Genomic DNA, 108,581 nt, shown 5'->3' with positions numbered 1-108,581 from the left:
TAAAGCTATACTCCAAACAAAAAGTGCGGGAGGCCATGACCATCTGCCCTTATAGGGTGTTTTTTTTTAAATCATTCAGTAATAATCCACTTTGCCTGTGAAATAAGGTCTGCCTTTTATAAAAATTATTCATCCACCTGTTTCTCAAGTTTGCCAGAATACTGCATGGATATTCTAATTGAGAGGATGTAGGAAATAGCATGCTGGCTTGCAAAATAGTTTAACTATATTAGAATACTGACTTTATTATTTTTATAAAGATGGGGAGCATATTTAATACTCTGTCCCAGTGGTGGATTCCTACCAGTTCGAACCAGTTCGGCTGAACCGGTAGTGGTTTGGCGGGCCTGGGTTGCTGGAACTGGCAGCGACCCAGGCCTGCCACGCCCCCGAAATGGTTCTCTGGGCGGCGCCATCTTGTTTTTTGCTTCTGCGCATGGGCAGAACAATTTTTATTGTACTGTGCATGGGAGTGCAGCATGCATCAAGCGTGCATGCGTGCGGCACGCCACAAGCGAACCGACAATAGTGACTGCCGCAACCCACCCCTACTCTGCCCGCCTCCTGTTTTGCTCACAACAACCAGGTGAGTTGGGCTCAAAGTGACTGGCTCACGGTCATCTATCTGGCTTTCATGGCTAAGGCGGAACTAGAACTCATAGTCTCCCAGTTTCTAGCCTTAACCCTTAGACCAAACTAGTATTAGATTCAAGATTCTACTTGTCTAGAATGGCAAAAGTATATTAGGGGTAAAACTGGGCATTGAGCTTGTGTCGTACTGACCAGTAATGTGTCCTTAACATAGCAAGGATGGTCACCTAGCTTCTGTTCCCCTGAGTGTTACATTGAGCCAAGCTACAACAGCTAGTGAAATTCAATATTAATGATTGTTGATAACCAATGGCATATTGAAGACTCTGAATATTAAGAAATACGTAATAAAAACAAGAATGAATGAATGAAAGGGAAGTAAGCACGCTGTGTGCTTGTGAAATTAAAATAAACAGAAGCAGCATTAGAGAGTGTTAATGCTTTTGAAGTTTGGCATTGGAGAAAACTGCTGAGACTTCTATGGGGGAAAAAACAAATTGATCATGAAATAATTTAACCCAGTTTTCACTCAAGGCACAAATGATCCTGTTTTACACACAGTATACAAATACCTAGCTTTCCGGAAAAGGCTGTAATGCTCAGAAAGGTGGAAAGAAGGCGAAGAGGATGATCAGCAACAAGGTGGAGTAACTCAAATACAGGGGTGATGGGTACGATGTTAGAAGATCTGAAGGACTCGATCATCATGCAGAAAATCTACAGTATATGGTCATTAAGAATTTTTTTCCCTCTCTTGTGAAAGGACTACTCCCCCCCCCTTCAAATCAACCAAGTGTTGATTCATTAGTTGCAATAGGAATTGACTGGCTTATCGCCCAAGCCTAACGTCATGTGGCTACCCGAAGTCATTAAGCTAGCTTTCATGCCTAATGCAGGACTAGAAAACAGTCTCATTTCTAGCTTTGTGCCTTAACCACTAGACAAAACTGGCCGCCCATGTTGACATCAGCTTAATGGTATACAATTAAATCGGGAAGAAAATTAGTTAAAAGACTAAGGGAAGGCTTTCAAGGCCCTAGCCAGCCTCACAACTCTGTGATCCTCTGGGCTCCCCACACGCAGCCATGCAGCCATGTTTTGACTTCTTTTCAGAAGGCCAGAGGAGTCGGAGTCTGCCTCACCTCTGGGATAAGAATATTTCACAGGGCAGTGGCAATGGCAGAAAAGGCTCTCTTCCTAAATTCCACCAGTTGAAGTTATTTAACTGATAGGGTCTGCAACATATTTTCCTTGCCTGACCCAGTGGGATGGGGCAATGCAATGTTATGATGAAAGCTTGAAAGTCATGGATATAATGGTGATGGGAGATTCTCAATGTGGTTCAAAACGGCTTCTACCGTACTGCCTTAAAATGGCTTATACTGTACAGAGCTGTGGAGTTGCCATGCTAACGACTTCACAGTACTCCACAAGGGGGCTCCCTCTGGTAAGAGGAAAAATCCAACATTAGAAATTGCGGCAATGTTCATGGAAGGAGGGTTGAGATAAATAAATACCCGGACAGTGTGTTGTTATCCGCTAGTAGGGAATAAGAACAAAACAGCTTAAGAACTGCATGAAGAGGTCGTACAAATCCTATATGCAAAAGTGGAAAACTACTGAAACAGATTCTCTCACAGAATAAGTAGAAAGCGCACATAAGGAAAGATGATATGGAAGTAATCAAGAACCCAGCAGAATAAGAGTTGGAAGGGACCTTGGAGGTCTTCTAGTCCAACCATCTACTTAAGCAGTAGATACCATTTCAAACAAATGGTTGTCCAATCTCCTTAAAAGCCTCCACTGATGAAGCCACCAACAACCTCTGAAGCAAAAACAGGATATAAAGGGACATATAAAGTTGTGGTTACTAGTGAAAAAGGATGTTTGGTGGCGAAATGATTAAGTGAAGAGGATATAAAAATATAAGTGCTGAAAAAAATTAGGATAAGAGAAAGAAGTAGTGTAGGTTACATAAAGAAAAAAAGGATAGTTGTAATGAAGGTGGTATGGGGAAAAGAACAGCAAAGATTAAAAGAAGCAAAGAAAATGCAGAATGTCAATGAATGCAGAACGGCTTTAACCAAAATAAAAATATTGTTTTGGAAGTGGATCTATAAAGATCTATAAAAGTAGCTACCTGCAGAGTTAATGAAAGAATAAAAATGATGAGTAGTATTTTATTAACATATACATTGCTGGTCAGACATTTCACAGTGAAAGGTGCCAAGAAAAGCATTAAGTAAAAACAATGTACTTAAATGTAAATGTAAATTAAAAGTAACCAGCCATAAAAATATTAACAATATTCTATAGATAGTCCTTGACAACAACCAAAATAGAGTCTGCAATTTATGATAATAAATTATTGTGGTCATTAAGTTGGTCACCATGTAACCTAACTCAATTTTACAAATGTTTTTACAATGGCTTTTAAACAAGTCACTATGGTTGTTAGCAAACGATATGATCACTAAGCAAGCCACATTCTCATTAGTCCAATTCAGCATATCCAGTGGGCATTGTTTTGTTGTCTTCTTGTGACCATGGGACAATCAATCACAAATGTGACTGTTGCCAAGCCCCCCCAAATGTGGTTACATGATCATGGTGGAATGTAGTAATTGCAATTCTGAGGACAGGTCATAACTTTGGTGATTGAGCAACTGATCATTAAGCAAGGACTTGCTCTATCTATAGATTTATAGATCTATGTAAGTATAAATATCTTTATTGTCATTGTACTTAAATACAACGAAATTGGTTTTAACCTCACTGGTGCAAAACTATAACAGAAACGAAAAAAGAAAGAAAAAGAAAAAGAAACTAGCATGTGCATGGAGTGATTGTGGTTGTATTTAAAAGTCTCACAGCCCAAAGATAGAAACTATCTTTAAACCTGTTTGTTCGGCTGGCTATACTTTGATGTCTTCTGCCCGATGGTAGAAGTGCAAAGAGACACTGACCAGGGTGTGAATCATCTCTGCGTATCTTCCTTACTCTGCTAAAGCAGCGAGATCTGGCGATGTCATCCACTGGTGTCAGAGGGCAACCAATAGTTTCTTGTGCCAAATTGATCACTCTCTGTAGTGCCTTCCTGTCCGCAGCTGTTAAACCAGCATACCATACTGTAATACAATATGTGAGGACACTTTCTATGGTGGACCGATAGAAAGAGGTAATCAGCTGTTGTTCCATCTGATTTTTTCGCAGGACTCTTAAGGAAATGAAATCTCTTTTGGGCCTTTCCAATCACCAGAGACGTGTTGTTTTTCCATGAGATCTTGACTAATAAGCACTCCCAAGAATTTAAGAGAGGAAACCCTCTCCACACACACACACCCTCGATATACAGTGGGGCAGGTTCCTCTCTGTGTTTCCGGAAATGTAGCACCATCTCCTTTGTCTTACTAGTATTTAGATGCAAGTTATTTGAGCACCATGCGGATACCTTCTGGATTTCTTCTCTGTATGCTGATTCGTCCCCTCCAGTTATGAGACCCAGCACTGTTGTGTCGTTTGCAAACTTTATTATGATGTTGGATGGATCAGAGGATATGCAGTCATATGTATATAGTGAGTACAGGTATGGGCTGAGCACACAGCCCTGAGGGGAGCCTGTGCTGAGCTTCAGCGTGGAAGATGTAAAGGACCCAATCCTTATTGTTTGTGGATGATCCGTCAGGAAGTCTTTGATCCATTCACAAGTGAGGGGAGGGAAATTCAGGTCAGTCAACTTTTCAATGAGAATGCCTGGTAAGATGGTGTTAAAGGCCGAGCTATAGTCTATAAAAAGCATTCTGACATAATTCCCAGATTTCTCAAGGTGGCTCAGTGCAATATGTAGAGCAGTAATGATGGCGTCCCCTGTCAACCTGTTGCTTCTATAAGTATATAAGGTATACCATATACCGTATACTTCTATACCATATAAGGTAGTTCTGAAATGATTTGCCATTGTCTCATTCCTAAGATTGAGTGGGTGGGCATCAGGAAGTGCAGGCCAGCTGATGAGAGGTATGGGTAGATGTAGTGCTATGGAATACAGGTGGGTGGGGATGTTTTGGACAGGTGCACACTATACAGGGTAGGCGGGAGTGCTATGGGACAGGCACGTACTAGAGTACTAGTGAACAAGGGGTACTGCAGAGTAGGAGACCTCGGGGATCTCATACTCAATTTAATGGATCAATTTACAACCTTTCCTGCTCTCTTCCTGACTTTGCTTGTGGAAAACCAACAAGGGAGGTTGTGAACTTTGAACAACAGTGGAATGAGTGGATGTACCTTGAGGATTACCTGTAATAATGTGGGGTGAAAGTAAGAGAGGAAATGCTAGAAGGACTATTCTAGTGACATGTATGGAATCATATTGATATGTCCAAGAGCAGGGCTGAAATAAATATAAATATGATGAAATATATTTCATCAAGACATTGATGAAAAAGACAATACTGTGATTGTATATATAGAGGGAAAAATAAGAGTGAGCACACAAACTTCAGAGAGGGTTAATTTATTAAATTTGCCCAAGAAAGTGTTTGCAGAAGTCGAATATGAAAAATGAAAATGAATAAAACTTAGGGCCTGCTTTACTGCTTTCTGCAGGCATGAAAAGTGAATTTTTTGCTCTCCCTGAGAAATGTATTAATATGAGAACATTTACTGCATGTCAGTTGATTTAGAGAGCATATGATAAAATCAGATGCATTGATTCTATAACGCTTTGTGCAAATTTGCAGCTCAAGACTAGTTGTTGAACCTGGTGATTTGTATACAATGAAATAAAGTACATTTGAAGATTAATGACAAGGGTGTCACTCACGTGGCCGTTTCATGACATCTCCCCCTTTGTGGAGCTTGACACCCCTGGTTAATGGAATGCTTAGGAAATGTTAACATTAAAGCAGAACGATATATGATATCTCCTTGGTTTTTCAGGTACTTATGTACACATATGTAAGAAATGGGGATCTTAGAGAGCTGTGTTGATGAAAGACATAAATGTGGATGTACCTTAATATGCAATCATTTCATCGGTGAAGAGCCTGTATGATTTGCAGTGGACTGTATCACAATGAGGACACTGAAAATAAAGCTACTTGTATCGGACTTACCCAAGTTGATATAGAAAATAGTGTGAACAATTGTATGTTATATGTAAATAAAAGAAAAATTAGAACATGTAGATGAATTTATGTATCTCCGTCGACTGCTTGGTAAACATTTGAATAAATTAAACACTCTCCCAGAAACTATTATTATTTAATTTATTGGAAACCAGCACAGTACAATGGTTAAGGTGCTGCACCAAGGCCAGAGGAAATTCAATGTAAGGATTAATCTAAATTATCATTCTGGTTAATTGACACTCCTCTTAAAAAAGGAAAATCATTTACTTCCTGGTTAGGAAATAAATCTTCCAATTGTTCATATAATGCTATACCAAGACTTATTTCTAGAAAACTGCCTGAATTGGTGCAATCTGGAGGAAGAATGGAATTCTCTGCAGTGTTCCGTGTCTGGAGAGGGAATGTTTTTCACATGCTTAGTAGGCCGGTTTGCCAACCCACAAGCGGCAAGTACGTGCTATCTTTAAATAATATTAAATAATGGGTGAAAAATATGCAGGGATCATACTCAACAATGTCCTAGAAAGGGGCAAAAAGGGACTGCTACTAAGTTTAACTTGTTGCAGCTAGCCAAGTCTGATGATAGAGCAAAAAAGAGGCCACATAACCAAGTTTAACTTAAAGAGAGCAATTTACATCCTAAACATGGCTATTTCTAGATGGCATCAACACCAAAACTATATTTAGGATGTATGTGTTTTATGTTGTGCAGACTCAGAATTAGATAGCTTTTATTTAACTTCATTAGAAGTTATGCGCTTGCCTTAAAATTTAGGGACTGCCTGAATCCGCCCACAGAATCAGGGTTGAATCCTACACAGATTGTTGTAGTTAAATGCAGTTTGAGACTAAATTAATTTTGTCAAACCTAATGCTTTCCAGAATATAAAAGGTAAAGCCAGTATTTCAATTTGGCTAAACTTTGTAAACCACTTTTAATATCTGCACACAGATGATGCTGTGTAGGAGTTGAAAATGTGTAATTGGCTTATTTTATTATATTAAAGCTGGTGCCTCTGCTTTTATAAAGAAATAATGAGGAAAATGTCTTTCAAATACATCTGACTCCAGATGTGACTTTGAGCATTATGCAACCATCCCCATTAAGGGAACGTGATGTTCCCAAGGGGAAAGTTCAATTGAGGACAGGCAAATGTGTTTTAACAGATTTGTTTCCCCCACTCAATGGGGGAAACTCAATTCCATTAATCTTTATTTTTTAGGTTATAGCCAGACTAGAATCATCTGGTATGTAGTTACTGTCTCTCTCTCTCTCTCTCCCCCACCCCACCCCCTTTATTTTTTACTTCTAAGCAAAACTGCTTCTAAATGAAAATATGGCTCTCGTTAATACAAAATGAATACTGGAAGGGACCCAAGTTTGAAGAATGTTTTCCCCTTAACTAAGTAGTTTTTGCCAAACTGCCCATCCTCCTAGATTTAATGGATTAAAATTTGGCCACACTGGCTGGTAATTTTGGAAGTTACAAACCAAGCACGTCTAGAGGTATCAATTATCATTGGTGCTAATCAACACAACTGATTACTAATGCATCCACACTCTCATCAATACCTACTCCAGAGATTATAAACCTCCTTGGAATATTACTCTTTTTGACACTTCTAAATTCATGGACCAACCGCAGAGTCACCCATCAGCCTCTATGCTTTAATTCTTACTCATCATGCACTGAATGCCACAAACTGTGCATCAAGACAAGGTGTTATTTTAAAGTGACAAGTATACAACTACACTCTCTTAGGAGAGCGGCACACAATTTCAAAACATCTTAACATTGAAATATCAAAAACATTTCAGAGGTAATTGTATACTGTCAGAGCTCTTAGCAGCTGTGGATGTCAGGAAGATTATACACTTTTGCTGTCTCTCCAAGGACTTGTCATATAGTCCAGTTAATTATAATTCTGAGAGAATACCTTTTCTTGAAGAGATACAGTAGTAAATGGTTAGCCTTCATTCAACTGGCTTTCTTCCCTCTGTTTTCAGCAACTGCAGTTGTGGTCATCTTCTTTTCATAGCCATTACACTCTGGTCATAGTGAGCCACCCTCAGGTTGGCTATTGGTTTTCTAAACGGCCGTAAAAACTGACATTTTAATCCTTCTGTCTGTTCCTTTGCCAGTTTTATATATATTCCTTCCTTCCTCTAGAAGACATTAGAGCCAGTATGGTTTTCTTGATTTCTTCTCTGGTTGGGTGTAAGTAAGCAAGCAGATTCTGGGTCCCCCCTCCCCATACAATTAGTTTCCTCAGCAAAAATGCAAACTGTTTTTGTCCAGTCAAAAAGTGAGAATGATGTATCTTTCGAACTGGGACAGACTCAGGCCAACTTTTTAGATGAAACATTGAAAAGATGGTGTGAAAATTAAAATGTAATTTCTCCAACCTCCAGATGTGCTTCCAGCTTCCAGAACTCTCTATGAAAGTTCAGCTTCCAGCTAGACAGAATCCACAGCAAATGCTAATTCAGCAAATTGCAGCTAACCAAACTGCATTCTAATGGCATACATCAAATCAATAAATGTTATGATCTAATGAAATTTTAAAATTGCATTGATTTACTATGATAATATGTGCTGGATTGGATAACTTGATAATTCTATTGCAGAAAATAACTGTGATATTAATGGAATTCCAGGCTACAAATTATATGCAGAGGAGAATATAGTATTTTAGAGTAACATGAGATAACTGTTTTGCTTTAAAAGTTTACCAGAACAATATAATGATAGTAAAGAATAGGTAATATTCAGAACTGGTCTGCTTTGTTATTAACATTTTCTGAGCTAAATTTATGGGTTGCAAATATTTCATTACCATATTAGGTATTTTCATCAGAGCAGGACATTTGGCATGTGAGATTCATTGGTTAAGAAGATTTATATAATATAATCTCAAAACCATGCAGAAAATAAAACATCTTTTTTCTGTGCATCAACATCTCCAAAATTATACTCACTGTTACAAATATCAAACATATTTTAAAACACTATCATCCATCATTTACATCTTAAAAGTTTTAATATACATTCCATGAGATTTTCCTTATAATTCCATATTATTTTCTTTTAATGTTCACATACATTTTTATAGATGAAATATCATAGATTATATTCTTGTTAAAAAAAAGTAATAGAACATGACAGCACCAACCTGTCCACTGGTTCTACCAATGTAATTGTTTGATTAACCTAGTTCAACAGTTTACAATGTGTATTTACATGCAACTTCACATATTGTCATTCCTTTAGCATTTCAATTTTCATGTATAATTTTTCATTGAATTACATATTATTTGTTTAGAGTAAAAACAATGACATGCTATTAGAGACTATCTAGCTCCCTTCTGTTGGAATTCATTCATCTTTGACATTTCTCTCTTGTTCTTAAAATTAAAAAAACAATCCGGGGGGGGGGGGGTGTCTATGACAATTCGCCCTGGCCAATTGCCCACAGGACAACTCGCTACAGGACAAGAGTTACTCTAATATCAAAGAAATGGTGCAATAGAATAGAATAGAATTCTCTATTCTAGAGAAAGGAGGCAAAAGGAGGGACAAAATGAAATGTGAATAGCATAAACTATTTTTTTATTTATTTTAAATAATTAAATGGTATTATTACATTGTCCTGCGGTGAGTTGGCCATGGTGAGATGGCTGTGGCAAGTTGCCCCATTTCCCAATCCCAGGACCCTTTTAACTTAAGAAAACAAAGCTAGCATTTACTAATTTTCTGGTTGAAGCTCTATGTATCACAGCACCAGGCCTATTCTTTAGGCTTACCTTACCTAAATTCACTCTGAAGGAGGGTCTAAAATTACTAGTTGCATTTCTTCATTAACAGAAATTGAACTTTTACAACCTTTATAACGATTTAGCTTTCTCCTCCCCCAAATGTTTCAAGACCAAATATTTTAGTTCAATGCTGAATAATCTGTTTACTAATGAGCAGAGGGGGATGAGATCCTACCACATACAGTTGGTAACTTTTTCTGGTACGCATCCATTCATTTTTCATGGATATTTACATGATACTATAAACACATCAGATTATCTACCTTGAAGTTAATTTAATGACGTACATACCAAAGTGCTCAAAACAAATGAATATACCATCCTAGTAGCAACATGTACATTTTCAATATTTTTACGACACTGAATAAACTTTTTTATTTGCTATTATCAGAGTAGAAATATCATCAAAGTAAGAGTCTCTGGTTGGATCAGGTTTCCTATGGTGAGCTGTCTTCATATAATGTTATTGGACAAGGGATAAAGTCATGATGCAAGAATTTAGCAAATACAGTATGCATCATAGTTTTTGGTCTGGAGGTAAGGGCTACTGTTAGGAAAGTATGTGCATAGTACATTTAGTAGCATAGCATATAATTCTCTCCCTGTCTGCGATCTACATATTTCTAAGGGTGTGTTAAAGTAGCTACTTTATTTTTGATCAATATTAAAATAGACCTAATAGAAGATCAATCTCCCCCCCCCCAAAAAAAACCCATGCCTTTTCTCAAACGATAAACTACTTCCTCTGAGGCATGAATGATTGAAAGAATGAGTGGCACAGCTGCAATGTACACTTTCAAATGAGTCTAGTGATAAAATGTTGAATTTATGGACATACTGTATCTCAGGACAGCTATTTGTGGTGACAGTTTGCAGCCATCTGTGCCTCTGTGGAAATGATTAGAAATCATAGTGAATTGAAACCAGAAATCAACAAATACGATAACTTGACATGAGTTCATCTTTTTCATGAAATTATAAACAGTTGTAAACAGTATTTTCTTCCAATTATAATATTAAATTGATCGATGACACTTCGGTCAGAGAAGACAAGTACAGTGCAGATGTTTAAGAATGATTTGCAGGTTGTTGAGCAAGGACTTTAAAGAATGCCTATATCATCTCCTGGTACAATTCAAATAGCTCATTTGCTAGACTTTTTTTTTTAAGGGATTGTCTTATAGCCATTACACCCAAGTAAGTATCGAAAGAAACCTGAACAATTGTCAAAAAAAGGTCTAACCATATTTACAACATACAGTATAAGAAAATATGTACCATTCATAGATTCTGGCTGCATAAAATCATTTAAAAGGCCACTTGTAACACCACTTACATTACATGTAAATTTAATTGCACACATGCATACCCATTTACTTTAACTTTGGAATTTAAAGAACAGAAGAAAGCTAGAATTGGGTTCCTCTACATCACCACTTTAACACATTTTGCATTGTCCAGTAATAGTTTATTTCTATATTATTCTCTCAAAATATATTTAAACCAAAGAATAGTACTAACTCTTTCAATAAATGTTGTTCTTCTATACATCCCAATATGCAGTTATACACAAAGTAAAGACTTCATGACTGTACGTTATCTTTACAGAGCCTTTCATAATACATAAACACTTTAAGCTATGTAACATTTAAGCCAAAATAAGTACCACAGCTGAACAACTGAACATAAAAAGTCTGGCTGTAACTCTGTCCTAGACCGTTTCACTGGAATCAATCCCTCTTTGCTAGAAAGAAATTATTACATCCCATTGGAAAAATCAGGGTATGCTTAAGCAATCATAGGACCATCCTGAGACTATCAAATAGTATTGAGTACATTCTGACATTTGTTTATTTCAATATAACATTTGTGATCAGCATTCCTTCTGGCAATTTCAGGATGTTGTTGTTGTTGTCTTACAGACTGATCAAGTAACTCATAAAATCTTTTCTAAACGTTAAAATATTTCACGCGAGAACCGAATTTCTTTTCTCTTGGGAGATGTGTTCCCGTATACATTCAAACAAAATTTTAGAATCTAAAGCTACAGCAGCACTTGTTTCAAGTTAGGGTGCATGTGGTTGCAATAAAAGTATATAAAATAATAGAAATCTCTCTTAAAACACAAAGGATCTTATTATACAAATAGCATTTGTGCTGACCCATTACATAGTGGTTCAGTTCACTGGGCTTTCCAGTCGACAAACTCCTCCTTCAATTGCTACCGACTGTCCTGCCACAGCTCCATGTGGAAGCCTTGAAATGTGAGTCTGTAAAGAAATGTGAGAGTTTGAGAGCTTAAGAAGTAAAGGTGGACCCAAAAAACCACTGATTAACAAGAATCAAAGAATAAGCCTACATTCTTAAATACGCTACCAATAATTTCCACTATTCAACTCCAAGTGGCTGAGATGAGGCTGCCTTACAATTCTAGATGCACCTGCAGGGCAATTGATTATTTGGAGGAATAGGGGACTGGGTCACCTTATGAGTAACTTCTAAATGAATGAACCGACAAGACCATCACTGCCTGTTGTAGTAAACACAAACCAGCTTCTGATATCATGGTGATGGAATGCCTAAAAGGAGATACATAGGAGGCACCCTGATAGTTAAAGGAGAACAGGGTCATTATGGAAGTGCCTCTTGAGTCCAGGGGACGGTGGAAGCATAAAATAAAGAGTCAGCATAACCCCACCTTAATTACACTAGATATAAGTTGTGGAGAATTATTCTGCTATATCTCCCTACCAGCAAAAAAAAAAAAAAAGTCCTGTCCAGAAATCCAAATGGTACTATTTTCTGAGTTTGCCAATCTTTCAGGACTTGACAATTCTTCTGAATTGTGTTTCTTTAAGAATTTTCCAATGGTTTCAGTCCTGATATCAGAAATAGTGTCAAGAAATTGATGCTGGGTGACTATTCTTTAGCAACTAGGTCACTGGCTTACAAAGTCCTATAAAATTCCAAATTGACCCTCCAAGTTTTGATGTCGGTGCCATCCAATTCCCAAGAAATATTGAATACCTTTTAACATTGCCTAAATTCAGTGGTGCATTAGATGAGGGAAAATAAAATGAAATTTAATCCAAACAGAATGAAGATTCCTTTGGTCAATAAGAAGAAACTAGGTTAAGGTATTGGAGTTCAGCTTGTTCTGGATAGGTTGGCATTTTCCCCTGCAAAAAGAGGACCACAGCCAAGGATGCAATTTGATCCTCAGCCCTAACTTGATAGATAGCGAAGGAATTATGACAATTATGCCTCTGGCATAGAAACTATAACTATCCCTGAGCTGGTCTGATTGCATAGCAGTTACCCATGGCCAAGCTTCTTTATGTCTTGAGTGCTGCAATGCATTCTCTATGGGCTATTCCTGAAAAGTATTCAGAACTTGGAATTGGTGAAAAATATAGGAACAAGACTGTGAGAGTGCAGGGTGACCAAAATAGCTGCACCAAAATATCAGCACTGGTTGTGAGATGCTTTCAAGTGCAATTTAAAATGTTAAACTTTACAGCCCTAAATGATCTATAGAATATAGAGGGAATGGCTATGAGGGACAGAAGGAAGAGCCATTTCCTAGGCCTTATGATCAGATAAAAGCAGGCTGAGTCTTGAGCAAGAATGTCATACGATTAAACATTTTGGACAGGTCTCTTCCTAGTTCACATGAAGATGAAGAAAGAAGGGATGGAAGCCCATTCAGACTTAGATTATTTTGTTACTATAGCTTTGCAATATAAGTTGTATTAGCCTACATAGCAATTGGTTTTCTAGTTTGATCTACCTTGAAGGGATGACATAACTTTTCATGTTACAAATCTGTGTAGACATTAAAATCTCTAGAGAGTCCTTCTACCCTAGAGAGCAGAAGTTTCTCCTGCTTTCAGATGTCATGTACTATGTATAAAAACAGGTCCCCCTCCATCCCATTGGTTGCAGGCTCTGGAATAAATTCTCCCTAGAACCAACTTTCTCTGCTTCCTAAAAATCTGTAAAAAATTTTCACAAGATTTCTTTAAATGTTAATGCTTTCATTGTCTTCATTTTGCTCATTTCATTACATTTGCTTATTGTGTTTTTTGTAAATTTGTGTGCAATTATGAATTGCAATGCTTTTAAGGGTTCATTTTAAACATAAAGTTAGCAAATAAGTAAGAAATATACATGATTTGAAATCAAAAGGATACATTTAAGGTTCTGAACTGTATTTCCTATTCATTAATACGGAATCTTAAGATTTTAGAATTGAACAATGTTTCTTAAAAAACTGTAATATTATAGCTGAATTGAAAAAAAAGCTGAACACAGACACAACACAATTTGTTGCAAGCAATATTAAAAAGCAATATTGGTATAGAATTAAAAGTGCAGGTATGAGTTGGATGGAATTTTACACAAAACTTTACTTTAAATGTCTATTTTTCTAAGCTAAAAGAATGCAAGCATTATCAAAGTAAACACTGGACAAAAAGGTTACACAATACAGTGCAACTTGACAGTTCTGGCGCTATATGGTAGAAATGTAAACCACGTATTCCGCACATTAAAAAATATGTTTACTACTTCATGACAGACAAGTGTTTTGACTGACTTTAGCAGAAGTACAACCCATATCCATGTACACCAGTACCAATGCGTTGCTGAGAGATGAGGCCCTATGTTACCTGAAAACTGGCAGAAAAACAAAGACTTTTGGTGGTTAGCTTTTTAATTGTTGTGTAGTCACAATGGGACATTACCCATAAACATCAGGAAATGAAAGTACTTTAGAACATCTTGCACTTGAGACATTCAAAGAACACTGAGAAAAATATTGTGGATGTTTGGATAACACAAATGTCCAGTAATAAACTACCAATAATAAATTGTTAACATTAGAGAGTACTCATAAAGCCAATCTCGGGTATAAAACCTCCAGAATTAATGATCTGTGCATTGATGTCATTGAAACATTTCCATTTTCACAAAGTTCTAGAGTAGGAAGAGACTTTACAAATCATTTATGCCAGCACCCTACTCACTATATGATCCACAATAGCAAGTTAGATGGATCACCATCCAGAGTCCGTCTGAAGCCCTATAGTGAAGGGGAACTTAGCACATCATGTGGAATCCTGCTACAATAGCTGACAGTTTATGTGATCAGGACATTTAAGTACAATGACAATAAAGATTATACTTATACTTATTTCTCTGGCTATCTAATTTGAACCTCCTCCTCCATATATTTAACTTTTTCTGATCCTGCTCTCTGAGGCAAAAGAGAAATCAATCCACTCCTATGTGATAGTTCTTCTGATATTTGAAGACTGCTATTGTATTTCAATTATCCTTTCTCTTGGCTAACTATAACCAAACCCTTTAACCTTCCTCATAGAGTTTAGTTTCCAAACTTTTTGTTGATTCTAATCAGCCAAAGGTTGATGAATAAATATTACTGGGACTCTAGGTCATAGGGCCCTTAGTGGCGGTGGACATTTTGTCCACCTCTATCTTTGGCACTTACATTATAGTTCTTCTTTTCATGGACATGCCCATGTTCTCACATATTTGGGTGATATTCAATCTTCAGTTCTTTGTAGGGATACACAGCTCTCCACTGCAAACAGTGGCATACAAAGTTGTCCTTCATTTGAATTTTTTCAACAGTCTAATATTAAAATTGTTTTGAAGAATGGAAAAATATATACATTTCATGACATAAATCAAGCAAAAACTAGGGACAGATTCAGGATTCATGGCATTAACTCAAAGAATAAGGAGTACGTTTAAAATTGGTAATTATATTTAAAAACCCACCAGTTATAGTAACTAAGCACTCAAAAATTGATTAGTTTAGAACTTGAAATTCTAGTGAGTATGAATTTTGAAAAACCAAATATAAAAATCCAAGGGGAATATGATGCTCTTAACATGGATTTTAGAAATTTATCTCATCTTTGACTAAACAAGGTTTACAGTTGAAGCACAAATTATGTTATAAACAATACACATTTAGAAATAACCAACATTAGAATTAGTAAAGTCATTACTGAATAAATACAGTTAAGACTGAAACTCAAAGAAAGTATTAAATCAGAAATAAAACTGAGTTAGCTCCATTATAATGAGCGATTCTCCTTCTGGCAACCATGTACAGCATTTGAGACACAAAAGAGTGTGTATCCCATAATAATAAGCACTTCCATTCCTACCACCCATACATAAACCCACAATGAAATTATACCACAAATTCTTCCCTCAAGTGCTCACTTAAGTCTCTCTATAATCTCCAAGATCTGAATACAGATTTTTCTACATTACTTTTTCAAAGAAACACACTACTAATTTTAGGAGGCATCACATCGAAAGACAGAAATGATACAAATGAGTTAAACTGAACTGTGGCCCAAAATAACATTTCTACAAGCAAATGAATTCTTTCCTTCCAACCAGCCATTTCCCATCTTCCTCCTCAAAAGTGTATTTTAAGACTGCCTAAATATGGTTGATGGAAAAGATACAATAGATACACTTATAAACTCTGTGAATTATTATTTTAAATGAAACCATGATTGTGAACCATTTATAAATTAAGCAACTCTTGATGTTGTCTTCTCTTACACTTTCCTGGAAAACAATTATTGTCAAGGGATAAACTGCCAACTATGGTGGTTAGTCAAAGATAAAGAAAGCAGGTACTTGAAAATAAAGTGACATTATAGTAAGCATTCAAGAAAAAGAAAAATCAATAAACATGTGAAGTGCAGTTTGTTAATTGACACATGCAAAAATTACTAGATTTTTCTCCTAAAATTCCCCAGTCAGATCTAGAACGAAATATACATTCTTCTAAAATATACAGAATTTGGCTAACAACTCCCAAGACATTTTAAATATCACTTTAAAAATAAAAAATTCCATCTGTTGAATTTTCAGATGTCCAACAAGTGCTTGTCTAAGAAACTTGAGAGATGTTAAAAAATACAACAGATGTACCATGTATATGGATGGTAGAATCAAATAGGTACCTATTTAAATAGGAAAGTTCATTCAAACATAAATCATGCACACTCAATACGAAACAGTGAGAAATACAGGTTTGTCATCTCTTTCGCAGTTGTGTGTTAGTTGCAATGGGAATTAGTGTTCTAAAAACAATGATTGAGCATTATTAGGGCAATCGGCATAGCACTTCTGTTTTATCTTGATGTACTCACTTCGTGTTTTTGTTCAGGGTTTTTAAAATAGTACAATGTAAGTTGAACTTTCCTTGTTATTACTAAGTTTTCACATCTTCCAAGATCACAGAATTCTACCTTTTCCAAGAGCATTTTATTTGTTGATCTTCGTAGGGACCAAACATAGCATTTGTGGTTCAAGAAAACATTTGCAACCATAGGTTCAAAGAAAGAGAAGAGAGAGAGGGATTAACACTGCTGCGGGAAGGTCACTAACATAATTTAAAAGTGAACCAAGAAGAGCAGCTGCATCTTTCAGCCCAATCAACTTGGCCAGCTGGAGAATTTGCCAGCAGTATGAAAACAATGCACACCAGATGTCCAATGAAAGATCTACAAGTAAGAAAATAAAAGATCTCTGGGCATAACCCTGAGCTATTAGTCTTTTTAGCATCTAGGTCACAGTGAGCATCATCAAAACAGATACAAGTATAACACAGACTTTAGGGGGATCGCATTACTTCTAATATTTCATTTAGTTCTGTGCCAGAAAAATAATGATTTTCTCTCACAGCATACAAAATCCCTAAGATCCTCTGAAATTAATGGGTTTTTAAAGATATAGATGTTATACCATTAAATACTGAAAGAAATCATAAAGGGGGAGAATGTGAAATGCAAACTTTGTTTTCTGAAAAACAAAGAGAATGAGAAATTATTTTTAAAACCCAGCTAAGAATAGAAGTGGTATGAGCCTACATGAGAAGCTCTATACAGGTAGTCCTTGGTTTATAACAGTTCATTTAGTGACCATTTAAATTTACAACAGCACCGAAAAAAGTGACTTATGACTGTTTTTCACACTTAGCATCCCCATAATCATGTGATCAAAATTCAGACCCTTGACAACTAACTTGATTTATGACATCGGCAGTATCCAGAGTCATGTGATCACCTTTTGTGACCTTCTGACAAGCAAAGTCAATGGGGAAGCCAGATTCACCTTAACAACTGCAGGAATTCACTTAACAACTGTGGCAAGAAAGGTTGTAACATGGGGCCAAACTCACTTAACAATTATCTTGCCTACCAACAGAAATTTTCGACTCAATTGCGGTCATAGGTTGAGGACTACCTGTATTGTAGTGTAATAGTACAAACAAACAAGACAATTACAAATGACCAAATTGAACAATTGGAAACTGAAATGATCCTAGTTTGCAGCTTTAGTAATTTAAATAACAGCTTGCAAATATAAAATTGGGCTTTAGGCATGCCCACAGTATTAGTTTTGCTGGGAGTTGTGGTTGGCAACATCTGGAAGCCACATAGTATGCACCCATGCTGTAAGGAAGCTGGCCACAATGGCCTAATTAATGGGCCATTCAGTGGACAAGTTTATTTTTCTTAGCCATTCTGAAAGTAAGTCTACTTTTTTTTCTCCACCAATCCACTCTTTCGTCCAGCTCATTAAAACTTCATGACCTCAATTTCACCTCAGTTATGCATCTAACTTTTGATAGCATTTCCTCCCTCTCATGCAAAGCATAGTTTGTGGTCAAAGTTCTGGAGCAGCTTGAACTTGAGCAAGTAGTAACGGCAAAAAAAAAAAGTTTTCTGCAGAATCCTTTTAGTGTAACCTTTTTAGCTATTCATTTTCCATTTGTTTATTATAGCTATTTCAATTATGCTATCAAAAACAGGCCAGTTCAAACATCATGGTTTGGCAACTTGGAGCATTCTGTGGGCACAACCATGAAAGAGAGGAGAAACAGCATGAGCCACTTGGCATCTCACAGATATAAACCATAGTTTGGCCATGCTACCTGAGTTGCACAAGAGTTTCTGTGGCCATGGGAAGCCACATGACAAATTAAACAATGGAATTAACTTTTCTTCAGCTACTTTATTTTTACTTCGGTATAGGAACAACTTAAAACCAGCCTGCTGAATAAAGTAAGGCATTCATTTTTAAGCGGCAACTAGTTTTCACAAGTTACTCTTCGTGGCTTACCTTAGCTTTGCCATCCTGTGCTGACATATATCCCACACACATGCTTTCTGTTGTATGACTCCACAGAAACTCTACTATGAAGAGAGAGAAAAAGTGTTTATTTACTAACTGAAGTATCCTATCTATTTTCCCAACAAAGTGCTGAAAAATAAGAAGCAAGAGCTTTGAAATAAAACTGGATGGTTGTTTGAAAAGTGTTTGAAAGGCATCAAATTTATTAGAGAGAGAAATACGTAGACTGGCCTATTGGCTAAAGAAAACCACCTTGAGTTCCATGTTCCAGTGCTTGAATGCTAGAAACACCGAAGCTATTTTTGATTCTCTGTGCCATCCAAGGCAATTTTTAGACAGCAAGGAAATGTTTCTGCTGTCTACATTAGCAGCTTTTTTTGGGGGGGGGGCGCAGCAAGTCCTTATTTGCTGGAAGGAAAAAATCTCATGGCTCCTTTTTTTTAAAAAAATGAGAAGTTGCTCAAAATCATCATGTTGCCCCTCCTTCTATTTTTACCCTATAAAGAAAGAGGAATGATTTCTATCCTAGAAAACTGACTCACAATTAGTCTGCCCCAGACAATTTCATAATTTTAGGTGCACCTCTTCTTTTATACCTATTTCAGAAACCGAGATGTAATTAAAATGTAGTAAAATTTCTTCAGAAAACAAATTAATAGGCCATGGGTTGGTAAGTATTTAAATTCTGCACTGTTTTCTATTTTGGTTTTTCAAGTCATAGAGGTATAATCTGATTATTAGATTTAATGATAACTGGATAACTTATTTGAAGCTCATTTCTCATACTTACCTAATAGAGATTGTTTATCTTGTGAAGTGTTGGGCTCTACAGAACACCTACAAGAGCGGAGAACTATCACTCCTCCCAGAACACCATCTTCATTGGCTAAAAAAGGTGAACCTGTGGAGAAATGGGAGGCAAGGAGAGAATTACAGAAAATTAATCTTTTTTTAAAATGAATGTTGGCTGTCTCCCAATAATGCATAAAACGTAAGAAATATAACCCACTGCCTTACTCCACCTGCAATGGATCAGACTGAACGATTCCCTTCCACTCACTGAATATTTTTTGAATATATCAGATAACTGCAAAAATGAAATTATTGCTAACTAACCATACATTTTTATTATGCAGTAGTTCTAAGGCAGGCAAGACAGTTCAATATGGCATAAAATTCATCTTGTCATAACAATGTTATGATAAAAATATCATCACAATATTTTGTCTTTTGTTTTCCTTCATGCGTTTAATTTGCCTATTTCAAAGATACAAATCAAATACTGTCAGGATACTATCAGTATAATTTGACAGTATCAGAAAAAGCAAGCTTCTCCTGTCAAGCTGTACTAAAGGATGATGGATCACACAAACACTTAAAGTGAAGAATTTCAACTATTTTCAAACATTATGGTCTTCAGGGGAAGACAATAGCTACTATACCCACAAAAAGGACAATTCATCTAAAATTAAACAATATGTCATAATATATTGGGCCTATAATGCGAACTTTAAAGAAAGCTGTCCAAAGCCACTGCTATTTGTAATACCCTGCCCATTACGCTGAGAAATTCCTTTGAAACACTGGAAAAATGAGGAAAACACAACTGCTTCGCAAATGTTCCTTTCAAATTCGAAACATACTTTTAAAAGGTGCTACATCAGAAGTTGTAATTAATTTTAAATTAGCCAACTAAAACTTATGCATACCACTTTTTATTTTCAGTTTCAAATAAATGTCATATATTTTAAAATGTGGAAAGAATTTTATGGTTACGCCACAAGATTAAATGCAAATGTAACAAGTCAGTTAAGGGCAGAGAGTCTTTGATCACACATTTGTTAAATATTCATTGCCCGCATATCAAGCAACAATAGTGGAAGACCCTATATATTCCTCTGAAGACTATATATATTCCACTGATTCGTATGTATGTATGTATGTATGTATGTATGTATGTATGTATGTATGTATGTATGTATGTATGTATGTCCAAATATGGGAGGGAGCATACTGCTTCCCTTTTGCCCTTCAGCTCCACCTTAGGAGCCTTCCAGGCCAAAACCATTTTGTATTGAATTTTTTTTGCTGATAAATAAATGAAGGGAGACTAGTATAGATCTATTTCGAGCTATTATAAAATAGATCTAGTCTCCCTTCATATATTTATCAGCAAAAATATATATATAATATGCATATATAAAATCCCACTTTTAAATCACAACCAACTTCAGCTGCATCAACTAATTTTACCTGCAGTGGTTAGATTGAAAGATGTCCTTTCACTCACAGAATGCTTTCTTTCGGGACCTAGTTATTTGCAGGATCGCATTCTACCCCATACATCCCTGCGACCAATCCGCTCTCACAGAGAGGGCCTCCTCTGGGTACCATCCGCTAAACAGTGCGGGCGGGCGGTGCCTAGGAGTAGGGCCTTCTCTGTGATGGGCCCAACCCTCTGGAACGACCTCCCCCCCCCCCGATATTAGAACCACCTCTGATCTCCGCTCCTTCCGCAAGAAACTCAAGACCCACCTGTTTCGAGTAGCTGGTCTGGCCTAATTATAATTATAATCGTAACTGTATTTAACATCTATTACAAACCTTCCTGGATGGCTTTTTAAATTTTATATTGGGGTTTTAAACGGGTTTTAAAATTGTTTTTTAAGTATTTAAATTGGTTTTGGGATTTTATATACAGACAGTGTGTGTGTGTTGTTTCTGCTCTATGTCTTATGTTATTTTCTGTTGTTTTGATTATGAATGGTCTGTACACCGCCCCGAGTCCCTACGGGGAGAGGGGGCGGTCTATAAATTAAATAAACTATAAACTATAACTATAACATCAGATAACTGCAACAATGAAATGATTGCTAACAAAGATACATTTTTGTCAGGTTGTACTCATAGTTTTAAGATAGGCAATATATTTCAATATGGTCTAGAATTAATCTTGTGTTGAAATTATTTTTTTTTCTTGTGTTTGTTTTTCTCCATATGTTTAATTTACTTTAATCACTGTAATTAAGTACTTTTTTTAATACTGGAGTATCAGTGATGTATTTTTTTCTTTGCTACACAAACAAAACAGTCTGTTATACATTCTTTACTTAAAACAATAGTAGAAGGATGTGCTAAACATTTGACTTTCATCTTGTGCTGCTGAGCAAGAAAATATTTCATCATTTTACAACCATAAAATGTGCATTAGGAGATAGGGAAAAGAGGCTACCAGAAGGCCCTGGCGGAACATGAGAAAATGAGGACCAAAACAACACTGATGTTCTATGGAGCTTAGTGAAACCCAGCAGCTATTCAAAAGTATTCTGTTAACCTAGTTTTTCAAATATACTCAGTTTCTAGTAAAAGAAACATTTAAACATTTCAAAAGTTGTAAGGTAATTACTTCATCTACATTTGCAAAAAGTTCCATAAGTTTTAGAACAACTAGATTTCCGCAAAGGCTTACTAGGCAATTCTTTCTCTACTATCTGTACTTAACTAGCTTATGAACTGAGTAGAGTAAGCTATAACTATTACCCCATATTTTTTTTCTGCTCCTTTACAGAAATACATATACAGGTAGTCTTCAATTTACAAAGGTAATTGGGACTGGAATTTTCATTGTTAAACTATGGGGTTGAAAAGTGCAACACCACATGATTGCACTGCTTAGAGACAGAAATCCAGAAATCCCCATTGTCGTCATTAACCAATTCCCACTAGTCATTAGGCAAGTCCTATCCCAATCCAAGTCATTCCTGGCTTGGTGCCCCCTAGTCCCGAGCCTCAAAATGTAACAGGCTACCTCCTTTTGAACTCCCACTTGCCTATCTCCCCCGCTCCATTTGTGCTCTTTTGGCCATCCTGTGATCAGTAGGCCATAGTGGTAATGGTAGCACCAATGATGCTGGAGCTGAAATGGGGTTTGGGGCCTTTAGCAGTCTCAGCCAGCGGTCGCTGCCATCCCCCAGACCTCTACTTGATGGACGGGGTGCCAAGAACCTGAATTTTCATCACATGATTCCTGGGGTGCTGCAATGGTCGTAATTTAGAGGCAATTTGTTCAGTGTTGCCATAACTTCAAACAGTCATCAAACAAACTGTTGTTAAGGAATGACGACCTATCATCAATTTTAAAAATAACCAATGAACTGTTTTTTGGAAATAATCTCCCTCTCCTCTCCCTCCCAAACAACAGATGTAGACTTTGATCTAAAGAGGTTATAAAACACTATTTTGGAAGTTTAGCTATTAAACATTTCTGGATTGCACTATAAACTATCATACGCATGAAAAAAGGCACTCAGATTGCCATAGTAATGTTGTAAGGATATTTAGTATTTACATAAATAAATATAAAATCTTTGACAGCCAGTTTGGCATAGTGATTAAGGCATCAAGCTAAAAACCAGAAGATGACAAAGTTTAGTCCTGCATGGCAATCTGCAAGGACTAGTCTAGTAGCCATCAAGAGTCAACACTCACCTGAAAGATGAATATATATATAAATATATACTGACCTCTATAGTACTTCACCTTTTCAAAGCTTCTAGGCATATGGAAATGTATTAACAAGGAACCTGAAGCATGAATATTTTTTTCATCATGCGAACATTCCACACTGTAATTCATACGCATGAGATTATCAAAAATGTATTTTTGCAAAACAGTGCATGCATTATTAAAGAAAAATAGCTGAGGTTTTTAAGAGTTTGAAAATACTTTACACGCAGTTCTAAAGAACTACGCATATTTCAATTGTTAGGCTCCCAAACCAGCCTGCAAATAGAATAAACATTTACTGAGAAGCTTGCATTCCACAAACTTGGCTGAATTTGAAAGGAATAGATGAGGTATAAAATCCTCTGTTCTGTCTGAAAGATACTTATGTTTACAGAACACTATTTTCATTCTACATCAGAGTTGTGTATTCCATCTTTTATCTTTATTAAACCAAAGGTAACCTACACAAAAACAGTGTAATTCATGTATTCCGCTTCTAATCCAACCAAGTCAAATGTCCTGTTAGCTATAAAAATAAGATGAAGAAAACACAGCTGCTACTAGGGTGGTCTTTCATGCACTTTTTAATAAAATTCTGAATATTCACCCAGGTACTCTCAAGTAAGAAGGAATATTTATATCCCTCTCTGGGAAGTTTTATTTTGTGATAATAAGTAGATAAGAAAAAGATAAAACTCTGATGATAAAGAGAACAAAAGTCATGATGCTATGAGCAGGCTACTAGCCTACTTCATTCATGGTTATTTGTCAGAGATGTTAAATTTACACTATAAATTGCAGTTCAAGCAACTACTCTTATCAGTAAAAAAATAGAATATGCCCAGTATTTTTGCATTACCAGTTAGGTGTACTTTTGCAAAATGTGGTATTGATTTTGAGATCTGACAGCTTTTAACAAAACCCATGCAGTAGATATAGGCTTTTTTTTGGGATCAGATGGCATGTCTTTAAAAACATTGATACTGAATGATGTTATACATAAAACAATCCTTTTTTAGCATTTCAGTAGCTTTAACTGTTTACCATTTCTATAATCCAGCATACTAAAAAGGCACTGTTGTATCCATATATTTTGAATTATGTCTCTTCAATTACTTTTAAAGATAGTTCTCGACTATCCAAATTCTGATCACATGACCATGGGGACACTGCAGTGATTCTACGTCCCGAGGAGGATTTTTCAGTGTCATCATAACTGAGTAGTAGTTATACAAATGGTGATAAGTTGAAGACTACCTGTATTAAAAACATGTTAATACTTTGCAATTAGGATAGAGAACAGCTATTTTATCTATAAACCAATGTAATTACTATTGATAGTAGATAAAATAGAGATTACAGATAAGAATTGATATTTCATATATTTTAGATTATTAGAACAAAAAAGGGGAACCAAAACAACATTTAAAAAGCATATTTAGATAAAATAATACACACATTCATATTATATCTTTTGATTTTTTCTTAGTTCTTCTGCCTAGAAAATCATTACCTCTTTTTATAGATTATTTTCTTTTTGCAAACTTTTTACAGAAAATGGAAGCATTTGACAGTAGTAAATTACTGTTACTGTATAAATCTGTATATGAAAATATGAGAAATGTTAAGGCATTTCGCTGTAAGAAAAATATTATATGTTGTGTAGGCTATCGTGCAGAATAAATGTTGGGTGAAAAGTATGAGTAGTATGTAGACCACTTTGTTGTATGGAAATGAGAATTGGTATATTAGGAGAAATGTTAAAGTAAGCTGAATGCAATGGGAGTAGGGGATTTAGATATACTTCATAACAAGAATGAATAGATGTTGTGAACCGAAAACAAAAGTGCATTCACTTCACAACAATACAAAAAAAATACTGATTCTGATTTTGTTTATATCAAGAGAATGTAAAATAATCAAACTGCAAAACATACAAGGGAGAGGAAGACTGAGAAAGTCATGGTTATGGTTATAGAGGTAATGAGATTTTCAAAATGAGACAGATTTTTTTAAAAAAAACAATGTATGAATTGATATGTCAACTGTGGTAAAAGCAGGGGTAATTGGCAAGGATAGAAAATTATGGAGCAATATATGAATAGTGTTGATGTAAACAAGATTTAATTCCATTTCCTTTTATCTATTGCCTTTTGTTTGTTTACTACTTTTTCTGCACTTTGCATAACCCCATTTATTCTGAAACTGAATAGGATAATGGATGCCTATGTAGGAATGTATATTGTATTAAAAACTCATTTGAATGTTTAGATTTTTCATCACTCCTATACTAATTTGAATAATTTTCTAAAACTTTGATATAAACAATGTGATACATACAGTTCGATCTGCCAGTCTTCCATTTTCTTCCAACACTGCCCTTAGAATTTCATCCTTTGGTAACATTTATTTAGATTTTATAGTGAATTTTTCATTCATTTAAACACATCTGGCTGCTACTTGTGTACCAGCCCTGTGATTCTGAGGATGACTGACTTATCTTCAACAAATGTAAGTTGAGGAATCTGAAGCTTCAATTCTTTTTCAATTCCAGGTAATCTATAGCTATAAGTGCCTTACTGAGGAAAGAATTTGTAGGCAGAGACCCTCCTAGGAATGATGCCTGCTAGGTTTTCATACAAAAGGGGGAATGAATATTATCTTGGATCATGGGTAAGCAACAGAGAAACAATGTGGTAGCCACACATTGTAATGAACAAGGATATGCATTCAATTTCGCAGCTACTATTGTTGGACGAGCAGAGACAAAAATAGCCAGAGAAATGATTGAAGCCTGGGAAATGGGTCCCTTATCAATCAATAGGAGTGCTGATTTACCACCAGCCTATTGGGTTCTTAGGAGCTAAGAGTGTGGTGATACAAGGAAACAACAACTAACAACTTAACAGCCAGCCATGAATATCCTAATTAACAACAACAACAACAAAAAAGCTACACACAACCAGCAACCATATACGTAGAACAGACCAGTGTCCATATTCTGGAAGGAAAGAAGTTCCTTGATGATGGGCTCCAGCACGAGGTGAAAGCTTGGAAGAATAAACCACTGAATGTTTTTAAAAATTGAATGAAAATAATTTACCTCAGGGAGGGCCTACCTCTGTCATGCCCACACTTACATTGCTACAAAAGGTATGACTTAATTTGATATTACCATTTATATTGTCTATCAAGCATATGAACATGAGTATTATAGTCAATGAGTATAATAATAAAACTGAACTGTTTTGGGTGTATAAAGGGAATTGTAAGGAATTTTCTTCATACAAAGCAAGCCATCTTGTGATGTATAGAAATCAATAGCCTATATTTAATTTTGCATGACACTATCAGAGGCAGCAGCAGCCATAGTCCAAAAATGAAAAAAAATGTAAGTTGACTTCTAAATGAAGGAATGATTTGTAAAGCAGTGGATTACAGTAGGATTTAGGGAAAGGATTTTGAATGTTAAAATAAGGATCAGAAGAAAGGTTTGTCTGAAGCAGTACCGGAATCAGAAAGGATTAAAACATAGGCTCCCTCTTCAAAGGCTTGGAAAACATTCCTGCTCAGTTGAGTCAGAACTAACATAGAACAGACTGGCAAAGACACAACATCCATTCATTTTGTGACTGGAGAGCTCCAGCAAACTGTTTCACTTCATTAAAAAGCAAGTTTATCAATCACCACATTCCCTTCTCTCTTTTTGCATTATCTGTATATATAGAAGAGCAAAATTAAAAGCCCTTTAAAATGGTGCACATGGAAGAGACTAGATACATGTAATACCAGCTGCATTGGAAAAAATCCTCCTCTGCTTTACGAATTAAATACTTCCGAAGTGACCTATATGGAATAAGATTCATTTTAATCTAGTGCATAAAGCTTAAATTTACTTATTAAATTTCTATAACAAAAGAACCAGTTTAGAAAACAAAAGGACAGAAATAACTGTCCTCCCACATACATCCCTGCGGCCAATCCGCTCTCACAGGGAGGGGCTTCTCCAGGTGCCGTCCACTAGGCAATGCCAGCGGGCGGCGCCAAGGAGTAGGGCCTTCTCTGTGATGGGCCCAACCCTCTGGAATGACCTCCCCCCCGATATCAGAACCACCACAGACTTCCGCTCCTTCCGACAAAAATTGAAGACTCACCTGTTTCGATTAGCTGGCCTGGCATAATTATAATTGTGACAACTGTTACCTCCTGGAAACATATTCTTACCTGGTTATTTATAGGGTACGGTTTTAAATTTAACTGATTTTAGGGTTTTTAGAACCATATTTTTATTCTTCCGTACAGTTCCTTTTAAATTTTTAACCTCCTCCTTATGTGTATTTATATCTGTATTTATATTTGTATTTGATACTTGTTGTTTGTTGTGTGGACTGTACACCGCCCCGAGTCCTTTTCGGGAGAGGGGGCGGTCTAGAAATTCGAAGAAAATAAATAAAATAAAATAAATAACTGTATGAAAAATAATGGGTGCTTCAATTCTACAGGTTTCTCCTTCAACAACCTGTACTTTAAAAAAAAAAATCTCATCAGAAAACACATTCTACCAATATTTAAGAAAATGGAGGGAAAACCCTCTTCTCAAGTTTTTAATTGTTATAATTATATTACTGTTGTTTTATGCTTTATTTTATTTTCTAAGCTATCTCAAGTAAAACAACAAAATAAGCAGAGCAACAAAGTATTAATTCAGTAACAGAGCAAAGCTTACATTATCAAAAACAGGGGAAGAAACAGTACATTGATGAAATCTCATACAAGTTTTATCAAGTCATTTGTCTCTTAGTACCAAAGCATTTCATATATATGATTATTATTCAGGTTGAAGATGGTGCCACATGACTCTTAAAATCTACAAAGTAGTATTCTGCAACAGAATTATCTTTTGTGTTAAAAGAAACTGAGTGCGCTCTAAAGACCAGCAAAAATATTAGGGAACAATCCTTTCTAGATTAAAAAAAAATCATGTCCTATCCTACAAAGTAGCACAGAACATTTGTTTTCACTGCATTAACATGGCTAGAAACAATTAGAAGCCAGCTCTCAATTAAAGTTTGCACTTACTAATAAACTTGTTTTGCATAGTTTCTAGCAGAGCTTGATGAGCATCTTCATTCTGCAAAGCACATGAACATTCTCTGGCCAGTAATGTTCGTACAAGATGCTCTCCACAACCTACATAAAGGACATATACGTATGAGGATGGTTAATATACATGTGCAAAACAGAAAAATATCTTTATCTTAACTAATAGTTTTTTATAGAACTGCTATAGTACTTTTCTCCAAGTACAAATCTCAAAAGATTCCAATGAATTAGAAAGAACTTGGAAAAAAAAATCAGAATCCATAATTTCAGAGAGTATTAATTCACCATTTGGTCTCCCAAGATGATTTTCAATATAATAAAGATTATTATTTCAAGCATGATCCGTTGGTTTTACATTTTAAAAAAAGAGTATGTGTATTTAAGATTCAGTTAGCAGCACATAGGGGCCTTCACAATGTTTTCTCACTCATGCTTATTTAAATGTCAAGCCACTTATATTATAAATCAATATAAAGAACAATGTTATGGCATATAAATACCAAAGCCAAACTCATAAACATAGTATATCTTTTTTTAACCTTGACAACTTTAACATGTTCGGTAATTAACAAAACTAAACAGCTTACTCCTGCACTGCATATCTACATAAAAATAGTATTTAAGTTAATACTTTTTTTTTCATTTCTTCCTCTTAACAGAAACTTAATTAAAGAGTCAGGACAAACTATAGGTCTAATACTCTGTCCTGTCTCTTCAGTGAAGTTTGTTTTGGTGAATATTCTTGAATTTCCAAAGAGTCCTGTCATTTTTTCCCATCACACTTGGGTAAAACTGTGTGATCAACCATAGCTTACTTCTTTACGTTCTCTGAAAGAAAGCACCAATGTTAACTACTACAGACATCATGTCAAGATATAGAGATTTACACAAAGAACCTACTTTATTATAAACAGATGCTAACCCAATGGTGTAGTACTTAACAAAGGATCACACTTGCCCCAGCCATCTTTTCAAAGTACTAAAAGGTCACTCCAGAATATATCTTGTTGAAAACAGAATAGCACCTTTATAGTGACAGTCCCCAACTCCTACACACCAGTTTAAATTTTTCATTCTGAAATAGTTTACAGTACTACTTCTACATGCTGCTGACTAAGATCCATAGATACTTCCACTATTTTTGTTCCAATGCTTTTTTAAAACAGGGCAAGGAGACAGATACCTTCCATATTAATAGACACGTGGGGAGCTATATAATTCTGACTCCTACTGTTTATTAAAGCCCACCCTCAAAGAAAAATGTTTCTCAAACTATATATACAAACAAGGAAAAATCGCAGAAATTTAACCAATTCTAAACTTCAAGGTGTCAGGTGAATGTTCTTTGCCTACATGTTTGTTGGGATGGTTTAGGAGACAGCTTGTCAAAAAAAGCTACACTGATTTCACTGGCAGCTCACTGGCTGATGGAAGCATCTTTATGCTGCTAGTTTTCCCTTTTGTCAACCTGTAAAGGGTAAAGGAGCCCCCGTGAATTTTACTTTGCAGTCGTTGCCGACTATAGAGGACGGTGCTCATCTCCATTTCAAGGGTTGTTGAGCCAGCACTGTCTGAAGACACTACCATGGTCATTTGACCAGCATGACATCAGTGAGTGCTGATATATTTTCACTGAAGTGGGACCTATTTATTTACTCGCATTTGCATGCTTCCAAACATCTAGATTGGCAGGACAGGATAGGGCGAGGATAGGAGCTCACCCCGTCTCATTTCTCTGAGGTCAAACCTCCTGGGCTGTTGGCTTTGCAGCCAACATCTGTACCGTTTTATGTAGAAGCTCAGATGTCTGTACATTTTCCCATACAAAAAAATCTCCATGCACAAACCTAGTATTTTATCCTCATCCATCTCTACCACCATAGTTTATTACACATGCAGAACTTTTTCAGTTAAGATAATCAAATGGTTTCCTATTTCCCCCACTGGGTTAACCCTCTACCCATGGGCTCCTGAACAATTTTCCTATCAAACTACCTGCCCTGACTGGGAGGAAAGGAAAGGAGGAGGGAGGGAGGGAGGAAAGTTTCAGCTGTGGATCATCTATATCACATGTCACTGGGGCTCTCCTATTTTCATTGTACTATTATTTCTAAAGTTAAGAAACATTTTTTAAAAGCACCTATGCGCATTATAGTACTACTCCAAGGTAAGGAAGTCTTTTAGGAGGTGCATGATTTTGTGCTGCCATTCTTCCTGGAATGTTAGAATTAAACATGAAAAGCCTGAAAACTTCCAAGGGCTCCGAGTGTTAACGTTCTTATCAGTTTACATGACCTTTGGTTAATACTACATGCAATGTTTTTCATTTCGGCTTATCACAAAGCCAAGCACCTACCTAAATCCCCTTTAAGCAGATTTCTTAAAAAGTTTAAAATAACCACAAAAAAGGTCTTTTTTTCTTAAAAAAACAACAACCACCACAGTATTGGGCAAAGTAAAACATGACTTATTATTCAAGCCCAGCATCTTAGAGTCATCTACAATGGAACCAAGATGTCATTGCAAAGAACTTCTGTAAAGCGAGACAGTGTGTCAAAGAAATTGTTTCTGCTTCTTTTGATGAGCTTTCCTTTCAAGTCAGGAAATTAGAAGCAGGTGTGACAGAGGGCATCTGCATTCATACACCACACTGAAAAACACACGTTTTCAATTTTCAGACATGAAAGCAATTCCTATTGAGTGGAGGAGAAATGAAAAGCCAGGCTTCTTTCTTCAAGCCACATGCAAAAAAGAAGGAAGCTAGGTGGCAAGTTACAGCGCATGAACTATTGTTAAATGATCAGCCACAGCAGCAAAGTTGCTGGAGGATGCAGAGAAATTCATCCCTCCATGTTAGAACCATTATCTACCATACAGCAGTATTTTGAGCTTTTACTCGCAAGTGGCACCCATCGATATTTGGTAGTATTGGTAGTAACTATTTTGAAAAATCAATTCATTCACATACGAGGAAATGACAATTGAGATTGGGAAGAACTGGATTCAAACAGACAAATGCAGAGGTTTTTGAACAGAAATATTTAGACATTTCAAGATATGCAGCATCAATATATTTCAAGAATTAGCATTCAGAAAAATATTTATAAGAATAGTAAATACCTGAGGTACTCACAGCTGTAGAGTAAGGATTCTGAAATCCCATATTTTCAGCCCAGCAACCACATCCATAAAGGGCTGCCTGATAGAACGGTAAGAGGATTTTACATAAAAACAAAGTTTAATCAAAGGTTAGAAAATAGGTTTCAATGCAAACTCTAGGCTTGTGCATATTATCCGAGAAGGTCCCTTATTTCTAAGCAAACTCTTTGTATTCCCCTAAGCCACGAACCCATGAACGCTAGAGCTTCCCTGCAGAAGACAAGCTGAATCTTTTTTTTAAATAGAAAAATCCACAATAAAATAGCTCATAAAAAATACTCAACAAATAAAATAATGATACAAAATATTATGAGGTACAATATTGGATAAGAATACCTTATAGTCTTGAGAAATTTAACTTTAGGATCTTTACTAATAAAATTCATAAAAGGATGCTACATATCATAAAAACCTCTTGGTCCTGCATAACTTTTAATATGCTTTTGTATTAAATTTTCCATTGACACCATACACTTTTATTTTATAATGACACATTTTCAATACAATTTACATCATTTGTATATTATCAGCAGGTAATTAACATCTAACATTATTAAACTGTTCTTAGAAAAGATTGTCCGCAAGCATAATTTTACTTCCACAAATTGTTTGGAATTAATATTGGTACAGTATTTTTTGAAGTATAAGACGCACCTTTTTTCCTCAAAAAAGAGGCTGAAAATCTGGGTGCTTCTTATACATCGAATATAGTATTTTTTTTGCCTCCCGAAGCCCCGCCCCTTCACCAAAATGGCCTTGCATACCCTTATGGAGGCTTTCAGAGAGCTCCTCGGGGCTGGGGAGGACAGAAATGAGCAAAGAACGGGCCGTTTATTGTCCCCTCAGCCCCAGCAGCACTCTATAAGCCTACATAAGGCTATGCATGCAATATTTGTGACGAAAAACGGCCCATTTTTTGCTCGTTTTTGCCCCCCAGGAGCACTCTGCAAGCCCCCCCCCCAAGGCTATTCAGGCCTTTTTAAAAAAAACAGGCCCGTTTTCGCAAAAACCCGCCTGGTTTTGGGAGGTTTGCAGAGTGCAAAAACTGTTGGTTTTTTTCCTTTTGGAAAGCTCTTTAACTGATTGATGAGAATTACATTGATCAAGTGGTGTGCCAGCAGAAACAAAGTCTTAGGTGCTGCAGATTGTCAGCGATTTCCTTCTCCAGCACATGGATAAATACACCTGGAAACATCTCCCTCCCTACCTACTCTCTCTCCCTACCTGCCTACTATATTTCTCTCTCTCTCTCTCCCCTTCTATCTACCTACCTACCTACTCTCTCTCTCCCTATCTACTGTATTTCTCTCTCCCCCCTATCTTCCTACGTATCTACCTACTCTCTCTCGCTCCCTACCTATCTACTGTATTTCTCTCTCTCTATTTCTCTCTATCTCTATCCCTCTACCTACCAACTCTCTCTCTCCCTATCTACCTACTCTCTCTCCCTATCTATCTACTGTATTTCTCTCCCTCTCTCTCTATTTCTCTCTATCCCTCTACCTACCAACCTAACTACTCTCTCTCCCTACCTATCTGCTGTATTTCTTTCTCTCTCTCTATCACCTACCTATCTACACACACTCTCCCCCCCACCTACCTACTGTATTTCTCTATCCCCACCCCCACCCCTCTCTCTCACTCTCCCTCCCTTTATCTACCTACCTATCTACCTACTTTTTTTTTTAATCTGCCTCTTCAAAACCTTGATGCGTCTTATACTCTGGTGCTTCTTATACTTCAAAAAATATGATAATTACCCCTCTCTCAATACTCCAAAATATGTTTATCTAAGGCATCTCCACCAAAGATCTAAAAGACCTCTTTTTCATTGCCTTTCAAACCATTTTGGGAATATATTCTGTAAATCTATTATGTATATAGCAGTTCAATAACATTTATAAATTAACTTCAAAGAAATATCTCTAACAAATGTAGGAATGATTCAGAAGGATTATTTCTGCCAAATTCTTTCCCTCATTGGTAGATCCATGTTATTTTTTTAAGTCTGCCTCCAAAAGTTATTTAAGAAATTATTTAGGATGGTTACACAATTATTTTAAAAATGGTATACATTTTAGAGCAAATTTGTTGAAACACTGGCAAGAAAATGGGAGAGCATCCCATTCATTGATTTTTATAGTGACTCTCAATTCAAGATATATGCAGGAAGAGGGCAAATGGCAAAATAATATTATAGTCATGTATAAAAGGGGCAGAGATTAGGTTGCTGCTCCAGGGCTCGCTTCATCATTTTGCAAAATTATCAGTTTTCCCCAAGATTTCTTTTAGTTGTTCAGACTGTATCCCAAAACCTTTTCCATAAATCATGAAAATTCAGAAAATTAACATTATCAGTCTGTAGGTTTATTTATTGTATACTTGTAAGTGTAATTGTGTATTGTTTCGTATATTGCCATATTGTCCAGAGCACAAAGTAGCTTACATGGAGATTTTATCTCATTTTATCTCCACAACATTCACCATGTAATCTATGTTGGACTGAGAGAGTGACCATTCCAACATCATCCAGTGAGTTTTCATGGTTGAGATGAAATTGAACCTGAGGTCCCTGGTCCTGCAACTTAGTTATTATGCAACACTGATAGGGGGAAGCCATGAGATTTCCCTTGGCAGGAATCTGATAAAAAAAAATCCCTGCCTTGCATAACCTCAAGAGTATTTCAGAAAGTAATGGATTAGTTGTGGATAAAACATCAGGCTAGAAACCAGGAAATCAGGAACCTTAGGGCAGGCAGTCTCTCTCACGCCACCTTATGGCAATATAGGGTGCCCTAGGCAATGGCAGATCACTTTCATAATCTTAGCTAACAAAACTGAAGAAACCCATCTAGACAATTGCCAAAAGTCAACACTGACTAGAAGGTATTTGAAAAACACAGAATAGTTTCCAAGTCAAATTTTAAGAAGCAAGCAGGACCACACAATAACAGATCTTGACATATCCAAGGCCCAAATCTAAAATGTATTTTATTAAGTGCTTGGTAGCTCCTACTGAGAATGGATTATCGGATAAATGTCTAACCCAAACCAGCATAATTTTCATTAAGTTGAAGAATGTGCTCTCTATTTGACAACAAATTTGGTTCAAAAAAGTGAAGATGCACCATCAAATTAAACCTACCTGACCAACTCTCCCAGGATGTTTCAAAGCTAAGCCTCCACTGGACACGGCAGCAGCAACATTTCCTTCTTGATCAATAACAACTGCTCCAACAGTGTCCAATGTTTCTGACTCATTTTCCTATACAACAGGAAAACAAAGACATTGAAAAGATATTCTTAAGCAGTGAGATATTTTTGCAGTTGAAGACATATGGGAGCTTAGAACCAAATAACTATCAGGTCAGGACTGTTGACTTTACTTGACCAAATTGTACATGCTCTATATGCAATTGTTGAGATCACTCGCTAGTTTTTTCATCTGAGATATGAAGTTTATCTACAAGACAGAAGGCTGCCTCACCAACCATAGCTCTACTCGGGAAATTCTTTTTACCAACTTGTTTTGAATAAAAGTTCATTAATAATGAAACACTTCTAATGATTTTCTTCCTTTGTATAAGCAAAATAAGACAGTGCTTTATTCAAAATGTATGTAAGTCCCCAGGTTAAAAATGTCCCAATTTAAGGATATTTTATAGTACAATTGTATGTAGCAAAATTCCAGATAAATGCACGATTCAAATTAAATTCACAATACGGTAGTTTAATACTCTTCCGGCCTACATACAAATTCAATCGAAGGGTTTGGGAATGGAACTTGTTCTTAAACTGGGGGTTACCTGTAGTGTGAAGATAACTTATTCAATTCCATTTACAACATTAACTACATTACAGTGGCATTTCAAGAGTAATGTTTTAAAAACCACAAAAATGCAAAAAAATATCTGCTAGTAGTGAGTAGGACTGAAATAATCAAAATTGTTATTCTCTTTCTAATGCCCCTTTTTCTTTTTCTCTTTTGGATACTGTTTGCTGTCTCTTATTTTTTACATACCAGGGTACCAGGGATGAGATAGGTAAAAGTGGTTTGGATGAACCATTACCAAAATGCTTTCAGAATGAGGCTCAAGAGCAAATGAAATTAAATCATGGGCTACAAATTACCCAGTCCTGAAATGTTTTTTTCATGAAATGAAAGCTCTATTGGACTCAAATGGAACTTAAGGCTCGATGCAGATGCAGATAGGACAACAATGAAAGAGGTGTTTTTTACAATTCATCCCTAAGTATCCTTACTTAAGAGTAAGTTTTTTTGAATATACATTCACTGATAACGGAACAAAATTTAATATATTCCTAGGGTTGTATCTTATTTTATCCTTGTTTTAAAACTACTCCGAAATCTGATATAATCAAATACATTTGTTTTTAAAGTAATTATTTTTGGAGGCTACAGCTTTTGGCAAAAACAAACACTAGAGTTCCAACCATCATTTTACTAATTATTTATCAGCTGGACTTTCAAGGGATCTTCTGCCAGAACTTCCCATTACAAGCGAGCACTGCACATGAGTTTCCTATCCAAATTAATATAGTGGATAGAGTTGTATATATGTTTTCTTCTAATGAAGATTAAAGCTCTTAGAACAAAGGCACTCCAAGAAGCAACCGAAGGCCATCATAAATCCTCTTTCATTTGAATTACTTTGGTTCCAAGAAAGAACAAAAGCTGTAAACCTAGTTCACCCCATTTTGCCACGAAGAAGTTCAAATAAGTTATGGAAAACAAAGTGTTTATTATGAAAGCATATGAGAAGCAATGATAGACCATTTTGGACAACCGAAGCCCCTATGGCTCTTGTCGCCTTCAAACTCTTGCTTTGCAAGTCTTCTAGCTTTCTCATGAAAATGCCAAATATCAAAATGCCAAATTTCCACTCCTAAACTAGCATTATAACCATTCTACCATGATGGCTTTCAATTCCAAGTGATTTTTTTCAAAAACATTTTCATCATTGAATTCTAAAAAAAATAAAATTTCCCTATCCAGATATTTAAAATCACCCTATGGACACCAAGTTTATTGTACACAAGTGGAAATTAAAAATAAATAGATCTAATACTAAAGAACTAAGAAAAAATAGAGGAGGAGAGGCTTGTATTTCTAATAATCGAACATATCAAAAGGAACCATAGTCTATACATTCCTAAGATTCCCAAACTTCAGGAGCTGAAGCAAGGAGGGCAATAAGAATACTTTAATCCACACACACAAAAAATGTTCACAGCTGTTAAACTGCAACCCTTCAGTAGAACCTCAGCATCCTGAAGACAACGAGTATCTAATGGCACTGTTTTTAAAGCTCCTGCAGCCATTCAATATTGTGCCAAACCTTGGGCTATTATGATTTTTAAAATCATACTAATTTAATGGCCTAATACAATTATTAAATATTTTAATTTAGATCATTACAGACTTAAACTCAACCCCTCCAAGACTGAGTGGCTGTGGCTACCGGCACCTCGGTTCAGCCAGCTGATTCCATCGCTGGCCATAGGGGGCGAACAATTGCCCCGTGGAACGGGCGCGCAATTTGGGCGTCCTCCTTGATGCCCGGCTGTCAATGGATGACCATGTGGCAGCCGTGGCAAGGGGGGCGTTCCACCAGGTTCGCCTGGTGCGCCAATTGCGCCCCCTACTGGACCGGGATGCCCTACGCACGGTCACTCATGCGCTGGTGACGTCCCGCCTGGATTACTGCAACGCTCTCTACATGGGGCTGCCCTTGGGACGTGCCCGGAGACTGCAGTTAGTTCAGAACGCAGCCGCGCGGGCTGTGATGGGGAGTACGAGGCACTCCCACGTAACACCTCTCCTGCGCGAGCTGCACTGGCTACCTATGGTTTTTCGGGTGCGTTTCAAGGTGCTGATTACCATCTTTAAAGCGCTCCATGGCATGGGACCTAGTTACTTGCGGGATCGCATCCTCCCACATACATCCCTGCGGCCAATTCGCTCACACAGGGAGGGACTTCTCCTGGTGCCGTCCACTAGGCAATGCCAACGGGCGACACCAAGGAGTAGGGCCTTCTCTGTGATGGGCCCAACCCTCTGGAATGACCTCCCCCCCGACATTAGAACCACTACTGACCTCCGCTCCTTCCAGCAAAAATTGAAGACTCACCTGTTCCGATTAGCAGGCCTGGCATAATTACAACTGTCCCTCCTGGCAAATGTACTATTAACTGGTTATTTTAGGGGTATTGTTTTTAATTTATTGTGTGTGTTTTAGGGGTTTAAAAACCTATATTTATATATACTGCTTTGTACAGTTCTTTTAATTCCATTTTTAACCTCCTCCATTCCAACTGTACATATTCAATTTTTATTGTATTTTGATATATTTTGCATGGACTGTACACCGCCCCGAGTCCCTTTTGGGAGAGGGGGCGGTCTAGAAGCATAACAAATAAATAAATAAATAAATAATACTTAAACTTTCCAATTTGTGAATATAGATGTATCAATCCATCAACAGCTCTTACATTCAAAATTCCTGTAAAATTGTCCCCTAATCCTCCAAAGTGTTCTTCATTTATTTCCTATCCATTCCAATGACATCACTAACCATGCCTCTTGCCATTCTCACACCTTGTTCTAACTTTTTTTTTAAATGAACACGAACAGACAAAAACAAAAAACACAAAATCATCTTCCATTACAAATTGTAGAAAGTGTGATGGTTGGTTACAAAAACTTCCGTGTGTCCCTTCCACAGTCATCACCTATAATTCATATCGAGTCACATATTTTTAAATCAAGTATGCAGTATTTATATACATTGCTTTCATCATACCTCAGACTGTAATTGTTTTTACATCCTTTTATATGAAATCTTCCAATTTAAAGCAAAACCACATAATGGCATTCCATTAACTCCTTCCAACATCCTACAATAAAATTGCATCTTTATAACATGTTCTAAATAAAAAATTGATTGTTTAATTTCTAAGTTTCCTTTCATAGTCTCCATTTGCAATTTATACAGAATTTCCTCTTAACAAACCAATACATATATATGCATTATTATTATCAATCATTTATTTAACTATAACCATTATCACTTCATTTTATACATAATACTCTAAATTTAACTAAATTTTACTTAATTTTTATTATCAGCTTTCATTACATCAACCTATGTATTTCCAGTAATGGTGCAGTCTTATGTCTCTTGCCATTTGTAGCATTAGCATTCTGATTAATTTCTTGGTAAGTCTTATACAGACTTCTCTTCGCAAGTTATTATTCATTTCATTTCTTATGTAAACTCAAAACCCTCCATTTGCTTCTTCAATCAGCTTATCTTTAGTTATCACTCGTGCTTCTGATAAAGTTTCTCTCCTTACTTACATCAATTTTTGTCTTTTCTTCTTCTGTACTTTGAAGTCTGGGATAGAGTTCCAGTCCATCTATCTCCCCTTTCCATATTCCACTCTTTTCATTTCCAGCCAGGCTCAGTTTACTATCAATATCAACAGTTTTCTTGTTTCTTTGATTATTTTTCCTTCAATTTTTAGAACTCTGTCCTCCACTTTTTCCATTTGATAAACATCCTCAATTTTTCCATCAAATTTTACTGTGCTGCATTCTATATTCTCTAATCTCTTCTCAATTTTTTCTGTTACTGCTAAGATATTTTGAATTCCAAACATAATCATTTGCAATGTTAAGGTTTCTTTTTCTTGTTGCACCATTTTCCAATTTGTAAACACTGCCACTATAACATTTGAAGCTTTTTGTTAGATTTGAAGCGAGTTCATTTATAATCTTTCAAAGTCAAGGTCTCTCCTCTCTCCACTCCAGCTATTGAAAGAGCTCCCGAAGAGCACCTGTATAAACAACCCGTGCTCTTCCCACTATCACTCACAGTAAACAAGCTGAGAGAACTTGAAGTGTAAAACAAATGATCAAAGGGAAGGGAAAAAAAACAATATTTCCAACCTCCAGTCTCCAAGTGGCAGTGTTACTTCCTTTCCTTCTATTGTTACAGACCTCTTTGTATTCCTTTTAATATCTTCTTTATAATCCAAACTTACAGAGAAAAGAAAAAAAAAACTTCTTAAATGAAGAAAAAAAACTATCCTGTCCAGCATTGTAAAAATAAAGGAAAAAATTCTTAATCCATTGGTATGTACAAAGAAATAAAAAGTAGAAGAGGAAAAACTAATCCATTCAGTTTAAAAAATAGGAAATATTTGCAAAAGTTCCATCCATGAAAAAAGATTTTAAAAAACAACGATAACACACTGTCTAACGTAGCTTAATTTCGCCGCTTACTTTCTTCTGTTTTCAAATTTAATTTAACTTTGATTTTTTGGGGTAATCTCTTGTCTAATAATAAAATTTCCTCACCAAACGGCACACTTTCTCTTTCCGTTTTCCTCCCATTCCGGAGCTGTCCCAACCTCGGCAGATTCAGTGGCTGTGCTTCTATCGCCGGCAAAAAGAGTTTCTCCTGGATCAATCAGGGACTTTGTGATGTCCCTGAGATCAGCAGGACGTACTCTTCCCTGTCACTGTCTCTGCGGGACGGTTTAGGTCCAAAAGGACCATCCAGCGACAAAAGTATCGACTGCGATCCTGGAGCTCCAAGATCGCATGTCATGTCGTCACGACACTAGCTCCTCCTTTTCACCTTGTTCTAACTCTTTATACAAAAATACAATGGATCTCAAGAATATAAAGTAGAAAGGCACAATAAACCATTCTAAAATTAGCAGTCAGAAATACACTGTCTGCAAAATAACATTTAAAAGATATGTATATTTATACACATGCCCATCATGTATTTTCCATGTCAACATCTAAATAAGGGAGGCCAAACTGATGGTTTAGATCCAGAATCCCCATGATTGGAACTCATTCAATAGCAAAAAGTAAATTTTGTTCATTCCTTTCTCGCAGAGCAGCCCTGCAATGACTAAAAAAAATGTTCTGGAGGTATTAAAGATTCTAAAATTGGGGGGAAATTAAGGAACAGAGGCAAAAGGCATCTTTGGGAGCCACTGATTCCAGTGCCTGAACTAGTCCCTTTGGTTTTTGGAAATGGTTTCCCATTGCTTGCTTCCTAGGGCTGAGAGAAAGTGACTGGTCCAAGGTCACACAGCTATTTTGGTGCACAAGGAAGGACCTAAAGTTATGGTCTCCTGATTTCTAGTCTGGTGTTCCAACCACTATACCAAACCGTCTCTCTCTCGAATCTCATTTCTTTCAACAGTGCAATGCAATTTCCTCAACAGTAGCGGGAACTAAACTACATTTTCGCAAAGGGAAGCAATTATTCCTTTTACAGAGGAATAATTCTGTTCCTTCCTCATACAAATTAAAGGGGATGAATGGGGAAAAGGTTTTTTTAGCTAAAAAACCACTTGTATTTCAGCAGCCATAAAACTTAACCCACTCACTATAAAACTCACTATACATTACTTGTTATGAACTACTCAAGTAAAACAATCCAGATTTTCATTTAGTTATGCAGCATAAAGATATGACTAGAGTGTTGTTCTCTATCAATTTCAACATCTGGCATCAAACCACAAAAGAGGTGAAAATGCTATCAAGAACATTTTCTTGGCACAGTTACAGAAGGGGCTTGCATCACTTTCTGGGATGGCTTCTCAACTCTCCATCTATGACTCCAGAAATAATGATATTATTATAAAACAAAGAGGTGACATATACAAAGCATAGTTGGAACTAATTTATAAAGCAGGTGTCTCAAACATCTGACCCTATGTGGGTCACATCTGGACCACTGAAGTCTTTTAGTCTTTTAAGACCAAAACCCACACAGAATCCATCCTGTCTTGTCACATGTTCAGGTGCCATGCGAGCCCATTATGACTATGCTGGTGAGCAGAACGCTGCCTGTGATATCACCATTGGTCTGTGCTAGCTGTCTATAGCTTTGAAAGTAAAGCAACATAGCAATGAGATATGGGAAAACAAACAACTGGGAGATTGCAACGAGGGCAATGCAGCATTTTACTGTATTATTGTAAGCAACGTAGTTTTGCTTTTAGCAACAATTACTGTCCTTTAGTTTTTCTACTGTTTGTAAAAATACATGTTAATTATTAATAAAAATAGTATTTATTGTATTTTGCATATGTTCAAATACTGCCCACTAATTAGCTCATTTTATGCAATATGATCCTCAGATTCGTTTGAATTTCAAACTCTTGATATAAGGTATCAGACCAGAATCTTGAGACATGTCAAATATATTGGTATTGCAGCCCTACATAGAACTCAAATTTTATAGCATTTCTCAATTCAGTTGTGAAGGTGGCATTCTCCCATTCAATGTTATAACACTTGAAATCTTAAATAACAGGTTGATAAGCTCATGTTCTGGCATATTGGAAGCATTGACTTGCCCTTTATAATATGAAATGATACCATTATCAACCTTCCTGTAAATACTTTTAAGGATCTTAGTTTTCTTTAAGATATTTTTTTTAAACCCAAAACAAATACCTGAATAATATGTAAACTTTTTCTCTGAATCAACTTCCCCACAAAAGGAGATAATAAAGCAATATGTTTCGCAGATGTTCTCTGCACATCTTTAATTCTTCCCTGGCAAAATACGTTCAATATATATTCAAAAGCTATGTTCAGCAACAAGAAAACCAGGCTGCTGAAATTAATCTTAGGAAACAAATGTCAACCTGCCTTTTGACTAGAGGACTATTCTGGATCAGTCAATGCTAATTAAATGCCCAGACATGTTTACCTACCTGATATTTAAGGTTTCAGCCCTTTCCAGATCCACAGAATATGCTTTAAACTGAGAAATTTTCATCAAAATCTTAAACTGGAGAAAATGTCTCAACAGATATTTATCTTTTCATTTTGCATTTGTCATGCACATTCTGAAAAAGTGAAAATAATAAAATATATCATCAAGCTATAATGGTGCAGTAGACTTGCTCTCAGATAAAATAGTGGCTTGGATTCAAATGTGTGTGTAATGATAGCTCAGTAAAATCAATGATACTTAAAATTAATCACAATGGCTTTTAAATCAGTTATGATTAAAGTGCATGTTTTTTTTTAATGGATCTAATCACATACACGATTGTTTTCACTTCTCTATCTCTTACTCAAATTTAGGTGTGTGCACACAAGCAGGCAAGCGCACACACATACATCACAATATTCACTTTCAAGATTAATAGCATTATGCAGAGTGCAAAGGGTTGATAAGAGAAAATATAGTGAAATTTAAATACTGATCTAGACTGCCACAGCTGGTAACTTTTGGGCAGCGTTGGACTTCAGAATTTAGTGACCGAGGACTAGTCAATAGATTTCATGATGTTTCCTACTGAGTAAAAAGAGTACTGGTCAGTACTGACCTATTTTGGTTAATACGTTACAAGCATAACTAAAGTTCAATGTAATCCCAAATTAGATATCTAAGTTAGGAACTATTTTGGAAACCAACATATTGTTATCTGTATTTTACCAGTTGTAAACAGGGAACATACTAACACAAGTATAAGAATATAAGGAAGTTTATTCCACATATTACAGTATCTAGACCTGTGTCCAGGTATGCAAGGACTTTTCATAAATACAATCTGGCCGATTGTTCCTCAAATAAACACTCCAAAGAAACATTAATCAGAAGACTCAAGTATATGAAAAAGCCAATACTTAAGTACACACATGTAAACATCACATTGGTTTCAGTTAATTGAGCTGTTAACGTTTGAACTTTGCTAAAGTATTAAGAATGACTAACATCTTTTTCCACAGATACTGACCTTTTCACTTGTTTGTCGTCTTTTCTTCAGCTGAAAAAGATTTGTTTCTACTTTTTCAGCCAGCTCTAGTTTCCTCTTGTTCCTTTTAAAAGCTGCTAAGCTAAGCCCTGTAAAATATTTAATAGCTTTTACATTTCTGAAGAACCAAAGCTATTAACGTTAATACATTCTTCTGTCTTTTACCCAACAAACTCAAGCATATATTCAGCATCTGCCTATTGATCTAAATATTACTTAACTAGCAATACAATCTTAGACAATTTTAACCGAAAGAGACATCACCTTCAGACAATCAGAAAAGAGGAAGAAAATGTGATCCTGATATATGTAATTTCATAAAATTAGGACATGAACAGTGCCATAGTTGATACACTTAAGAAAATAGAAGTTAATTAAGCAGGTAATAACCACAATCTCAAATGCAATGAAAAAAAGTGTTTAGCAAGACTCTGAATTCTTCTTCTCCAGCCTTCATAGTTTGAAATAGTAAATGGATGCTCTCAAAGACAATCTCTAATAACCCTTTCAGATCTAATTATGGACATTTATCTGCATGTTGCAATTTCAATGGGGCACTTAAGAAATTGTTACTTCCACTAGACACAAGGTTGCCTGTCAATTTTTAAGGATCTGAATTGCTACCTTGCCCTCTTTAGAGAAACCTTTCCCAGTCTAAAATTATTATGTGTACATGCCATTGCAATTTTTTCTCAAGTATTTCTCTCCTATCAAAAACCAAAGAAATTCAGCTTAGGAACCATAAGCAGTCTACCACTTAGACACTGAAGACATGCATCAAGTGCTGCCTTGAGATCAGTGGAGACTTTTCAAAGCCTTCTTTATTATTGAATAAGTGTGTTTGATCTTTTCTCTCAACACTTTGTTTTTTCTCACAAATATCTAGGTCAGGGGTATCAAATTCGATTTCATTGAGGGCTGCATCAGGGTTGTTTTTTCACCTGGGGGTTTGGTGAATGGGTGTGGCCAGCTTGATGTCACTCATTGAGGCTCCATTTTCAGCCAGGGCGGCCTCCTACCACCCTCTGCCAGTGTAAAAGGAATCCAGGGAGCTCCGTTTCACTGGTAGAGACACCACAGGCTGATCCTTCGCTGTTTCCAGAGTGACCCCGTGGGCCAGGCCTAAGCACCCCGTGAGCCAGATCCAGCTTGCAGGCCTTGAGTTTGACACCCCTAATCTAGGTGAACAATCCTGTGTAGTCTTTTTGAGTCAGCATCTTGTGGTGTTAATAAAATCCTTAAAATGCAATTTCCTTGAATTGTGACAAACTTAATATTTTTAATTTACATGAATAGCTGCTCCCTTTAAGTTACCTATTTTCCCAAGCAATCAAACCACACTGCAGTTTTATGCAACTTTCAGTAACAGTCATCAATCTGTAATATCTATAAATCATGAAACTTAAATTACTTTAAGAACATTCCCTTCCCCATGTCATTCCATTATCAAAGAATGATTCTCTGGATAAGAGATTTGCTGTTTAAACTCAGGTATTCACTGACAGTTTCATTGATATAAACAAGTCAAACATTTTATTCTATAATGAATAGAACAATTTGGAAAATTGCTTTTTCCTTTGGTGAAAAATAAACACCATCACACAAAATCTTTGTAGTGAGATAAAACCCTACTATTTCACTACAGAATATAGAACTTTATGTCTTGATTAATTCACCAGAATCATACTGCAATTTTTTCCCAAGATCCTCAAGTCCAATTACCGTCAGCTTGAGTATGTCCTTAGATGATATGTTTTCTTTTAGTTTTTGATTGCTGAAATTTCTGGTGCCAATTCATACTAATCTACCCTTTTGCACACTATCTGTGCTATATAAAGGAAGAGGTGCATTGCTAGCAAATTCTAGTTCTTATATCAGTACCGTAATTGATGAGAAAGGGAATAAGCTCCTGATGTTCTCAACAGAGTTACTAAGTGGTCCTTTAAGACTATTGCCTAGGTACATACCGTATATAGATTTGACATCCAGGCCAATTGCAACTTTGAATCTTATGTCTTTTTCCTTGTCATGGAGCTTGCTATACCTAGTGGGAACACGTTTTAGCTTGAGGAGTTGTGTAAATAATTACTTTGCCTCAGGAAATGGGTCAAGAAATTCTCTGAACAGATTTCCATCTTGTTTCAGTTGCTTTTCTACCAAGGCTGGCTGTCTTGCAATATTGCTCCCAGCCTAATATGCCAAATGCAGAGCTTAACTCATTTGAAGAGGAGGTGTCATCTTCTCTGCACTCTCCTCAACAGAAAATTGGCTATCTGCTAGAGTGCCATTTCTATTTTTCTATATGCCACTATATTGGGATTTCTCATTATTTACCCACCCAGCTGCCAGACGGACTTTAATACATTGTAGAAAAAAGGTGAGGTGAATCACATCCTCTGTCTTAGCTTTCCTATATAGATCATCACAATCTACATGGAGAGGGGGGGGAAATGAAAGGTTGGCACAAGCTTTGAGAGGACTAGAATTCAGCACTTTCCTATTTTGGGTTAAAGCAGGTGTGTCAAAACTGGCAGCCCACAGACCAGATGCATCACACGCAGGCCAGGCCCACCCCAGCTCCGTGAAGGGGGAAAACATCATGATAAGGCACATGATGGCAACATGGCACTGCGAGTTTGACACCCATGGCTTAAAGAAAGACAATGACCTCTACTTTTGTCCCAGATTGAGCTTAAAGGTTCTGCCAATGCAGCCTGCAACTGCTATTTCTTCTATATACTTGATCTTTCTTACAGTGCTATTTTCCAAAATTCTACTTGAAACAATATATACTTTTCTGTGTTCCTCTACCTTCAAAGGAACACAGAACTGAATAAATGTTAAGAAATGCAATTCAGGTTTATTTTATCCGCAGTATACTGAAATCTTTGATAACAGAAGAAATTTAATTATAAATTTAACAATGTTAGAAATTGTGAATGATCATCCTGTCTATTTTATTAACAGCATTAAAACATTTATACTTCTAGAGTTGTGTAATATAACCATTTAAAGTATCTTAGAAAATTAAGTGCAACCACAAAAAAGGGGGGCATATCTAATCCTCAGTACAGCAGTCCAATTCTGATCAATCATAGAGCACCCCCTGGCAGTCATTTTTGGTGTATGCTGAAAAGGCTCTGAAGATGAAATAATATGAAATTCTCTTTAAAAGGAAATGGGGAAAATAGAACTACATAGAAAACACTATATATGACAATTACTTTACAATTAATGCAATAAAAATATTTCTATCACAACCATAAACTCATAATGTGTCTGTACCAATGAGAGATTTAAATACTTTAAGGTAATATAATGGTACTTTCTTGTTGCTAACATTTCAGTAGGCTGGCTCCAAAATGACAGGATTCCAATCTCAAAACTGTTTTGCTGCAGCAAACCAGAAAATGCTTCTTGAGTAACTATTCAAGAAATATCACATTCAATTTAAAGTGGAAAGACAGGGAAGATGCAATCTAATGAAAGAAACACTTTAAAACAAGACCTTATTTTTCTCTGCTCTTATACAATTACCATGATGTAAGGAGATAAAGTGAAAAGACCACATAATGATATAAAGTTATGAATAAAGTTATAAGAGAAAATTAACAGCTAATATTCATTTATGCAGAATGCTGTGGTTATAGTTAAATACTTTTGAGATGGGACATTCTACAATGAAAATATTTTTAAATACTCAGAAAAGATGCAGTCATAAATTAGAAATATATTCTATATCAACTTAAAAATAGTTATATATATGATTTAAATAAATTATACAAATTATATACCAATAAATCATCATTATTGTTGTTGAAAGTTAAAATTTCCCAAACATAAATAGCAATTTCACTTTCAATAATATCAAACAAAATATTTATTTTGCAGTAGTTGCAACCTGTCTCATCCCAAAAGGCTCTAAATGGTATGTAAGATCAAACAAATTTAATGAAGACAAGTTATTTAATCTTCATACCTGCAACATTTTAAAGATCTATAACATACAACCTGTAAAGTTTACATGGTTTTTTTCCTTTCTATTCTTGCAAGTTCGTTATTTTCAAACACTTTCTTGACAGTAATTGAAAAGTATGTTCTATATTATCCATAATTTAACTTCAAGCTGAATAAATCACTACTTCTACTCAAATGCCACCAGTGATCATTGAAATAAATAATTACTCATTAAATGTATATATCGCCAAAACTCTCAAAGACTCTGGGCAGTTAACCATCATTAAACACACTAAAAACAATAAAACAAAAAACAACAAAATGGCGGGATAACAAATCCAAATGGGAACAAAGAGAAAGAAGAAAAGGAGGTTTTGCTCATGCTCATCAAAGCCCGGTGTGAAAAGCCAGAGCTTCAGGACTCTTCAAATTACCAGTTCTGTGGGGCTTTTTGGATCTCAGAGGAATTTCACTCCAGGACACAGGTGCTACTACAAAAGTGGCTTCCAGAGTGCAGAAAAATGGCATTGTTTAATTGAAAGAACCTGGAGCACAAATCAACTCTGCCAGATCAAATTGGCCATACTATCAGGTAGATACTATGGCAGACAAGCAGTCCATCAAGTACAGGTCTATGTTATGTAGGCCTTTATAGGTAGCAACCAGCAGCTTGAATTTTAATATTCAAAAACTTCCTTATGAATATCACTATAATGGCTTTGAAATAATAGTTATGATGCAATTTCCCTAAAAAAAAGGCTGGTGTGACTATGGTCCATTGGTATGAATAGTACCTAAACAAATCCATTTCACTTGTTTCCAAATGTCCCTTTAATACTTTCAATAGTTATTTCTAATTAAAAAAAAAGTACTCACTTGTTGCCATAACGCCTGGAGGACAGGCCGATATCCCATGATCCACTGCCCATCTGAAGGCTCCATCAGCAACTAAGAAACTACAAAATAGGAGAAAACAAACAAGTGGCTGGGAGAAGACAATCTGACAGGAAATATTTTCATAACTTTCACTATAATGGCAAACTATTTAGTAAAATTATTCTAATTAAGTCAAAGCAGGAAACGACAGGAAGCACGATATTCTTTACGTGTTAAATGATGCACAACCTCATCCTAAACAGGATTATTTCAGAAGTAATCTGATTATCACTGGCATCTACTCTTTTTAATATTTCCACAATCTAAGCCGCATTTTTGAATCTGTGAAGAAATACTAAGGTCCAAAATACTTAACTGATATGCAAATTTAATTTTATTAATTAATTAAATTAATTAATGAGCAGCTTTCACATGCCTTGGCTTCCTGGCTTTCCAAAAACCTTTAAATAAGATCTTTACTGAGGTTCCCAGAAAACTCAATGCTTACAGTGATTCCCTGTTACTACCAAGAAATTTCAAGGCGTTGATAAAGCAGATGGATTTCAGGTATTTCACACGCTATAGTAAAATAGCTGGCATTTTAAAAGATTTTCTATAATGCAGTATCATTAGATTTGGATATTCAGAAAAAAAATCTTCATACTTAGAATACCTCTGTAGAAAATAGACATAGTTATAGTTTGTGTTCAATTGTTTATGAACATTAAATCAGTTTCAAAATATTATTTCCAAAATAAAAATTATCATGACCATATCCACTTCAATCTCAAAACCAGCCAATTCTTGAAACATTTGTTTTGCTTTGAACTTGGAACATTCAAAGAGCCTTTTCAAGTGTTCCAAGCTCAAAACAACATATGCATTCCAAGAGTTTTGTTTCAAGATAAAACATGCTAATTTAAAATGTTTAAATCTGCCAAATTTGTTGCTTGTAAAGGAGTCTATGCTGACTTTCTGCACTAAAGTTACAGAGAGAAATGACCAATGAATTGAGTATTTTTAAAAATGTTACGGGAAAGAATACAGAAAATATAATTTCTGTCTGCCCGGATGGCTCTGTTTATCTCCAAGCCAAAATTTGTTATCTAAACAGAAAATGACTGAAATTGTAGCTATTTCACCTTGTTAAAATGTTGAGTAAACACCACAAGTTCTGAAAAGATTCTGGAGTATGGATTGATTTTTTTTCCTGAAAGGAATTGTTAATGTTTATTCAATCTCAATTTAAATAGGTTACTTTCATCATGTTTGGGTAACTGTCATCCATTTGGTTTTGGGCCGTAGGGTGTGAAAGGTATAAGTTTGTTCTGGTACCCATTATTTTTGATGCGAATATATGGTGATGTTCAAATTTGGTTCTGTTGGAATACTTGAACCTTCTCGTTACTGTGTCAAAACACAGCCAATAGAGAATGTTCTGTTGAAATGTTTAGCAGGGCTATTTTGTTCTGCATTCAAAATGAAATATGTTTTCCATTTTGTCTATACCCTTAAATGGAAGCATATGTTAAAATTTTATAAATCTGGAAGTGAGAGGAGATGAAGAAATCTGTTTTTAAATCAATATTTAGTTTTGACATATACTGGACTCATAGCTTAAACATCAGAATAGAAGCTTTGCAAGTGTGTGTGTGTGTGTGTGTATGTGTGTGTATATACACACACACACACATATATACACATATACAACCACAATGAAATAAATTATAAGTAGAAATATTATCCTTAATTGTCAATCCTATTTACAGCCATAGTGAAAACATAAGATATTCCAAGACCAATAAACTAATCCGGCCCTCATCTAAATAGCATGTTATTGCTATTTTTTTAAAACAAGCTTCTGTCAATAAGAATAACTTTCAAAAATTGCATTACAATGAAGGAGGAGGAAGAAACAATAACAATAAGAAAAAGCAGAATAAAGTAATTACCAAGGTGGAATTCTGCCAGCAGATAGTTTTCCCTTCTGCCCTTCACATAATAATTTATTTGCCACGGAGACAGGATTTTTGATTCCTGAAAAACAGAGTACATCTGGGAAAACTGCAACATTGCATTACAGACAAATTTGCAGTACATTAAACATATTCCTTAATTACTTCCCCCCCGCCCCCGCCAGATTTTGATGTTTGAAAGAAACTGATACTAATAAGGAAAAAGTCAGATGAGTTTTTGAGTGAATCCTATGTGTAAATGATGATCCAAATCATGTCACCCACACTAGGGGCACTTTTCTCAATGCTCAGAAACAAATGTTAAAGGATGGGTTCATTCGTCAATACTGAACATCAGAACATACCGTAGTTTTCTTTTGTAAAACAAATTGAACACACAATAACATACATATAAACAAATATCATTTTCTCCAATACTGCAATTTAGAATGTTTCCCATATTAACTTACACTATAAGAGAAAGTTTTATATATACAGCATACACTATTAAAGTGATTCATATTCAAGAATTCTATTTTTGCTGTATTTGTTTTCAAAGATATACAAAAATAAATGTAATATGTTCTTTTACAGTATAATATGCTCCAAAAACAGGTGTATTGAGCCAAAACAAAGAAAAACCAATTGCCATCCTGATTATCTAAAGCCACACTTATTTCAATTGGAATCTTTCCACCAACTTAATATTTCTTCTATGTTCTAGATTCAGATTACTATCGTTTTCTGCTTGTCTCTATCATAATAGCATACCTACTTCAAGTACCATGAATTATTGCTAAAAACATTTCAAATGTGTTTGTTTTTAAAAAATGGCCAACGAACATGAACAGCGTGATTCTAGGCAGTGTACAAAAAATCCCAAATTAAGCAACAACTGGCAATAACAGTAATAATCACTAGTATATGGCTTGGCTCATATTTCCAGCCATTATCAATTTACTTATCTTGGCCTCAACGTGAGATTGGTTGTGACATGACTAAATATATAAAGTCAAAGATCATTCTGTTATCAATGTTACATTTTTGAGAGCCTAATCTACATACCACTGAGAGCTCCCACTGCTCCAAAATTGAGTGATTTTCCATCCATAATACTGGCATCACATTCAATTTCACCTAAGAGGTTTAGATTAGATCCCATTCCTGCATTTGTAAAGGGTGAATCCTATAAAGAAATTTAAAGAAAAGCATATAAACAAACATCTATACTATCACAACAAACAACTTGGGTCAAATTACTGTTCTTGAGCCAATGTGTTGCCAATTCTCAGCCTGCTAATTTTAATTCAGGATTCCCAGAAGAGGATAGAAGAATAAAACAGAAAAGAGAAAAACAGAGTGCAAGTGACAGCAAAACTGTAAAGAGGGTAAAGGAAGAGGATGTTTTGAATTGATAACACATTTACTCATCTGAGATACAGATACTACAGATGCATGCTCTGGGTTTTCCTTAAAACCCATTTTTACCATTCCATTTTCATCTAAGAAATATAGATAGTGAGATCCCTATTGTTGTCATACACTGCAGTTAAGGGAGATGATACTAAGTGAACAGCCTCCCAGATGACAACTGCCAAACAACTACACAAAAGCAAGAGCCGGAACAAGGATGGGTAAGGAGGTATGAAAAATTCAGTCTTTTACCCTATGAAATCCACCATGTGGCTATAGACAGAAATTGTATAAAAGTACTGCATATAGAGAAAGTAGTTTCAAGACCTGTGTGTGCACACATGCAAACATGCCCACATGCGCACGTTTTTCTTCTTCCTAAATGAAACACACATTTACAATATACAGAGAGTGCCTGTGAAGAGATACAAAAGGAAACTCTACTGCTTATTGAAATTTCAAAATAAAAAATGGCTTTTGCTAAATGAAATTGAACCCCAAATTCTTTGTAGTTAACAGAAAACAGAATTATTCAAGCAATCCCACCAGAAGTCAGGAAATGGGCCGTTTCTGGTCTCCAGAGGCCCTCAGGGGGGGAGGGGAAGGCGAGGCTATTTTTGCCCTCCCCGGGCTCCAAGAAAGCCTCTGGAGCCTAGGGAGGCCAAAAAGTGGGCCCACTGGAAGTCGGGAAACATGCTGTTTCCGGCCTTCGGAGGGCCTGGGGGGGGGGGGGAGGCTGTTTTTGCCATCCCCGGGCTCTAAGAAAGCCATGCACATATGCGCAGGGGACAGCGGCAGGGGTCACAGGAGCATGTGCAGGTGGGCACAATGGGGGGCATTTAATTACGGGTGTGGGCACGCGTGCGCACGCGCTTTTGGCATCCAAGGGAAAAAAGGTTTGCCATCACTAGTCTAAATTGTCATTAATATATACCCTCAATTAAAGGAAGATTTATTCCACTGTTCTAAATTCTATTTTTCATCCAAATTTTGACTTGTGGTCAAATGTTACTAAAAGAATTTAATACGAGCCATTAAGTATTCAACTGAATGCAACCTAATAAGAATATCTTTCCCTACACATTGTCTTTACATCTGTACATAAACACAAGCTCCTGTTCTAGGTATTTACATCAGGGATGCAATCAATAAAAGAAAACACCTTAAATCATCATGCTGTAAATCCATAATTCACTGCATACCAGTAGAATTACGGCCCTTAATTACTGATAGTTATTGATTGAGAAGGAAAAAAAATACATTCAGATTATTTGAAACAAGCATTTCCAAAGTCTAGGTCAATTGTCCCCAAGAATGTGCTATGGTATAAAATATATCTTGGGGTATTTATAATCACCATAAAATCCTTGCCAGGATTATGAAAAGTCATTTTGGTCTAGGTTTCCTTAAGTATCTGAATGTATTATCTTTCCCTATGTAATGAAAGGTAAACTGTGCTTCCATCTGGTCAATTTATTATTTTAGCATCAACTGTTTTCACAGTAAGAGATAGGAGCAACCATTCAAATTAACTGGAACATATTAACTGCTGTCTCTGCCTCAATGACACAGCAACTGTCAGACGTCAATTTATTTAAAAAAAGTGTTTACTTACTTTCAATCTAAAAAAAATCACACACACCCCTCTACCTTATATCAGAATATCATGAACAAATAAACGAGGAAGAACAAATTCTACCTTTTGTCCAGTCTTTTATTTTCTGTTATATAACAGCTGAACGGAGTGGGGACTAGGTTAGAAGATACAAGAGTCTAGAAAAGTTAATTCTTCTCGTCCTCTTCCTTTATCCATCCAATACATGTGGGTGAGCTTTAAGAAAAAGCTTTATAAAGCCTAAGTAGTTAGAAACATTCCTTCAAGTAAATTTGTAATTTGCTGTACAAAATCTTGAACCTACTTTCTTCCTGATTCAATTCCACTGAAAAGTCAGAATATTTAGCCCTGATCAAACTCCCTGGAGAGAGGGGCTAATCGGGGCTGAATAATCTTCTTACATATTACAAATTTATATGTTGTTAATTCATGCATTTAATATAAGACAAGATGAACAGAAAAATACAGTCAAGCTTCCACCAAAAGAACGCCTGAATATATGTAAGTACCTCTAGTTCAACTAGCGCTGCAGTCACTGCATCTGTCACAAGAGCCCCAGCCTGTAGCTTTTCAATTGCCTAAAAGACAAGAATTTTAGGTATAAAGTATCGCCTCTTAAATATTTTACATATTATTTTTTTTCTGCACAATAAAGCCCCGTGAGTCATTGGGTCCCAAAAGAGAATTGTTCAAAGTTTCAAAGGATAATGACTATTCTTAGGGGAAACAAAGGAGCTACACTTTACTTATATGTGGAGTGTCACTTAATTTAAGGTATCTGGCTTGGGAACATTTTTGTTTAAAAGAAGAAATGGTGTTAGGATATGAATATCAAACGGAATTTAATGAATTTGATTTAACTGAAATTTATGGAACTGGATAAGATGGCAACTACCTTGATCAAAGGAAAGTCTTTGTCTCACTTTTCCCCAGTTTTTGTTTTTTTTAATGTGGCAACCAGTTTTGGACTTTTTGCTGAAAATTGTAAGAAATATTAATTTTGGTATCTGATTATTTGAATGATGATTAGAATTGTTTATAATTATAATAATACTGCATATTATTGAATGTTAGATCAAAAGGGTATTTTCATTTGTAACTATATTGAAGAATGCTATCCTTTTTCTTATTTTTTCTTTCTTTATTCCCTTTAACACTTTCCATATTTTCCTTAATTCCTTTTTTAATATATTTTACCTTTTGTAGAAATGCAATATATATATATTTTTAAAAAAGGATATGAATAATGATCAGATCTTGTAATTGTGCCAAATAAATACAGGTATTTTCTATTACATGAAATAGGAAGCAAAGCAGAAAATTACTCATTAATTAATTACAGATGTTTTTTAAGTAAATTTCTGTTTACAAACTGGTTTACCAAACTCACTGCATTAACCTAGCACCACATTCAACAAGAGTCTTCTTCAGTTTGACATTTGTTTGTTTTATCTTCTGAGCAGGCAACTATGTTGTATTCCATGAATAGAAGATGAAAATTATCAAGACAGTTAATAGAATGGAGACAGAAAAATTCCTGGGAATATTTTACTTAAACCTCTGGGTATGGAAGATGCAACTAAAGGCCTAAAATGTTGATAATGATTTGAAACTCATTTTCTATTCCATAACCAGCTGGATTTCTACAGGTCCGTTAAGTGTAGCCTCCTAATTATATAATCAAGTAGCACATTTTCAAATGCTACTTATTACTTTGGGAATTCTTTCATTCGGTATGCTTGGCTTGCAACAGAAGCAATACAAACTTGTTACTTATTAAGGAAAGCACTTTTAAAGCTAAGTTAAAGTTATTTCTAAGTCAAGAATAAGTAATCAACCACAAGCCAGAATTTGTTAAGACTAAATAGTTCTTCTTTCCAAATTACAAGCCATGAGAGCTTCTGTCCATCACAATCTGGAAGACCATAGATTTTAGGCTGTCATCCTAAACACATACTGTATATTGAGATGAAATCATCGTGGTAGAGAATCTTACAAAATCTAATAGTTAAAGTTGTATACTGATAAAACTGAAGCTTACAGTTTAAGCAAATTATAATTAATATTAATAATATATTAATATTAGGTTATAATTAATAATATATCACTACTTATGACATATATTACACCAAATTCATGGTGAAAAACATTAACCAAAACTATTAATAATACAAATCTCTTTACTGTATAGTCTTATACCTGGGTATAAGTCTCTTTATATTCAACAGGACTTATACTCAGATAAATCCATATAAGATTGTAGGACTAATAAAGTGTGTTTTCACATTTAAAAGCATATTAAACTTGCAGATTGGAAAAATAAAACATCTGAAAGATCAAGGCATTGTTAGATGTTCCAATAGTTAAACAAACAAACCTAACTTCCTAATTTATAGTAGAATAGGTACTTTAGTGCCCTCCAAATGTCTGCATTGAACTTCCACAGACCCAAACAAATATGGTCAATGGCAAGAGATTGGGGAGGAGGCTCCAATATAAAGCAGCTGGAGGACATTAGTTTGCCCAATCATGATCTAAACTTTCAACACAACAAAGACTGCACTAATAAAAGTATTTCTTCCATAAGCGTTAAGTGTCTCTTGGACTCTACAAGAAAGTTGATTAACAAGTTCAAACTTGCAATTGTGCTGTTTCATGCTATACAGATACAAATAAATAATTTTTCTTATCTACAATTTGTTAAATAATTCAATTTCTGTATTTTATTAATATGTATGGCCTAATTCTTTTTTTAAAAAACAGTGCAATTAGGAATTGTTTAAGAATTACTGAGAAGTAGGAGTAAACAAATAACATTTCTAACAATTACCTTCTAACAATCTTACCTTCCGGCATGCTCTTTTGCACACATGTTTATATTCTTTGGCTTTGGATTCAGAATGATAACCTGCACCTGTTAGCAAGGAATGTGTAAGAGAAAAGGGGTAAAAGTGATCAAGTACTGGAAGCAGAACAATTTTGTTTTAAAACTTTTCTAAAATAAAACCTTTCCATGTCAAAAATATATCTACCTTGTACAAACCAGCATGTATCCCCTTCAAGGGCATTCTCAACAGATTGGGGGGGATTTGTCTTTCCAAAGAGTAATCTTGGAATATTGGATATTGGAATCTGATTGTGAATCATGCAACCCTATGATCATCAGTTCATTAAGGGAATGTCAACCAACACTTCACTGCACATTAGACATCTACATAATAAGCATCAATTGGTTCAAATATCTAGCCCTGACTGAGCAATTGCACATGTAAATGGTATCTGAAGTAGCATGAAACAAAGAAAACAATGCTGTCCCTTTCTGTATGCTGGCCTACATCTTTGTCATTATCACCTCAATTATGATCTCCCTTATTAAAGGTAGAGATAAAGGTTCCCCTTGCACATATGTGTAAGTCGTTCCCGACTCTAGGGGGCAGTGCTCATCTCCGTTTCAAAGCCAAAGAGCCAGCGCTCTCCAAAGACATCTCCGTGGTCATGTGGCCGGCATGACTAAACACTGAAGGCAGATGGAACACTGTTACCTTCCCACCAAAGGTGGCTCCTATTTTTCTACTTGCATTTTTATATGCTTTCGAACTGCTAGGTTGGCAGAAGCTGGGACAGGAGCTCACTCCATTACGTGGCACTAGGGATTCGAACCACCGACCTCTCTGATTGACAAGCTCAGAGTCTTAGCCACTGAGCCACCACGTCCCTCTACTCCCTTATTACGACCCTATAATCACTTAATTCAAGGTAGAGTTGGGGTGACTGGATGGAGCTGAGAGTTTACTAGCCAGCTACCCTTCCTGATGTCACATGGAGTTCGCAGCAGGCATTTTTTCTTTGCCCCCTGATAGAGAAACATCTGCCACTACCTAGGATTAAACTCTCAACCTTTCAAGTGGGATGTGAGCATCCCCCAAGTGGGATGTGAGCATCACTAGACCACCATGCCATTCATTATCACATCAATCACAATAAAACATCAAAATATAAAGAGAAATGTATGTATCTCTTATTAACCACAGATGTATGAAGTTGATTTTTACATGATGATATAATATTATCCTTTTAAATTCTATTATCCTTTGAGAAAAGTTAAAAGAATCAAGACATATTAGCATGCCCACAGCATAGAAATACAAGTGTTTACTCTTCTGTAAAGCACTTTGCCTTCTAAGTGGTGCCATTTATACCTACATGAGTCCCTGATTACAAGGCAAATTATTTGATTAAATTCAGCCTCAATTCATAGACAGCTGAAATGTAAGTATGTGTGTGTGTGTGTGTGTGTAATACACACACACACTCTTACATACATACATACATTCTTGGGGACAGAAAAGGGAAGCAGTATGCTCCCTCCCATATTTGGGCATACCAGGAGTTGTGACACAATATAGCCATTTTTTTATGTTGCCTTTGTTACATTTGTGTTTCATTTGTGCTGATACATAAATAAAGGGAGACTAGTATAGATCTATTTCAAACTATTTAGCTCTTATCAGCTAGCCATACCCTTACTGGGAATTGAACCTGGGCTGTATTACATATCAGGCAGATGTGTTAGCCAATAATCCACAGGCTCTCCTCCTTTATCAGCTAAGCCAGGGAAATAGGTATGTATTGTGTCACAATCCCTGGTATGCCCAAATATGGGAGGGAGCATACTGCTTCCCTTTTTCTGTCTTTCGGCTCACCCTAGGAGCCATCCAGGCAGAAAGCCATTTTTCTTATGTTGCCTTTGTTACATTTGTGTTGCATCACCTGGAGTCAACCTTATGTCAAAAACAAGATTTTCCTAAAAAAACACTGCCAAATCAAAGATGACAAATGTAAAATATTTTAAAAATTGCTTATGAATTCATTACTATAACAGGAACCATACAAGATATTATTGTATGACAGAATCTCTATCATAGTAACATATATTACTGCATTCTTTGATTGGTAGAAAATATTGCCTTTTTCCAAAAAAAGATCACATTAAATACTGGATTTTTAAAAAGACCATGACCTTACTTTTGTGCTATTAAGTTTGACATTACAATAAGAAAGACACTGACAATTATATCGATGAAAATTTGGTAACTATGACTTACAGTTCAGCAAAGGTAGTAATTTAATAAAACATTAATAGATAAACCATGGTAAGATTTAAAATGTTTTGCCCTTTGTTCAAAAAAATCTCAGCAAACCATAAACTGATAAGTTCTGAGCAATGGCAAAAGCAATAAGGGGAGGAAGAAAATATTAAAGATTGGCCCTGTCAATAACACACACTCTTCAAAGAGCAGCACCTCTGTTTTCTACTGAAGGGATTATAGCTTTCAATTTAAATGCCTGGTAAGTCTTTTTTTTAAAAGCATGTATTTGTGCATCATGCTATAATGATCAAAAAGGTCAAATTTAAAAAGGAGGCAGCCTTCTGATTAACTGTTTCCTGTCAAATGAGAGCAGCATAGACACTGTACTTCCTAATTTAAATTTTAAAGAAAACTAACTGGATTACCATACCTGAAAAGAAATGAGCAGATTACAGTTCAGCCACAACTGGCCTAAGAAACATGTCATGAAATATAAACAGATATTCACCATTCTTTCCCCAATTTGCCCATGCTTCACATGTTTCCCACCTCTCCCAAAGTACCATATATGATACTAAAACATTAACAACATGGGCCATCTACTGTTGTGATATTCTGACATGTACCTGCATGTACAAGTACAAATCCCACTCGTCTCACTTTTTGAGCTGGTTTGGTTTCATGTTCTTTTACCATCATCCTTACTGCAGTTGCATGAGCTGACATAGGAGGAACTTCTACTGAGCTTATTCCCTTTTCCATGATCAAGGCTATCGTTTCCTGTGGAACAGAGCATGCTTCCATCCAAGGGAAAACATGGGAAAAGAGACTTCCTGAAAATAAAATCAAGCAAAACTATCTCATTATTTTATTTACTTTTGACCAAGGAGGATTTCATTCAAGAAACACATTCTGTTCAGAGCTGTATTGGAACCAAACACTACTCAAGCGCAAGATGTTTTTTTACATCCATCACTATCAGTAACATCCTGGCAAAAGTCCATATATTCAGCAAAATTATACAATGCAAGCATGTATTAATTTGCTACTTATTGAGCTGTATAACCCATTTTTAACTTTAAAATGAATTAGGGATAATGTTAATTTTTTATAAGCCTCCACAGATTTATTAGGAGTCTTTCATACTGGCAAAGATTAGGAAAAGTCAATTTCAGGCAGAATAGTAGGATTCCTTTAACAACTAAAATAAGGCTATCCCAAAAATGTCTCCACCCCCCTACTCTGTCTTAACTTCTATTCTTTCACAAGATTTTAATAATAGTTGCTATACTGCCGGTAGTATTACTGGAGTCCCAAGTATAAGCAATCTTTTAGAAGCTGAAGTAGGGAAACTCAAGCAGACTATTATTTCATAGTTGCACTGAAATCAATCCTAACATTAGGGATTTCAATCCTATGCCCTTAATAAGAAAGAAACCTATATAAGTGTCTGCTGAGACAGTGTTAAAAGTGTGTCTCAAAAACTGCTTCTGGAGCCACAGAATATGGCCATGTGAAAGTTCCTGCCCAGGAGACCTTAAACACAATCTGTTGTTTCTCTACTGGATCCCACCAAGCATCTTACTCCAGAATCAAACAGGGTGAAGCTCCCTTCTAATAAGAAAACACCAGAAAATGGTGGATGTTTTGCGTCCCTTCCTCCATGAAGCTTTTTTTTAGGGAGAAGCAAAGGACTCGTTCCCCAATATTGTCATAGCAACCGGAAACATGGATGACCCAGAGCCGCAAAATCCCCAGTTTGGGTTTGGAAATCTAATAGCTGAACAAAAAGAATGCAAGCCAGTTAAGAAGAAAGGCTCCTTATCTCCCGCTTTAGATGGAAAGCTTTGGCCATCAGCTCTACCTCCATTTCCGTGAGGCTTCGCTCACAGCCAGATTGGACCCTCGATTAGGCAGATAAGTCCCCCGAGACTAGACACACCCTTCGGCTTCCTCCCACAACCCTCATGCTTTTCCTCCACCCCACATGGCTGCAGGCTCAGACATCCTGCAGGAGAGTCCCGCTCCGCCCCCCCCTCTCCGACCGGGCGAAGGGCAGGAGTCGCACACTGATCACATCACAAACGTGCCCCTTGCTCCGGAGCGTGACGTCATCGCCCCCCCACCCGCCCAAGGAGAGTGGGAAAATACCCTGTTGCGTTGCCGGCGGGAGACGCTCCTTCTTTCATCAGTTCCAGCCAGGCGTCGTTACAAGGCTCGTCTCGTCCTGGATGCGGGCGGGCGGGCGGGCGCGCACACCCACGCATTTATCATCAGCCTCTCGGCGACTTTTTGTATCGGTGAGGGAGGGGTGTGTGAACCCAACCAATATTTTCCGATCACTTCCGGTTCCGAATTGAACGTTTTGCATCACGCGCGAGGGCTAGAGTGGCGGAAGCCGAAACAATCTCAGCCCGATTTTTTCCTTGATAGTAGAAAAGGCGGGGAATTTAAAATAATATATTAAAATAAATCCCACCTCTTTTCCAGAGGAGAAAAAAAGGGAGGGGGAGAGTAATTTTTCAGCTCTAGAGTTCTTGTTCTCTGCAGGACTGTTGGAGAAGTTTGGGTTTTTTTTTTTTTAAAGGAAAGCATTTGGTAGATAGATCAATACTTGCTTTCCACGTCATAAGCCCATGTGGACTTTCTGTTGAACACGCCTTTGAGTTGCCTAAATTTAGTGTCAGCATGCTGGGTAGATTTGCTGACAACTGAAGAAACTCATAGGTTGATAGTCATTTTTCCCCCCAGCCCTTTTGCCAAAGGGGCTTTGGAAGCAGTTGGCTCAGGCTTGCAACCTGAACTACCTATATCTGGCAAGAGATAAAAGGGAGGAAAGGGGTTTCACATAATACACTACTAAAATGGATATTTAGTTTGTGGTTCAGTGTGCTCAAAACCCAGACAAATTGATTCAGTAAACTATAGTTCCCTAAATCTAAATATTAATTGCATAGACCAGGGGTGTTAAACTCATGGCAGTGTCATGTGACGTATTGTGACTTTTTCCCCCTCCGCTAAAACGGGTGTGGGCGTGGCCAGCATGTAACGCATCAGGCCCGCGGGCCAGGAGTTTGACAGCCTTGGCATAGATTATGCCAATGGTGTCTGCTTAAGAAAGAGTGATTAGAATGCTTTGTACTAACTGAAAGTATCTACAAACCCTTCACATTCTGGACATAAACTTTTTCAACTTCTACCCTCGAGACTGTAGGGCATGGGTCCTCAAACTACTGCCCATGGACCATCAAAGCCATTAATCCGGCCCCATGCAGGACCATGAGGCTGCCCCGCCTACATCGCCCTGCCCACCCTTCGGCTGAGCGCAGGGCTTACCTTTGCAAGCCCCGTGGGCTGGAACTGAAAGGTAAGGCCAACAATTTTGCCCTGCAGAGACATTTTGGAGGCGGGGGAGGTGAAAAAAGGGATGCACAGACACCCCAGGAGGCCAAAAAGCTGGTGAAAATGGCCCATTTATGGCCAAAAAAATGAGCCGTTTTTGTCTGTTTTTGGCCTGCAGAATGCTTCTGGAGGGGGGGGGGGAATGTTGAAAAACAGGGTGCACAGACATCCCAAAAAACTTGGCAAAAATGGCCTGTTTTTCACCTCTCCCGCCTCCAGAAGATAGATAAAGAGAGAGAGAGATACATACAGAGGGAGAGAGAGAGAGAAAGAGACAGAGAGAGATTTCTCAAGCTCCTTGGGGCTGAGAAGAATTGCTGCAAAACTAAGTTTCCTGAAGTGGACCACTAGACTCCTAAACAACTGAAAAAACAATCTAGTAAAAAGAAAAGGCAGCCAAAAGAGCAACATGCAAACAAAAGCAAATAAAACACCCCCAGGAGCAAAACAAATTAAAGTTTAATTTGTGTGCATTGTTCAATGGACTGTTAAATTGGCCATGACCACCCAGTCACATGACCACCTAGCCACACTTACCCAGCTGGTCCAGCCCCCTCAATAGTCTGGGGGACTGTGAATTGGCCCCCTGTTTAAAAAGTTTGTGCACCCCTGCATTGCACGCCAGCACAAGTAGACACAAGGACAGTTTTTCTCCCATGCCATCACTCTGTTAAATAACTAATTCCCACAACACTGTCAAAGTAAGGCTGTATTACTATTATTCTCACATTTCCTATGACCTATCTCCTTGTCTTCTTACAATTATAACTTTTTGCTTGTATCTTATTTATATTGTTTTCTTTAGTATCTTAATATGATTTATGTTAATTGCTTATTTAGTATCCTATGACTCTCATTAAGTGTTGTATCTTATGATTCATGATGAATGTATTTTTATGATGATTATCTTAATGATTTAGCACTTGTTGCTTTATGTACACTGAGAGCTTATGCACCGGAGACAAATTCCTTGTGTGTCCAATCACACTTGACCAATAAAGAATTCTAATCCATTCCTATTCTAGAGGATTACACACACACACACACACACACACACACACACACACATATCCATTTCAAGAGATTACAGTCATTCTTAAATGAAAAATTATTTTTATTGAGACTGCATAGTTTGCCACAAAAGAAAAAAAAACTAAACAGAGTACTACTACAATTCTATGCAAAATTACCTGAAAGAAAACCTCCAGAGAACAAGGTAGTGATGTACTCTATATATGTATTTGCGAGCAGTTTCCTCCTTTGCAATGAGTTGCATTGAAATACTACTCACTGAAATACTAGTCTTGTTCTCTTTGGACAAACCTTTGCTGGGAATCCAACTATTTCCTACTTTCAGTCTAATAGGATAATACTCCAAAACTAACTGCAGCATTTCAGTCTGCAGCAATATTGTTATCAATTTTAATTATTTGGTATCCTATTTTCACATTGTGGAGTCCCTGATACTCTCCGAGCTTGGATTTTTGCTTGTAGATGTTTTGTCACCAAACCAGGTAACATCTTCAGTGCTAGAAGGAAGTGGGGTTTGCACTTTGTTTATATGCAGTACATTTTTCTGGCAGGATTGGTGAAATGTTGTTTTTTCCTTGGTAGTCCCTTGATTAGAGTATTATTTACTGCTTGATTGCCTGTTGATCCTGGGCCTAATCCCTATTTATCTGGGTGTTGATTGCTGGTGAGGAAGTATCTGATCTTTTTGTTTCCTTTTTAATTCTTTTATTGCTTCTTTTGAAAGATATGTAAGCATTGCTTATGTGCCTATTGATGGCTGATTTGTCTGAGTGCCAAGTTTCTAGGAATCCCCTAGTGTTTTGGGATTTAGCTAGTCTAGGATACTCACAATTCTCAGTAGAAATTATGGTTATATCTGTTCATTTGAAATTAAGGTGGTTTCATGGTATCTTCCGATTTTGGCCTGTCTGTCCTACATAGTGTTTGTTACAGTCTTTCTACTGTATGCTGTAAATGACTCCATTTTTTTCTTCTTAGGCAACTGAATCTTTTAATTTATTTAAGATGTTTTGGCAGACTAATTGGTTTGCGTGTCATGGTGATGCCATGTAGTTATAATAGTCTGTTGGTTGTTTCTGAGATATTTTTGATATATGGCAATGGTATCCTTTTTCATAGCTTGTGCTAGTTCTTTGTAGGTTAAGTGATTGAGCACTTTTTGATGGGCATGTATTTTGTTGGAAGCAGGGGTGAAATCCACTTACTTTTGCTACCTGTTTGGTAGCAATGTGAGCACACGATTGAGAAGCGAAAGGACCTTCCGCGCTTGCGCAGAGCATCAAAATGACGTCCAGATGGGTGGCAAAGCAGGAAATCCTGCTTTCTAGCTAATATAAATTGCGCGGCACAGCTGATTGTCGGAAAAACTGGTTCGCCCAAACCAGTAGCATTTTTTTTACTACCGGTTCGGACGAACCACTGGCATCTTCACTATAGGTTCGGGTGAACTGGTCTGAACCGGTAACATTTCACCCCTGGTTGGAAGGTGTTGTATAGGCAGTTTGTTATCCTTTTTCTGGTACCCTGGCTTGCTTCATAAGTTTGTGCTTTTTTGAATAATATTTGCATATGTTGTATACATTGTTAGCATGGATATTGGGGTGGTTTCGATAGACGTGTTTCTAATTTGCCATCATTTCCTCTACTGATGAAAATATCTAGAAAAGATAGTATTTTGATTGATTTTATTCCTTTGAAAATGTTGTTATTTCATTAATTTTCTCCAGCTATTCCTTTTTTATTATAACAAAGGTGTCATCTACAAACTGGATGGAATCAAAGAGAATTGCCATAAAATATAGTATGTGTGGCTATGGAGATTCTCAGTCATCCAGGTCATGGTTGTCCCAAAGGTGCTTTTTCCAAAAGGCAACTACATTTTGTTTTTCCTTGAAGATGTTTCACTTCTCATCCAAGAAAACGCTTCAGTTTGCTTCTGAGAAGCGAAACATCTTCATGGAAAAAAAGATACATCTTTTGAAAAAGCACCTTTGGGATAGTATGTGTGGCTGCCTTCTACTGGGCCAGCCATAAATTTTGAATAATTGTAATTTAATGTAGTACATATTTTTAGTTTTGCCTGTGTGAAATAGTTGCACAGTTTTAAAGGAGAGAGCTCACCTGGGATGGAGCCGGCCAGAAGTACAAAATGACAAGAGGAACACACAAAAGCAGCAACTGTGAGTGAGGCGAGGGGGAAACGAGGCTCCCACTTGTTGCCAAAAGTCAAAAGTGAACCTTTCCAGTGACTTGAAAAAACCTGGAGGGCACGTCTGTTTGTAATTGTTCATGCTCTACTACATGAAAGGGCCTTTTTCCTGATATTCTGCCAACACAAAATGCTTTCTTCAGTTAATCACCTTCTTGACATGACCAAAAAGCTAAGATTTCTCTGGATCAACCAAAGTAGCATTCTTTCTTAATCTTGGTTTTCTAACACTGGCTCACTATTCTTTTCAGTGGCATGGCAGTGAATTTCTGAGTAATATGTGGCCTTCTTTATTCTGTTTGCTCAATTTTAACTTTATGAGAGCCAAACCCCAAAAGATTATAAAGGCCAAGCCTGGAATTCTCTATTTTTGTCCACTAACCTTAGCAAAAGCAGCTGTAGGCCTTAACCTCTAACCACGAAAAGCTCAACATGTAATGCTCAGCTTTCATGCTACTATTTTTGTTCACAACAATGCTCCTGGAGGATATTTTTATTGCTAATGCAGTAGACAAAATGAAGGAAGAACTTCTGTTAATACTCATTCAAAGTAGCTAAGCATTAAGCAGCTTGATGACACAAAGTCCAACTCACTCTGGCAAATGAAAAGGTTTATGAAAGTTGAGTCTAGAAGGGTAGATGTTGCTCTGGCCCCCCAAATCAAGCTGCTTTCAGATTTGTGAGATCCCAAGTCTTCCCTTCGGTATGCCTTGGGAATGATTTGCTGGACTAAAAATGAAAATGGCAATCTGTGAATTAGCATAACCACTCTGGCCAGGCAAGCAACATATGAAATGGAAGAACCCAGGAAGCCACTCACAGTTGCCCTATTGGGAAGATGGGCAGCATATACAATAAATAAATAAATAAGAAACCAGAAAGAAAAAGAAAGAAAGATATACATCACTGGAGCTTTCATGCTATCCTGATTTGGTGTTGCATGAATATTCATTCTACACTCCTGGCTTCGTCAAACCATTCATGCAAAAATTCTCTGATAATTGACTATCCTTTGGAAAATCCATCCCTGTGTTCTTCCTTTTCTTGATCTTACTTCTATTTTAGCTTTTGGGTCTTCTTTCCTCATTTTATCTTTACCCACAGGCTCGAACTCTCTCGGGTGGTTCTTTTGGCCTTATTTTCTATTTATGTAGGAAATGTGCTCCTAAGCAACTATGCAAAAACATTGTTCCCTTTCATGCTCAGTTTCCTTCACCCATTTTCTTTTTGATGCCTGTTGAATTACCGGCAGTTCTCAACTTACGACTACAATTGAGCTCAAAATTTCCGTTGCCAAGCAAGACAATTGTTAAGTGAGTTTTGCCTTATTTTTTTACCTCTCTGGTCACAGTTGTTAAGTGAATCAATTAAGCGGTTGTTAAGTGAATCTGATTTCTCTATTGACTTTGCTTGTCAGGAAGGTTGCAAAAGGTGATCACATGGCCCTGGGACACGGCAACCATCATAAATGCATGCCAGTTGTCAAGCGTCCAATCGTGTGACCACGGGGATGTTGCAACAGTGCTAAGTGTGAAAAATGATAAGTCGCTTTTTTCAGTGCTGCTGTAACTTCGAATGGTCACTAAATGAATAGTTGTAAGTCGCAGACTACCAATAGAGGTAGGTCCCAGTTGTAGCCAAATGTCAAGTCAAATTGAACAAAACTGCCCTGCTTCAACTTCTTTCCTTCTTTCCTCTCGGACCCTAAATTAGGGATAAAATCCCCCAATCTACTTTCTGATCATTAAATGCTATAAGCATCAGTATATAATACACAATGCCATACAAGTAGCAACAGTTGTGTATAACAACAAATTGTGAAGTAGTAAATGCAAATGATGGGTTTTTTTTTAACATAACATTCCCTGGGATTACCTCTTCACATATATTGTGCATGGGACTGACCTACACTTCTAACTAACATCAAGAGTTTTCAGTGGCTAAACAGCCATCTGAATGGATGAATAAAGTTGCTACTGCATATTTTGGCTTCCTTTTGATTTGAAACCTTGTTCAGTTTGGGAATCCAGAACAATGAAAGGGATCTTTAACTTTAATGGTGTGCATAGTCCAGAAGGGATCAATTTCAGGTGAACAAGATTCCTACATTTGTAAATGCTGTATGCAGGCGAGTATATTGACTGCAATGGATTATTATGCAAGCTACACTTGGCCTCCAACTTCCCTTAGGCTTAGGGGGACACCAACACTAAAGGAGTTAGCAGAAACTGAAGTATAAACTAGGTATACTTGCAGTTTGAAAAATTATCAAGTTCTTTCAATATCATTTCTGTGGCTACAGCTGGTTGCCATGATTGCAATCATTTATATACTTAGCATTCAGTGTTTACTGTAGTTATTTAAACATGAAGTGTGAACATTTAACATCAACATGCAACACCATTTTAGTCATCTCAAATAAAACCTTTAAGCAGAAAAGGCAGGTTGCAAGGCCTGTAACGTTTTTAGCACTTTACATTTTACATTTCATTCTTTAGTACCATTATTTACTTGAACTATGTGTCAGTGTGGCTTAGTCATGTTGCTTTTGGAGGTGGTTGGAATATGAAAGGGAATAAAAACCAACTGTCGTAGTTGATTGGAAATAATACATTCAATTCTGGAGGGCAGAAATAATAAAAAGCATGTGGGCCTATTTATCTCTGCTTGTCTGATCTTTTTCTTTACATTATTACTAAATAGATCAAAACTTCTTGTGGTTCCAACCATAACATAACATCTGTAAGCATCTGATTTACATATTTAGTCATCACTATTATGGCTGCCAACTTTGAAAGGAAAGGACTGGATGCTAAATCACATTTGAAATGCATAAGCACGCACATTTTCACAGTTATTTTTCACTGAGTTTTTAACATTGATTAGCTTTTTTCTCTATTTCCTCAATTTAGAAAACAATCTGCTTTATGGCTGCTGCAGCAACAGGGAAACAGAAGCACAACATTCCTGCTAAACAAAATGTTGCCTTTATTTGCCAAATAGCACAATTCAGCTAAAGCAGGACTAATGAGGCTTTGAAGAACTGGGTTATAAACAAGATTCTGTGAGAGGGTTTGAAAAACAGGACAGCTCCCAAACATGAAAGACAAGCTGAAAATAGCATAAAGTTCCTTTTCACTTCATCATTATTGTGCTTTCCCTCCCGGATAAGCAAGATTTGGCATTCTCTGGTTCTCTGAACCTTCCTTTAAAGGACTATTGGCAAATCAATATTATTGTAATATTGTAAGAAATATTGTCACCTTTCTTTTAAGAAAAAATAATTGTAATGATTAGTCAGTCCAAGGCCAGTATAAAGGTGACAAAACCTTGAATGAATGAATGAATAAATGAATGAATGCCTCATTGGTGATTGGGGATCTGAAGCTGCCAGTCAAATGAAGTAAATGAATAGCTGAGTGAATAAGCACATAGGGGTGCTGACTATAGTCCTCCAAGTATTGTGAGGTGCATTGTACTACGATTGATTGATTGATTGATTAAGTTGCTTGTCCCATTCTAGATGACTCCGGCCAACTTTACAGAATTAAAACAATACAGAAAACAACCACAGTAATAGAGACAGTGATCACTCAGGAAGCACAAACCCTCTGTCCATATTTTTCACAACATGTGTGCCCATCCACCCGTCCAACCCAAGGCATGTAGTGCTCCAACACTGGAGGCTTTTAAGAAGAGATTGGACAGCTATTTGTCTGAAATGGTATAGGTTTTCCTGCTTGAGCTAGAAGACCGCCAATGTCCTTTCCAACTCTATTACTCCATTATTTTGAAAAGCCAGGTTTTTAACGAGTACTTAAAGATGGGCAAGGTGACAGTCCCGTGGATCTCCAGAAGTGCCCCAACATAGATGGTTTGCCTTTTAGGTTCTGTTTGGTGATGTTTGATTAAGGGGACCCGAGCAAGCCAATCCTATTAGAACACACAAGAGAGGCAGACATTATGGGAGGTAGATTGATAGGTGGATCCAATGCCATATAAGGCTTTATAGGTAACAACCAATATGTTAGATTGTGCCCAGAAGCTAACTGGCAATTAGTGCAGCTCACACAGAAGGGTTGTTACATGGATAAAGTGAGACTTGCCCATCACTGCTTGTGCTGCGTTCTGGATTAGCGGACACTTCCAAATGATCTTCAAGGGCACCCGATGCAGAATCAAATGCAGTAGTCCAACTGTGAGCTAAATGTGTAGTGAGAGACCAGAAATATGCCTGGATTACACTTCAAATCTGAGTGAAGCAATGCCACCCCGCTCAGGACTAAAAGTGGAAGATTCCCAGCATCGGACAAGCAAAACATTAACAGCCATTCAGTCTTGCTACATCCCGACTTTTACAGCCCCCAAACACCGGGACAAGACCTAGAAAATATTGTTTATTTAATCAAGATTCAAGAGATACAGAATGACCTGACCATTTCAAAGGACTCAAGTTGATGTCCTTCACCTTCAGAGCACATTGCAACTGCCCTGAGACAAGGTGTAGTGTGTGACCTCCAGTTTCAGTCACAGCCTCAGTAATTTGAGACAAATCTATGGGTGGCACAATAGCCATGAACCCACAAAGTGTTTCCTGGAGACAAATTAAAATCCCCAAGGACCATCAGTTACTGACATTTCCTTAGAAGAGACAATCAACTTTTAATATGTAGTGCAAATACATGTATCTATTGCAGTGATGTTGTTAAAAGCCATTGTATCAGCACAATCTAGCACAATACTACTAAACAATTATAGCTATTCATGTAAGCAAGATAATAAGCTAAGTGAATTCGCTTTTTTAAAAAGTGTGAAAAACGTTTCCATGCAATAGTGAAGAAAATATATGTAATCCTGCAATATTTTGTAAAGACTAAGGTGAGACATTCAGCCTGACTTCTGAAAGTGCAAGAAAAGGGTAATATTTTTTTCATGATTCATTCAAATGTCTCTCCCTAGACACCATTCAGTGTGCTACCTTTCTTTTCTTTTTTTTAAAAGCCAAATTTCTTTTGGAATAAACAAATATATGCCAGACTAAACATTGGAGCAAACATGAGCCTGAGGGATTGCTTACATTTGCAATGCATTTCTGTTCCAATTCTATTATTTAATACATGTTATCATTTTTATAGAAAGAAGTAGAACTTAGTGCCAAAATCACAAAGGGTTTTCCTTTCAGCAAAATGAAGAAAAAAAACCCACCAATGAATCAAACCTATCACAGAAATCCTAAAGCCATTATCATATTATTGATTCTCTAGCGGTAGAGGGGCAGGTTAACTAAATACAATGAAAAAAACAAATACTCCGACTGAACAGCCAAGAAGCAGATGTAGAAAGAGATAAAGATCTTAGAGAGGAATATGGGGGACAAGTCAAAAAGAAAAAAAGCATGGCAATTAAAGTATTGAAACGAGCAAGAGATGATGGATAGATGATTTTTTTTGGGGGGGTGTTTTGATTTGTTTCTCTTTTCCTCTTTCTTTTTTCTTTTTGTAGGTAGGTAACATGATTAGAAGTTAGGTAGGATAGAAAGAAAATGTTTTTTAACAAAGGATGATATGAATAAAAGTTAGAATAAGAGATAGAAATAAGAGAAAAGGGGAATATTAGTGTATGCATTTTATATAATAAAATAAGAGCAATAATAAGAAAATGTGGAACAATCGAATAGTGACAGATTGCAACTTTATATAAATATGTATTACTATTAGAAATATATAACTTGGTTGAAAGTAATAACTATGACTAATGCTATTAGTTTTGTTTGTATTAGAATGTATGACACCTGGATGCCACACTGTTCACGCAATGATATGTTTGTAAAAAAATGATAATAATAAAAAAAACTTATAGAAAAAGAAAAAAGGAAAATTTGGACAACTGTCATTTATCTTCTACATCCTGCTTGATTTCAACTATACTTATACTCTCGGCAAGGAAAAAGAAAAAGCAATTGAAGCAAACTGGGTTAAGATATGATTTTGTTTCCAAATTTAATCAGTAGAAATATTTGTTGCTTAAATAGGAACACTTTATCTGCACACCCTGCAGATACTATTCTAATGCCTCAAGAGGAATGAGTGTGCAAATTCCATTCATGACAAATTTTGAGTAGTTCAGAGAACCGCCAAATATCACCTCGGCCTGGCCCGCCCCATCTATTCTCTGCCTCCTGAGTCCCAGCTGGGAGGAAATGGGGATTTTACAGTAACCTTCTCCTGGAGTGGGGAGGGAATGGAGATTTTACAGTATCCTTCCCCTTGAGTGGAGTGGGAATTCTCTTGCAACGCCCATCAAGCCATGGCCACATAACCGGTAGCAAAAGTTTTGAATCCCACCACCGGACAATATGCTGACTTTATAAAATCATTTACAGAGGGCTGTAAGGCACTGTAAAGTGGTATATAAGTCTAAGTGCTATTGCTATGGTAGGCCAGGAATTCTTAATATGTCTTCTAGTCTTTCAGGATGACAACACATCCAAAAAAATATTACTTGTATGTTACCTGCAAGTGTGTAAAAGCCCTAGGTCAGGAGGAGGTATCAGCTCTATAATAAATCTAGTGGTGGTAATAGTCAGGATTACAAATAGAAATGTTTTTGTCAAGCTTCACCCAAACCATTTCTCAAGCAAGGACTAGGAGGCAGAGATTCAAGAACACAGATCATTTATAAACTAATTTAATTAGTATAAAGCACTTGATGCTTCTAGTCCTTACAGCATTTTTAAATAAACACTTAACCAATAAGAGAGCAATGCATATCCATTGACTTTATGAAACATTAGATTTGTGTGATATCCATTGGTCCTATGTGTCTGTGGAGATCTCTCTTGGCACCAGCAGATATTTTTAATATTAAAACAAACATTTTAATGAAAACTAGAAAGCTGTGATATTGCAAAACAGCCAGTCAGCCTCTAGATATATAGATTTCAATTTTGAGCATTATATCTATTTCCAAGACTGCCTCTAGGCATCAGATTGACTCCAAAAGTTTCTGGTTGCAACTTAGTGCTTTGTTTGGGAGTATAACTAACAACCCCAAAAGAGGACAAAGGCACATGGAAATAGTGGGAAGAATTAAGCAAAAGCTGTGTGATAGAAGGTACAGCTGAAATGTTCTTTAAAATCAGTGACTCGTCAAGAGATCCAAACATGCTATTTAGATCTTTAATTTAATAGGCTATGTATCTACGTAGTATCTGTTTAATAGTCAGTGACAGCCATTTTGCAAAAGTACCCATAAATTCAAGGTGTCATCATCACTCTAGCAACTGTTTAACTGAAGATTAGATTAAAAGATTGCAAGAACAGGGATTGGTTTGGAGTTACCCTTAAACTCTAGGTGTGCCTCCCCTTAACTGAGCATTCTTTGAATATATGACTTGTTTCCAGCTCTCCCCCCCTCATCCCCACCCAAGTTGTCTAGTAGCACCTAAAATTTGGAATATATTTTCAAGACAAAGATTTCTGGCCCTAGCAGGGCTGACCTTCACACTGGCAATGATCACTTTAAGTCAACACATTACTTTTGTAGATTACTTTTCTCAGGTTTTTGACAACTTGCATTGTTATAATTGTTCTTTTATCATTGTTGACTGTAGACTGGTTGGTTGTGTCTTTAATAGAGGACAGGGAGGAAATCAATAGTGTGAGAGAACGGGGCTCCAAACAATAACGTTAAATGCTCTCAGGGAAGCAAACTATTTTTATGGCAGGCAGACTGCAAACCATGTGTATTTTATGCATTTCCTCAAATGAAGAGGGTAGAAACTCTGCCATGAAAATATTCCAAGTAAGTCCCGGGTTGGATAAGTCCAAATACCTGTGGTTCCTCCAGCATGCTCATATGTCAGATCCAAATGATTAAATCTTCCCCAGGAGTTTCCATAAGCCAAAGCTTTAGAATGAAATCTCTAAGCCGTCAGCTCTGTGCTGTCAAAAGTGTGATTCAAGCACGTATTTCAAGCCAAATTATATTATAGCCATTTGTCTTGTTCCTCTCTCTTCTGAGGCTACATATATTCAGATTCAATTGAGAAGGGGAAAGAAGAGGTCAGCATTCCACCTCAGTTCAAATGAAAGGTAGGGTCTGCCTAAACTCACTTGGTTTTTAAGTTTGGCATGACAGCTAAAGGCATATGGAATATCATACTAAGCTCAGCTCCAAATAATATGTTGAATCCTTCTCTGTGGATGGATTCAAAATGGATCAAATGTCACATGCAAAAACTTCCTAGTGAATCCTAGTTTTGTTTAGCTGCACTAAAGGCAAGTATGTCCTCCTTACAAAAGCACTCCCCAGTTGTGTCTTCTGGCAGAAGGGAAGAGAGAATACTTCAACCAGTAGAGCAACCTAGTCCACAAAGACTTGAATATAGCAGCTGCTCCCAATTTGTTTTGAAAATAGAGGATGGCGTTGCTTGTACTATTTTGCTTGGAAAATCAAGCCTGTTTCATAAATTCAGTCCTTTTGGAACAATTAATCAGTTAAGACATTCAAGTCTTCAAGTGCAGATATATGCATCTAGCAATTCTCAGAAAGGAAATACTGAATTATCTTAAATCTTGGAGAATATTGATTCTTGTTTGCATTGTCAGCCATTTACCACATCCTGTAAAATTATAGAAGAACATATTTTGAAGGAATAATGTGTATTAATGATTAGCCAGAACTCTGAATTGTACAGCAATTCAGTAATGCAAATAGCTTGTCAGACTCTTAATTTCAATTTTAATCTGAGAATCAAGGGAAGTTAATGTAACATTAAGAAAAAACCATGACAAACTTCGATAAATCTTTGAAAAGTTGAGAATTGAATGTTAAAAGAAAAAAGTACCTTACAACTTTAAGCACTGTATTATTATTCAATGCTAGTCACAGTAATAACAGTCACATGCTTTTTATTTAATCCATTTTATTAATATGATTACAAATATCCAAAATATTTTCTTCCTTTAAAAATGTTCAAGAACCAATACCACAATATGCTACGAAAAGAAAACAATCTCATTTTTTAATATAGCCAAAATAAGTTCCATTTGCTTTTAGGATAGCTTCATTTGCAATTCCTCTGGCAAGATTTTTATAAGCATTGAACTGGAAGAAAAGGTGAAGAAAGTTTCAAGGATCCAGTGTTTTTTAAAACCTAAAATAAATTGTGTCTTCTTTGAAAGTTCACTTCATCTTTAAACTCTTCAGTCAATTTATTTAATTTTCTGTTTCTTCCTTGCTTGAAACTGTTCTGTTTTATTCTTGACGGATTTGACTAGCATCGACAATGCAGGATCTAGAGATTTTTTGGCAACAGGTTTCTTCTCTGCCACATTGTCCTGCTCTCCCTTTGATTCAGTTGACCCCTGATGCCTTCGGCGAGCTTTCTCCTCTAAAATCTTTTGCACTGCTTTTGTTTTCTTGAAGTTTGGATCGGAAGGATCCAAATTATACAGATGGGAAGTATACATGGCTTGAAATCTGGCATCATCAACATTTACCTGCCAACAGCAATAAAATGAATTTTACTTGCCAAAAGAAAAACTGAGGAGAAAATTGTAACCATATCATGCAAGGTAGGTGTTGCTTAAGAGGACATACAATGGCGTTCAGACTGAGGGAGCAGTTCTCAGAAATGTTAAATACATAGACGGAGAATCTGCCAAGACACCATATATTTCACAAAATGCTAACTATGTTGGAACATGTCTTACCTTACATGAAAATACCATTCATCCCCTGCAGTCACTTGACCAGATTTTGGCCCTTGGCAGCCATCTCACATTTACGACTGGTTGCAGTGTCCCATGGTTACATGTCTGCAGTTTGTTATTTTTTTTGCCCATTTCTGGCATAAAACCTCCCTACTTGGGGGAATGATTTCATACTTATTACCACATGACTACTGTAAAAACAATCATTAAAGTCGGGTCTGGTCATGTGGGTGCCTCAATTTATGTCTGTCATGACTTATGACCAAAATTCTAGTCCCAATTGCCATCATAAGTTGAGGACTGCCTATGCATTCTGTTTACCTTCTTACTATTTCTTGTGAGTCTTCTTATATAAGAACAATATAGAAACCAAACCCATGCTGCTCTCCTGAAAACACATGAAAAGCAACTTTTCCAATCAATCTGTATTCCCCTATTTCATAGACCAAGGGCTGATCTGAAATGATCAGAGAAGCCATGTTCTATAAACTTTAGAATTCATTCTAGATACAACCCTTATTCCTCTTTCTTGCATACCAGCAGAATCATTCACAACTGCATTAAGCACCTTCCTAAAATACTAGTGTACACTATCAATAGAATTCTTATGCAAAAGAATTGTGATGTATGCTTCAATTTCTATATTTTTTTATAAAGACACATTCTCTTGCTAAGATGGAAACAGTGTGGAGACCTGAACTACAGAGCCAACATATTTATTGTCCGTGAAATATTCTTGGAAACTACTTATGTGAGACAACCTCAAATGCTCAAGGAAAGTATTTTTCAAGAATATGTTTTCAGATAGAAAATATGAGGGAATTCTTTTTTGAATGAGAAAGATTGGTACTATGGAAATAAGGTATCACCAGAAGGAAAAATTACAGGAAAAGGGATATAGGCATAAAACAAGCAACTTTTGTATGTAAAGATTTCTGTGGATATATATTTAGATTGACTAGAATCAAAGTGGATGAGAACAAGAATAAAAGTGGAGAAAAATATCAAACTTGGAATTGTTCTTCATAATTACAAACTGTATGTTACCAGTTAGAAATGATGGAGTTCTTTTTACTGGGCCTGTTACTCAACAACCTTTCACACAAACTGCAAAGGTTAGATCAATTGTTTATATGCTGTTGTAGAAAGCCAGTTTAACGTAATGTCAATGAAACCACTTAGTTTAGGATAGGCCTAGAGACTTGTGAGTTCTAGGCTTCCCCTAGGTATAGAAGCCAGTTGGGTGACTTGGGGTCCAAAACACAGGATCGCGGTGGTGGTGAAAATAGGAGGAAGGAGTATGAGGTATGTTTACTACTGTGACTATAAAAAGGGTGAGATGTATCATCATTATCACTAGTCTCCTTCTATTCCACTAACTACATTCTACATATTCATGAAAAGACAAAGGCAAAGGAAGAATATGTACCATTCATTTCTATTATGCCCAAATAAGATTTCAGGAGTAAAAGATTACTTGGGGCTTAAGTGATATGGGGCAATTTATCAAAACGATGGGAATGATAATAGTAAAATATATTTTCATGTTAATAGCCATGTGGTTATTAGTCTATATTAATTCAAAATGATCCGTGTGTTTACAACATTTCAGAAAAGGGAAGCCCATTGTGTTACCTGGAAGTCATCTGTCACCAGTTCCTCCTTCTTCATTAGCAGCTTCTTTTTCCTTTTGCTCAGGTTCTGCTGTTCTACAATCTTATCATAATTGAAGTGACTCCTTTCCTCCTCATCATCCATCATCAATAACAAAGCCATTTCAGCCTATTACAATGAAAACAGAAAGGCCCTGTTTGTATCCCACTTCAAGTAATACAAATTCCAGATGTTTCTCAAAGACTGAAGTGTTAATGCAGGACTGGAACAACCATAATAGCTGATCTATTTACAAAACATTATTATTAGCAAGGATAAGAGCGCTTTATTATAAAAGGGAAAGAAGAAGCAATTAATAGCATCACCCTCACTGCAATAAGACTAGATTAAGAATTCTAATCTCTGTAATTTATTTGTTATGCTTTTAATACAAGCAGCTAATCTTTTTAGCAATTTGAAAATGGCATTTTTTTTGGCATATCTACACTATATTGCCAAACGTATTCGCTCACCCATCCAAATAATCAGAATCAGGTGTTCCAAGCACTTCCATGGCTACAGGTGTATAAAATCAAGTACCTAAGCATACAGACTGTTTTTATTTACAAACATTTGTGAAAGAATGGGTCGCTCTCAGGAGCTCAGTGAATTCCAGCGTGGAACTGTGATAGGATGCCTGCCACCTGTGCAACAAATCCAGTCGTGACATTTCCTCGCTGCTAAATATTCCACAGTCAACTGTCAGCTGTATTATAAGAACGTGGAAGTGTTTGGGAATGACAGCAACTCAGCCACAAAGTGGTAGGCCACGTAAACTCGTCCAACATCAGTGTGTGACCTCACAAATGCACTTCTGGAAGAATGGTCAAAAAATCCCATAAATACACTCCTAAACCTTGTGGACAGCCTTTCCAGAACAGCTGAAGCTGTTATACTGTAGCTGCAAAGGGTGGACCTACATCATATTGAACCCTATGGATTAGGAATGGGATGTCACTTACAGTAGGTTCATATGCGAGTAAAGGCAGGTGAGCGAATAGTTTTGGCAATATAGTGTATCTACAAATTAAGCATTTGTATTTATACATGGTAGCTCTAATTATGCTAATTAGGTATGTTCAAAATATTCCCAAGTCAAAATGTTCCAGTTTCAGACAATCACCTTTTTGAAGCATAAAAAAAGACAAAAATGCATGTCTCACTACTATAATCTAACTGGCATACAAAGAGCAAACCCTAAATCCTAAACAACTACTGTATTTTTCTGAGTATAAGACGCACCTTTTTTCCTCAAAAAAGAGGCTGAAAATCTGTGTGCGTCTTACACATCAAATACAGCATTTTTTTGCCACCCCTTCATCAAAATGGCTGTGCATACCCTTATGGAGGCTTTCAGAGAGCACCTGGGGGCTGGGGATGGCAGAAATAAGCAAAAAATGGGCCGTTTTTTGCCCCCCAGCCCCCAGTAGCACTCTATAAGCCTACATAAGGCTATGCATGCAGGGTTTTTTGACAGAAAATTGGCTCATTTTTGTGAAAAACAGGCCTTTTTTTGCTCCTTTTTGCACCCCTCCCCCAGGAGCACTCTGCAAGTCCCCCCAAGGCTATTCATGCCTTTTGTTTGGGGAAAAAACAGGCCCGTTTTCATGAAAAATGGACTGTTTTGGGGAGGTTTGCAGAGTGCAAAACCTTTTTTTTCCTTTTGGAAAGCTTTTTAACTGATTGATGAGAATTACATTGATCAAGTGCTGTGCCAGCAGAAACAAAGTCTTAGGTGCTGCAGATTGTCAGCGATTTCCTTCTCCAGCACATGGATAAATACACCTGGAAACATCTATCTACCTACCTATTCTCTCTCTCCCTACCTATCTACTGTATTTCTCTCTCTCTCTCTCTCCCTCCCCCCTATCTACCTACATACCTACCTACTCTCTCTCTCTCCCTACCTATCTACTGTGTATCTCTCTCTCTTTCTATTTCTCTCCCTCTATCCCTCTACCTACCTACACTCAAACTCTCTCTCCCTACCTACCTGCTGTATTTCTCTCTCTTTCTCTCTCTTTCTGTTTCTCTCTCTCTCCCTTTATCTACCTACCTACCTACTCTCTCTCTCTCTCTCCCTACCTACCTACCTACTGTATTTCTCTCTCTCTCTCTCCCTTTATCTACCTACCTACCTAACTACTCTCTCTTTCCCTATCTACTGTATTTCTCTCTCTCTCTCTCTCTCTCTCTCTCTCTCTCTATTTCTCTCTCCCTCCCTCTACCTACCAACCTACCTACTCTCTCTCTCTCCCTACCTATCTACTGTATTTCTCTCTCTCTTTCTATTTCTCTCTCTCTCTCTCTCTCCCTTTATCTACCTACCTACCTAACTATTCTCTTTCCCTACCTACCTACTGTATTTCTCTCTCTTTCTCTCTCTCTCTATCCCTCTATCTACCTATCTACTTTTTAAAAAAAAAAGCCTCTTCAAAACATTGGTGCGTCTTATACTCCGGTGCATCTTATACTCTAAAAAATATGGTAATCAAGGTTTTATTATTGTTTAAATGGGAGGCCACCAGGAAACATTGCAAACTTTACTGGGGGAGAAAACATTGTGGAAAAAAGACAACAGCAAATTACTTCCACAGTGGTGCAGAAATACAATATGGAGTTTTTCCTCAGAAGTCAAGCTCTATTCAGGTCTTCAACAGTACCTTAACATGACCGTCAACATCTGGCAACTGCTTAAACATGATCACAAATAACAGACATTTCAAAGCTGTCGTGTATTGTTCCAAACATATGTAATATCATGACATTATGTGAAATGTCCCTGAGGAAATATTTTCCATTGCCTTCTACATGGATGCTGGTGATGTTTAAACTGATTCAGACTATATGGCAAAACCTTGGAACATCTTGCAAGTATAGACATTTCAGAAATGAGAAGAAAGAAAGCTGGATTTCTGAGAAAGCCATCCTATGATTTATTGCCAAAAAATCTTGCTACACTGGCTAATACAAGACAATCATTTCACAAAGTGACATCCATTCTTCCAATGCAACTTCCATCTCAGGTCTTTTTTTAAGGAATAAGAATAAAATTCTATTTTTCTATTAGGTTTTCCCAGCCACTAATTTTCATTTGTCATTTTAATTAGGAAGTCATCCTGATTTCCTGCAACATAAGCTGCTTCTTGTTCCAGCACACTGGGTGATATTCATATACATTAACCATCTGAAGATGACATGCAGCTCATCATTAATCCTATCAATACGAAACCAAGTAGCCACGTGCATAAATTAATAAATGCGCCGGCAAAGTAATGTGAACGGTGGTATTTACAAGTACTTTACATACTGATTTTCTCAGAGAATGTTTGCAGTAAAAACAATTTGGTTTAAAGAAAAAAAAGGGAGGGTTGACATCTGCTCCTCTCTCCTGCTGTTTAGACGTGGATTGGGACAGCAAGAGAGAAAACTCCCCCATTTCTCTTAAGAGATTTTAAGCAGGTCCTCTACCCAAACATCACTTTTCATTTGATCCTTCCCCTTCTGATGGAGCAAAACAGCAATAGTGAAAATGAAAGCACATTATGTTTGGACACTGATATTCTTCAGCCTTGCTTGCTCAGCTTTCCTCATTACTGGCATTCTCCAGAAGTAGGCTTCAGCGAAAAGAAAAAGAGCTAATCCTTTGGCGCTGCTAAAGCCAACATTTGTACCAGTCTTGTTACTACTGGAAAGACCCACATGAGATACATTTCTAAGCTGGGACAAGGATGTTGGAAAAAAAAGCAATAATAAAAGAAACATTTTGGTTAATTTCTGAAAGTAATTGGGTGTCTCAAAGAGTGTAGATAGTCTCACATCTATTTTCAGCCTTAAGGATGTAATTATTTGCCTTCATATTTGTGGTAATGGAATCTTATGAACAAAAAGCAGGTTCTGTTTAACCTAGACAGCACAATTAAAAGTATTCATTCCTATATCTAACATAGTATTTCTTTAAAGTGACTCCTACCTGCTGCTTTTCAGCATCTTCTTCTTCTTCTTCTTCAACAACTCCTTTCTTTAATGTTTTATTCAAACCTAAGCAGAAATAAATGTTAAGTATTAAAACATACATAAATAATGGTCTCTAATAGAGATAATAGAGAACGTTCTGAAATATCAGGCTTTAAAAACATAATAGAATTTACCTGTGGAAAATAAGACACAAATCATCTTCATGGGGGGAAAGGTTTAGTCGGGAGATTATTTTCCTCAGAACAAAGGACTCCTGCTCTAAAGGGTGGCCTGAAGTACTTTAAATGGATAACCTTTACCCCAATAGCACTCTTCAAATTTCTGAGATTCTTAGGGGATACAAATATAGATCTCACAATGATGCGAAGTCTTTTGAAAAGAGAAAAAGGAAAAAAAGAGAGGGGAATGCATGCTAGAAAAAGAAAAAGAAAATCTCAAACCATGTTTCAGGAAGTAAAATAAGCAAATGTAACATCATGTGCAGTAAAAGCTGTTTTTTTCTTTCTTTCTCCCTTGGCAAGCACATAAGAAATATCTTTAAGTAATTCATTCAAGACGCTCGTTTCTGTATCAAAGCTATATGAAAATCTTTTGAAAAAACCAAACCGCAATGCTGTGTGTCTACCAATATATAGAGACTTGGTTTCCAAGGCTAAAAAATAATAAATTCATCATCTTGTAGATGGTCTGGGGTTTTTTTGCTAGAAAGCTGAATACATTAATTATACAAAACAATCTGACTCCTCTCTTTAGTTTCTGTAAGCTCTGGTTTATAAGCCTATTTGTTCTGAACTCATCGGCTGTCCCTAGTCCCAATTCAAGATACCAGTTATCACCTTTAAAGCCCTTTGAAGTACAAATCATGTATACACCGGTATACATCAAGCAACAGCTTCAAAAATCAAATCTGCCCCATCTAATTTGGTCATTTAAAAAGGCTCTGTTGCAGATGTTTCTAAAACCAGCCAAATTAGTGTTGTTCCACTAGGCATTTCACTTTTACTTTAATTGAATAGTACCTATATTAGATTTCTGTTGTTGATACATAGACACACACACACGCATTTGCGCAAGATTGCACACACCTTATTCCTCTTCTGATATTGCGGTATCCTAACCATCGTGCATTTGGGGCTACAAATAAGCAAGCAAACAAATGCAAAATCTACCTACACCGCTTAATGGGTAGCTTCCAATAATTAAAAACATTAAGAGCACAATTTAGAGTTTTGCATAATTTCTGTAATGGTGCTATTTTATATAGAAGCAATTTCATGACAAGGCAAATTACTTTTGAAATAAGGAGTCGGTCAAAGCAGCTTCCAGAGTATAAAATGCAAGGACACCATCTCTGAAAATTAAGGAACCCTGCTGGCTACACCTAATAAATTCTATTAACAGTTTCATCCACAGAGCTTGAGTGTTTGCAGTTATGTGCTGAATTGGCCCTATCTCTGTACAATAAAGCATTTTTAGAATATAATCACGTTTCACTTGTAATTTTTTTTCTATCCTGATTTGATATGATTTACTAATCCTGATTTGATATGATTTGATATGATTTACTAATTCTATCCCTCTCCAGCAATTTCAAATGAACCAATGTCAACAGTAGCAACAGACAAAATTAGAAAATTCTGTTATTTCCGCATTATTCAAAAATGGTCCAGTAGTTTTTTTGCTCTTATTCCTACTTTTAAATGACAAAAAAATGATTAAACAGGGTTTTTTTAAACACATGTAACAAGTACAAAGCACTGAGTGATTGCTTTTGTCATAACGTCTTGGATAAAACATTTGACATGTACTGTATCATCTTTAACAATGTAGGATAGCAAAACTGACATCTAACCTGGTCTCCCAAGTTCCTCAGCAAAATATGGATCATTCAAATCAACATCAGATGGGCATTCGTCTTCACTCAGCGTTTCCTTAATGGCAGCAGCCTGAAACAAAATACACTATATTTTCAGTATTAAATACTAGTCATATAATTAAATACATCAAGCATAAATTGTTCAAAACAGGTTTCAAGAAGTAATCCCAAAGCACAAACCTTTCATAGAGGAAGACAGTGATTTCAAACTATTGTTTTCCTAAGATTAAGGACTATAGGCATCTATGTAGATTTCCTAAAGACAGCTTAAGAAATGCTTTATAAGGAAATGTGTGATAAAAATTGAATTGCTAGCACAAAATGATGCAGGATTGCCCTATAGAAAACTGAACAAAATTCAAACACTTGTAAGCCAAGTGCATGTTTGTGTGTGTGTATGTATGCATGCATGTGTGTGTAGCAATGCAAAAAAAGTGACTACAATATTTTTTGTTAGTTGACAATGTATACGCTCAAACATCAGGCGGTTAACTGGAACCATTGGGGATCGGGATGTTCCACCAACCCCTGGCTGAGGAAGATCTGGTCCTGAGGGATCCTCCAGGGCCTGTCCACTGAAAGGGTCCGCAAGTCCGCAAACCAATGCCTGCGTGGCCAGTGGGGGGCGACCAGGATCATCTCCGCCTTCTCTCCCATGATCTTCTGGATGATGCGAGGCAGGAGAGGGAGCGGGGGGGAACGCATAAAGGAGACCCGAAGGCCACCTGCATCTCAGTGCATCCACTCCTTCTGACCGCTGCGCCAGGAACCGAGAGTAAACCCGCGGAAGCTGGGTGTTGTGGGGGGTGGCAAAGAGATCAATCACCGGCATGCCAAACTGTTCACAATGTCCCAGAAGATCGATGGGTGCAGACGCCATTCGGCATTGTCCACAACCTCGGGCTGAGCCAGTCCGCCTGTACATTTGCCACCCCCGAAATGTGCTCCACGGAAAGAGACAGCAGGTGCCTCTCGGCCCAAAGTCCAACTGCATGGCTTCATCCATCAGGGAACGCGATTTGGTCCCCCCTTGATGGTTTATATGCGCCTTGGCTGACATATTGTCCGTCAGTATCAAGACGTATTTGCCCACCATTATATCTTTGAAGTGGTGGAAGGCCAGGTGGACCGCTCGTAGTTCCAATCAGTTTATACTGTGAGTCCGGTCCACCTGGTCCCACTGCCCCTGAGCCATTTGCTCCTGGAGATGGGGCCCCCAGCCAAACAGGCTGGCGTCTGTGGTAAGAGTCAATGAGTCCTGGTCCTTGAACAGACGGCCCTTGGCGATGGCCTGAGACATCCACAAAAGGAGTGTGCGGGAAACCTCCGCAGGAATGCGAACCTTGGCCCGGGAGCAGCTTAAAAGTCTCTTCTGAAACGGTAAGAGAAAACATTGTAGCTGTCGGGAATGCAAGCGGGCCCAAGGGACTATCCCAATGGCGGACACCATGGTGCCCAGCAGTTTGGAGAGAGTGGCTGTGTTCCCTGGCGACCTGAGATGCTAAAGATCTAAGGGAATCCTGCCGCTCCTGTGATAAGAATACCCTACAGTATCAATTAAGGCACTGAGGTGCACCAATCTTGAGGTTGGGTGGAGATGACATTTGGGTATGTTAATCGAAAACCCTTGGACCTGAAGGACTTGCATAGTGGTCGCAAGGTTCCTTCGCGCCTGACTAGGTGATGAAGATTGCATGAGAATGTCATCTAAATATGCCTGTAATCTGATAGGCACCTCCCGCAGTGCCGCAACCAGGGCCGTAAGCACTTTGGTGAACACTCGAGGCGCAGAGGAGAGCCCAAAGGGCAACGCCATATATTTGAAATGATGACCAAGGTAGGAAAAACGTAAATACTGTCTATGCTGGGGCAAGATGGGAATGTGTAGGTATACCTCTATTAAATCAATTGATGTTAAAAAATCTCTGTGTCTAACGCTACCCAAAATAGTCTGTAAGGAATGCATCTTGAAACTTTTATAACAAATAAACTTGTTTAATTTTTTAAGATCAAGGATCGCTCTCCAGGTCCCCGAGGCCTTGGGCATGACAAAAAGTATAGAATAAAATTCTTGGCCGCGTTGGTCCGCTGGCACCATCTGAACTGCCTGTATATCCAAGAGATGTTGAATCGCCTCTTGCATGAGATTTGGTGGATTTGCCCCTCTGGTAACGGTCCGATTGACCCCCTCTGCCTAGAGAAATATCCCCCCTGCTGCCTATACCCCTGGGTGCCATAGTCCGACTCCCGAAAGGACGAACCATAATCCTGGTTCCGAAAGGATGATCCCCCCATCGTGGCCACGAAAGGAAGACCGCCCGGGGTATGGAGCAGAGTGGGAAAACCCCTTCTTGGGCGATGTAGGTAGGACCTTTCTCTTGTCCTTGTTCTCAATGATATAAGGGTCCAAGGCGTCCCCAAAGAGATATTTGCCCTTGAAAGGGGCCGAAGCCAAACACCATTTGTGGCGCACATCCGCCTGCCATTGGTGGAGCCATAACAGCCTGCAGAAAGCCACAGAAGACGCCATGGCATGGGAGGCAAATCTGGCTGATGTAAGGTTGAGGCCCGGACTGCCCATGCCGCTCCCTGGTGGCCACGCTGCAAAGTGAGGTCCGCTTTCTTGTCCTCTGGTTTTAGGACATCTTCTGGGCCCCCAGGCATATTGGCCGAAGTGTAGAGGGCAGTGACTGGAGCATCAATTGATGGGGTTGACAGGAACTGGGCCAAGTCATTGGCCTCGTTAAAAAACTTTTTGTCAGAGGTCGATGGAGTTGGGCCGGAGGTGGGGACTTCCCACTGACGTTGGACCAGGTCAATAAAAATCTTAGGGGTTGGTATAGTTTCCGATGGAGTCTCTTGCTCAGAAAAAAGGGTGTCAGCTGAAACATAGTAGGTTGAGGAGTAGTCGGGGTCAGCTGAGAACCAAAATTTGAGGCCATCTTGGCCTTATATAGCAGTGATGGGAACAGGGTTGGAGGAAAAAGGCCAGAAAATGACTTCTGGTCCGGCTCCCTACCCTCATCTTCTGAAATTTCAGCTTCTTTGATTTCTCCCTCCTCAGAATCAGAAGAGTCAGCTGATAACTCCTCATTCGGTGCCAAGATACCCGCTGTAGCCAAAGGTGCTGGGGCACCATAGGTCGGTCAGAAACTGGTGCTTGTGTTGCTTGCTTTTGGGATTGAGTATCCCTCTGCTGCAATCCAGCTGCAATGCCCTGGGAAATTGCAGTTGCAATGATGTCCTGGAAATGTACCATGCATAGGGGGTTTGGTTGATTAATGCCTGATAAGGCAGATGGCCCAGTTGAAGTAGATGGCATAGTGTCCATCTTTGCAAATTGGGAGGCACGATGTGAGTTGCAGGAGGTGCAAAGAAATTGATCTCCTGCGCTGGCCCCCAAATGCCACAGACATCAATGGGAAAAAGAGGGTTAAGGGAAGCCTCCCTGCCCTGCCTGTCCCCAGGAGAGAGCTGCAAAGCCAGCTGCATTTGAGCAAGCTGTGGGGTAGCAGTAGAATGCAAGGAAGGAGCCGCCTTAGATGCAGCCTTTTTGTGAATACGCTCCAAGGCTTTCTCCTTCCGTTTCTCATAACGAGAAGCCGGTTTACCAGACTTTTTAGACTTCCTAGCCCTTGCTGAAGGCTTTATAGTCTTCTTTATACCCCTTTGCAGTATCAGAAGAATTAGAAGTTGAAGGTCTGGGGGGGGGGGGGGCGATTGGGAGCTCCCTGCCCTTCCACCATTTGAGGGCTCTCACTTTGACCAGGGGTGGTATTTCGACAGAACTGGCGGCTGCCATTTTGAATTGGAAGGAAAAGGCGCAGAAATACAAAAATGGCACTCCGCGCCATTTTTCAACCGTTCGGGACCGCTGACAGACAAAGCGACTCGCTGAAGGACACGCTGCTCCACACAGTGAAATTCACGCCTTGAAGGCTTGGGTCGCTCCGTGGTAGCCTAAAGGCTCTCAGCAGTAGATCGAATAGTTAAATCTACCGCGGTTCACTACTCGACTGTAAGCAAGAGCGGCGGAGCATTTCCCCGAGCCCGGCTGCTGATTAAAGCGCGCAGGGCAGGCAAAGGGTCCGGGCGCAATCAAAAGAATCAGACGGCAAAACCAGAGAAATGCAGCGACAGCGGATTTTCAAAACAGTGAACTTCGCAGCTCCAGAGCTATTCAAGCCACGCTTATGTTTCAAGTCAGCAAAAGACCAATTTTAAACAGCCGCCACCTTCCGAAGCCTTTATGCCCCAAAGGGACTTACAGGCACAGACCCACAAGGCTCCTGCTCCTAAAAGGGGCTTAAGCTGTCCAGGGTCGCTCCCAGCATGATGTTATCCCTTCATGCAATGTACTCACAAAGCCAATATCTCAATTTTTCTTTTCAGTCAAGAACAAAGCGATGATGCATCCGTCCTCATTGAGGGACTGAGTCGGAACTGGGCTTTGCCTAGCGACAGGGGCGTGGTTTCAACAACTGTCAGGCTCAGTCCTCGCAATGAGTGAAGGTCAACCCAGCCTGGATGCTACCTCCACCACTATGGAGAACTAATCTGATACACAGCATGAGGTAGAAATATATGAGTGAGGTTGCACAGAATTACATATTTATATAGAGAAACAAACATAAGAAATTAGAAGGCTTAACTAATGCCACATATTTTTTTTTTTAAAAATCAACATTCTTATGCCATTTTCTGGCTACACTTGTTTATTTATTCCTTAGAGGTAAATGGGTTTCTGAAGCAAAAATTCTTCTCTATGTTTCCTGGACTTTTTCAGCTTTCTATAGATTTCAACCTTTAATCAGGGGCTCAAAAGAACAGACTTAGTATTCTCTTTTTTCCTGGCCCCGTTACTCAACTTTTCTCTTTGATCTAAAAGGATTAAACATTTCTTCAGTTGAAAGGGTGGGATTGGGCAGAATCTGACTGTATACACGGACAGAACATGCCCTTCTTGCTCATGAAGATTTGCATTTTATTCCTGAAATGTGTATCCTGGCATAACCGTCTGATATGAGGCACTGCTCCTTCTACAAGTTTCATAAGATAATGTATAGCCCACTTTCTTAATTACAGAGATCATACAAATAACTCAAAATCATAATAATCATAAACACACACACACACACACATATATATATATATATAATTTTTGGCTGATACATTCTGAAGAAAGAATTAACACATCCTCAGAGAAGAAGGTTAACCTTAAAATAAAGACCTTTCTACTTTTGACTTCTCAGTGAGAAAACTTAATCATGGAGTCTCTGAAATCTGTTTGCTAGCAGAATCACAAAATGTTTATTTCTTTGATGAGCTTTTCAGTGTTAAAAAGAAAAACAAATCAGCAGGGAAAATCTGTCCATTGCTCAAGATTTATATTTAAAGACATCATTTTTATTTAAATTTCGGCAGTTCAAGATGGTTTTTCAACAACACTAATGAATATTCCCTTTAGCGATGGAGAACTTATCAAGGACATAGTATCAAGGGAGATGTGTCTATAGAGCTAATACATTTATTTTTCTTTTAATCCTAATCTATCTTTCATACACAAGGCTACCAAAGGCAAAAGAAAAACAGTGTTTTGATTTCTTGATGACCAATTATTTGCCTGATCTTATACTCTCGTTAATTGCAGTTCAAGTAACAAGAAAACTGTGGGGTTTCAAATGAACTATCTAGCAGATAAAAAATTCCTTAGAAATATCCATGGGCTCATTGAGGAAAGTGTTCCATATCAACCAGCCTGACTACTAAAATCATTTGGAGGCATTCTCAAGCATCCCACTGTATGACAAGTGGCAACTGGGGAAACACAGCTCTTCAGAGCAACACCCTACTAATGGATAACTCTATTTAGATTGGATCATCTCACATTCACACTGCTGTCTTTTCAATTCCAAGCAAAGAACTCTCATTTCTAAGCTCTAAAACCTGCATTCCTTGGACAAACTTCACATCTCTTATGCAAGAGATTAGTAAAATGTCTCTTCTCTGAAACTCCAGAGAGAGAGAGAGAGAGAGTGAAAGAAGAAAAAAAAGAGTTGTCATGGCAAGAATGTACATCCCAATGATAATCTCCACCTAAGTTGATCTGTGGATTCAACCTTTACTTGCTTCAACACTGTCAAAAGGCTCACCATGAAAGAATGTAGCCCTCAATAAATAAAAACACAGATCTGGTTTAGAAAACACAGTATAGATATAGCTCAACATTTGTGTTTTGTTAACTTTTATCAATTGAAATTGTTATTATGCATATCTTTCTCCTTTTTTTTCTGCAAATCATCCACGGTTATCTTTTTCCTCTGAAGATGAGACATACACATATGAGCAATAAATAAATGATAAACAAATGAAGCTCCCTGAGAGACAGCACCCGATACCCATGGGTTCCATTGCAGAGTGCAGCCATGTATTGGGAATGTTCTGAAAAACAGTCTTGCCTCCCAATCAATGTTCCCTCTAATTTTTTTTCAGTGTGTGCGGAAAAGTATAGTGTTTGAGCGGCACATTTTCATGCCTGAGCACCTGATTTTTTTTAGCCATAATTGCCATCAGAGCAGATGTTGGGGAGGGGGGCAAGGAGGAAAAGGGTCCCCTCCCTCTCCCTCAGACCCCTAGGAAGGAAAGTAGGGAAGGGAGGGGGAGGGAAAGGAAAGGAAATGGGAAAGAAGAAAAGGAAAGGAAAAAGGATAGGAAATGGGAAAGAAGAAAGGAAAGGAAAAGAGAAAGGAAAGGAAAAGAGAAAGGAAAGGAAAGGAAAAGAGAAAGGAAAGGAAAAGAGAAAGGAAAGGAAATGGCAAAGAAGGAAAAGGAAAAGAGAAAGGAAAGGAAAAGAGAAAGGAGAAAGGAAAAAGGAAAGGAAAGGAAAGGAGAAAGGAAAGGAGAAAGGAAAGGAAATGGAAAAAAAGTAAAGGAAAAGGAAAGGAAAAGAGAAAGGAAATGGAAAAGATGGAAAGGAAAAAGGAAATGAAAGGAAAGGAGAAAGGAAGGAAATGGAAAAGAAGGAAAGGAGAAAGGAAAGGAAATGGAAAAGAAGGAAAGGAAAAAGGAAAGGAGAAATGAAAGGAAAAGAGAAAGGAAAGGAAAAGGAAAGGAATATAGAAGAAGGACAGAAAGGGAAAGGAAAGAGTTGAAAGGATTGGTACTGCTCAAAAATCAAGTCTCAAGATCCCGTGGACCCTTTGGCTCAGACAGTCCAATTCCATGCTGGTTCCCTCTCTCCCCAAAGCGAAGGGATCGCAGAAAGACTGCCCAGTCCAGAACGGGGCTTCAGACGACGCAATGCCTGAGAAACCCCGGATGTGCAGAGAAAAGCAGGCTACAACCAGCGAATCATGTTATCCTAGGAACCAATGAAGCCCCATAGGACCAATGGGAATTCTCCCTTCTGCAACGTCATCTGTCTCCAGGCAGAGTCTTTCTTGATTTCACCAATCATAGATGGAAGAGAGAGTTCGGTGCAGAGAAGGAGAAGGGAGGGAGGGGGGATATTTCAGTCATATTTTAAGACATTAAAAAACACTGTGCTGCAGTTTGAAACTTCTGCGCGGCATTTTCTTGTTATGTGCGCGGCTGCGCAGGCGCGCAGCTTAGAGCGAACATTGCTCCCAATAAGCCTAGCCTGAAATGAATCCCAGCATAAGGATCATAGATAAAAGATTTCTGTGTACTAGAGTAAGTTCTTCAGGGTTTTCCGAAGATAGAAACATTTAAAACTGCGTAACTTAGGTCATAAATTACCTTTTGCTTTTTCTTCATTTTCCTTTTCTCTTTCTTCTTTTCTAGAAATTGCTGCCAGGGAGTCAGATTATCCTTGCCTTCTAGCTTGTTTCTTACAATTTCTTCAGCATTTGCTTTCAGACCTGTAACCAATGAGAGAACACAGGCAGCAGCTCTTTACACCAAACCAGTATTTTAAAATTGGAACGGGATAGCATATTGCATGAGTGTAAAGCTGTGGCTTCAATAACAGGCAAAAAAACAACCAACCAACCATTAATGATTGCTTGTTCTCAGTGGTCTGACTGGTACTTACTAAGTTGAACCCAGTTCTTATTCAGCAAGCCAGACAAACTAGTCCTTTTGAATCATTCCTTGCCATATTCTGTTGCATTCCACCCAATTTTCCTGCCTATCCAATCTGTAGATTGCAGAAAGATTGGGCTTTCCAATATGTAAATAGGAATCAGTATACATAGTCACTATCTTTCTAGTCTTGGTATCTATATATTGTTGGTAACAATGGCATGAAAACAGACAGCAGAAAATCTATTTAAAGGAGGACTGAAGCAGAGAAAATGAAGCCCTGTCTTTTTTTTATAGATAATATCAGTCTTCTCTTGTACCTCATTAATAGTTTTGAAGTATTTATCTTGCAGCTGAATTCAGAAGGAATCCAGATAAACCCATGAAAAAGAACAATATTTCCATCAGAAGAAAAGGCTGCATTTTTTTATCCTGGTTTAAAACCTAGAAAATGTCATTCATAGAGTTGTTATTAAGGCCAGATCTAATGACCTGTACTTGGGACTATCCTGAGAAACTACTAGTAAGTTTCAGACGTTTGAGGGGATGATAGTATCTTTTTTGAATGATTTGGCAGAAAATGAATGTTTCACCTTCCACATTAAACCCTTCAATTTTCTAGGCATAATTTAAGGGAGTGATCATGAAAAAAGGGCATAACTGGTCACATGAATAACCACATGTTTTATTCATCATTTTAGATTTATATGTGTTAAACTTGTTTTAGATGATATATATTTTCACTTCACAGACTGCAATATTTTAGATTTATACTTGCATGGTTAATTAACCTACCAACAGCAAGCACGATACCAGATTTCACATGCATACGTGAGTTCTCCGAAATCAGGCCATAACCATATTATGATGATGTATTAATTATACTTTTCGTTATACCTTTTCAAGTACCGTATTTTTCTGAGTATAAGACGCACCGGAGTATAAGACGCACCAAGGTTTTGAAGAGGCAAATTTTTAAAAAATTAGGTAGGTAGATAGAGGGATAGACAGGGAGGGAAAGAGAGAGAAATACAGTAGGTATGTAGGGAAAGAGAGAGTAGTTAGGTAGGTAGTTAGATAAAGGGGGGGAGAGAGAGAGAAATAGAGATAGAGAAATACAGTAGGTAGGTAGGAAGAGAGAGTGTGTGTGTGTAGGTAGGTAGGTAGAGGGATAGAGAGAGAGAAATAGAAAGAGAGAGAAATACAGTAGATAGGAAGGGACAGAGAGAGAGTAGGTAGGTAGGTAGGTAGACAAAGGGAGAGGGAGGGAGAGAGAGACAGAAGGTAGGTAGGTAGAGGGATAGAGAGAGAGAAATAGAAAGAGAAATACAGTAGATAGGTAGGGAGACAGAGAGTAGTTAGGTAGGTAGGCAGGTAGGTAAAGGGGGAGAGAGAGAGAAATACAATAGGTAGGTAGATAGGGAGAGTGTGTGTGTAGGTAGGTAGAGGGATATAGAGAGAGAAATAGAAATACAGTAGATAAGTAGGGAGAGAGAGAGAGTAGTTAGGTAGGTAGATAAAGGGAGAGAGAGAGAGAGAAATACAGTAGGTAGGTAGGGAGAGAGAGAATATGTGTAGGTAAGTAGGTAGATAGAGGGATAGGGAAAAAAGAAATAGAGAGAAAGAGAGAGAAATACAGTAGATAGGTAGGGAGAGAGATAGTAGGTAGGTAGATAGGTAGGTAGGTAAGTAGGTAGATAGAGGGATAGAGAGAGAGAGAGAAATAGAGAGAGAGAGAGAAATACAGTAGATAGGTAGGTGTTTCTGCTGGCACAGCACTTGATCAATGTAATTCTCATCAATCAGTTAAAGAGCTTTCCAAAAGGAAAAAAAGTTTTTGCACTCTGCAAATCTCCCAGAAATGACCTGTTTGTCACAAAAATGGGCCCTTTGTTTTTTTTTTAAGCATGAATAGCCTTGGGGGGGGGGGCTTGCAGAGTGTTGCGGGGGGGGGGCAAAAACAAGCAAAAAACGGCCCGTTTTTCATCAAAAAAAATGCATGCATAGCCTTATGGAGGCTTATAGAGTGCTGCTGGGGGCTGGGGGGCAAACCATGGCCCGTATTTTGCTCATTTCTGCCCTCCCCAGCCCCTAGGAGCTCTCTGAAAGCCTTCATAAGGCTATGCATAGCCATTTTGGTGAAGGGGCAGGGCTTCGGGAGGCAAAAAAAAATGCTGTATTTGATGTATAAGACGCACCCAGATTTTCAGCCTGGTTTTTGAGGAAAAAAGGTGCATCGTACTCTGAAACAGTGACGTGCAGTGACGTGCAGTGACGTGCAGTGACGTGCAGTGACGTGCAGTGACGTGCAGTGACGTGCAGTGACGTGCAGTGACGTGCAGTCAGGTGAGGCAAGTGAGGCACAGCCTCACCACTCTCATCATGAAAAAAAAAAGTAAAAGAAAAAAGCTGAGCTAGTTACTGCCTCACCGTGGATGACTCTGCTTAACTGTTAAAAAAAGCTGGAAAAGGTATGTGTGGGTTGGAGGGAGGGGGAGGAATTCAAACTTCATCCTCTTGGTGCTGTGCAGGGCTTTGGGCAAAGGCTGGAGGGAAGGACCCTGGCTCACTTGTGCTCTCCCTCCTCAAGAGTAGTTTGATTGCAGGCAGAGCCACGTTGTGGAGCTGGTGTGTGTGCTACAGCATGGCTCTTTGCCTGGCTTCCTGCCTCCTCCTGTGGTCTCCTCACTGGTGCTCTCCCTCCCCAAGTGTAGTGACTTCCTCCCCAGGCCCCCATTCATTTATCTCTCTCTCACACACAGCTGGATAAAACTATATAAAAATCTAGCCCAGCTTCACTGATTACAAGTTTGAAAAGGCAACGTGGCTCCGCCTGCAATCAAACTACACTTGGGGAGGGAGAGCACAAGCGAGCACTGAGGAGATCACAGGAGGAGGCAGGAAGCCAGGCAAAGAGCCATGCTGCAGTACACACACTTTCCCCCAGCCTCTTTCTTTTGGAAGGCTCTGATCGGCTCCCCTCCGGCTTCTCTGCCTCTCCTCTCACCCCAGCCTGCCAGCAGGAGGTGAGTGGGTGGGCTTTATTGTGTTCCAGGCATTTCCCACCCAGACAGCAGGCTGCATTTGCAATGGTGGAGGTGTTTAGGAAAGGCAGCAGGGGAATGGGGGGGATGGCAGAGGAGCTGCTTTCAAGCCACTGGAAAAGATATCCAATCCAACTTTTGTGTGTGTGTGGGGGGGGGGGGGTTGTTTGAGAGTGAGAGTGGGAAGGGGTAGGAGAGATAGTCCAATCCAACTTCTGTGTGTGTGTGTGTGTGTGTGTGTGTGTGTGTGTGTTTGAGAGAGGGGGAGGAAGGGAGAGAGGGAGGAAGGAGGGGAAGGAGAAGAAAAAGAAAAAGAAAGAAGGAGCAAAGGAGAAAAACAAATGCTGGCGCTTTAAATTGGAACTGAGCATGCCTGGCTGTGGAATTCTGGGAGTTGAAGTCCACAAGTCTAAAAATATTTGAAACCCAGCACTGTGTCAGTGCCTCACCAGTCATAAACCTCACCACACGTCACTGCTCTGAAAAATATGGTACTTTGATTACAGAAGGACATTTGGGAAGGTTTAGTTACAAAAAGCTTTTCATATAAGAGGGAATACAGGATGCAAAGCTTTGATATGTTAAGAAAAAAAATGGCAAGAAACCAGTTTCAACAAATCATTTTAAAATGGCTATATTAAAATATGAAATAGCCTAATTACCTTCTTCATCTGAATTGAGAAGTCCTTTATAGAAATTGTTATGTGAGGCCTTTCTTCTCCACATGTATTCCAGCACTGTGATTTATTTCATATAAATCACGATTTACCTCAGTATCTGAACTGGGAAAATATAACTTGCAATGGGGAGCCAAACCAGGATAGCTAATAACTGACACCTGGTTTGACAACAGAAGTGCAACAGCATATACATGACTGCATAAGCAATTGACACTTAGCAATCAGGACTTTCATTTCTCAGACTTAGTTTAAAAACAACTATGACTAAAGCTGTAATGGGACTCTGCAAAAATGATCTCGGCAACAGGTGTTTGAAACATAATGTGGTAAGCAATTTATGGTAGAAGCTAAGACAATTTTGGTTCAGCGCTCCCCCCCTCCCTTTATAGCATGCCAAAATGCAATCAGCCTGTTCTAACCTATCTGCTCTTTGTACGAAAAGCAACAACAGTTACCGCTAGCAAATTAAGAGATCACTGAGGTAACTACAAAAACAAATGGACTTTTTCCATGTTGATGGCAGCCTTAAAGTGTTATTTTAAAAGGGCAAGGTTAGGTGTTGAAGCATATTTTTCCATAGCAGGAATCCTAAAAAAAGAATTTTTCAGAGAATGAAATCAACTGCTCCATTTGGAAGAAAACAACTTGGATGTAATATGAAATATAAAGGGAATGAATTTCTGCCATAAATTAGATTGTCTTACAAGCCACTTGCCAAACCATTTCCCAATTTCTCTAAGCAACCACAATGTGCAAAGTTGAAGCAGTGTTTAGAGGAAATAAGAGAAAATGGTGAGAAGTTGCAGGATACGCCATACTTCAAACGTGTTCATTTGTAATTTTTGAACAATACATTTATAACGGATCTGTCACAAAATTAAAGCACTGTAAATAATGAACTGAAAAGGGTTTTTTCTCCTAGATTCCTCTAGAATTTTGTTTTTGTTTTTTAAATGAAACATTTCCACCAATAGAGACGGGCACATCTTCAACACATCTTAACCATTTATTAGCTTTTACTGAAGCAACAATACCTCACCGCAATATAGGACACAGATCTTTTCCCAAAGTGAAAAGGCAGACATGAGATTTAGAGCAGAAGAAATGAAAATATGTCAAAAAAAAGCCAGCACCGCTTAATTTTCTTTCTTTCTGCATAAGGAATCTGCATATGCAAAAGCAATTTTCCACAGATCTTATGCCGGAAGACTGAGACTTACGATTGGGTGGGACCAGAATTTTGCTCACTAAGCAATGCAGTCATGTAAGTATTAACTGCACCCGATTTTACAACCATTTTTACGGTGGTTGTAAAGTAAATCACACGGTCATTAAGCAAATTTAGCTTCTCCAATTCATTTTACTTGTCAGAAGCTGGCTGGATCAAGTGGCTGCAAAAAGCTGCAAAACCATCATAAATCCGACTGCCAAGTGCCCAAAATGCAATCACGTGACCGCAAAAGGTGGTGCAACAGTCGTAACTTTGAGGACAGGTTATAAGTCCCTTTTTTCTGGGGCCATCGTAAGTGTGAATTGTTGTTAAATCAATTGTTATAAGTTGGGGGCTATCTGTTTTGCTATGCACTATTGAGACATATTTCAGAAAGATAAATACAGTACAGTATTTGTGAGTATAATCATTCTGCAGCTGCTAAACTCTAATATGTCAAGCTGGGAGTAGTCATGCAGCTGTCTTCCACAACTGTTCTGGTGGCAGAAAGTCTTTGATATCCCTAAAAATATCAGCAAAGGTTCCACTCTATCTCTGTGCCACTCACAGACAACTAGAACCAAACTCATGGCTGACAAATTCATCTTGCAACCAAAATCAAAATAAACCTTTTACACTCGTATTCCTTTTCCATAAACCGATATTTAAATACTTTTAAGCAGACTAATTTCACTTAATATTAACTAATCAATAATTTGATCGCTGCAATCAGTATATACTTTAATGATGGAATTTAAGTAATTCAGTCTTTTTTTTTCAGTGGGGAGAAGAGATCAGAAATGGTCCACCAGTTCTAGAAAAAAGAGTCACCTACCAGGAACCCATTTAATTTCCATTTCCATATCAGTGTCTTGGTGCTTCTTTTCTTTTTCCTGGATACTCCGAAGAAGCTCTCTGTATTTTGCTATCTGGTCTTCATCATCTTTGGAATGTTCTTTAGGTTTATCACCATCGTTGGTTTCATCATTACCTTTAAATAAAAGGGAAGTAAGAATCTTTCAAAAAATGGTTATATAAAAAATTAAATCAGTCATATTTGAACCAGGGAAGGGGAGAGGGAAGAAACCAGGCCCAAAAAAACGAGTAATCTCCAAGCATGCATGCTTCAGATGAAGTCTGGAGTTTTTTTCCCCTCCACAACTATCTGACAACTAAGCACTGCACCCTGATTTTCATTTTAGATAAAAAAGATTATTCTGATATCTATTCCAGGATTTGGAAATGAACACTTTCTAATGACACTTCTCATGAACTCCACTTAATGGGAAACTCAATGACTTAATTTATAGATTCAGTTAAAAAAATAGTTTCCTTTTTAAAAAAACTGGGTAAATGCAGCTAATTAGAACAAGATAAATGGCTTTCTTCTATGCAATATTTCAATAAATATACTGAATAAAATAAGTACACATTGCCTGTTTCCATTAGATTGCACTTCTCCCTTTGCTTTTTAAACAACCCAGATTTATTCTTTTTCTATTGCTGTTTTTACTTAGTCCCCAATAAAAATACTGGTTAGAATGTTATGTACAATATCTTATAATTCATAAGGAACATGTTAAAAGAATGAATGGCCTTGCATTTTCTATTTTAAAAAAGGAATTATGTTTTCAAAATCTGAGAACGTTCCAGGTTGAAAATATGCCAGCATACATCTCTTGTTCCATGATAAAGCTTTAATCAGAGTACTCGACTATGATTAGCAATGAACCTTTCATGTAATTTGTTACAACAGGAAAATAATGCAGGAAAAGTATTTTCCAAACCAGTGTAAATCAATGAATTTGATCAATGAATAAATGAATCTAAATACCAATATAGATGCAGAAATAAACAAAAGTTTCTGATTGGAAAAAAAGCAATTAGCAGAAGTGGAGAACCCTGCTATATTTGTGCACAGATTTACACTGTATAAGTATTAGGATGCAGAATTGATTATAATAAGAAGGAACCAGGTTTAATTCTACCAGCAGCAATTAAAGAATATTGGGTAACGGAGGAATGAACGAATGAGGCTTGGGTAGTGGTCATAGTATTGACACTGAGGTTTGTTAAACATTTATTTATTTAACATTACATAGCTACCTCACAAAAACATAAATTTATACAACAATCTAAAAACAATAAAACATAAAAGCCATGTGACATGACCTTATATATCCATCTTGCTGGTTCCCCATGGGATACTCAAAGTTGATGGAGAACCCATGTTTTAAGGGCCTTCTGGAAAGTTAACAAAGATAGGGCTAACCTCACCTTGTTGGGGGGGGGGGGGGTGCAGAAAAGGCATGTTGCCTGGGTCCTGTCAGAATTCTTTTGGAGATCTACAGCATACCTCTTCTGCAGGACCTGCTTCCCTTCTGCATACAGAGGAGAGCTGGCATCTCCTGAGCGGTGGAGAAATGGAGCTCTGATCCTGAAGATCCGAGCTCCATTCCTGCATCCTGTCAAAGATATTCTCTTCCACACATAGAAGGGAGCTGACATCCTTGGGCAGGCAGCTCTTTCAGGCAGCCCTTACAGATAAGAGGAAGCTGAAATCTAAGCAGAGAGTGGAGAGGCAATACAAGATAAAGAATGTCTGATGTCTCAAACAAGTGAGGGAAGCTCTGCAAGGCTCAGTGGAGGTCGTGCACAAGTATCTCTCACCCAAGGACTGAAAATCTTGCTTAGATTTTGGCCTGGAGGATTTCAACCCCTGAGCAAGCCTCCCAGGATCTCCCTGCCCCAAGGCATGGTGCGTTCCTTAATCTGGGATTTCATCCGTTTAGCAACCTCAACTGGGAGTGCTGAGATTGCAATCACCAAGTGAAGCAGTCACATGATATCTCACTGAATGACTGCTTCTAAGTCAAAGGCCTACTTTTCATTATACATTTTGATAGATCTGAGTTCAGACATCATAAGGCTCTGTAGTTTCTTTTAAAATGAAAGGGAACAATTCCCCTCTCATGTCCACGAAATAATTGGGGGGGGGGAGCATGTAAATCAGAAGCTTGTACAGGTTTATTCACACAGTAAATAATATGGTTTTCCATAGCAACTACACAATGCTTGTGCTTCAAAAGTTTTAAATGGGGCTCCTAATTGGGTACAGTATGGATGCTGGTGGGGACATTTTTTTAAAAAAAGAACTGAATGTTTGATTTACGAAAAACGTAATTTATCCATTAGTAACTTTTAATAGAGATCATGAAAATTGTTAATACAATATTGTTTTAACATCCTAAACTGCTTAGATGAACCTTTTATTAGTTAGCAATACCTTTTTCTTTTTCATCCTCCTCCTCTTCCTCTTCTTCTTCACTTGATGAGGCTAAATAAGCTTGGAAGTCCATGTCCAGAAGTTCATCTTTTTTAAAATTTTTGCTCAGGGAAGTCACCCTTTCTTGATCCGTCTCATCCCACGTAATGTCTACCTTACCAATAGAAAAGATAAATATGCTGCAACTTATTATTGTAAAGATGCACTGGAAAATCACATAAAAATTGGCTCCTGCACTTCTGTCAACAACTTTGCTTAACAATAGTTTACTGGATAAACCTCAAATGAATATTTCCTCACATGATATTGTTGAAAGAAATGTCCCTCTGGGTTCAGCTCCAAGTGGGGAAAAAGACACTGGAGACATGGAGGCTGCTTGGAAAGATGGTTTAATGGTGGACACATGGCTTAAGTCCTGAACAGAAAAGGTGATCACATGCTTTAATGTTGGGTGAGGAAGAAGAGAAGAGCCGAGGAAGGGGCTTGCTGGGCTTTTTATAATCTGTTCAACCCCACCACTCTGTTTCCTGTTCCTGTGTAAGAAATGCATTCTGATTGGTTGTCAGACTCCCATGGGGCCATGCAGGGGCAATTCTCTAGGATGTGTTTTGAATCCAAGTTTGGTTGAGTTCTCAGATGCATGTGGTGAATGGGTAAAGGCTAATCATCCCTTAATCCCATCACCCTGGAGCTGAAGGGGAGAACTCTTTATTATGTAACGGGACTGTCTTGGGCATCTTAATGACCCATTGACATACGGGGCAGGCAGGAAGCTGCAGGTAGCTACTTTATCTTTAAAACAGGTTTCTCTCTTTTCACATCCAGGGAAATATAATATTCTGCCTTTTCAATATTTCCTAGGATATTTCATTTTTCTAGGAGAGGAATGGGTTTTAACTTCCTACAATATGAAGCCATCAATTACAATGGCTAAGCTTGTGCAACATGCTGAGCGAAAACCAAGACATGCACATATTGTTTTAGCACCTTATATAACTTCTAGTCACAATTTATATGCATGCTTGCTTATTCCAAAGAAATCATCATACAAATGCCAGTTCCAATTCGGGGTCATAAGATACTCCGCTGTAGTGCTAAGAACTGTCATTTACAACCAAAGGGAATCCAGCAAAGTCCTACCTTCAAGCACTGGCGGAATATTACTGAATATTACTGAAACAAAGTGTATTGAGTAAGAAATAGAAATCTGTGAGTGGCGCGGTGGTCTAGAGATGAAGATGCTCGCCTCCCTCCTTGGAAGGTTGAGAGTTCAATCCTAGGCAGCGACAAATGTGTAATCTCCATGTAGGTGCTAAGAAGGGCATTGGTCAATAAACATTCAGCTCCATTCAGCTGTCCTGACCAAAGCAAGGGATTCAAGGTCATAAAATGAAAAAAAAAAAGAACAGAAATCGAAAGAGCCAAAGTGGGAAAGTTATGTCAGCTTTCCTTATAGGTTGTCAGAGCAGCTCTAACTTTGGATGGAATACATCAACTAATACTAGTGAGAGAAGATGGCCAGCAACTTCACATATTACTTCATCCTTCTTATTTTCCTTTCCTCAGATTTAACAAGATATTGGAATATATGAGTCACCTGGGCCTTATTAAAATAACAGTAACTGGGACTGAATTGAAACAATGGCTATGATCATTGGAGACAGGTAAGAAGCTGGTTACTAGGACAACAGACTAAATCACAGAAAGGTTTGTTCAAAGTATTTCCTGTTATGGAGTGTTTTCAGATAGTAACTACATGCATTCGGTTATTTCAGTCCAAAGAACAAAGTTTCAAAACAAGCTTCCATTTTTAAATTAAACATTCAGGTTCTTCTAATATCAGCCTTGCAGCTATTGATAGATGGTTCATTTGTAATTTATAATTTGAGACAGGACTTCTCAAATTAAGCCCCATGGTGGCCAACGATAGGAAAGGATGGGAACTGCTCTCCACCCAGAGAACTGAAGATTCCATCACAGATTCATTGGATTGAAAACTAAGGCAATGAATCCATGCTTATCACATTAAAAAAAAATGCTCCCCTATTCTACCACTAATTGGGGAAAAAAAACTAAAAAGGAAATACAAATATTCTTGGTATATACAGTACAATTTATCCAAACTTAACAGAGACCAGATCTCAATAATCAAGTAAAGATCTTCATGCATCAGTGGGTTGCACAAGCCTGAGTGGCTTTCTGTTATTTCATGTGTGTCCCAAAAAGGCAAGCATAAGTTGTGCAAGTTTCATTGGGGTTAGGTTGTCTCTTCAATAAATTTGCTCCTGCTCCTGCTGCTGCTTCAATTATTGTGCATCCCACGGGGTAAGCTGTGAGCCATGTGAAACTCCATCAAACAAAGAGGAATTCATAAATACCATGCAGAGACCATCTTTATAGAATGAAGTTATTGTGGAAGGAAATGGAGAAACGCAGGCTTTGGAATTTTCAATTCCCATAGACTGAACTCCTTGTCCAAATATTCAGGTATCCTCAACTTTCAAAAATTCATTTAGTGAACATTTAAAGTTACAATGGCATTGAAAAGTGACTTATGAATCTTTTTCACAGACTGACTCCTATTTATAACGGTTGCAGTATCCCAGCGTACTGTGATCACCTTTGGTGACCTTTCCACATGCAAAATCAATGGGGAAGCTAGATTCACTCAACAACCGCATTATAACTTAGCAACTGCAGCGACTCATTTAACAACTGTGGTAAGAAAGGTCGTAAAATGCAAGATAGGTAGTTAATTAATTAATGCAAAATTAATTTAACAACTTATCAACAAGAATATGAGGCTCACATATGGTCATAAGTCGAGGACTACTTGTAGATAGCAATAGAGAAACAGAGATTTAATAAAGTTATTGCTCTTTGTGAACTGTTACAATAGAATGGACCCCCCCCCCCCCTTAGAATCACAACCTGTACTTTTTAGACTTTTTTCCTTGGCTTTCAAAGGCAGTCCTTAAATTACAAAAAATAAGCAATGTACAGCTAGCGTGATGTCTTCATAAAATCAGAATTATAATAAACTGCTGCCCTATTATTTAATTATATAATTACTACTATCCTCTCCAAGGAGAGCAGTAGGAAGGGGCCTCTTTTGCAAGAACAATTTATATTGTATCAACACATATGGGTTGTTTTCCCCTTCCAGCTACACTCTGACCACTGCTATATTTACAAATGAAGCACACAAAGGTAAACAACATTCTAAATAGCTATAAAAACATTGTTAAGGTACCTTTGATGTTGCCACAGCAGCGGATGTGAAGTACTTTGGTTTATAAGCAGCCACGTCCACTTCAGAGGCCATGTCCTTTGGCTCATCATCAAATGTCACATCATCTGGAATAAATCTTAGGAGCCAGAAGAAAATAGCTCATTATTTAAACAGCTATTGAAATACCTCAAAGGGACAAAATTGATAGGCCTAGTTTTAAATTAGTATTAGCTGTGAAAAAAGCAATGACTGAATAAGAGAAGGGGGAATGACAAACTGAAAGTGTTAGCCTTTTACTCAAGAGCAGGAACTGAAAAATGATACTGATCCGATGATGATGATGATCTTCTGTGCAGAGCACATTGGGCAGCAAGTGTTATCCAGTGGTTTTGATCATTTGCAGCAATCCCATCATTATAATAATGAATTCATAATAATCTGATCCTATCATTAATGCTAAAAACATGTAATCTGGGGGACAGTTCTGACCACCTGCCAGATTCCAGTTTTTTTTCTCCAAAGGACTGCAATTCAGTGACAAAGGAAACAGCTTAAACCTAGAGATTAGCAATGAGCTCCACATTGCTGTTGCATTACCACACATTAATCCTATTTGTTTTGTTTTTTTTAAGAATTTAGTTTCACCAAATATCAATTTCTAACACGCATCTTCTGTTCAGAAGCTGAAAATCCAATGAAATACTCAGAAGCTGCAAAAGGATATGAGCAACACTTTTCAATCCATACATTAATCCAGAAGATGTGGATCATATCAACAGGATGTCTTTAACTATCCCTTTTTATAGCTTTTTGCAGCCCTCCTGTTATGCCTAATCATAGTTGAAGTGCTCCCTAGCCAGCATACTCAATAAGCAGGAATTGCAAGTGTTGTGGCTTAACTGCCAGCTTGGATAAACTGCTTTAAAGCACAGATAGCAACCAAAGCAAATATTTAGTGTTTTACATGGATTTGAGACACACGTATCAAATTGAATTTGGTCAGAACATCAAGAAAACATGAAGAAATTAAATATATTTCTGTAGGTGAGAACCCAGGTTACAATCAAAGCCCTGAAAGCAAACTGTCACATTCTTCTTGCTTGGCAATGAGAAAGATAATTAGAAGTTGGTCACACCAAACTAGCTCTTAAAAATAAATATATGGTACCTCAAGTCCACAAAAGAATAGCTGCTTTCAAATTCCAGTCCGTCGCATTCTTCATATATTTTATTGGCTGTTTCAGGGGAGTCACAGTCAACCACTGCATAGAAATATTTCAGGCGTTTGAATTGATAGTCTCTCAATTTCTCCTTATAAATGCTACAAGGAATGAGAAAAATAAGTGTGAGAGAGATGGGCGGTTAATAAGTTTGATATATAAATATATAATAAATATTAGAAAAAGAGGCAGCAAAAAGCAATATACTAGCATCTAATTTCCAGTTTAAAAGGGAAAATGCATTAGCTAGGATTAAAGCACGATGATGATAATAAATATTCCTAATCTTCTTGGTATTTGCAAGGATGTGAAGCATTTGCAACATTTCCGTAGCTTAAATACTATGCATCTATTTAGTAGTCCTCAATTTGTAGTTTGGGATATAAATTTATCTGCAACTTACAATCACCCAAAAGATTTCCCCCCACATTCTTCTTTTGAATAGCATTCCCTAAGCCATACCTTTTAAAAAGCTCTTCATTTTCAAAAGCAGATGCTGTCTGAGACATACAAATTCAGTGATATACGAAATAATCTGAACTATTAACAACCCTCTTTGAATCTCAGCCATGGATCCATCTTTTCTACATTTACTTATAAATAGTTTTCTACATTATAGTATAACACCAATGCACAGCACACCTGTACAAGAATGGTACGTTTATCAGCCAAGAATCTAGCAACATGAGCACTAAAAAAGTTTTTTTTAAAAAAATAGGCAACGCGTAGCATGCATTTTACTGTACTTGTCCTCCATTAAAAAAACTAGTCCAAAACCAATTTATTTTAATTTTAGAAAAGCTCTTCAAAAGAAAACTTCTGCTGCAGCTTTGGCAGTGTTAACCAATATTTTTTTGAGAGAGATACTTAAATAACATAATATGCAACATCAAAACACTTTTCCGGATGAAATCCAAATACATATTAATTGAGTTAGTTCAAAAGGCAGTGGCCTGCATGCTTTTGTGCAAGTGTAAATTTCCACACGTTTCACCTTTCTTGTAGGATCTGCATTGATTTGTTCTAGGAGCAAATTCAAGGTGCTGGTCGTCATCTTTAAAGCCATACATGGCCTGGGGCCAGGTAATTTGAATCTTTCCCCAGTTACATCTACTTGACCCACCAGAGTAGGGAAGCAGGGGATGTTACAAGTCTCCTCTCCTAATAAGGTTCATCTAGTGGGGACTAAAAAGGCCTTCTCTGTAGTAGCGCCCTTCAGGCGGACCATCATCCCTGTGGAAAGAAGACTGGCACCCATCTTGACACTCTTTTGAAAGGCCCTGAAGACATGGTTTGGCCAGTGGGACTGGCCAAGGAGACATGAAGTTGGTCAATTGGTTGGTTTGACTGTTCTCACCAAAAGGGTGGGGGTTTATTGGGTTTTGCAATGGGCTTTTATTTCTGTAAGCTGCCTAGTGAGCTGTGTGGCTATTAAATATTTTTTATGAATATATAATGAAATAATAAATATCAATACACTGCATTTTTGTTCATTATACTTCAACTTATACTTTAACTTACAACCTAAAAATGGAAAGTCCTCTGGGAGAGTGGCTACCATTGATATCATCTGATAGCAATAGCACATAGACTTATATGCTGCTTCATAGTGCTTTACAGCCCTCCCTAAGCAGTTCACAGACTCAGCTTATTGACCCTGACGTTCTGGGTCCTCATTTTACCCACCTCGGAAGGATGGAAGGCTGAGTCAACCTTGAGCTGGTCTGGATTGAACTACCAAATTGCAAGCAGTCGGCAGTCAGCAGGATTAGCCTGCAATGCTGCATTCTAAACTTAGAAATCAGGATATGTACTAATAGAAGCAATGAACAAATAAATAAAAATCAAACCTCTCACCATACACACCTTTTCCATTTTATTACCGAATAGTCACATATACCAATAAATTAGAAAGCCTCTATATATTGGAGAAAGATTCCACCTAGTGGTGGAACACATCATGCAAAATTCCAGTTATTTCAGAAATGAGAAGCATTCAGCTTGTAACTGCAGCTTCAAGGATACATTCAGAGGACAAAAATATACCATAATTTATTAAAATGCTAGCCTATGGCTACAAGGACAAACTATGGAAAGTTTAGAAAAAAGACATAGTGCTTGTGCGAGTAAGGCATGGTCGGAGCTGTCTTTCTATAAATCTTGGTGGGGGTGTGTGGAGTGCTGGTTTTGTTGCTGTAAGTGGGTTGATTGGCTGTGTAGTTGCATCCTGATTGGTAGATGGAGTTGATGTTTGTAGATTGGTCGGCTGTTTCATATCATCCTGTGTGGCTGAGGTGCTGATTTTATCTGTGGTGCCTTTGATGTAAGGGAGGAGGGCGATGCCATTGTCCTGTTTTGTGTCTCAGTTCTTGGGGGGAGTCTCCCTTTGGATTAGGTTGATAATTGTTTTTCTTTGGAATCCGTTGGAGATTAATACATTTGTGAGAGTGTGTAATTCAGTTTTCAGGTGGTCTTTGTCGGCTAGGTGTTTGGTTCTGGAGATGAGGGTCTTGGCTACAGAGTTGATCTGTGCAGGGTAGTGATGGGATTGTTCGTTTAAGTAGCGGTTGGTGTGTATTTTTTCCGGTAGATGGTGTGTTCTAGGGAGCTATTGGATTTTTGTAGATTAGGACGTTCAGAAAGGGAAGCTGGTTGTTTGCTTCTATTTCCATAGTGAATTGTATTTTGAGGTGTAGGCTGTTGAGATGTGTGAGGAAGTTGTCTACTTTTTCTTTCCCGTGTGGCCAAATCACAAAAATGTCATCAACATATTAAAGCCTGAGTTTGGGTTTGTGTTCAGATTTATCTAAGGCATTAGTTTCAAAATGTTCCATGTATAGGTTTGCGATGACGGGTGAGAGGGGTGATCCCATGGGTGCTCCTTCTATCTGTATCTTTGTCCATTATGGATGAAGTATGTGTTGGTTAGGCAGTAGTTGGTCAGGTCCAGGATGTGTTTAGGGGGGTTGTGTTTGTTCTGGATAGCTGTCAAGGCTTCTTTTATAGGCACTTGGGTGAAGAGGGATATGACATTGAAGCTCACGAGTAGGTCTTTGGGTTGTAGGTTTTGTTTCTTTATTGTTGACTACACAGCCAATCAACCCACTTACAGCAACAAAGCCAGCACTCCACACACCCCCACCAAGATTTATAGAAAGATGACAGCTCCGACCATGCCTTACTCGCACAAGCACGAAGCCGAAAACACCAACCTGAAGATGGTAAGTTGGACCTCGCTGAAACGTTGCCAAGACAATCTCAATCTTACATGGGAAAAGACCCGAATACAACAAGACCAGCATACCTACACCCGTGAAAATCTACGAAAACACACACACACACACACACACACACACACACTCAAAACAGAAATTTAAATTTAAACAACATAAATTATATATTATGCAACACGGTAAATAAAAGCACTTAGATAGTCTTCTAAATCTATGCCAATGCGTATTGCAAATTGTCTACATTATAAAGAAGGGAGAGGTCAGAAATTAAACATTTACCTTTTTTACAGGGGTTGTTTTGTTGACATTGCTCAATATTTGTAAATAACAACATAGTGATTTGGCACGAAGTTTAAAATGTGTACTATACTATTGTAAAATCAATATTGAAAACTAATCAATTCACTCTGTTTAGGAACTTTTATTAATGTTACATTGAATGTTCATTGTATAACTTCAGTAATTATCTGTCAATTTGTAAGTAATATCTTTTTCAGAAATACATTTTTGTTTTAAATAAAAATTAAAAGAAAAAAGAATTCAGCCTAACTCAGTGGCGAGTGCACTGTTAGAAACAAGTGTTCATTACACTACACAAACCAATGGTGTTTTTAGTACACATTTTTAAAAAATTTTTTACAATGAATGATTCAATTGTAACATGAATAAAAATGATGGTACCAGAGTCTTGTATGGCAACTGTTACAAGCAGATCAAAAGTATTTGTAAGCTGGTGGAATACACATACTTTTTTCACATTACACTCCCTCCCATCTACACTTCGTAGAAATGTTTACTTGTCACTCAAATAAACAAAATGCAACTCCTCCTTTATTCTAATTAATGATATTCTCGGTTGTTTAACCCAAATTTCTGAGAACACAACTAGGAAGCAAACAAGCAGAACCACATCACCAACTGTACCCATTCACACAAGTTTCCAGTAACATTGAAAGATCTATGGTACCAATACTGGGTGTAATTATCATGAATATTGCCATTAGTAGCCTTATTTTACACTGAATTTATCTAATCACTTTTATAGCCAACCAAGTTGATATAATTATATCTGTTGAAGCAAATTCTACAGAACCATGCACTGTGTTCAAAACTATTTCTTCTTACTTGTTCCAAATTCTTCACCATTTGCATTTGCTGAGCAACTCCTATGGGCTTTCATATACTTGCCGTTTTTAAAACTTTTTTTCTTTTAAAAAAACAAATGATGAATTCATTTTGCTAGGCATGTTATTTCAATTGATTATTGCTACTCTATGCCTTCCATTCTTTAGCAGAAAGGTAAGCTTTATTCTTATTCCATTATTACATCATTTGCTCAGGAGTCACAATTAAAAGCACTGCCTTGAGTGCTAATTAGTTTTGCCCAGAATTTTCCAAAGTCTATTTAGGAAGAGGGGGAAGGGAAGGGGGGGGGATTAAAGCAACTCTGGATCAAATCCTTATGGACTATGTAAAAGATACCCAGGCACTTAATGCATAGAGAAAAAAGTATGCAAAGAATCATCCAAAATTCAACATGAAATACCTGTCTTTTTCTGTGACATTTTGAGGAAGGCTTAACAGTTCTGCAGGGCCTTTTAGTTTTTCCTCTTTCATTCTCTGTTTTCCAAACTCTGAAGGGTAAATCTAAACAGTAACAAAAAAAAAGAGATATATTTCTTTCCCTTTCTGATTGGGATGCTATGGCCCCAGTCAAAGGAAAGAAGAAAGTGCTATTTTCAAACCTTCTCCTAGTCTCCAAAATGACGACAAGGCATTTATTTCCCTGACTGTTCCTGATCTGAATAGGTATGCAAATGCTTACCTTTACAGAAAAAATAACACCACCTTTGGGTGTAAATGAGTTAAGCAAAGTCAGTAGGTCCTTCGCTTTCAAGCGATCCCAATCCATGTTGCAAACTGCCAGTCTGTGTGTGACCTGAATAAAAAAAAGTAATTTGTAATAAAATAATATGATGCACAGAAACATTACGGTCGGGCCTATCATTCAAAATTCAAATTGTGAATGTAGTTTTGTATCTAGCAGGGGGAAACAGTGTTTAATTAGAAAGCTACAAAATGTCTTTCATGGAACAAGGTTAGAAGATGGAAATCTTAAAATCGGAGCTTAACTCCTCTCTCAACCAAGCACATAATTGAAGAACTATAAATCACATCCATCAGCTAAAGTCACTCCTTAAAACAGGGGTGTCAAACTCAAGGCCTGTGCGCCGGATCTAGCTACAGGGTGCTTAAATCTGGCCCACCGGCCCAGCCTGGAAATAGCAAAGGATCGGCCCGCGGTGCCTCTGGCAGCCAAACGGAATAAAATAACTGTAAAGATTTGAGATACATTGCATGATATTCATGCTATATATCCAAGTGTCTTGGGGCAATAGTGGAATATTCATTTTCTCTCCACTCAATTTACAGACTGAGAAAATGTTTCCTCTATGCAAAGATTGCTTCATTAATATACACAAAGAGGAAATTATTTGATAGATACCCCAAATTAGTTGGGTGAGAGGATGCAGTGGT

General features: G+C 37.5%; 2 protein-coding genes across 7 annotated transcripts in view; both read right to left on the bottom strand.

Moving 5' to 3' along the window:
• Nucleotides 1-5,834: 5,834 nt before the first annotated feature.
• On the bottom strand, nt 5,835-60,543 carry TASP1 (taspase 1). 5 transcript variants are annotated; one of them, XM_081945219.1, is made up of 15 exons: nt 60,381-60,534; nt 59,815-60,009; nt 58,856-59,062; nt 55,986-56,053; nt 53,649-53,717; nt 51,177-51,297; nt 50,109-50,193; nt 48,157-48,236; nt 43,306-43,412; nt 34,646-34,765; nt 31,462-31,540; nt 28,318-28,428; nt 19,523-19,633; nt 18,721-18,794; nt 5,835-11,810 (listed from the first exon to the last, which is right to left on the bottom strand). In XM_081945219.1, exons 3-15 carry the CDS (start codon nt 59,031-59,033, stop codon nt 11,718-11,720), a joined length of 1,296 nt encoding a protein of 431 aa, XP_081801345.1. In that variant the 5' UTR covers nt 59,034-59,062; nt 59,815-60,009; nt 60,381-60,534; the 3' UTR covers nt 5,835-11,717. The 5 variants fall into 5 exon arrangements, with proteins under 5 accessions (XP_081801345.1, XP_081801344.1, XP_081801343.1 ...); XM_081945218.1 differs by lacking the exon at nt 60,381-60,534 and adding an exon at nt 60,094-60,267; XM_081945217.1 differs by lacking the exon at nt 59,815-60,009 and having other exon boundaries at nt 60,381-60,543.
• Nucleotides 60,544-73,753: 13,210 nt separating this feature from the next.
• ESF1 (ESF1 nucleolar pre-rRNA processing protein homolog) overlaps nt 73,754-108,581 on the bottom strand; it is a 41,375-nt gene continuing 6,547 nt past the window's right edge. For both annotated transcript variants that reach the window (XM_081941847.1, XM_081941846.1), the window contains exons 5-15: nt 107,869-107,982; nt 107,590-107,690; nt 102,759-102,911; nt 101,612-101,726; nt 98,359-98,512; nt 95,908-96,063; nt 89,854-89,975; nt 82,072-82,165; nt 80,215-80,282; nt 76,224-76,370; nt 73,754-74,375 (exon numbers count right to left, since the gene is read on the bottom strand). In XM_081941847.1, coding sequence (XP_081797973.1) covers nt 74,088-74,375; nt 76,224-76,370; nt 80,215-80,282; nt 82,072-82,165; nt 89,854-89,975; nt 95,908-96,063; nt 98,359-98,512; nt 101,612-101,726; nt 102,759-102,911; nt 107,590-107,690; nt 107,869-107,982 — 1,512 coding nt within the window. In that variant the 3' untranslated portion in view covers nt 73,754-74,087. The remainder of the gene's footprint in view (nt 74,376-76,223; nt 76,371-80,214; nt 80,283-82,071; nt 82,166-89,853; nt 89,976-95,907; nt 96,064-98,358; nt 98,513-101,611; nt 101,727-102,758; nt 102,912-107,589; nt 107,691-107,868; nt 107,983-108,581) is intronic.

The sequence above is a fragment of the Natrix helvetica genome, assembly GCF_964273705.1.
Source record: "Natrix helvetica genome assembly, chromosome: 2".
NCBI classification, from domain to species: Eukaryota; Metazoa; Chordata; class Lepidosauria; order Squamata; family Natricidae; genus Natrix; species Natrix helvetica.
The sequence above is the reverse complement of the archived record's forward strand: the minus strand, read 5'-3'. Positions and strand labels throughout refer to the sequence as shown.

What these genes read in the sequence shown, in the direction of transcription:
- TASP1 (XM_081945217.1), bottom strand. Translation starts at nt 59,033, where the DNA reads ATGGAAGCATGCTCTGTTCCACAGGAAACGATAGCCTTGATCATGGAA. An exon ending in ATTTGTACTTGTACATGCAG is followed by an intron (nt 56,054 to 58,855) that starts GTACATGTCAGA and finishes CCTTGCTAACAG; the next exon opens with GTGCAGGTTATCATTCTGAA. An exon ending in TACAGCTGTGAGTACCTCAG is followed by an intron (nt 28,429 to 31,461) that starts GTATTTACTATT and finishes TCCTTTATGTAG; the next exon opens with GTTGTGGAGAGCATCTTGTA.